The sequence below is a fragment of the Balaenoptera physalus genome, assembly GCF_965194825.1.
Source record: "Balaenoptera physalus genome assembly, chromosome: 3".
In the NCBI taxonomy this organism is placed as follows: domain Eukaryota; kingdom Metazoa; phylum Chordata; class Mammalia; order Artiodactyla; family Balaenopteridae; genus Balaenoptera; species Balaenoptera physalus.
Genome location: NC_138890.1, coordinates 179,149,929 through 179,291,774, shown reverse-complemented (window position 1 = coordinate 179,291,774; position 141,846 = coordinate 179,149,929).

Genomic DNA, 141,846 nt, shown 5'->3' with positions numbered 1-141,846 from the left:
GACTCGAACAGGTCCACGAACACCGTTCGAGCAGGTCCAACGTGCCGTGCAAGACTGGCTCATTGCCCAAGTCTGAGCTGCACTGAGAAAAACCCTCGGCTTCGTATTCCATCTGGGAGTCCCTGCCTGAAGTCTCCCTGCCTCCAAGAGAAAGTCGGCTTGCGTTCCGACTGCAACTAAAGCCCAGTTCCTCGGGTAACACTTCAAGCTTTTGAAGAGCCACGGGCCCGGAGGCCTAGCTGGGGTGTTCCTTCGTTGAGGCAGTTCGCTATTTGCAGAACACCCTGCTTCGAGGAGTTGATTCAGGGAAGGAAGCACTGGGTAACCTGTGTCTCCATGCACTTCTTAGAAAGCACCGGGATATATGCTGCGTGTGCCCTTGGAAATGGGGCCCTGATGAAACTAGCCTTGCTTTGCCATTTTGAAAGCTCCATTCATGCTGCCTTGAAGCTACTTGAAATTGACTGCTGTTGACAGGCCACGAGCCACTGTAGGCATGGCTCTGGGTAGAAAATGAGTTTTCTCTAGCTATGCTGGCTGCTTCGATGGCTGGAGTGGAGCTCATCCTGCCATGCTCTAGAGCTAACGGGAAACTCAACGTGAGTACTGGCCTCGAGGTAAGTCCCTGATTAGCCACGCAGAAAGGGAGGCATGCAGCTGTTTCCATGAGGTCTTAGTCGCTGTTCTGCTTGATTTGATTTGATTTTTTTTATTTTTTATGTTTTTTTAAGATTTATTTTTTGATTGATTGATCGCTATGTTGGGTCTTTGTTTCTGTGCTAGGGCTCTCTCCAGTTGCGGCAAATGGGGCCACTCTTCATCGCGGTGCGCGGGCCTCTCACTATCGCAGCCTCTCTTGTTGCGGAGCACAGGCTCCAGACGCGCAGGTTCAGTCATTGTGGCCCACGGGCCCAGTTTCTCCGCAGTATGTGTGATCCTCTCAGACCAGGGCTCGAACGTGTGTCCCCTGCATTGGCAGGCATATTCTCAACCACTGCGCCACCAGGGAAGCCCCTGTTCTGCTTTATTTTAAAGGAAGTACCCTTTTCAGGACTCGTAGGCCCCTCGGGTGTGCATCATTTTCCCTCCAAGAACCGTGAGTACCTCCAGACTTCTGTGGGCCTGCTGAGCAACATCGAGGCCCAAAGGTCGGTCCCTCGGAGGCAAGCTGTGTAGGCCGAGTGATGGGCAACACACTGCCTGTTCCTTAAGGAGAGCTACATTTCCAGAGCACTGGAACAGCCTCAGGACCACATTTCTAGCCAGTGCGACGTGCCCTGGAAGTGTTCGTCACGGCCCCCGTCTGAGCTGCCATGAGAAAACACTCTGCGTAGAATTCTTCGAGGGCCTCGTACCTGAAGTCACTCTGCTCGAGGAGAAAGTCAGCATCCTACCATGCTGTGGCGCTAACGGGACACTCAGCGTGAGCACTTGCCTCAAGGTAAGGCACTGAATTGCCGTGCAGAAGCGGAGGCGTGCAGCAGTTTTCAGGAAGCCGTAGCCACAGCTCTGCATTAGTTTATTTATTTATTTATTTGTTTATCTATCTATTTATTTATTTATTTATTTAATATATCTTTTTTTTTTACTGTGTTGGGTCGTCGTTGCTGCATGTGAGCTTTCTCTAGTTGCAGCGAGCGGGGGCTACTCTTCGTTGCGGTGCGCGGGCTTCTAATTGCGGTGACTCCTCTTGTTGTGGAGCACAGGCTCTAGGCACTTGGACTTCATTAGTTCTGGCATGCGGGCTCAGTCGTTGTGGCTCCCGAGCTCCAGAGCGCAGGCTCAGTCGTTGTGGTTCACGGGCTTAGGTGCTCCGCAGCATGTGAGATCTTGGTGGACCAGGGCTCGAACCCATGTCCGCTGCATCGGCAGGTGGATTCCCAAACATTGCACCACAAGGGAAGCCCCTGCTCTGCATTATTTTAATGTCAGTATGCTTTGCAGGACATCTAGGAGCCTCGCGTGGACACCCTATTTCCTGCAAGAACACTGAATACCCCGAGGCCCCCATGGGCCCGCTAAGCCACATCCAGGCCCATAGCCCTTCGGAGCCACTCTGTGTATGCCGAGTGTAGGGCAACACACTGCACTCCTTCTTGGGACAGCTTGAATTCCCCAGCACTCGAACAGGTCCACGAACACCGTTCGAGCAGGTCCAACGTGCCGTGCAAGACTGGCTCATTGCCCAAGTCTGAGCTGCACTGAGAAAAACCCTCGGCTTCGTATTCCATCTGGGAGTCCCTGCCTGAAGTCTCCCTGCCTCCAAGAGAAAGTCGGCTTGCGTTCCGCCTGCAACTAAAGCCCAGTTCCTCTGGTAACACTGCAGGCTTTTGAAGAGCCACGGGCCCGAGGCCTAGCTGGGGCGTTCCTTCGTTGAGGCAGTTCGCTATTTGCAGAACACCCTGCTTTGAGGAGTTGATTCAGGGAAGGAACCACTGGGTAACTTGTGTCTCTTTGGACTTCTTAGAAAGCACCGGGATATATGCTGAGTGTGCCCTTGGAAATGGGGGCCTGATGGAAGTAGCCTTGCTTTGTCATTTTGAAAGCTCCATTCATGCTGCCTTGAAGCTACTTGAAATTGACTGCTGTTGACAGGCCACTAGCCACTGTAGGCATGGCTCTGGGTAGAAAATGAGTTTTCTCTAGGTATGCCGGCTGCTTCGATGGCCGGGGTGGAGCTCATCCTGCCACGCTCTAGAGCTAAAGGGAAACTCAACGTGAGTACAGGCCTCGAGGTAAGTCCCTGAGTAGCCGCGCAGAAAGGGAGGCATGCAGCTGTTTCCATGAGGTCTTAGTCGCTGTTCTGCTTGATTTTATTTTATTTTTTTTATTTTTTATTTTTTTTTAAGATTTATTTTTTGATTGATTGATCGCTATGTTGGGTTTTCGTTTCTGTGCTAGGGCTCTCTCCAGTTGCGGCAAATGGGGCCACTCTTCATCGCGGTGCGTGGGCCTCTCACTATTGCAGCCTCTTTTGTTGCGGAGCACAGGCTCCAGATGCGCAGGGTCAGTCGTTGTGGCCCACGGGCCCAGTTTCTCAGCGGAATGTGTGATCCTCTCAGACCAGGGCTCGAACCCGTGTCCCCTGCATTGGCAGGCATATTCTCAACCACTGCACCACCAGGGAAGCCCCTGTTCTGCGTTATTTTAAAGGAAGTACCCTTTTCAGGACTTGTAGGCCCCACGGGTGTGCATCATTTTCCCTCCAAGAACCCTGAGTACCTCCAGACTCCTGTGGGCCTGCTGAGCAACATCGAGGCCCAAAGGTCCGTCCCTCGGAGGCCCTCTGTGTATGCCGAGTGATGGGCAACACACTGCCTGTTCCTTAAGGAGAGCTACATTTCCAGAGCACTGGAACAGCCCCAGGACCACATTTCTAGCCAGTGCGACGTGCCCTGGAAGTGTTCGTCACGGCCCCCGTCTGAGCTGCCATGAGAAAACACTCTGCGTAGAATTCTTCGAGGGCCTCGTACCTGAAGTCACTCTGCTCAAGGAGAAAGTCAGCATCCTACCATGCTGTGGCGCTAACGGGACACTCAGCGTGAGCACTTGCCTCAAGGTAAGGCCCTGAATTGCCGTGCAGAAGCGGAGGCGTGCAGCAGTTTTCAGGAGGCCGTAGCCACGGCTCTGCATTAGTTTATTTATTTATTTATTTGTTTATCTATCTATTTATTTATTTATTTAATATATCATTTTTTTTTTACTGTGTTGGGTCGTCGTTGCTGCATGTGAGCTTTCTCTAGTTGCAGCGAGCGGGGGCTACTCTTCGTTGCGGTGCACGGGCTTCTAATTGCGGTGACTCCTCTTGTTGTGGAGCACAGGCTCTAGGCACTTGGACTTCATTAGTTCTGGCATGCGGGCTAGGTCGTTGTGGCTCCCGGGCACTACAGCGCAGGCTCAGTCGTTGTGGTTCACGGGCTTAAGTACTCCGCAGCATGTGAGATCTTGGTGGACCAGGGCTCGAACCCATGTCCGCTTCATCGGCAGGTGGATTCCCAAACATTGCACCACAAGGGAAGCCCCTGCTCTGCATTATTTTAATGTCAGTATGCTTTGCAGGACATCTAGGAGCCTCGCGTGGGCACCCTATTCCCTGCAAGAACACTGAGTACACCGAGGCCCCCATGGGCCCGCTAAGCCACATCCAGGCCCATAGCCCTTCGGAGCCACTCTGTGTATGCCGAGTGTAGGGCAACACACTGCACTCCTTCTTGGGACAGCTTGAATTCCCCAGCACTCGAACAGGTCCACGAACACCGTTCTAGCAGGTACAACGTGCCGTGCAAGACTGGCTCATTGCCCAAGTCTGAGCTGCACTGAGAAAAACCCTCGGCTTCGTATTCCATCTGGGAGTCCCTGCCTGAACTCTCCCTACCTCCAAGAGAAAGTCGGCTTGCGTTCCCCCTGCAACTAAAGCCCAGTTCCTCTGGTAACACTGCAGGCTTTTGAAGAGCCACGGGCCCGGAGGCCTAGCTGGGGCGTTCCTTCGTTGAGGCAGTTCGCTATTTGCAGAACACCCTGCTTCGAGGAGTTGATTCAGGGAAGGAACCACTGGGTAACCTGTGTCTCTTTGGACTTCTTAGAAAGCACCGGGATATATGCTGCGTGTGCCCTTGGAAATGGGGGCCTAATGGAACTAGCCTTGCTTTGCCATTTTGAAAGCTCCATTCATGCTGCCTTGAAGCTACTTGAAATTGACTGCTGTTGACAGGCCACTAGCCACTGTAGGCATGGCTCTGGGTGGAAAATGAGTTTTCTCTAGCTATGCCGGCTGCTTCGATGGCCGGGGTGGAGCTCATCCTGCCACGCTCTAGAGCTAACGGGAAACTCAACGTGAGTACTGGCCTCGAGGTAAGTCCCTGAGTAGCCGCGCAGAAAGGGAGGCATGCAGCTGTTTCCATGAGGTCTTAGTCGCTGTTCTGCTTGATTTGATTTTATTTTTTTATTTTTTATTTTTTTTTATGGTTTATTTTTTGATTGATTGATCGCTATGTTGGGTCTTCATTTCTGTGCTATGGCTCTTTCCTGTTGCCGCAAATGGGGCCACTCTTCATCGCGGTGCGCAGGCCTCTCACTATCGCGGCCTCTCTTGTTGCGGAGGACAGGCTCCAGACGTGCAGGTTCAGTCATTGTGGCCCACGGGCCCAGTTTCTCGGCGGCATGTGTGATCCTCTCAGACCAGGGCTCGAACCCGTGTCCCCTGCATTGGCAGGCATATTCTCAACCACTGCGCCACCAGGGAAGCCCCTGTTCTGCTTTATTTTAAAGGAAGTACCCTTTTCAGGTCTCGTAGGCCCCTCGGGTGTGCATCATTTTCCCTCCAAGAACCCTGAATACCTCCAGACTCCTGTGGGCCTGCTGAGCAACATCGAGGCCCAAAGGTCGGTCCCTCGGAGGCCCTCTGTGTATGCCGAGTGATGGGCAACACACTGCCTGTTCCTTAAGGAGAGCTACATTTCCAGAGCACTGGAACAGCCTCAGGACCACATTTCTAGCCAGTGCGACGTGCCCTGGAAGTGTTCGTCACGGCCCCCGTCTGAGCTGCCATGAGAAAACACTCTGCGTAGAATTCTTCGAGGGCCTCGTACCTGAAGTCACTCTGCTCGAGGAGAAAGTCAGCATCCTACCATGCTGTGGCGCTACCGGGACACTCAGCGTGAGCACTTGCCTCAAGATAAGGCCCTGAATTGCCGTGCAGAAGCGGAGGCGTGCAGCAGTTTTCAGGAGGCCGTAGCCACTGCTCTGCATTAGTTTATTTATTTATTTATTTGTTTATCTATCTATTTATTTATTTATTTAATATATCATTTTTTTTTTACTGTGTTGGGTCGTCGTTGCTGCATGTGAGCTTTCTCTCGTTGCAGCGAGCGGGGGCTACTCTTCGTTGCGGTGCGCGGGCTTCTCATTGCGGTGACTCCTCTTGTTGTGGAGCACAGGCTCTAGGCACTTGGACTTCATTAGTTCTGGCATGCGGGCTAGGTCGTTGTGGCTCCCGGGCACTACAGCGCAGGCTCAGTCGTTGTGGTTCACGGGCTTAAGTACTCCGCAGCATGTGAGATCTTGGTGGACCAGGGCTCGAACCCATGTCCGCTTCATCGGCAGGTGGATTCCCAAACATTGCACCACAAGGGAAGCCCCTGCTCTGCATTATTTTAATGTCAGTATGCTTTGCAGGACATCTAGGAGCCTCGCGTGGGCACCCTATTCCCTGCAAGAACACTGAGTACCCCGAGGCCCCCATGGGCCCGCTAAGCCACATCCAGGCCCATAGCCCTTCGGAGCCACTCTGTGTATGCCGAGTGTAGGGCAACACACTGCACTCCTTCTTGGGACAGCTTGAATTCCCCAGCGCTCGAACAGGTCCACGAACACCGTTTTAGCAGGTCCAACGTGCCGTGCAAGGCTGGCTCATTGCCCAAGTCTGAGCTGCACTGAGCAAAACCCTCGGCTTCGTATTCGATCTGGGAGTCCCTGCCTGAAGTCTCCCTACCTCCAAGAGAAAGTCGGCTTGCGTTCCCCATGCAACTAAAGCCCACTTCCTCTGGTAACACTGCAGGCTTTTGAAGAGCCACGGGCCCGGAGGCCTAGCTGGGTCGTTCCTTCGTTGAGGCAGTTCGCTATTTGCAGAACACCCTGCTTTGAGGAGTTGATTCAGGGAAGGAACCACTGGGTAACCTGTATCTCTTTGGACTTATTAGAAAGCACCGGGATATATGCTGCGTGTGCCCTTGGAAATGGGGGCCTAATGGAACTAGCCTTGCTTTGCCATTTTGAAAGCTCCATTCATGCTGCCTTGAAGCTACTTGAAATTGACTGCTGTTGACAGGCCACTAGCCACTGTAGGCATGGCTCTGGGTAGATAATGAATTTTCTCTAGCTATGCCGACTGCTTCGATGGCCGGGGTGGAGCTCATCCTGCCACGCTCTAGAGCTAAAGGGAAACTCAACGTGAGTACTGGCCTCGAGGTAAGTCCCTGATTAGCCGCGCAGAAAGGGAGGCATGCAGCTGTTTCCATGCGGTCTTAGTCGCTGTTCTGCTTGATTTTATTTTATTTTTTTTATTTTTTATTTTTTTTAAGATTTATTTTTTGATTGATTGATCGCTATGTTGGGTCTTCGTTTCTGTGCTAGGGCTCTCTCCAGTTGCGGCAAATGGGGCCACTCTTCATCGCGGTGCGCGGGCCTCTCACTATCGCGGCCTCTCTTGTTGCGGAGCACAGGCTCCAGACACGCAGGTTCAGTCATTGTGGCCCACGGGCCCAGTTTCTCCGCGGCATGTGTGATCCTCTCAGACCAGGGCTCGAACCCGTGTCCCCTGCATTGGCAGGCATATTCTCAACCACTGCGCCACCAGGGAAGCCCCTGTTCTGCTTTATTATAAAGGAAGTACCCTTTGCAGGACTCGTAGGCCCCTCGGGTGTGCATCATTTTCCCTCCAAGAACCCTGAGTACCTCCAGACTCCTGTGGGCCTGCTGAGCAACATCGAGGCCCAAAGGTCGGTCCCTCGGAGGCCCGCTGTGTATGCCGAGTGATGGGCAACACACTGCCTGTTCCTTAAGGAGAGCTACATTTCCAGAGCACTGGAACAGCCCCAGGACCACATTTCTAGCCAGTGCGACGTGCCCTGGAAGTGTTCGTCACGGCCCCCGTCTGAGCTGCCATGAGAAAACACTCTGCGTAGAATTCTTCGAGGGCCTCGTACCTGAAGTCACTCTGCTCGAGGAGAAAGTCAGCATCCTACCATGCTGTGGCGCTAACGGGACACTCAGCGTGAGCACTTACCTCAAGGTAAGGCCCTGAATTGCCGTGCAGAAGCGGAGGCGTGCAGCAGTTTTCAGGAGGCCGTAGCCACAGCTCTGCATTAGTTTATTTATTTATTTATTTGTTTATCTATCTATTTATTTATTTATTTAATATATCTTTTTTTTTTTACTGTGTTGGGTCGTCGTTGCTGCATGTGAGCTTTCTCTAGTTGCAGCGAGCGGGGGCTACTCTTCGTTGCCGTGCGCGGGCTTCTAATTGCGGTGACTCCTCTTGTTGTGGAGCACAGGCTCTAGGCACTTGGACTTCATTAGTTCTGGCATGCGGGCTCAGTCATTGTGGCTGCCGGGCTCTAGAGCGCAGGCTCAGTCGTTGTGGTTCACGGGCTTAAGTACTCCGCAGCATGTGAGATCTTGGTGGACCAGGGCTCGAACCCATGTCCGCTTCATCGGCAGGTGGATTCCCAAACATTGCACCACAAGGGAAGCCCCTGCTCTGCATTATTTTAATGTCAGTATGCTTTGCAGGACATCTAGGAGCCTCGCATGGGCACCCTATTTCCTGCAAGAACACTGAGAACCCCGAGGCCCCCATGGGCCCGCTAAGCCACATCCAGGCCCATAGCCCTTCCCAGCCACTCTGTGTATGCCGAGTGTAGGGCAACACACTGCACTCCTTCTTGGGACAGCTTGAATTCCCCAGCACTCGAACAGGTCCACGAACACCATTCTAGCAGGTCCAACGTGCCATGCAAGTCTGGCTCATTGCCCAAGTCTGAGCTGCACTGAGAAAAACCCTCGGCTTCGTATTCCATCTGGGAGTCCCTGCCTGAAGTCTCCCTGCCTCCAAGAGAAAGTCGGCTTGCGTTCCGCCTGCAACTAAAGCCCAGTTCCTCTGGTAACACTGCAGGCTTTTGAAGAGCCACGGGCCCGGAGGCCTAGCTGGGGCGTTCCTTCGTTGAGGCAGTTCGCTATTTGCAGAACACCCTGCTTCGAGGAGTTGATTCAGGGAAGGAACCACTGGGTAACCTGTGTCTCTTTGGACTTCTTAGAAAGCACCGGGATATATGCTGCGTGTGCCCTTGGAAATGGGGGCCTGATGGAACTAGCCTTGCTTTGCCATTTTGAAAGCTCCATTCATGCTGCCTTGAAGCTACTTGAAATTGACTGCTGTTGACAGGCCACTAGCCACTGTAGGCATGGCTCTGGGTAGAAAATGACTTTTCTCTAGCTATGCCGGCTGCTTCGATGGCCGGGGTGGAGCTCATCCTGCCACGCTCTAGAGCTAAAGGGAAACTCAACGTAAGTACTGGCCTCGAGGTAAGTCCCTGAGTAGCCACGCAGAAAGGGAGGCATGCAGCTGTTTCCATGAGGTCTTAGTCGCTGTTCTGCTTGATTTTATTTTATTTTTTTTATTTTTTATTTTTTTTAAGATTTATTTTTTGATTGATTGATCGCTATGTTGGGTCTTCGTTTCTGTGCTAGGGCTCTCTCCAGTTGCGGCAAATGGGGCCACTCTTCATCGCGGTGCGCGGGCCTCTCACTATCGCGGCCTCTCTTGTTGTGGAGCACAGGCTCCAGACACGCAGGTTCAGTCATTGTGGCCCACGGGCCCAGTTTCTCCGCGGCATGTGTGATCCTCTCAGACCAGGGCTCGAACCCGTGTCCCCTGCATTGGCAGGCATATTCTCAACCACTGCGCCACCAGGGAAGCCCCTGTTCTGCTTTATTATAAAGGAAGTACCCTTTGCAGGACTCGTAGGCCCCTCGGGTGTGCATCATTTTCCCTCCAAGAACCCTGAGTACCTCCAGACTCCTGTGGGCCTGCTGAGCAACATCGAGGCCCAAAGGTCGGTCCCTCGGAGGCCCTCTGTGTATGCCGAGTGATGGGCAACAAACTGTACGTTCCTTAAGGAGAGCTACATTTCCAGAGCACTGGAACAGCCTCAGGACCACATTTCTAGCCAGTGCGACGTGCCCTGGATGTGTTCGTCACGGCCCCCGTCTGAGCTGCCATGAGAAAACACTCTGCGTAGAATTCTTTGAGGGCCTCCTACCTGAAATCACTCTGCTCGAGGAGAAAGTCAGCATCCTACCATGCTGTGGCGCTAACGGGACACTCAGCATGAGCACTTGCCTCAAGGTAAGGCCCTGAATTGCCATGCAGAAGCGGAGGCGTGCAGCAGTTTTCAGGAGGCCGCAGCCACTGCTCTGCATTAGTTTATTTATTTATTTATTTGTTTATCTATCTATTTATTTATTTATTTAATATATCATTTTTTTTTTTACTGTGTTGGGTCGTCGTTGCTACATGTGAGCTTTCTCTAGTTGCAGCGAGCGGGGGCTACTCTTCATTGCGGTGCGCGGGCTTCTCATTGCGGTGACTCCTCTTGTTGTGGAGCACAGGCTCTAGGCACGTGGACTTCATTAGTTCTGGCATGCGGGCTCAGTCGTCGTGGCTCCCGGGCTCTAGAGCGCAGGCTCAGTCGTTGTGGTTCACGGGCTTAGGTGCTCCGCGGCATGTGAGATCTTGGTGGACCAGGGCTCGAACCCATGTCCGCTTCATCGGCAGGTGGATTCCCAAACATTGCACCACAAGGGAAGCCCCTGCTCTGCATTATTTTAATGTCAGTATGCTTTGCAGGACATCTAGGAGCCTCGCGTGGGCACCCTATTTCCTGCAAGAACACTGAGTATCCCGAGGCCCCCATGGGCCCGCTAAGCCACATTCAGGCCCATAGCCCTTCGGAGCCACTATGTGTATGCCGAGTGTAGGGCAACACACTGCACTCCTTCTTGGGACAGCTTGAATTCCCCAGCACTCGAACAGGTCCACGAACACCGTTCTACCAGGTCCAACGTGCCGTGCAAGTCTGGCTCATTGCCCAAGTCTGAGCTGCACTGAGAAAAACCCTCAGCTTCGTATTCCATCTGGGAGTCCCTGCCTGAAGTCTCCCTGCCCCCAAGAGAAAGTCGGCTTGCGTTCCGACTGCAACTAAAGGCCAGTTCCTTGGGAAACACTTCAGGCTTTTGAAGAGCCACGGGGCCGGAGGCCTAGCTGGGGCGTTCCTTCGTTGAGGCAGTTCGCTATATGCAGAACACCCTGCTTCAAGGAGTTGATTCAGGAAAGGAACCACTGGGTAACCTGTGTCTCTTTGCACTTATTAGAAAGCACCGGGATATATGCTGCGTGTGCCCTTGGAAATGGGGGCCTGATGGAACTAGCCTTGCTTTCGCATTTTGAAAGCTCCTTTCATGCTGCCTTGAAGCTACTTGAAATTGACTGCTGTTGACAGGCCACGAGCCACTGTAGGCATGGCTCTGGGTAGAAAATGAGTTTTCTCTAGCTATGCCGGCTGCTTCGATGGCCGGAGTGGAGCTCATCCTGCCATGCTCTAGAGCTAAAGGGAAACTCAACGTGAGTACTGGCCTCGAGGTAAGTCCCTGAGTAGCCGCGCAGAAAGGGAGGCATGCAGCTGTTTCCATGAGGTCTTAGTCGCTGTTCTGCTTGATTTTATTTCATTTTTTTATTTTTTATATTTTTTTAAGGTTTATTTTTTGATTGATTGATTGCTATGTTGGGTCTTCATTTCTGTGCTAGGGCTCTCTCCAGTTGAGGCAAATGGGGCCACTCTTCATCGCGGTGCGCGGGCCTCTCACTATCGCGGCCTCTCTTGTTGCAGAGCACAGGCTCCAGACGCGCAGGTTCAGTCATTGTGGCCCACGGGCCCAGTTTCTCCGCGGCATGTGTGATCCTCTCAGACCAGGGCTCGAACCCGTGTCCCCTGCATTGGCAGGCATATTCTCAACCACTGCGCCACCAGGGAAGCCCCTGTTCTGCTTTATTTTAAAAGAAGTCCCCTTTTCAGGACTCGTAGTCCCCTCGGGTGTGCATCATTTTCCCTCCAAGAACCCTGAGTACCTCCAGACTCCTGTGGGCCTGCTGAGCAACATCGAGGCCCAGAGGTCGGTCCCTCGGAGGCCCGCTGTGTATGCCGAGTGATGGGCAACACACTGCCTGTTCCTTAAGGAGAGCTACATTTCCAGAGCACTGGAACAGCCCCAGGACCACATATCTAGCCAGTGCGACGTGCCCTGGAAGTGTTCGTCACGGCCCCCGTCTGAGCTGCCATGAGAAAACACTCTGCGTAGAATTCTTCGAGGGCCTCGTACCCTGAAGTCACTCTGCTCGAGGAGAAAGTCAGCATCCTACCATGCTGTGGCGCTAACGGGACACTCAGCGTGAGCACTTGCCTCAAGGTAAGGCCCTGAATTGCCGTGCAGAAGCGGAGGCGTGCAGCAGTTTTCAGGAGGCCGTAGCCACAGCTCTGCATTAGTTTATTTATTTATTTATTTGTTTATCTATCTATTTATTTATTTATTTATTTAATATATCTTTTTTTTTTAATGTGTTGGGTCGTCGTTGCTGCATGTGAGCTTTCTCTAGTTGCAGCGAGCGGGGGCTACTCTTCGTTGCGGTGCGCGGGCTTCTAATTGCGGTGACTCCTCTTGTTGTGGAGCACAGGCTCTAGGCACTTGGACTTCATTAGTTCTGGCATGCGGGCTCAGTCGTTGTGGCTCCCGGTCTCTACAGCGCAGGCTCAGTCGTTGTGGTTCACGGGCTTAAGTATTCCGCAGCATGTGAGATCTTGGTGGACCAGGGCTCGAACCCATGTCCGCTTCATCGGCAGGTGGATTCCCAAACATTGCACCACAAGGGAAGCCCCTGCTCTGCATTATTTTAATGTCAGTATGCTTTGCAGGACATCTAGGAGCCTCGCGTGGGCTCCCTAATTCCTGCAAGAACACTGAGTACCCCGAGGCCCCCATGGGCCCGCTAAGCCACATCCAGGCCCATAGCCCTTCGGAGCCACTCTGTGTATGCCGAGTGTAGGGCAACACATTGCACTCCTTCTTGGGACAGTTTGAATTCCCCAGCACTCGAACAGGTCCACGTACACCGTTCTATCAGGTCCAACGTGCCGTGCAAGACTGGCTCATTGCCCAAGTCTGAGCTGCACTGAGAAAAACCCTCGGCTTCGTATTCCATCTGGGAGTCCCTGCCTGAAGTCTCCCTGCCTCCAAGAGAAAGTCAGCTTGCGTTTCGACTGCAACTATTGCCCAGTTCCTCGGGTAACACTTCAGGCTTTTGAAGAGCCACGGGCCCGGAGGCCTAGCTGGGGCATTCCTTCGTTGAGGCAATTCGCTATTTGCAGAACACCCTGCTTCGAGGAGTTGATTCAGGGAAGGAACCACTTGGTAACCTGTGTCTCTTTGGACTTCTTAGAAAGCACCGGGATATATGCTGCGTGTGCCCTTGGAAATGGGGTCCTGATGGAACTAGCCTTGCTTTCCCATTTTGAAAGCTGCATTCATGCTGCCTTGAAGCTACTTGAAATTGACTGCTGTTGACAGGCCACTAGGCACTGTAGGCATGGCTCTGGGTAGAAAATGAGTTTTCTTTAGCTATGCCGGCTGCTTCGATGGCCGGGGTGGAGCTCATCCTGCCACGCTCTAGAGCTAAAGGGAAACTCAACGTGAGTACTGGCCTCGAGGTAAGTCCCTGAGTAGCCGTGCAGAAAGGGAGGCATGCAGCTGTTTCCATGAGGTCTTAGTCGCTGTTCTGCTTGATTTTATTTTATTTTTTTATTTTTTATTTTTTTTAAGGTTTATTTTTTGATTGATTGATCGCTATGTTGGGTCTTCATTTCTGTGCTAGGGCTCTCTCCAGTTGCGGCAAATGGGGCCACTCTTCATCGCGGTGCGCGGGCCTCTCACTATCGCGGCCTCTCTTGTTGCGGAGCACAGGCTCCAGACGCGCAGGTTCAGTCATTGTGGCCCACGGGCCCAGTTTCTCCGCGGCATGTGTGATCCTCTCAGACCAGGGCTCGAACCCGTGTCCCCTGCATTGGCAGGCATATTCTCAACCACTGCGCCACCAGGGAAGCCCCTGTTCTGCTTTATTTTAAAGGAAGTACCCTTTTCAGGACTCGTAGGCCCCTTGGGTGTGCATCATTTTCCCTCCAAGAACCCTGAGTACCTCCAGACTCCTGTGGGCATGCTGAGCAACATCGAGGCCCAAAGGTCGGTCCCTCGGAGGCCCTCTGTGTATGCCGAGTGATGGGCAACACACTGCCTGTTCCTTAAGGAGAGCTACATTTCCAGAGCACTGGAACAGCCCCTAGGACCACATTTCTAGCCAGTGCGACGTGCCCTGGAAGTGTTCGTCACGGCCCCCGTCTGAGCTGCCATGAGAAAACACCCTGCGTAGAATTCTTCGAGGGCCTCGTACCTGAAGTCACTCTGCTCGAGGAGAAAGTCAGCATCCTACCATGCTGTGGCGCTAACGGGACACTCAGCGTGAGCACTTGCCTCAAGGTAAGGCCCTGTATTGCCGTGCAGAAGTGGAGGCGTGCAGCAGTTTTCAGGAGGCCGTAGCCACGGCTCTGTATTAGTTTATTTATTTATTTATTTGTTTATCTATCTATTTATTTATTTATTTACTTAATATATCATTTTTTTTTTACTGTGTTGGGTCGTCGTTGCTGCATGTGAGCTTTCTCTAGTTGCAGCGAGCGGGGGCTACTCTTCGTTGCGGTGCGCGGGCTTCTAATTGCGGTGACTCCTCTTGTTGTAGAGCACAGGCTCTAGGCACGTGGACTTCATTAGTTCTGGCATGCGGGCTCAGTCGTCGTGGCTCCCGGGCTCTAGAGCGCAGGCTCAGTCGTTGTGGTTCACGGGTTTAAGTACTCCGCAGCATGTGAGATCTTGGTGGACCAGGGCTCGAACCCATGTCCGCTTCATCGGCAGGTGGATTCCCAAACATTGCACCACAAGGGAAGCCCCTGCTCTGCATTATTTTAATGTCAGTATGCTTTGCAGGACATCTAGGAGTCTCGCGTGGGAACCCTATTTCCTGCAAGAACACTGAGTACCCCGAGACCCCCATGGGCCCGCTAAGCCACATCCAGGCCCATAGCCCTTCGGAGTCACTCTGTGTATGCCGAGTGTAGGGCAACACACTGCACTCCTTCTTGGGACAGCTTGAATTCCCCAGCACTCGAACAGGTCCACGAACACCGTTCTAGCAGATCCAACGTGCCGTGCAAGTCTGGCTCATTGCTGAAGTCTGAGCTACACTGAGAAAAACCCTCGGCTTCGTATTCCATCTGGGAGTCTCTGCCTGAAGTCTCCCTGCCTCCAAGAGAAAGTCCGCTTGCGTTCCGCCTGCAACTAAAGCCCAGTTCCTCGGGTAACACTTCAGGCTTTTGAAGAGCCACGGGCCCGGAGGCCTAGCTGGGTCGTTCCTTCGTTGAGGCAGTTCGCTATTTGCAGAACACCCTGCTTCGAGGAGTTGATTCAGGGAAGGAACCACTGGGTAACCTGTGTCCCTTTGCACTTCTTTAAAAGCACCGGGATATATGCTGCGTGTGCCCTTGGAAATGGGGGCCTGATGGAACTAGCCTTGCTTTCCCATTTTGAAAGCTCCATTCATGCTGCCTTGAAGCTACTTGAAATTGACTGCTGTTGACAGGCCACTAGGCACTGTAGGCATGGCTCTGGGTAGAAAATGAGTTTTCTCTAGCTATGCCGGCTGCTTCGATGGCCGGGGTGGAGCTCATCCTGCCACGCTCTAGAGCTAAAGGGAAACTCAACGTGAGTACTGGCCTCGAGGAAAGTCCCTGAGTAGCCGCGCAGAAAGGGAGGCATGCAGCTGTTTCCATGAGGTCGTAGTCGCTGTTCTGCTTGATTTGATTTTATTTTTTTTATTTTTTATTTTTTTTTAAGATTTATTTTTTGATTGATTGATCGCTATGTTGGGTCTTCGTTTCTGTGCTAGGGTTCTCTCCAGTTGCGGCAAATGGGGCCACTCTTCATCGCGGTGCGCGGGCCTCTCACTATCGCGGCCTCTCTTGTTGCGGAGCACAGGATCCAGACACGCAGTTTCAGTCATTGTGGCCCACGGGCCCAGTTTCTCCGCGGCATGTGTGATCCTCTCAGACCAGGGCTCGAACCCGTGTCCCCTGCATTGGCAGGCATATTCTCAACCACTGCGCCACCAGGGAAGCCCCTGTTCTGCTTTATTTTAAAGGAAGTACCCTTTTCAGGACTCGTAGGCCCCTCGGGTGTGCATCATTTTCCCTCCAAGAACCTTGAGTACCTCCAGACTCCTGTGGGCCTGCTGAGCAACATCGAGGCCCAAAGGTCGGTCTCTTGGAGGCCCTCTGTGTATGCCGAGTGATGGGCAACACACTGCACGTTCCTTAAGGAGAGCTACATTTCCAGAGCACTGGAACATCCCCAGGACCACATTTCTAGCCAGTGCGATGTGCCCTGGAAGTGTTCGTCACGGCCCCTGTCTGAGTTGCCATGAGAAAACACTCTGCGTAGAATTCTTCGAGGGCCTCGTACCTGAAGTCACTCTGCTCGAGGAGAAAGTCAGCATCCTACCATGCTGTGGCGCTAACGGGACACTCAGCCTGAGCACTTGCCTCAAGGTAAGGCCCTGAATTGCCGTGCAGAAGCGGAGGCGTGCAGCAGTTTTCAGGAGGCCGTAGCCACTGCTCTGCATTAGTTTATTTATTTATTTATTTGTTTATCTATCTATTTATTTATTTAGTTATTTATTATATCATTTTTTTTTTACTGTGTTGGGTCGTCGTTGCTGCATGTGAGCTTTCTCTAGTTGCAGCGAGCGGGGGCTACTCTTCGTTGCGGTGCGCGGGCTTCTAATTGCGGTGACTCCTCTTGTTGTGGAGCACAGGCTCTAGGCACTTGGACTTCATTAGTTCTGGCATGCGGGCTCAGTCGTTGTGGCTCCCGGGCTCTACAGCGCAGGCTCAGTCGTTGTGGTTCACGGGCTTAAGTACTCCGCAGCATGTGAGATCTTGGTGGACCAGGGCTCGAACCCATGTCCGCTGCATCGGCAGGTGGATTCCCAAACATTGCACCACAAGGGAAGCCCCTGCTCTGCATTATTTTAATGTCAGTATGCTTTGCAGGACATCTAGGAGCCTCGCGTGGGCACCCTATTCCCTGCAAGAACACTGAGTACCCCGAGGCCCTCATGGGCCCGCTAAGCCACATCCAGGCCCATAACCCTTCGGAGCCACTCTGTGTATGCCAAGTGTAGGGCAACACACTGCACTCCTTCTTGGGACAGCTTGAATTCCCCAGCACTCGAACAGGTCCACGAACACCGTTCTAGCAGGTCCAACGTGCCGTGCAAGTCTGGCTCATTGCCCAAGTCTGAGCTGCACTGAGAAAAACCCTCGGCTTCTTATTCCATCTGGGAGTCCCTGCCTGAACTCACCCTGCCTCCAAGAGAAAGTCGGCTTGCGTTCCGACTGAAACTAAAGCTCCGTTCCTCGGGTAACACTTCAGGCTTTTGAAGAGCCACGGGCCCGGAGGCCTAGCTGGGGCGTTCCTTCGTTGAGGCAGTTCGCTATTTGCAGAACACCCTGCTTCGAGGAGTTGATTCAGGGAAGGAACCACTGGGTAACCTGTGTCTCTTTGGACTTCTTAGAAAGCACCGGGATATATGCTGCATGTGCCCTTAGAAATGGGGGCCTGATGGAACTAGCCTTGCTTTCCCATTTTGAAAGCTGCATTCATGCTGCCTTGAAGCTACTTGAAATTGGCTGCTGTTGACAGGCCACTAGCCACTGTAGGCATGGCTCTGGGTGGAAAATGAGTTTTCTCTAGCTATGCCGGCTGCTTCGATGGCCGGAGTGGAGCTCATCCTGCCACGCCCTAGAGCTAAAGGGAAACTCAACGTGAGTACTGGCCTCGAGGTAAGTCCCTGAGTAGCCGCGCAGAAAGGGAGGCATGCAGCTGTTTCCATGAGGTCTTAGTCGCTGTTCTGCTTGATTTTATTTTATTTTTTTTATTTTTTATTTTTTTTTAAGATTTATTTTTTGATTGAGTGATCGCTATGTTGGGTCTTCGTTTCTGTGGTAGGGCTCTCTCCAGTTGCGGCAAATGGGGCCACTCTTCATCGCGGTGCGCGGGCCTCTCACTATCGCGGCCTCTCTTGTTGCGGAGCACAGGCTCCAGACGTGCAGGTTCAATCATTGTGGCCCACGGGCCCAGTTTCTCTGCGGCATTTGTGATCCTCTCAGACCAGGGCTCAAACCCGTGTCCCTTGCATTGGCAGGCATATTCTCAACCCCTGCGCCACCATGGAAGCCCCTGCTCTGCTTTATTTTAAAGGAAGTACCCTTTTCAGGACTCGTAGGCCCCTTGGGTGTGCATCATTTTCCCTCCAAGAACCCTGAGTACCTCCAGACTCCTGTGGGCCTGCTGAGCAACATCGAGGCCCAAAGGTCGGTCCCTCGGAGGCCCTCTGTGTATGCCGAGTGATGGGCAACACACTGCCTGTTCCTTAGGGAGAGCTACATTTCCAGAGCACTGGAACAGCCCCAGGACCACATTTCTAGCCAGTGCGACGTGCCCTGGAAGTGTTCGTCACGGCCCCCGTCTGAGCTGCCATGAGAAAACACTCTGCGTAGAATTCTTCGAGGGCCTCGTACCTGAAGTCACTCTGCTCGAGAAGAAAGTCAGCATCCTACCATGCTGTGGCGCTAACGGGACACTCAGCGTGAGCACTTGCCTCAAGGTAAGGCCCTGAATTGCCGTGCAGAAGCGGAGGCGTGCAGCAGTTTTCAGGAGGCCGTAGCCACTGCTCTGCATTAGTTTATTTATTTATTTATTTGTTTATCTATCTATTTATTTATTTAATATATCATTTTTTTTTTACTGTGTTGGGTCGTCGTTGCTGCATGTGAGCTTTCTCTAGTTGCAGCGAGCGGGGGCTACTCTTCGTTGCGGTGCGCGGGCTTCTAACTGCGGTGACTCCTCTTGTTGTGGAGCACAGGCTCTAGGCACTTGGACTTTATTAGTTCTGGCATGCGGGCTCAGTCATTGTGGCTCCCGGGCTCTACAGCGCAGGCTCAGTCGTTGTGGTTCACGGGCTTAGGTGCTCCTCAGCATGTGAGATCTTGGTGGACCAGGGCTCGAACCCATGTCCGCTTCATCGGCAGGTGGATTCCCAAACATTGCACCACAAGGGAAGCCCCTGCTCTGCATTATTTTAATGTCATTATGCTTTGCAGGACATCTAGGAGCCTCGCGTGGGCACCCTATTTCCTGCAAGAACACTGAGTACCCCGAGGCCCCCATGGGCCCGCTAAGCCACATCCAGGCCCATAGCCCTTCGGAGCCACTCTGTGTATGCCGAGTGTAGGGCAACACACTGCACTCCTTTTTGGGACAGCTTGAATTCCCCAGCACTCGAACAGGTCCACGTACACCGTTTTATCAGATCCAACGTGCCGTGCAAGACTGGCTCATTGCCCAAGTCTGAGCTGCACTGAGAAAAACCCTCGGCTTCGTATTCCATCTGGGAGTCCCTGCCTGAAGTCTCCCTGCCTCCAAGAGAAAGTCAGCTTGCGTTCCGACTGCAACTATTGTCCAGTTCCTCGGGTAACACTTCAGGCTTTTGAAGAGCCACGGGCCCGGAGGCCTAGCTGGGGCATTCCTTCGTTGAGGCAATTCGCTATTTGCAGAACACCCTGCTTCGAGGAGTTGATTCAGGGAAGGAACCACTTGGTAACCTGTGTCTCTTTGGACTTCTTAGAAAGCACCGGGATATATGCTGCGTGTGCCCTTGGAAATGGGGGCCTGATGGAACTAGCCTTGCTTTCCCATTTTGAAAGCTCCATTCATGCTGCCTTGAAGCTACTTGAAATTGACTGCTGTTGACAGGCCACTAGGCACTGTAGGCATGGCTCTGGGTAGAAAATGAGTTTTCTCTAGCTATGCCGGCTGCTTCGATGGCCGGGGTGGAGCTCATCCTGCCACGCTCTAGAGCTAAAGGGAAACTCAATGTGAGTACTGGCCTCGAGGTAAGTCCCTGAGTAGCCGCGCAGAAAGGGAGGCATGCAGCTGTTTCCATGAGGTCTTAGTCGCTGTTCTGCTTGATTTTATTTTATTTTTTTATTTTTTATTTTTTTAAGGTTTATTTTTTGATTGATTGATCGCTATGTTGGGTCTTCATTTCTGTGCTAGGGTTCTCTCCAGTTGCGGCAAATGGGGCCACTCTTCATCGCGGTGCGCGGGCCTCTCACTATCGCCGCCTCTCTTGTTGCAGAGCACAGGCTCCAGACGCGCAGGTCAGTCGTTGTGGCCCACGGGCCCAGTTTGTCCGCGGCATGTGTGATCCTCTCAGACCAGGGCTCGAACTCGTGTCCCCTGCATTGGCAGGCATATTCTCAACCACTGCGCCACCACGGAAGCCCCTGTTCTGCTTTATTTTAAAGGAAGTACCCTTTTCACGACTTGTAGGCCCCACGGGTGTGCATCATTTTCCCTCCAAGAACCCTGAGTACCTCCAGACTCCTGTGGGCCTGCTGAGCAACATCGAGTCCCAAAGGTCGGTCCCTCGGAGGCCCTCTGTGTATGCCGAGTGATGGGCAACACACTGCCTGTTCCTTAGGGAGAGCTACATTTCCAGAGCACTGGAACAGCACCAGGACCACATTTCTAGCCAGTGCGACGTGCCCTGGAAGTGTTCGTCACGGCCCCCGTCTGAGCTGCCATGATAAAACACTCTGCGTAGAATTCTTCGAGGGCCTCGTACCTGAAGTCACTCTACTCGAGGAGAAAGTCAGCATCCTACCATGCTGTGGCGCTAACGGGACACTCAGCGTGAGCACTTGCCTCAAGGTAAGGCCCTGAATTGCCGTGCAGAAGCGGAGGCGTGCAGCAGTTTTCAGGAGGCCGTAGCCACTGCTCTGCATTAGTTTATTTATTTATTTATTTGTTTATCTATCTATCTATTTATTTATTTATTTAATATATCATTTTTTTTTACTGTGTTGGGTCGTCGTTGCTGCATGTGAGCTTTCTCTAGTTGCAGCGAGCGGGGGCTACTCTTCGATGCGGTGCGCGGGCTTCTCTTTGCCGTGACTACTCTTGTTGTGGAGCACAGGCTCTAGGCACGTGGACTTCATTAGTTCTGTCATGCGGGCTTAGTCGTTGTGGCTCCCGGGCTCTAGCGCGCAGGCTTAGTCGTTGTGGTTCACGGGCTTAGGTGCTCCGCAGCATGTGAGATCTTGGTGGACCAGGGCTCGAACCCATGTCTGCTGCATCGGCAGGTGGATTCCCAAACATTGCACCACAAGGGAAGCCCCTGCTCAGCATTATTTTAATGTCATTATGCTTTGCAGGACATCTAGGAGCCTCGCGTGGGCACCCTATTTCCTGCAAGAACACTGAATAACCCGAGGCCCCCATGGGCCCGCTAAGCCACATCCAGGCCCATAGCCCTTCGGAGCCACTCTGTGTATGCCGAGTGTAGGGCAACACATTGCACTCCTTCTTGGGACAGTTTGAATTCCCCAGCACTCGAACAGGTCCACGTACACCGTTCTATCAGGTCCAACGTGCCGTGCAAGACTGGCTCATTGCCCAAGTCTGAGCTGCACTGAGAAAAACCCTCGGCTTCGTATTCCATCTGGGAGTCCCTGCCTGAAGTCTCCCTGCCTCCAAGAGAAAGTCAGCTTGCGTTTCGACTGCAACTATTGCCCAGTTCCTCGGGTAACACTTCAGGCTTTTGAAGAGCCACGGGTCCGGAGGCCTAGCTGGGGCATTCCTTCGTTGAGGCAATTCGCTATTTGCAGAACACCCTGCTTCGAGGAGTTGATTCACGGAAGGAACCACTTGGTAACCTGTGTCTCTTTGGACTTCTTAGAAAGCACCGGGATATATGCTGCGTGTGCCCTTGGAAATGGGGGCCTGATGGAACTAGCCTTGCTTTCCCATTTTGAAAGCTGCATTCATGCTGCCTTGAAGCTACTTGAAATTGACTGCTGTTGACAGGCCACTAGGCACTGTAGGCATGGCTCTGGGTAGAAAATGAGTTTTCTCTAGCTATGCCGGCTGCTTCGATGGCCGGGGTGGAGCTCATCCTGCCACGCTCTAGAGCTAAAGGGAAACTCAACGTGAGTACTGGCCTCGAGGTAAGTCCCTGAGTAGCCGTGCAGAAAGGGAGGCATGCAGCTGTTTCCATGAGGTCTTAGTCGCTGTTCTGCTTGATTTTATTTTATTTTTTTATTTTTTATTTTTTTTAAGGTTTATTTTTTGATTGATTGATCGCTATGTTGGGTCTTCATTTCTGTGCTAGGGCTCTCTCCAGTTGCGGCAAATGGGGCCACTCTTCATCGCGGTGCGCGGGCCTCTCACTATCGCGGCCTCTCTTGTTGCGGAGCACAGGCTCCAGACGCGCAGGTTCAGTCATTGTGGCCCACGGGCCCAGTTTCTCCGCGGCATGTGTGATCCTCTCAGACCAGGGCTCGAACCCGTGTCCCCTGCATTGGCAGGCATATTCTCAACCACTGCGCCACCAGGGAAGACCCTGTTCTGCTTTATTTTAAAGGAAGTACCCTTTTCAGGACTCGTAGGCCCCTCGGGTGTGCATCATTTTCCCTCCAAGAACCCTGAGTACCTCCAGACTCCTGTGGGCATGCTGAGCAACATCGAGGCCCAAAGGTCGGTCCCTCGGAGGCCCTCTGTGTATGCCGAGTGATGGGCAACACACTGCCTGTTCCTTAAGGAGAGCTACATTTCCAGAGCACTGGAACAGCCCCAGGACCACATTTCTAGCCAGTGCGATGTGCCCTGGAAGTTTTCGTCACGGCCCCCGTCTGAGTTGCCATGAGAAAACACTCTGCGTAGAATTCTTCGAGGGCCTCGTACCTGAAGTCACTCTGCTCGAGGAGAAAGTCAGCATCCTACCATGCTGTGGCGCTAACGGGACACTCAGCCTGAGCACTTGCCTCAAGGTAAGGCCCTGAATTGCCGTGCAGAAGCGGAGGCGTGCAGCAGTTTTCAGGAGGCCGTAGCCACTGCTCTGCATTAGTTTATTTATTTATTTATTTGTTTATCTATCTATTTATTTATTTAGTTATTTATTATATCATTTTTTTTTTACTGTGTTGGGTCGTCGTTGCTGCATGTGAGCTTTCTCTAGTTGCAGCGAGCGGGGGCTACTGTTCGTTGCGGTGCGCGGGCTTCTAATTGCGGTGACTCCTCTTGTTGTGGAGCACAGGCTCTAGGCACTTGGACTTCATTAGTTCTGGCGTGCGGGCTCAGTCGTTGTGGCTCCCGGGCTCTACAGCGCAGGCTCAGTCGTTGTGGTTCACGGGCTTAAGTACTCCGCAGCATGTGAGATCTTGGTGGACCAGGGCTCGAACCCATGTCCGCTGCATCGGCAGGTGGATTCCCAAACATTGCACCACAAGGGAAGCCCCTGCTCTGCATTATTTTAATGTCAGTATGCTTTGCAGGACATCTAGGAGCCTCGCGTGGGCACCCTATTTCCTGCAAGAACACTGAGTACCCCGTGGCCCCCATGGGCCCGCTAAGCCACATCCAGGCCCATAACCCTTCGGAGCCACTCTGTGTATGCCAAGTGTAGGGCAACACACTGCACTCCTTCTTGGGACAGCTTGAATTCCCCAGCACTCGAACAGGTCCACGAACACCGTTCTAGCAGGTCCAACGTGCCGTGCAAGTCTGGCTCATTGCCCAAGTCTGAGCTGCACTGAGAAAAACCCTCGGCTTCTTATTCCATCTGGGAGTCCCTGCCTGAACTCACCCTGCCTCCAAGAGAAAGTCGGCTTGCGTTCCGACTGAAACTAAAGCTCCGTTCCTCGGGTAACACTTCAGGCTTTTGAAGAGCCACGGGCCCGGAGGCCTAGCTGGGGCGTTCCTTCGTTGAGGCAGTTCGCTATTTGCAGAACACCCTGCTTCGAGGAGTTGATTCAGGGAAGGAACCACTGGGTAACCTGTGTCTCTTTGGACTTCTTAGAAAGCACCGGGATATATGCTGCATGTGCCCTTAGAAATGGGGGCCTGATGGAACTAGCCTTGCTTTCCCATTTTGAAAGCTGCATTCATGCTGCCTTGAAGCTACTTGAAATTGGCTGCTGTTGACAGGCCACTAGCCACTGTAGGCATGGCTCTGGGTGGAAAATGAGTTTTCTCTAGCTATGCCGGCTGCTTCGATGGCCGGAGTGGAGCTCATCCTGCCACGCCCTAGAGCTAAAGGGAAACTCAACGTGAGTACTGGCCTCGAGGTAAGTCCCTGAGTAGCCGCGCAGAAAGGGAGGCATGCAGCTGTTTCCATGAGGTCTTAGTCGCTGTTCTGCTTGATTTTATTTTATTTTTTTTATTTTTTATTTTTTTTTAAGATTTATTTTTTGATTGAGTGATCGCTATGTTGGGTCTTCGTTTCTGTGGTAGGGCTCTCTCCAGTTGCGGCAAATGGGGCCACTCTTCATCGCGGTGCGCGGGCCTCTCACTATCGCGGCCTCTCTTGTTGCGGAGCACAGGCTCCAGACGTGCAGGTTCAATCATTGTGGCCCACGGGCCCAGTTTCTCTGCGGCATGTGTGATCCTCTCAGACCAGGGCTCAAACCCGTGTCCCTTGCATTGGCAGGCATATTCTCAACCCCTGCGCCACCATGGAAGCCCCTGCTCTGCTTTATTTTAAAGGAAGTACCCTTTTCAGGACTCGTAGGCCCCTTGGGTGTGCATCATTTTCCCTCCAAGAACCCTGAGTACCTCCAGACTCCTGTGGGCCTGCTGAGCAACATCGAGGCCCAAAGGTCGGTCCCTCGGAGGCCCTCTGTGTATGCCGAGTGATGGGCAACACACTGCCTGTTCCTTAGGGAGAGCTACATTTCCAGAGCACTGGAACAGCCCCAGGACCACATTTCTAGCCAGTGCGACGTGCCCTGGAAGTGTTCGTCACGGCCCCCGTCTGAGCTGCCATGAGAAAACACTCTGCGTAGAATTCTTCGAGGGCCTCGTACCTGAAGTCACTCTGCTCGAGGAGAAAGTCAGCATCCTACCATGCTGTGGCGCTAACGGGACACTCAGCGTGAGCACTTGCCTCAAGGTAAGGCCCTGAATTGCCGTGCAGAAGCGGAGGCGTGCAGCAGTTTTCAGGAGGCCGTAGCCACTGCTCTGCATTAGTTTATTTATTTATTTATTTGTTTATCTATCTATTTATTTATTTAATATATCATTTTTTTTTTACTGTGTTGGGTCGTCGTTGCTGCATGTGAGCTTTCTCTAGTTGCAGCGAGCGGGGGCTACTCTTCGTTGCGGTGCGCGGGCTTCTAACTGCGGTGACTCCTCTTGTTGTGGAGCACAGGCTCTAGGCACTTGGACTTTATTAGTTCTGGCATGCGGGCTCAGTCATTGTGGCTCCCGGGCTCTACAGCGCAGGCTCAGTCGTTGTGGTTCACGGGCTTAGGTGCTCCTCAGCATGTGAGATCTTGGTGGACCAGGGCTCGAACCCATGTCCGCTTCATTGGCAGGTGGATTCCCAAACATTGCACCACAAGGGAAGCCCCTGCTCTGCATTATTTTAATGTCATTATGCTTTGCAGGACATCTAGGAGCCTCGCGTGGGCACCCTATTTCCTGCAAGAACACTGAGTACCCCGAGGCCCCCATGGGCCCGCTAAGCCACATCCAGGCCCATAGCCCTTCGGAGCCACTCTGTGTATGCCGAGTGTAGGGCAACACACTGCACTCCTTTTTGGGACAGCTTGAATTCCCCAGCACTCGAACAGGTCCACGTACACCGTTTTATCAGATCCAACGTGCCGTGCAAGACTGGCTCATTGCCCAAGTCTGAGCTGCACTGAGAAAAACCCTCGGCTTCGTATTCCATCTGGGAGTCCCTGCCTGAAGTCTCCCTGCCTCCAAGAGAAAGTCAGCTTGCGTTCCGACTGCAACTATTGTCCAGTTCCTCGGGTAACACTTCAGGCTTTTGAAGAGCCACGGGCCCGGAGGCCTAGCTGGGGCATTCCTTCGTTGAGGCAATTCGCTATTTGCAGAACACCCTGCTTCGAGGAGTTGATTCAGGGAAGGAACCACTTGGTAACCTGTGTCTCTTTGGACTTCTTAGAAAGCACCGGGATATATGCTGCGTGTGCCCTTGGAAATGGGGGCCTGATGGAACTAGCCTTGCTTTCCCATTTTGAAAGCTGCATTCATGCTGCCTTGAAGCTACTTGAAATTGACTGCTGTTGACAGGCCACTAGGCACTGTAGGCATGGCTCTGGGTAGAAAATGAGTTTTCTCTAGCTATGCCGGCTGCTTCGATGGCCGGGGTGGAGCTCATCCTGCCACGCTCTAGAGCTAAAGGGAAACTCAATGTGAGTACTGGCCTCGAGGTAAGTCCCTGAGTAGCCGCGCAGAAAGGGAGGCATGCAGCTGTTTCCATGAGGTCTTAGTCGCTGTTCTGCTTGATTTTATTTTATTTTTTTATTTTTTATTTTTTTAAGGTTTATTTTTTGATTGATTGATCGCTATGTTGGGTCTTCATTTCTGTGCTAGGGTTCTCTCCAGTTGCGGCAAATGGGGCCACTCTTCATCGCGGTGCGCGGGCCTCTCACTATCGCCGCCTCTCTTGTTGCAGAGCACAGGCTACAGACGCGCAGGTCAGTCGTTGTGGCCCACGGGCCCAGTTTGTCCGCGGCATGTGTGATCCTCTCAGACCAGGGCTCGAACTCGTGTCCCCTGCATTGGCAGGCATATTCTCAACCACTGCGCCACCACGGAAGCCCCTGTTCTGCTTTATTTTAAAGGAAGTACCCTTTTCACGACTCGTAGGCCCAACGGGTGTGCATCATTTTCCCTCCAAGAACCCTGAGTACCTCCAGACTCCTGTGGGCCTGCTGAGCAACATCGAGTCCCAAAGGTCAGTCCCTCGGAGGCCCTCTGTGTATGCCGAGTGATGGGCAACACACTGCCTGTTCCTTAAGGAGAGCTACATTTCCAGAGCACTGGAACAGCACCAGGACCACATTTCTAGCCAGTGCGACGTGCCCTGGAAGTGTTCGTCACGGCCCCCGTCTGAGCTGCCATGAGAAAACACTCTGCGTAGAATTCTTCGAGGGCCTCGTACCTGAAGTCACTCTACTCGAGGAGAAAGTCAGCATCCTACCATGCTGTGGCGCTAACGGGACACTCAGCCTGAGCACTTGCCTCAAGGTAAGGCCCTGAATTGCCGTGCAGAAGCGGAGGCGTGCAGCAGTTTTCAGGAGGCCGTAGCCACTGCTCTGCATTAGTTTATTTATTTATTTATTTGTTTATCTATCTATCTATTTATTTATTTATTTAATATATCATTTTTTTTTACTGTGTTGGGTCGTCGTTGCTGCATGTGAGCTTTCTCTAGTTGCAGCGAGCGGGGGCTACTCTTCGATGCGGTGCGCGGGCTTCTCTTTGCCGTGACTCCTCTTGTTGTGGAGCACAGGCTCTAGGCACTTGGACTTCATTAGTTCTGGCGTGCGGGCTCAGTCGTTGTGGCTCCCGGGCTCTACAGCGCAGGCTCAGTCGTTGTGGTTCACGGGCTTAAGTACTCCGCAGCATGTGAGATCTTGGTGGACCAGGGCTCGAACCCATGTCCGCTGCATCGGCAGGTGGATTCCCAAACATTGCACCACAAGGGAAGCCCCTGCTCTGCATTATTTTAATGTCAGTATGCTTTGCAGGACATCTAGGAGCCTCGCGTGGGCACCCTATTTCCTGCAAGAACACTGAGTACCCCGTGGCCCCCATGGGCCCGCTAAGCCACATCCAGGCCCATAACCCTTCGGAGCCACTCTGTGTATGCCAAGTGTAGGGCAACACACTGCACTCCTTCTTGGGACAGCTTGAAATCCCCAGCACTCGAACAGGTCCACGAACACCGTTCTAGCAGGTCCAACGTGCCGTGCAAGTCTGGCTCATTGCCCAAGTCTGAGCTGCACTGAGAAAAACCCTCGGCTTCTTATTCCATCTGGGAGTCCCTGCCTGAACTCACCCTGCCTCCAAGAGAAAGTCGGCTTGCGTTCCGACTGAAACTAAAGCTCCGTTCCTCGGGTAACACTTCAGGCTTTTGAAGAGCCACGGGCCCGGAGGCCTAGCTGGGGCGTTCCTTCGTTGAGGCAGTTCGCTATTTGCAGAACACCCTGCTTCGAGGAGTTGATTCAGGGAAGGAACCACTGGGTAACCTGTGTCTCTTTGGACTTCTTAGAAAGCACCGGGATATATGCTGCATGTGCCCTTAGAAATGGGGGCCTGATGGAACTAGCCTTGCTTTCCCATTTTGAAAGCTGCATTCATGCTGCCTTGAAGCTACTTGAAATTGGCTGCTGTTGACAGGCCACTAGCCACTGTAGGCATGGCTCTGGGTGGAAAATGAGTTTTCTCTAGCTATGCCGGCTGCTTCGATGGCCGGAGTGGAGCTCATCCTGCCACGCCCTAGAGCTAAAGGGAAACTCAACGTGAGTACTGGCCTCGAGGTAAGTCCCTGAGTAGCCGCGCAGAAAGGGAGGCATGCAGCTGTTTCCATGAGGTCTTAGTCGCTGTTCTGCTTGATTTTATTTTATTTTTTTTATTTTTTATTTTTTTTTAAGATTTATTTTTTGATTGAGTGATCGCTATGTTGGGTCTTCGTTTCTGTGGTAGGGCTCTCTCCAGTTGCGGCAAATGGGGCCACTCTTCATCGCGGTGCGCGGGCCTCTCACTATCGCGGCCTCTCTTGTTGCGGAGCAGAGGCTCCAGACGTGCAGGTTCAATCATTGTGGCCCACGGGCCCAGTTTCTCTGCGGCATGTGTGATCCTCTCAGACCAGGGCTCAAACCCGTGTCCCTTGCATTGGCAGGCATATTCTCAACCCCTGCGCCACCATGGAAGCCCCTGCTCTGCTTTATTTTAAAGGAAGTACCCTTTTCAGGACTCGTAGGCCCCTTGGGTGTGCATCATTTTCCCTCCAAGAACCCTGAGTACCTCCAGACTCCTGTGGGCCTGCTGAGCAACATCGAGGCCCAAAGGTCGGTCCCTCGGAGGCCCTCTGTGTATGCCGAGTGATGGGCAACACACTGCCTGTTCCTTAGGGAGAGCTACATTTCCAGAGCACTGGAACAGCCCCAGGACCACATTTCTAGCCAGTGCGACGTGCCCTGGAAGTGTTCGTCACGGCCCCCGTCTGAGCTGCCATGAGAAAACACTCTGCGTAGAATTCTTCGAGGGCCTCGTACCTGAAGTCACTCTGCTCGAGGAGAAAGTCAGCATCCTACCATGCTGTGGCGCTAACGGGACACTCAGCGTGAGCACTTGCCTCAAGGTAAGGCCCTGAATTGCCGTGCAGAAGCGGAGGCGTGCAGCAGTTTTCAGGAGGCCGTAGCCACTGCTCTGCATTAGTTTATTTATTTATTTATTTGTTTATCTATCTATTTATTTATTTAATATATCATTTTTTTTTTACTGTGTTGGGTCGTCGTTGCTGCATGTGAGCTTTCTCTAGTTGCAGCGAGCGGGGGCTACTCTTCGTTGCGGTGCGCGGGCTTCTAACTGCGGTGACTCCTCTTGTTGTGGAGCACAGGCTCTAGGCACTTGGACTTTATTAGTTCTGGCATGCGGGCTCAGTCATTGTGGCTCCCGGGCTCTACAGCGCAGGCTCAGTCGTTGTGGTTCACGGGCTTAGGTGCTCCTCAGCATGTGAGATCTTGGTGGACCAGGGCTCGAACCCATGTCCGCTTCATCGGCAGGTGGATTCCCAAACATTGCACCACAAGGGAAGCCCCTGCTCTGCATTATTTTAATGTCATTATGCTTTGCAGGACATCTAGGAGCCTCGCGTGGGCACCCTATTTCCTGCAAGAACACTGAGTACCCCGAGGCCCCCATGGGCCCGCTAAGCCACATCCAGGCCCATAGCCCTTCGGAGCCACTCTGTATGCCGAGTGTAGGGCAACACACTGCACTCCTTTTTGGGACAGCTTGAATTCCCCAGCACTCGAACAGGTCCACGTACACCGTTTTATCAGATCCAACGTGCCGTGCAAGACTGGCTCATTGCCCAAGTCTGAGCTGCACTGAGAAAAACCCTCGGCTTCGTATTCCATCTGGGAGTCCCTGCCTGAAGTCTCCCTGCCTCCAAGAGAAAGTCAGCTTGCGTTCCGACTGCAACTATTGTCCAGTTCCTCGGGTAACACTTCAGGCTTTTGAAGAGCCACGGGCCCGGAGGCCTAGCTGGGGCATTCCTTCGTTGAGGCAATTCGCTATTTGCAGAACACCCTGCTTCGAGGAGTTGATTCAGGGAAGGAACCACTTGGTAACCTGTGTCTCTTTGGACTTCTTAGAAAGCACCGGGATATATGCTGCGTGTGCCCTTGGAAATGGGGGCCTGATGGAACTAGCCTTGCTTTCCCATTTTGAAAGCTGCATTCATGCTGCCTCGAAGCTACTTGAAATTGACTGCTGTTGACAGGCCACTAGGCACTGTAGGCATGGCTCTGGGTAGAAAATGAGTTTTCTCTAGCTATGCCGGCTGCTTCGATGGCCGGGGTGGAGCTCATCCTGCCACGCTCTAGAGCTAAAGGGAAACTCAATGTGAGTACTGGCCTCGAGGTAAGTCCCTGAGTAGCCGCGCAGAAAGGGAGGCATGCAGCTGTTTCCATGAGGTCTTAGTCGCTGTTCTGCTTGATTTTATTTTATTTTTTTATTTTTTATTTTTTTAAGGTTTATTTTTTGATTGATTGATCGCTATGTTGGGTCTTCATTTCTGTGCTAGGGTTCTCTCCAGTTGCGGCAAATGGGGCCACTCTTCATCGCGGTGCGCGGGCCTCTCACTATCGCCGCCTCTCTTGTTGCAGAGCACAGGCTCCAGACGCGCAGGTCAGTCGTTGTGGCCCACGGGCCCAGTTTGTCCGCGGCATGTGTGATCCTCTCAGACCAGGGCTCGAACTCGTGTCCCCTGCATTGGCAGGCATATTCTCAACCACTGCGCCACCACGGAAGCCCCTGTTCTGCTTTATTTTAAAGGAAGTACCCTTTTCACGACTCGTAGGCCCAACGGGTGTGCATCATTTTCCCTCCAAGAACCCTGAGTACCTCCAGACTCCTGTGGGCCTGCTGAGCAACATCGAGTCCCAAAGGTCAGTCCCTCGGAGGCCCTCTGTGTATGCCGAGTGATGGGCAACACACTGCCTGTTCCTTAAGGAGAGCTACATTTCCAGAGCACTGGAACAGCACCAGGACCACATTTCTAGCCAGTGCGACGTGCCCTGGAAGTGTTCGTCACGGCCCCCGTCTGAGCTGCCATGATAAAACACTCTGCGTAGAATTCTTCGAGGGCCTCGTACCTGAAGTCACTCTGCTCGAGGAGAAAGTCAGCATCCTACCATGCTGTGGCGCTAACGGGACACTCAGCGTGAGCACTTGCCTCAAGGTAAGGCCCTGAATTGCCGTGCAGAAGCGGAGGCGTGCAGCAGTTTTCAGGAGGCCGTAGCCACTGCTCTGCATTAGTTTATTTATTTATTTATTTGTTTATCTATCTATCTATTTATTTATTTATTTAATATATCATTTTTTTTTACTGTGTTGGGTCGTCGTTGCTGCATGTGAGCTTTCTCTAGTTGCAGCGAGCGGGGGCTACTCTTCGATGCGGTGCGCGGGCTTCTCTTTGCCGTGACTCCTCTTGTTGTGGAGCACAGGCTCTAGGCACGTGGACTTCATTAGTTCTGTCATGCGGGCTTAGTCGTTGTGGCTCCCGGGCTCTAGCGCGCAGGCTCAGTCGTTGTGGTTCACGGGCTTAGGTGCTCCGCAGCATGTGAGATCTTGGTGGACCAGGGCTCGAACCCATGTCCGCTGCATCGGCAGGTGGATTCCCAAACATTGCACCACAAGGGAAGCCCCTGCTCAGCATTATTTTAATGTCATTATGCTTTGCAGGACATCTAGGAGCCTCGCGTGGGCACCCTATTTCCTGCAAGAACACTGAGTACCCCGAGGCCCCCATGGGCCCGCTAAGCCACATCCAGGCCCATAGCCCTTCGGAGCCACTCTGTGTATGCCGAGTGTAGGGCAACACACTGCACTCCTTCTTGGGACAGTTTGAATTCCCCAGCACTCGAACAGGTCCACGTACACCGTTCTATCAGGTCCAACGTGCCGTGCAAGACTGGCTCATTGCCCAAGTCTGAGCTGCACTGAGAAAAACCCTCCGCTTCGTATTCCATCTGGGAGTCCCTGCCTGAAGTCTCCCTGCCTCCAAGAGAAAGTCAGCTTGCGTTTCGACTGCAACTATTGCCCAGTTCCTCGGGTAACACTTCAGGCTTTTGAAGAGCCACGGGCCCGGAGGCCTAGCTGGGGCATTCCTTCGTTGAGGCAATTCGCTATTTGCAGAACACCCTGCTTCGAGGAGTTGATTCAGGGAAGGAACCACTTGGTAACCTGTGTCTCTTTGGACTTCTTAGAAAGCACCGGGATATATGCTGCGTGTGCCCTTGGAAATGGGGGCCTGATGGAACTAGCCTTGCTTTCCCATTTTGAAAGCTCCATTCATGCTGCCTTGAAGCTACTTGAAATTGACTGATGTTGACAGGCCACTACGCACTGTAGGCATGGCTCTGGGTAGAAAATGAGTTTTCTCTAGCTATGCCGGCTGCTTCGATGGCCGGGGTGGAGCTCATCCTGCCACGCTCTAGAGCTAAAGGGAAACTCAATGTGAGTACTGGCCTCGAGGTAAGTCCCTGAGTAGCCGCGCAGAAAGGGAGGCATGCAGCTGTTTCCATGAGGTCTTAGTCGCTGTTCTGCTTGATTTTATTTTATTTTTTTATTTTTTATTTTTTTAAGGTTTATTTTTTGATTGATTGATCGCTATGTTGGGTCTTCGTTTCTGTGTTAGGGCTCTCTCCAGTTGCGGCAAATGGGGCCACTCTTCATCGCGGTGCGCGGGCCTCTCACTATCGCCGCCTCTCTTGTTGCAGAGCACAGGCTCCAGACGCGCAGGTCAGTCGTTGTGGCCCACGGGCCCAGTTTGTCCGCGGCATGTGTGATCCTCTCAGACCAGGGCTCGAACTCGTGTCCCCTGCATTGGCAGGCATATTCTCAACCACTGCGCCACCACGGAAGCCCCTGTTCTGCTTTATTTTAAAGGAAGTACCCTTTTCACGACTCGTAGGCCCAACGGGTGTGCATCATTTTCCCTCCAAGAACCCTGAGTACCTCCAGACTCCTGTGGGCCTGCTGAGCAACATCGAGTCCCAAAGGTCGGTCCCTCGGAGGCCCTCTGTGTATGCCGAGTGATGGGCAACACACTGCCTGTTCCTTAAGGAGAGCTACATTTCCAGAGCACTGGAACAGCCCCAGGACCACATTTCTAGCCAGTGCGATGTGCCCTGGAAGTGTTCGTCACGGCCCCCGTCTGAGTTGCCATGAGAAAACACTCTGCGTAGAATTCTTCGAGGGCCTCGTACCTGAAGTCACTCTGCTCGAGGAGAAAGTCAGCATCCTACCATGCTGTGGCGCTAACGGGACACTCAGCCTGAGCACTTGCCTCAAGGTAAGGCCCTGAATTGCCGTGCAGAAGCGGAGGCGTGCAGCAGTTTTCAGGAGGCCGTAGCCACTGCTCTGCATTAGTTTATTTATTTATTTATTTGTTTATCTATCTATTTATTTATTTAGTTATTTATTATATCATTTTTTTTTTACTGTGTTGGGTCGTCGTTGCTGCATGTGAGCTTTCTCTAGTTGCAGCGAGCAGGGGCTACTCTTCGTTGCGGTGCGCGGGCTTCTAATTGCGGTGACTCCTCTTGTTGTGGAGCACAGGCTCTAGGCACTTGGACTTCATTAGTTCTGGCGTGCGGGCTCAGTCGTTGTGGCTCCCGGGCTCTACAGCGCAGGCTCAGTCGTTGTGGTTCACGGGCTTAAGTACTCCGCAGCATGTGAGATCTTGGTGGACCAGGGCTCGAACCCATGTCCGCTGCATCGGCAGGTGGATTCCCAAACATTGCACCACAAGGGAAGCCCCTGCTCTGCATTATTTTAATGTCAGTATGCTTTGCAGGACATCTAGGAGCCTCGCGTGGGCACCCTATTTCCTGCAAGAACACTGAGTACCCCGTGGCCCCCATGGGCCCGCTAAGCCACATCCAGGCCCATAACCCTTCGGAGCCACTCTGTGTATGCCAAGTGTAGGGCAACACACTGCACTCCTTCTTGGGACAGCTTGAATTCCCCAGCACTCGAACAGGTCCACGAACACCGTTCTAGCAGGTCCAACGTGCCGTGCAAGTCTGGCTCATTGCCCAAGTCTGAGCTGCACTGAGAAAAACCCTCGGCTTCTTATTCCATCTGGGAGTCCCTGCCTGAACTCACCCTGCCTCCAAGAGAAAGTCGGCTTGCGTTCCGACTGAAACTAAAGCTCCGTTCCTCGGGTAACACTTCAGGCTTTTGAAGAGCCACGGGCCCGGAGGCCTAGCTGGGGCGTTCCTTCGTTGAGGCAGTTCGCTATTTGCAGAACACCCTGCTTCGAGGAGTTGATTCAGGGAAGGAACCACTGGGTAACCTGTGTCTCTTTGGACTTCTTAGAAAGCACCGGGATATATGCTGCATGTGCCCTTAGAAATGGGGGCCTGATGGAACTAGCCTTGCTTTCCCATTTTGAAAGCTGCATTCATGCTGCCTTGAAGCTACTTGAAATTGGCTGCTGTTGACAGGCCACTAGCCACTGTAGGCATGGCTCTGGGTGGAAAATGAGTTTTCTCTAGCTATGCCGGCTGCTTCGATGGCCGGAGTGGAGCTCATCCTGCCACGCCCTAGAGCTAAAGGGAAACTCAACGTGAGTACTGGCCTCGAGGTAAGTCCCTGAGTAGCCGCGCAGAAAGGGAGGCATGCAGCTGTTTCCATGAGGTCTTAGTCGCTGTTCTGCTTGATTTTATTTTATTTTTTTTATTTTTTATTTTTTTTTAAGATTTATTTTTTGATTGAGTGATCGCTATGTTGGGTCTTCGTTTCTGTGGTAGGGCTCTCTCCAGTTGCGGCAAATGGGGCCACTCTTCATCGCGGTGCGCGGGCCTCTCACTATCGCGGCCTCTCTTGTTGCGGAGCACAGGCTCCAGACGTGCAGGTTCAATCATTGTGGCCCACGGGCCCAGTTTCTCTGCGGCATGTGTGATCCTCTCAGACCAGGGCTCAAACCCGTGTCCCTTGCATTGGCAGGCATATTCTCAACCCCTGCGCCACCATGGAAGCCCCTGCTCTGCTTTATTTTAAAGGAAGTACCCTTTTCAGGACTCGTAGGCCCCTTGGGTGTGCATCATTTTCCCTCCAAGAACCCTGAGTACCTCCAGACTCCTGTGGGCCTGCTGAGCAACATCGAGGCCCAAAGGTCGGTCCCTCGGAGGCCCTCTGTGTATGCCGAGTGATGGGCAACACACTGCCTGTTCCTTAGGGAGAGCTACATTTCCAGAGCACTGGAACAGCCCCAGGACCACATTTCTAGCCAGTGCGACGTGCCCTGGAAGTGTTCGTCACGGCCCCCGTCTGAGCTGCCATGAGAAAACACTCTGCGTAGAATTCTTCGAGGGCCTCGTACCTGAAGTCACTCTGCTCGAGGAGAAAGTCAGCATCCTACCATGCTGTGGCGCTAACGGGACACTCAGCGTGAGCACTTGCCTCAAGGTAAGGCCCTGAATTGCCGTGCAGAAGCGGAGGCGTGCAGCAGTTTTCAGGAGGCCGTAGCCACTGCTCTGCATTAGTTTATTTATTTATTTATTTGTTTATCTATCTATTTATTTATTTAATATATCATTTTTTTTTTACTGTGTTGGGTCGTCGTTGCTGCATGTGAGCTTTCTCTAGTTGCAGCGAGCGGGGGCTACTCTTCGTTGCGGTGCGCGGGCTTCTAACTGCGGTGACTCCTCTTGTTGTGGAGCACAGGCTCTAGGCACTTGGACTTTATTAGTTCTGGCATGCGGGCTCAGTCATTGTGGCTCCCGGGCTCTACAGCGCAGGCTCAGTCGTTGTGGTTCACGGGCTTAGGTGCTCCTCAGCATGTGAGATCTTGGTGGACCAGGGCTCGAACCCATGTCCGCTTCATCGGCAGGTGGATTCCCAAACATTGCACCACAAGGGAAGCCCCTGCTCTGCATTATTTTAATGTCATTATGCTTTGCAGGACATCTAGGAGCCTCGCGTGGGCACCCTATTTCCTGCAAGAACACTGAGTACCCCGAGGCCCCCATGGGCCCGCTAAGCCACATCCAGGCCCATAGCCCTTCGGAGCCACTCTGTGTATGCCGAGTGTAGGGCAACACACTGCACTCCTTTTTGGGACAGCTTGAATTCCCCAGCACTCGAACAGGTCCACGTACACCGTTTTATCAGATCCAACGTGCCGTGCAAGACTGGCTCATTGCCCAAGTCTGAGCTGCACTGAGAAAAACCCTCGGCTTCGTATTCCATCTGGGAGTCCCTGCCTGAAGTCTCCCTGCCTCCAAGAGAAAGTCAGCTTGCGTTCCGACTGCAACTATTGTCCAGTTCCTCGGGTAACACTTCAGGCTTTTGAAGAGCCACGGGCCCGGAGGCCTAGCTGGGGCATTCCTTCGTTGAGGCAATTCGCTATTTGCAGAACACCCTGCTTCGAGGAGTTGATTCAGGGAAGGAACCACTTGGTAACCTGTGTCTCTTTGGACTTCTTAGAAAGCACCGGGATATATGCTGCGTGTGCCCTTGGAAATGGGGGCCTGATGGAACTAGCCTTGCTTTCCCATTTTGAAAGCTGCATTCATGCTGCCTTGAAGCTACTTGAAATTGACTGCTGTTGACAGGCCACTAGGCACTGTAGGCATGGCTCTGGGTAGAAAATGAGTTTTCTCTAGCTATGCCGACTGCTTCGATGGCCGGGGTGGAGCTCATCCTGCCACGCTCTAGAGCTAAAGGGAAACTCAACGTGAGTACTGGCCTCGAGGTAAGTCCCTGATTAGCCGCGCAGAAAGGGAGGCATGCAGCTGTTTCCATGAGGTCTTAGTCGCTGTTCTGCTTGATTTTATTTTATTTTTTTTATTTTTTATGTTTTTTTAAGATTTATTTTTTGATTGATTGATCGCTATGTTGGGTCTTTGTTTCTGTGCTAGGGCTCTCTCCAGTTGCGGCAAATGGGGCCACTCTTCATCGCGGTGCACGGGCCTCTCACTATCGCAGCCTCTCTTGTTGCGGAGCACAGGCTCCAGACGCGCAGGTTCAGTCATTGTGGCCCACGGGCCCAGTTTCTCCGCAGTATGTGTGATCCTCTCAGACCAGGGCTCGAACGTGTGTCCCCTGCATTGGCAGGCATATTCTCAACCACTGCGCCACCAGGGAAGCCCCTGTTCTGCTTTATTTTAAAGGAAGTACCCTTTTCAGGACTCGTAGGCCCCTCGGGTGTGCATCATTTTCCCTCCAAGAACCCTGAGTACCTCCAGACTTCTGTGGGCCTGCTGAGCAACATCGAGGCCCAAAGGTCGGTCCCTCGGAGGCAAGCTGTGTATGCCGAGTGATGGGCAACACACTGCCTGTTCCTTAAGGAGAGCTACATTTCCAGAGCACTGGAACAGCCTCAGGACCACATTTCTAGCCAGTGCGACGTGCCCTGGAAGTGTTCGTCACGGCCCCCGTCTGAGCTGCCATGAGAAAACACTCTGCGTAGAATTCTTCGAGGGCCTCGTACCTGAAGTCACTCTGCTCGAGGAGAAAGTCAGCATCCTACCATGCTGTGGCGCTAACGGGACACTCAGCGTGAGCACTTGCCTCAAGGTAAGGCACTGAATTGCCGTGCAGAAGCGGAGGCGTGCAGCAGTTTTCAGGAGGCCGTAGCCACAGCTCTGCATTAGTTTATTTATTTATTTATTTGTTTATCTATCTATCTATTTATTTATTTATTTAATATATCTTTTTTTTTTACTGTGTTGGGTCGTCGTTCCTGCATGTGAGCTTTCTCTAGTTGTAGCGAGCGGGGGCTACTCTTCGTTGCGGTGCGCGGGCTTCTAATTGCGGTGACTCCTCTTGTTGTGGAGCACAGGCTCTAGGCACTTGGACTTCATTATTTCTGGCATGTGGGCTCTGTCGTTGTGGCTCCCGGTCTCTACAGCGCAGGCTCAGTCGTTGTGGTTCACGGGCTTAAGTACTCCGCAGCATGTGAGATTTTGGTGGACCAGGGCTCGAACCCATGTCCGCTTCATCGGCAGGTGGATTCCCAAACATTGCACCACAAGGGAAGCCCCTGCTCTGCATTATTTTAATGTCAGTATGCTTTGCATGACATCTAGGAGCCTCGCATGGGCACCCTATTTCCTGCAAGAACACTGAGTACCCCGAGGCCCCCATGGGCCCGCTAAGCCACATCCAGTTCCATAGCCCTTCGGAGCCACTCTGTGTATGCCGAGTGTAGGGCAACACACTGCACTCCTTCTTGGGACAGCTTGAATTCCCAGCACTCGAACAGGTCCACGAACACCGTTCTAGCAGGTCCAATGTGCCGTGCAAGTCTGGCTCATTGCCCAAGTCTGAGCTGCACTGAGAAAAACCCTCGGCTTCGTATTCCATCTGGGAGTCCCTGCCTGAAGTCTCCCTGCCTCCAAGAGAAAGTCGGATTGCGTTCCGCCTGCAACTAAAGCCCAGTTCCTCTGGTAACACTGCAGGCTTTTGAAGAGCCACGGGCCCGGAGGCCTAGCTGGGTCGTTCTTTCGTTGAGGCAGTTCGCCATTTGCAGAACATCCTGCTTCGAGGAGTTGATTCAGGGAAGGAACCACTGGGTAACCTGTGTCTCTTTGGACTTCTTAGAAAGCACCGGGATATATGCTGCGTTTGCCCTTGGAAACAGGGGCCTGATGGAACTAGCCTTGCTTTCCCATTTTGAAAGCTGCATTCATGCTGCCTTGAAGCTACTTGAAATTGACTGCTGTTGACAGGCCACTAGCCACTGTAGGCATGGCTCTGGGTGGAAAATGAGTTTTCTCTAGCTATGCCGGCTGCTTCGATGGCCGGGGTGGAGCTCATCCTGCCACGCTCTAGAGCTAACGGGAAACTCAACGTGAGTACTGGCCTCGAGGTAAGTCCCTGAGTAGCCGCGCAGAAAGGGAGGCATGCAGCTGTTTCCATGAGGTCTTAGTCGCTGTTCTGCTTGATTTGATTTTATTTTTTTATTTTTTATTTTTTTTTAAGGTTTATTTTTTGATTGATTGATCGCTATGTTGGGTCTTCATTTCTGTGCTATGGCTCTTTCCTGTTGCCGCAAATGGGGCCACTCTTCATCGCGGTGCGCGGGCCTCTCACTATCGCGGCCTCTCTTGTTGCGGAGCACAGGCTCCAGACGTGCAGGTTCAGTCATTGTGGCCCACGGGCCCAGTTTCTCCGCGGCATGTGTGATCCTCTCAGACCAGGGCTCGAACCCGTGTCCCCTGCATTGGCAGGCATATTCTCAACCACTGCGCCACCAGGGAAGCCCCTGTTCTGCTTTATTTTAAAGGAAGTACCCTTTTCAGGTCTCGTAGGCCCCTCGGGTGTGCATCATTTTCCCTCCAAGAACCCTGAATACCTCCAGACTCCTGTGGGCCTGCTGAGCAACATCGAGGCCCAAAGGTCGGTCCCTCGGAGGCCCTCTGTGTATGCCGAGTGATGGGCAACACACTGCCTGTTCCTTAAGGAGAGCTACATTTCCAGAGCACTGGAACAGCCTCAGGACCACATTTCTAGCCAGTGCGACGTGCCCTGGAAGTGTTCGTCACGGCCCCCGTCTGAGCTGCCATGAGAAAACACTCTGCGTAGAATTCTTCGAGGGCCTCGTACCTGAAGTCACTCTGCTCGAGGAGAAAGTCAGCATACTACCATGCTGTGGCGCTAACGGGACACTCAGCGTGAGCACTTGCCTCAAGATAAGGCCCTGAATTGCCGTGCAGAAGCGGAGGCGTGCAGCAGTTTTCAGGAGGCCGTAGCCACTGCTCTGCATTAGTTTATTTATTTATTTATTTGTTTATCTATCTATTTACTTATTTATTTAATATATCATTTTTTTTTTTACTGTGTTGGGTCGTCGTTGCTGCATGTGAGCTTTCTCTCGTTGTAGCGAGCGGGGGCTACTCTTCGTTGCGGTGCGCGGGCTTCTCATTGCGGTGACTCCTCTTGTTGTGGAGCACAGGCTCTAGGCACTTGGACTTCATTAGTTCTGGCATGCGGGCTAGGTCGTTGTGGCTCCCGGGCACTACAGCGCAGGCTCAGTCGTTGTGTTTCACGGGCTTAAGTACTCCGCAGCATGTGAGATCTTGGTGGACCAGGGCTCGAACCCATGTCCGCTTCATCGGCAGGTGGATTCCCAAACATTGCACCACAAGGGAAGCCCCTGCTCTGCATTATTTTAATGTCAGTATGCTTTGCAGGACATCTAGGAGCCTCGCGTGGGCACCCTATTCCCTGCAAGAACACTGAGTACCCCGAGGCCACCATGGGCCCGCTAAGCCACATCCAGGCCCATAGCCCTTCGGAGCCACTCTGTGTATGCCGAGTGTAGGGCAACACACTGCACTCCTTCTTGGGACAGCTTGAATTCCCCAGCGCTCGAACAGGTCCACGAACACCGTTTTAGCAGGTCCAACGTGCCGTGCAAGGCTGGCTCATTGCCCAAGTCTGAGCTGCACTGAGCAAAACCCTCGGCTTCGTATTCGATCTGGGAGTCCCTGCCTGAAGTCTCCCTACCTCCAAGAGAAAGTCGGCTTGCGTTCCCCCTGCAACTAAAGCCCAGTTCCTCTGGTAACACTGCAGGCTTTTGAAGAGCCACGGGCCCGGAGGCCTAGCTGGGTCGTTCCTTCGTTGAGGCAGTTCGCTATTTGCAGAACACCCTGCTTTGAGGAGTTGATTCAGGGAAGGAACCACTGGGTAACCTGTGTCTCTTTGGACTTCTTAGAAAGCACCGGGATATATGCTGCGTGTGCCCTTGGAAATGGGGGCCTAATGGAACTAGCCTTGCTTTGCCATTTTGAAAGCTCCATTCATGCTGCCTTGAAGCTACTTGAAATTGACTGCTGTTGACAGGCCACTAGCCACTGTACGCATGGCTCTGGGTAGATAATGAATTTTCTCTAGCTATGCCGACTGCTTCGATGGCCGGGGTGGAGCTCATCCTGCCACGCTCTAGAGCTAAAGGGAAACTCAACGTGAGTACTGGCCTCGAGGTAAGTCCCTGATTAGCCGCGCAGAAAGGGAGGCATGCAGCTGTTTCCATGCGGTCTTAGACGCTGTTCTGCTTGATTTTATTTTATTTTTTTATTTTTTATTTTTTTTTAATATTTTTTTTTTGATTGATTGATCGCTATGTTGGGTCTTCGTTTCTGTGCTAGGGCTCTCTCCAGTTGTGGCAAATGGGGCCACTCTTCATCGCGGTGCGCGGGCCTCTCACTATCGCGGCCTCTCTTGTTGCGGAGCACATGCTCCCGACGCGCAGGTTCAGTCATTGTGGCCCACGGGCCCAGTTTCTCCGCGGCATGTGTGATCCTCTCAGACCAGGGCTCGAACCCGTGTCCCCTGCATTGGCAGGCATATTCTCAACTACTGCGCCACCAGGAAGCCCCTGTTCTGCTTCATTTTAAAGGAAGTACCCTTTTCAGGACTCGTAGGCCCCTCGGGTGTGCATCATTTTCCCTCCAAGAACCCTGAGTACCTCCAGACTCCTGTGGGCCTGCTGAGCAACATCGAGGCCCAAAGGTCGGTCCCTCGGAGGCCCTCTGTGTATGCCGAGTGATGGGCAACACACTGCCTGTTCCTTAAGGAGAGCTACATTTCCAGAGCACTGGAACAGCCTCAGGACCACATTTCTAGCCAGTGCGACGTGCCCTGGAAGTGTTCGTCACGGCCCCCGTCTGAGCTGCCATGAGAAAACACTCTGCGTAGAATTCTTCGAGGGCCTCGTACCTGAAGTCACTCTGCTCGAGGAGAAAGTCAGCATCCTACCATGCTGTGGCACTAACGGGACACTCAGCGTGAGCACTTGCCTCAAGGTAAGGCCCTGAATTGCCGTGCAGAAGCAGAAGCTTGCAGCAGTTTTCAGGAGGCTGTAGCCACTGCTCTGCATTAGTTTATTTATTTATTTATTTGTTTATCTATGTATTTATTTATTTATTTAATATATCATTTTCTTTTTTACTGTGTTGGGTCGTCGTTGCTGCATGTGAGATTTCTCTACTTGCAGCGAGCGTGGGCTACTCTTCATTGCGGTGCGCGGGCTTCTCATTGCGGTCACTCCTCTTGTTGTGGAGCACAGGCTCTAGGAACGTGGACTTCATTAGTTCTGGCATGAGGGCTCAGTCGTTGTGGCTCCCGAGCTCCAGAGCGCAGGCTCAGTCGTTGTGGTTCACGGGCTTAGGTGCTCCGCAGCATGTGAGATCTTGGTGGACCAGGGCTCGAACCCATGTCCGCTGCATCGGCAGGTGGATTCCCAAACATTGCACCACAAGGGAAGCCCCTGCTCTGCATTATTTTAATGTCAGTATGCTTTGCAGGACATCTAGGAGCCTCGCGTGGACACCCTATTTCCTGCAAGAACACTGAATAACCCGAGGCCCCCATGGGCCCGCTAAGCCACATCCAGGACCATAGCCCTTCGGAGTCACTCTGTGTATGCCGAGTGTAGGGCAACACACTGCACTCCTTCTTGGGACAGCTTGAATTCCCCAGGACTCGAACAGGTCCACGAACACCGTTCGAGCAGGTCCAACGTGCCGTGCAAGACTGGCTCATTGCCCAAGTCTGAGCTGCACTGAGAAAAACCCTCGGCTTCGTATTCCATCTGGGAGTCCCTGCCTGAAGTCTCCCTGCCTCCAAGAGAAAGTCGGCTTGCGTTCCGACTGCAACTAAAGCCCAGTTCCTCGGGTAACACTTCAGGCTTTTGAAGAGCCACGGGCCCGGAGGCCTAGCTGGGGTGTTCCTTCGTTGAGGCAGTTCGCTATTTGCAGAACACCCTGCTTCGAGGAGTTGATTCAGGGAAGGAAGCACTGGGTAACCTGTGTCTCCATGCACTTCTTAGAAAGCACCGGATTATATGCTGCGTGTGCCCTTGGAAATGGGGCCCTGATGAAACTAGCCTTGCTTTGCCATTTTGAAAGCTCCATTCATGCTGCCTTGAAGCTACTTGAAATTGACTGCTGTTGACAGGCCACGAGCCACTGTAGGCATGGCTCTGGGTAGAAAATGAGTTTTCTCTAGCTATGCCGGCTGCTTCGATGGCCGGGGTGGAGCTCATCCTGCCACGCTCTAGAGCTAAAGGGAAACTCAACGTGAGTACTGGCCTCGAGGTAAGTCCCTGATTAGCCGCGCAGAAAGGGAGGCATGCAGCTGTTTCCATGAGGTCTTAGTCGCTGTTCTGCTTGATTTTATTTTATTTTTTTTATTTTTTATGTTTTTTTAAGATTTATTTTTTGATTGATTGATCGCTATGTTGGGTCTTTGTTTCTGTGCTAGGGCTCTCTCCAGTTGCGGCAAATGGGGCCACTCTTCATCGCGGTGCGCGGGCCTCTCACTATCGCAGCCTCTCTTGTTGCGGAGCACAGGCTCCAGACGCGCAGGTTCAGTCATTGTGGCCCACGGGCCCAGTTTCTCCGCAGTATGTGTGATCCTCTCAGACCAGGGCTCGAACGTGTGTCCCCTGCATTGGCAGGCATATTCTCAACCACTGCGCCACCAGGGAAGCCCCTGTTCTGCTTTATTTTAAAGGAAGTACCCTTTTCAGGTCTCGTAGGCCCCTCGGGTGTGCATCATTTTCCCTCCAAGAACCCTGAGTACCTCCAGACTCCTGTGGGCCTGCTGAGCAACATCGAGGTCCAAAGGTCGGTCCCTCGGAGGCCCTCTGTGTATGCCGAGTGATGGGCAACACACTGCCTGTTCCTTAAGGAGAGCTACATTTCCAGAGCACCGGAACAGCCTCAGGACCACATTTCTAGCCAGTGCGACGTGCCCTGGAAGTGTTCGTCACGGCCCCCGTCTGAGCTGCCATGAGAAAACACTCTGCGTAGAATTCTTCGAGGGCCTCGTACCTGAAGTCACTCTGCTCGAGGAGAAAGTCAGCATACTACCATGCTGTGGCGCTAACGGGACACTCAGCGTGAGCACTTGCCTCAAGGTAAGGCCCTGAATTGCCGTGCAGAAGCGGAGGCGTGCAGCAGTTTTCAGGAGGCCGTAGCCACTGCTCTGCATTAGTTTATTTATTTATTTATTTGTTTATCTATCTATTTATTTATTTATTTAATATATCATTTTTTTTTTTACTGTGTTGGGTCGTCGTTGCTGCATGTGAGCTTTCTCTCGTTGCAGCGAGCGGGGGCTACTCTTCATTGCGGTGCGCGGGCTTCTCATTGCGGTGACTCCTCTTGTTGTGGAGCACAGGCTCTAGGCACGTGGACTTCATTAGTTCTGGCATGCGGGCTCAGTCGTTGTGGCTCCCGGGCTCTACAGCGCAGGCTCAGTCGTTGTGGTTCACGGGCTTAAGTACTCCGCAGCATGTGAGATCTTGGTGGACCAGGGCTCGAACCCATGTCCGCTTCATTGGCAGGTGGATTCCCAAATATTGCACCACAAAGGAAGCCCCTGCTCTGCATTATTTTAATGTCAGTATGCTTTGCAGGACATCTAGGAGCCTCGCGTGGGCACCCTATTTCCTGCAAGAACACTGAGTACCCCGAGGCCCCCATGGGCCCGCTAAGCCACATCCAGGCCCATAGCCCTTCGGAGCCACTCTGTGTATGCCGAGTGTAGGGCAACACACTGCACTCCTTCTTGGGATAGCTTGAATTCCCCAGCACTCGAACAGGTCCACGAACACCGTTCTAGCAGATCCAACGTGCCGTGCAAGTCTGGCTCATTGCTCAAGTCTGAGCTACACTGAGAAAAACCCTCGGCTTCTTATTCCATCTGGGAGTCTCTGCCTGAAGTCTCCCTGCCTCCAAGAGAAAGTCGGCTTGCGTTCCGCCTGAAACTAAAGCCCAGTTCCTCTGGTAACACTGCAGGCTTTTGAAGAGCCACGGGCCCGGAGGCCTAGCTGGGTCGTTCCTTCGTTGAGGCAGTTCGCTATTTGCAGAACACCCTGCTTCGAGGAGTTGATTCAGGGAAGGAACCACTGGGTAACCTGTGTCTCTTTGGACTTCTTAGAAAGCACCGGGATATATGCTGCATGTGCCCTTAGAAATGGGGGCCTGATGGAACTAGCCTTGCTTTCCCATTTTGAAAGCTGCATTCATGCTGCCTTGAAGCTACTTGAAATTGGCTGCTGTTGACAGGCCACTAGCCACTGTAGGCATGGCTCTGGGTGGAAAATGAGTTTTCTCTAGCTATGCCGGCTGCTTCGATGGCCGGCGTGGAGCTCATCCTGCCACGCCCTAGAGCTAAAGGGAAACTCAACGTGAGTACTGGCCTCGAGGTAAGTCCCTGAGTAGCCGCGCAGAAAGGGAGGCATGCAGCTGTTTCCATGAGGTCTTACTCGCTGTTCTGCTTGATTTTATTTTATTTTTTTTATTTTTTATTTTTTTTTAAGATTTATTTTTTGATTGAGTGATCGCTATGTTGGGTCTTCGTTTCTGTGGTAGGGCTCTCTCCAGTTGCGGCAAATGGGGCCACTCTTCATCGCGGTGCGCGGGCCTCTCACTATCGCGGCCTCTCTTGTTGCGGAGCACAGGCTCCAGACGTGCAGGTTCAGTCATTGTGGCCCACGGGCCCAGTTTCTCCGCGGCATGTGTGATCCTCTCAGACCAGGGCTCAAACCCGTGTCCCTTGCATTGGCAGGCATATTCTCAACCCCTGCACCACCATGGAAGCCCCTGCTCTGCTTTATTTTAAAGGAAGTACCCTTTTCAGGACTCGTAGGCCCCTTGGGTGTGCATCATTTTCCCTCCAAGAACCCTGAGTACCTCCAGACTCCTGTGGGCCTGCTGAGCAACATCGAGGCCCAAAGGTCGGTCCCTCGGAGGCCCGCTGTGTATGCCGAGTGATGGGCAACACACTGCCTGTTCCTTAAGGAGAGCTACATTTCCAGAGCACTGGAACAGCCCCAGGACCACATTTCTAGCCAGTGCGACGTGCCCTGGAAGTGTTCGTCACGGCCCCCGTCTGAGCTGCCATGAGAAAACACTCTGCGTAGAATTCTTCGAGGGCCTCGTACCTGAAGTCACTCTGCTCGAGGAGAAAGTCAGCATCCTACCATGCTGTGGCGCTAACGGGACACTCAGCGTGAGCACTTACCTCAAGGTAAGGCCCTGAATTGCCGTGCAGAAGCGGAGGCGTGCAGCAGTTTTCAGGAGGCCGTAGCCACAGCTCTGCATTAGTTTATTTATTTATTTATTTGTTTATCTATCTATTTATTTATTTATTTAATATATCTTTTTTTTTTACTGTGTTGGGTCGTCGTTGCTGCATGTGAGCTTTCTCTAGTTGCAGCGAGCGGGGGCTACTCTTCGTTGCCGTGCGCGGGCTTATAATTGCGGTGACTCCTCTTGTTGTGGAGCACAGGCTCTAGGCACTTGGACTTCATTAGTTCTGGCATGCGGGCTCAGTCGTTGTGGCTCCCGGTCTCTACAGCGCAGGCTCAGTCGTTGTGGTTCACGGGCTTAAGTACTCCGCAGCATGTGAGATCTTGGTGGACCAGGGCTCGAACCCATGTCCGCTTCATCGGCAGGTGGATTCCCAAACATTGCACCACAAGGGAAGCCCCTTCTCTGCATTATTTTAATGTCAGTATGCTTTGCAGGACATCTAGGAGCCTCGCATGGGCACCCTATTTCCTGCAAGAACACTGAGTACCCCGAGGCCCCCATGGGCCCGCTAAGCCACATCCAGGCCCATAGCCCTTCCCAGCCACTCTGTGTATGCCGAGTGTAGGGCAACACACTGCACTCCTTCTTGGGACAGCTTGAATTCCCCAGCACTCGAACAGGTCCACGAACACCATTCTAGCAGGTCCAACGTGCCGTGCAAGTCTGGCTCATTGCCCAAGTCTGAGCTGCACTGAGAAAAACCCTCGGCTTCGTATTCCATCTGGGAGTCCCTGCCTGAAGTCTCCCTGCCTCCAAGAGAAAGTCGGCTTGCGTTCCGCCTGCAACTAAAGCCCAGTTCCTCTGGTAACACTGCAGGCTTTTGAAGAGCCACGGGCCCGGAGGCCTAGCTGGGGCGTTCCTTCGTTGAGGCAGTTCGCTATTTGCAGAACACCCTGCTTCGAGGAGTTGATTCAGGGAAGGAACCACTGGGTAACCTGTGTCTCTTTGGACTTCTTAGAAAGCACCGGGATATATGCTGCGTGTGCCCTTGGAAATGGGGGCCTGATGGAACTAGCCTTGCTTTGCCATTTTGAAAGCTCCATTCATGCTGCCTTGAAGCTACTTGAAATTGACTGCTGTTGACAGGCCACTAGCCACTGTAGGCATGGCTCTGGGTAGAAAATGACTTTTCTCTAGCTATGTCGGCTGCTTCGATGGCCGCGGTGGAGCTCATCCTGCCACGCTCTAGAGCTAAAGGGAAACTCAACGTGAGTACTGGCCTCGAGGTAAGTCCCTGAGTAGCCACGCAGAAAGGGAGGCATGCAGCTGTTTCCATGAGGTCTTAGTCGCTGTTCTGCTTGATTTTATTTTTTTTTTTTATTTTTTTTTTTTTTTAAGATTTATTTTTTGATTGATTGATCGCTATGTTGGGTCTTCGTTTCTGTGCTAGGGCTCTCTCCAGTTGCGGCAAATGGGGCCACTCTTCATCGCGGTGCGCGGGCCTCTCACTATCGCGGCCTCTCTTGTTGTGGAGCACAGGCTCCAGACACGCAGGTTCAGTCATTGTGGCCCACGGGCCCAGTTTCTCTGCGGCATGTGTGATCCTCTCAGACCAGGGCTCGAACCCGTGTCCCCTGCATTGGCAGGCATATTCTCAACCACTGCGCCACCAGGGAAGCCCCTGTTCTGCTTTATTATAAAGGAAGTACCCTTTGCAGGACTCGTAGGCCCCTCGGGTGTGCATCATTTTCCCTCCAAGAACCCTGAGTACCTCCAGACTCCTGTGGGCCTGCTGAGCAACATCGAGGCCCAAAGGTCGGTCCCTCGGAGGCCCTCTGTGTATGCCGAGTGATGGGCAACACACTGTACGTTCCTTAAGGAGAGCTACATTTCCAGAGCACTGGAACAGCCTCAGGACCACATTTCTAGCCAGTGCGACGTGCCCTGGATGTGTTCGTCACGGCCCCCGTCTAAGCTGCCATGAGATAACACTCTGCGTAGAATTCTTTGAGGGCCTCCTACCTGAAGTCACTCTGCTCGAGGAGAAAGTCAGCATCCTACCATGCTGTGGCGCTAACGGGACACTCAGCATGAGCACTTGCCTCAAGGTAAGGCCCTGAATTGCCATGCAGAAGCGGAGGCGTGCAGCAGTTTTCAGGAGGCCGCAGCCACTGCTCTGCATTAGTTTATTTATTTATTTATTTGTTTATCTATCTATTTATTTATTTATTTAATATATCATTTTTTTTTTTACTGTGTTGGGTCGTCGTTGCTACATGTGAGCTTTCTCTAGTTGCAGCGAGCGGGGGCTACTCTTCATTGCGGTGCGCGGGCTTCTCATTGCGGTGACTCCTCTTGTTGTGGAGCACAGGCTCTAGGCACGTGGACTTCATTAGTTCTGGCATGCGGGCTCAGTCGTCGTGGCTCCCGGGCTCTAGAGCGCAGGCTCAGTCGTTGTGGTTCACGGGATTAGGTGCTCCGCGGCATGTGAGATCTTGGTGGACCAGGGCTCGAACCCATGTCCGCTTCATCGGCAGGTGGATTCCCAAACATTGCACCACAAGGGAAGCCCCTGCTCTGCATTATTTTAATGTCAGTATGCTTTGCAGGACATCTAGGAGCCTCGCGTGGGCACCCTATTTCCTGCAAGAACACTGAGTATCCCGAGGCCCCCATGGGCCCGCTAAGCCACATCCAGGCCCATAGCCCTTCGGAGCCACTATGTGTATGCCGAGTGTAGGGCAACACACTGCACTCCTTCTTGGGACAGCTTGAATTCCCCAGCACTCGAACAGGTCCACGAACACCGTTCTAGCAGGTCCAACGTGCCGTGCAAGTCTGGCTCATTGCCCAAGTCTGAGCTGCACTGAGAAAAACCCTCAGCTTCGTATTCCATCTGGGAGTCCCTGCCTGAAGTCTCCCTGCCCCCAAGAGAAAGTCGGCTTGCGTTCCGACTGCAACTAAAGGCCAGTTCCTTGGGAAACACTTCAGGCTTTTGAAGAGCCACGGGGCCGGAGGCCTAGCTGGGGCGTTCCTTCGTTGAGGCAGTTCGCTATATGCAGAACACCCTGCTTCAAGGAGTTGATTCAGGAAAGGAACCACTGGGTAACCTGTGTCTCTTTGCACTTATTAGAAAGCACCGGGATATATGCTGCGTGTGCCCTTGGAAATGGGGGCCTGATGGAACTAGCCTTGCTTTCGCATTTTGAAAGCTCCTTTCATGCTGCCTTGAAGCTACTTGAAATTGACTGCTGTTGACAGGCCACGAGCCACTGTAGGCATGGCTCTGGGTAGAAAATGAGTTTTCTCTAGCTATGCCGGCTGCTTCGATGGCCGGAGTGGAGCTCATCCTGCCATGCTCTAGAGCTAAAGGGAAACTCAACGTGAGTACTGGCCTCGAGGTAAGTCCCTGAGTAGCCGCGCAGAAAGGGAGGCATGCAGCTGTTTCCATGAGGTCTTAGTCGCTGTTCTGCTTGATTTTATTTTATTTTTTTATTTTTTATATTTTTTTAAGGTTTATTTTTTGATTGATTGATTGCTATGTTGGGTCTTCATTTCTGTGCTAGGGCTCTCTCCAGTTGAGGCAAATGGGGCCACTCTTCATCGCGGTGCGCGGGCCTCTCACTATCGCGGCCTCTCTTGTTGCAGAGCACAGGCTCCAGACGCGCAGGTTCAGTCATTGTGGCCCACGGGCCCAGTTTCTCCGCGGCATGTGTGATCCTCTCAGACCAGGGCTCGAACCCGTGTCCCCTGCATTGGCAGGCATATTCTCAACCACTGCGCCACCAGGGAAGCCCCTGTTCTGCTTTATTTTAAAAGAAGTCCCCTTTTCAGGACTCGTAGTCCCCTCGGGTGTGCATCATTTTCCCTCCAAGAACCCTGAGTACCTCCAGACTCCTGTGGGCCTGCTGAGCAACATCGAGGCCCAGAGGTCGGTCCCTCGGAGGCCCGCTGTGTATGCCGAGTGATGGGCAACACACTGCCTGTTCCTTAAGGAGAGCTACATTTCCAGAGCACTGGAACAGCCCCAGGACCACATATCTAGCCAGTGCGACGTGCCCTGGAAGTGTTCGTCACGGCCCCCGTCTGAGCTGCCATGAGAAAACACTCTGCGTAGAATTCTTCGAGGGCCTCGTACCCTGAAGTCACTCTGCTCGAGGAGAAAGTCAGCATCCTACCATGCTGTGGCGCTAACGGGACACTCAGCGTGAGCACTTGCCTCAAGGTAAGGCCCTGAATTGCCGTGCAGAAGCGGAGGCGTGCAGCAGTTTTCAGGAGGCCGTAGCCACAGCTCTGCATTAGTTTATTTATTTATTTATTTGTTTATCTATCTATTTATTTATTTATTTATTTAATATATCTTTTTTTTTTAATGTGTTGGGTCGTCGTTGCTGCATGTGAGCTTTCTCTAGTTGCAGCGAGCGGGGGCTACTCTTCGTTGCGGTGCGCGGGCTTCTAATTGCGGTGACTCCTCTTGTTGTGGAGCACAGGCTCTAGGCACTTGGACTTCATTAGTTCTGGCATGCGGGCTCAGTCGTTGTGGCTCCCGGTCTCTACAGCGCAGGCTCAGTCGTTGTGGTTCACGGGCTTAAGTACTCCGCAGCATGTGAGATCTTGGTGGACCAGGGCTCGAACCCATGTCCGCTTCATCGGCAGGTGGATTCCCAAACATTGCACCACAAGGGAAGCCCCTGCTCTGCATTATTTTAATGTTAGTATGCTTTGCAGGACATCTAGGAGCCTCGCGTGGGCACCCTATTTCCTGCAAGAACACTGAGTACCCCGAGGCCCCCATGGGCCCGCTAAGCCACATCCAGGCCCATATCCCTTCGGAGCCACTCTGTGTATGCCGAGTGTAGGGCAACACATTGCACTCCTTCTTGGGACAGTTTGAATTCCCCAGCACTCGAACAGGTCCACGTACACCGTTCTATCAGGTCCAACGTGCCGTGCAAGACTGGCTCATTGCCCAAGTCTGAGCTGCACTGAGAAAAACCCTCGGCTTCGTATTCCATCTGGGAGTCCCTGCCTGAAGTCTCCCTGCCTCCAAGAGAAAGTCGGCTTGCGTTCCGCCTGCAACTAAAGCCCAGTTCCTCTGGTAACACTGCAGGCTTTTGAAGAGCCACGGGCCCGGAGGCCTAGCTGGGGCGTTCCTTCGTTGAGGCAGTTCGCTATTTGCAGAACACCCTGCTTCGAGGAGTTGATTCAGGGAAGGAACCACTGGGTAACCTGTGTCTCTTTGGACTTCTTAGAAAGCACCGGGATATATGCTGCGTGTGCCCTTGGAAATGGGGGCCTGATGGAACTAGCCTTGCTTTGCCATTTTGAAAGCTCCATTCATGCTGCCTTGAAGCTACTTGAAATTGACTGCTGTTGACAGGCCACTAGCCACTGTAGGCATGGCTCTGGGTAGAAAATGACTTTTCACTAGCTATGCTGGCTGCTTCGATGGCCGGGGTGGAGCTCATCCTGCCACGCTCTAGAGCTAAAGGGAAACTCAACGTGAGTACTGGCCTCGAGGTAAGTCCCTGAGTAGCCACGCAGAAAGGGAGGCATGCAGCTGTTTCCATGAGGTCTTAGTCGCTGTTCTGCTTGATTTTATTTTATTTTTTTTATTTTTTATTTTTTTTAAGATTTATTTTTTGATTGATTGATCGCTATGTTGGGTCTTCGTTTCTGTGCTAGGGCTCTCTCCAGTTGCGGCAAATGGGGCCACTCTTCATCGCGGTGCGCGGGCCTCTCACTATCGCGGCCTCTCTTGTTGCGGAGCACAGGCTCCAGACACGCAGGTTCAGTCATTGTGGCCCACGGGCCCAGTTTCTCCGCGGCATGTGTGATCCTCTCAGACCAGGGCTCGAACCCGTGTCCCCTGCATTGGCAGGCATATTCTCAACCACTGCGCCACCAGGGAAGCCCCTGTTCTGCTTTATTATAAAGGAAGTACCCTTTGCAGGACTCGTAGGCCCCTCGGGTGTGCATCATTTTCCCTCCAAGAACCCTGAGTACCTCCAGACTCCTGTGGGCCTGCTGAGCAACATCGAGGCCCAAAGGTCGGTCCCTCGGAGGCCCGCTGTGTATGCCGAGTGATGGGTAACACACTGCCTGTTCCTTAAGGAGAGCTACATTTCCAGAGCACTGGAACAGTCCCAGGACCACATTTCTAGCCAGTGCGACGTGCCCTGGAAGTGTTCGTCACGGCCCCCGTCTGAGCTGCCATGAGAAAACACTCTGCGTAGAATTCTTCGAGGGCCTCGTACCTGAAGTCACTCTGCTCGAGGAGAAAGTCAGCATCCTACCATGCTGTGGCGCTAACGGGACACTCAGCGTGAGCACTTGCCTCAAGGTAAGGCCCTGAATTGCCGTGCAGAAGCGGAGGCGTGCAGCAGTTTTCAGGAGGCCGTAGCCACAGCTCTGCATTAGTTTATTTATTTATTTATTTGTTTATCTATCTATTTATTTATTTAGTTATTTAATATCATTTTTTTTTACTGTGTTGGGTCGTCGTTGCTGCATGTGAGCTTTCTCTAGTTGCAGCGAGCGGGGGCTACTCTTCGTTGTGGTGCGCAGGCTTCTAATTGCGGTGACTCCTTTTGTTGTGGAGCACAGGCTCTAGGTACGTGGACTTCATTAGTTCTGGCATGCGGGCTCAGTCGTTGTGGCTCCCGGGCTCTACAGCGCAGGCTCAGTCGTTGTGGTTCACGGGCTTAAGTACTCCGCAGCATGTGAGATCTTGGTGGACCAGGGCTCGAACCCATATCCGCTTCATTGGCAGGTGGATTCCCAAATATTGCACCACAAAGGAAGCCCCTGCTCTGCATTATTTTAATGTCAGTATGCTTTGCAGGACATCTAGGAGCCTCGCGTGGGCACCCTATTTCCTGCAAGAACACTGAGTACCCCGAGGCCCCCATGGGCCCGCTAAGCCACATCCAGGCCCATAGCCCTTCGGAGCCACTCTGTGTATGCCGAGTGTAAGGCAACACACTGCACTCCTTCTTGGGATAGCTTGAATTCCCCAGCACTCGAACAGGTCCACGAACACCGTTCTAGCAGATCCAACGTGCCGTGCAAGTCTGGCTCATTGCTCAAGTCTGAGCTACACTGAGAAAAACCCTCGGCTTCTTATTCCATCTGGGAGTCTCTGCCTGAAGTCTCCCTGCCTCCAAGAGAATGTCGGCTTGCGTTCCGCCTGAAACTAAAGCCCAGTTCCTCTGGTAACACTGCAGGCTTTTGAAGAGCCACGGGCCCGGAGGCCTATCTGGGTCGTTCCTTCGTTGAGGCAGTTCGCTATTTGCAGAACACCCTGCTTCGAGGAGTTGATTCAGGGAAGGAACCACTGGGTAACCTGTGTCTCTTTGGACTTCTTAGAAAGCACCGGGATATATGCTGCATGTGCCCTTAGAAATGGGGGCCTGATGGAACTAGCCTTGCTTTCCCATTTTGAAAGCTGCATTCATGCTGCCTTGAAGCTACTTGAAATTGGCTGCTGTTGACAGGCCACTAGCCACTGTAGGCATGGCTCTGGGTGGAAAATGAGTTTTCTCTAGCTATGCCGGCTGCTTCGATGGCCGGCGTGGAGCTCATCCTGCCACGCCCTAGAGCTAAAGGGAAACTCAACGTGAGTACTGGCCTCGAGGTAAGTCCCTGAGTAGCCGCGCAGAAAGGGAGGCATGCAGCTGTTTCCATGAGGTCTTACTCGCTGTTCTGCTTGATTTTATTTTATTTTTTTTATTTTTTATTTTTTTTTAAGATTTATTTTTTGATTGAGTGATCGCTATGTTGGGTCTTCGTTTCTGTGGTAGGGCTCTCTCCAGTTGCGGCAAATGGGGCCACTCTTCATCGCGGTGCGCGGGCCTCTCACTATCGCGGCCTCTCTTGTTGCGGAGCACAGGCTCCAGACGTGCAGGTTCAGTCATTGTGGCCCACGGGCCCAGTTTCTCCGCGGCATGTGTGATCCTCTCAGACCAGGGCTCAAACCCGTGTCCCTTGCATTGGCAGGCATATTCTCAACCCCTGCACCACCATGGAAGCCCCTGCTCTGCTTTATTTTAAAGGAAGTACCCTTTTCAGGACTCGTAGGCCCCTTGGGTGTGCATCATTTTCCCTCCAAGAACCCTGAGTACCTCCAGACTCCTGTGGGCCTGCTGAGCAACATCGAGGCCCAAAGGTCGGTCCCTCGGAGGCCCGCTGTGTATGCCGAGTGATGGGCAACACACTGCCTGTTCCTTAAGGAGAGCTACATTTCCAGAGCACTGGAACAGCCCCAGGACCACATTTCTAGCCAGTGCGACGTGCCCTGGAAGTGTTCGTCACGGCCCCCGTCTGAGCTGCCATGAGAAAACACTCTGCGTAGAATTCTTCGAGGGCCTCGTACCTGAAGTCACTCTGCTCGAGGAGAAAGTCAGCATCCTACCATGCTGTGGCGCTAACGGGACACTCAGCGTGAGCACTTACCTCAAGGTAAGGCCCTGAATTGCCGTGCAGAAGCGGAGGCGTGCAGCAGTTTTCAGGAGGCCGTAGCCACAGCTCTGCATTAGTTTATTTATTTATTTATTTGTTTATCTATCTATTTATTTATTTATTTAATATATCTTTTTTTTTTACTGTGTTGGGTCGTCGTTGCTGCATGTGAGCTTTCTCTAGTTGCAGCGAGCGGGGGCTACTCTTCGTTGCCGTGCACGGGCTTCTAATTGCGGTGACTCCTCTTGTTGTGGAGCACAGGCTCTAGGCACTTGGACTTCATTAGTTCTGGCATGCGGGCTCAGTCGTTGTGGCTCCCGGTCTCTACAGCGCAGGCTCAGTCGTTGTGGTTCACGGGCTTAAGTACTCCGCAGCATGTGAGATCTTGGTGGACCAGGGCTCGAACCCATGTCCGCTTCATCGGCAGGTGGATTCCCAAACATTGCACCACAAGGGAAGCCCCTGCTCTGCATTATTTTAATGTCAGTATGCTTTGCAGGACATCTAGGAGCCTCGCATGGGCACCCTATTTCCTGCAAGAACACTGAGTACCCCGAGGCCCCCATGGGCCCGCTAAGCCACATCCAGGCCCATATCCCTTCCCAGCCACTCTGTGTATGCCGAGTGTAGGGCAACACACTGCACTCCTTCTTGGGACAGCTTGAATTCCCCAGCACTCGAACAGGTCCACGAACACCGTTCTATCAGGTCCAACGTGCCGTGCAAGTCTGGCTCATTGCCCAAGTCTGAGCTGCACTGAGAAAAACCCTCGGCTTCGTATTCCATCTGGGAGTCCCTGCCTGAAGTCTCCCTGCCTCCAAGAGAAAGTCGGCTTGCGTTCCGCCTGCAACTAAAGCCCAGTTCCTCTGGTAACACTGCAGGCTTTTGAAGAGCCACGGGCCCGGAGGCCTAGCTGGGGCGTTCCTTCGTTGAGGCAGTTCGCTATTTGCAGAACACCCTGCTTCGAGGAGTTGATTCAGGGAAGGAACCACTGGGTAACCTGTGTCTCTTTGGACTTCTTAGAAAGCACCGGGATATATGCTGCGTGTGCCCTTGGAAATGGGGGCCTGATGGAACTAGCCTTGTTTTGCCATTTTGAAAGCTCCATTCATGCTGCCTTGAAGCTACTTGAAATTGACTGCTGTTGACAGGCCACTAGCCACTGTAGGCATGGCTCTGGGTAGAAAATGACTTTTCACTAGCTATGCTGGCTGCTTCGATGGCCGGGGTGGAGCTCATCCTGCCACGCTCTAGAGCTAAAGGGAAACTCAACGTGAGTACTGGCCTCGAGGTAAGTCCCTGAGTAGCCACGCAGAAAGGGAGGCATGCAGCTGTTTCCATGAGGTCTTAGTCGCTGTTCTGCTTGATTTTATTTTATTTTTTTTATTTTTTATTTTTTTTAAGATTTATTTTTTGATTGATTGATCGCTATGTTGGGTCTTCGTTTCTGTGCTAGGGCTCTCTCCAGTTGCGGCAAATGGGGCCACTCTTCATCGCGGTGCGCGGGCCTCTCACTATCGCGGCCTCTCTTGTTGCGGAGCACAGGCTCCAGACACGCAGGTTCAGTCATTGTGGCCCACGGGCCCAGTTTCTCCGCGGCATGTGTGATCCTCTCAGACCAGGGCTCGAACCCGTGTCCCCTGCATTGGCAGGCATATTCTCAACCACTGCGCCACCAGGGAAGCCCCTGTTCTGCTTTATTATAAAGGAAGTACCCTTTGCAGGACTCGTAGGCCCCTCGGGTGTGCATCATTTTCCCTCCAAGAACCCTGAGTACCTCCAGACTCCTGTGGGCCTGCTGAGCAACATCGAGGCCCAAAGGTCGGTCCCTCGGAGGCCCTCTGTGTATGCCGAGTGATGAGCAACACACTGTACGTTCCTTAAGGAGAGCTACATTTCCAGAGCACTGGAACAGCCTCAGGACCACATTTCTAGCCAGTGCGACGTGCCCTGGATGTGTTCGTCACGGCCCCCGTCTGAGCTGCCATGAGAAAACACTCTCCGTAGAATTCTTCGAGGGCCTCCTACCTGAAGTCACTCTGCTCGAGGAGAAAGTCAGCATCCTACCATGCTGTGGCGCTAACGGGACACTCAGCATGAGCACTTGCCTCAAGGTAAGGCCCTGAATTGCCATGCAGAAGCGGAGGCGTGCAGCAGTTTTCAGGAGGCCGCAGCCACTGCTCTGCATTAGTTTATTTATTTATTTATTTGTTTATCTATCTATTTATTTATTTATTTAATATATCATTTTTTTTTTTACTGTGTTGGGTCGTCGTTGCTACATGTGAGCTTTCTCTAGTTGCAGCGAGCGGGGGCTACTCTTCATTGCGGTGCGCGGGCTTCTCATTGCGGTGACTCCTCTTGTTGTGGAGCACAGGCTCTAGGCACGTGGACTTCATTAGTTCTGGCATGCGGGCTCAGTCGTCGTGGCTCCCGGGCTCTAGAGCGCAGGCTCAGTCGTTGTGGTTCACGGGCTTAGGTGCTCCGCGGCATGTGAGATCTTGGTGGACCAGGGCTCGAACCCATGTCCGCTTCATCGGCAGGTGGATTCCCAAACATTGCACCACAAGGGAAGCCCCTGCTCTGCATTATTTTAATGTCAGTATGCTTTGCAGGACATCTAGGAGCCTCGCGTGGGCACCCTATTTCCTGCAAGAACACTGAGTATCCCGAGGCCCCCATGGGCCCGCTAAGCCACATCCAGGCCCATAGCCCTTCGGAGCCACTATGTGTATGCCGAGTGTAGGGCAACACACTGCACTCCTTCTTGGGACAGCTTAAATTCCCCAGCACTCGAACAGGTCCACGAACACCGTTCTAGCAGGTCCAACGTGCCGTGCAAGTCTGGCTCATTGCCCAAGTCTGAGCTGCACTGAGAAAAACCCTCGGCTTCGTATTCCATCTGGGAGTCCCTGCCTGAAGTCTCCCTGCCCCCAAGAGAAAGTCGGCTTGCGTTCCGACTGCAACTAAAGGCCAGTTCCTTGGGAAACACTTCAGGCTTTTGAAGAGCCACGGGGCCGGAGGCCTAGCTGGGGCGTTCCTTCGTTGAGGCAGTTCGCTATATGCAGAACACCCTGCTTCAAGGAGTTGATTCAGGAAAGGAACCACTGGGTAACCTGTGTCTCTTTGCACTTATTAGAAAGCACCGGGATATATGCTGCGTGTGCCCTTGGAAATGGGGGCCTGATGGAACTAGCCTTGCTTTCGCATTTTGAAAGCTCCTTTCATGCTGCCTTGAAGCTACTTGAAATTGACTGCTGTTGACAGGCCACGAGCCACTGTAGGCATGGCTCTGGGTAGAAAATGAGTTTTCTCTAGCTATGCCGGCTGCTTCGATGGCCGGAGTGGAGCTCATCCTGCCATGCTCTAGAGCTAAAGGGAAACTCAACGTGAGTACTGGCCTCGAGGTAAGTCCCTGAGTAGCCGCGCAGAAAGGGAGGCATGCAGCTGTTTCCATGAGGTCTTAGTCGCTGTTCTGCTTGATTTTATTTTATTTTTTTATTTTTTATATTTTTTTAAGGTTTATTTTTTGATTGATTGATTGCTATGTTGGGTCTTCATTTCTGTGCTAGGGCTCTCTCCAGTTGAGGCAAATGGGGCCACTCTTCATCGCGGTGCGCGGGCCTCTCACTATCGCGGCCTCTCTTGTTGCAGAGCACAGGCTCCAGACGCGCAGGTTCAGTCATTGTGGCCCACGGGCCCAGTTTCTCCGCGGCATGTGTGATCCTCTCAGACCAGGGCTCGAACCCGTGTCCCCTGCATTGGCAGGCATATTCTCAACCACTGCGCCACCAGGGAAGCCCCTGTTCTGCTTTATTTTAAAAGAAGTCCCCTTTTCAGGACTCGTAGTCCCCTCGGGTGTGCATCATTTTCCCTCCAAGAACCCTGAGTACCTCCAGACTCCTGTGGGCCTGCTGAGCAACATCGAGGCCCAGAGGTCGGTCCCTCGGAGGCCCGCTGTGTATGCCGAGTGATGGGCAACACACTGCCTGTTCCTTAAGGAGAGCTACATTTCCAGAGCACTGGAACAGCCCCAGGACCACATATCTAGCCAGTGCGACGTGCCCTGGAAGTGTTCGTCACGGCCCCCATCTGAGCTGCCATGAGAAAACACTCTGCGTAGAATTCTTCGAGGGCCTCGTACCCTGAAGTCACTCTGCTCGAGGAGAAAGTCAGCATCCTACCATGCTGTGGCGCTAACGGGACACTCAGCGTGAGCACTTGCCTCAAGGTAAGGCCCTGAATTGCCGTGCAGAAGCGGAGGCGTGCAGCAGTTTTCAGGAGGCCGTAGCCACAGCTCTGCATTAGTTTATTTATTTATTTATTTGTTTATCTATCTATTTATTTATTTATTTATTTAATATATCTTTTTTTTTTAATGTGTTGGGTCGTCGTTGCTGCATGTGAGCTTTCTCTAGTTGCAGCGAGCGGGGGCTACTCTTCGTTGCGGTGCGCGGGCTTCTAATTGCGGTGACTCCTCTTGTTGTGGAGCACAGGCTCTAGGCACTTGGACTTCATTAGTTCTGGCATGCGGGCTCAGTCGTTGTGGCTCCCGGTCTCTACAGCGCAGGCTCAGTCGTTGTGGTTCACGGGCTTAAGTACTCCGCAGCATGTGAGATCTTGGTGGACCAGGGCTCGAACCCATGTCCGCTTCATCGGCAGGTGGATTCCCAAACATTGCACCACAAGGGAAGCCCCTGCTCTACATTATTTTAATGTTAGTATGCTTTGCAGGACATCTAGGAGCCTCGCGTGGGCACCCTATTTCCTGCAAGAACACTGAGTACCCCGAGGCCCCCATGGGCCCGCTAAGCCACATCCAGGCCCATATCCCTTCGGAGCCACTCTGTGTATGCCGAGTGTAGGGCAACACATTGCACTCCTTCTTGGGACAGTTTGAATTCCCCAGCACTCGAACAGGTCCACGTACACCGTTCTATCAGGTCCAACGTGCCGTGCAAGACTGGCTCATTGCCCAAGTCTGAGCTGCACTGAGAAAAACCCTCGGCTTCGTATTCCATCTGGGAGTCCCTGCCTGAAGTCTCCCTGCCTCCAAGAGAAAGTCGGCTTGCGTTCCGCCTGCAACTAAAGCCCAGTTCCTCTGGTAACACTGCAGGCTTTTGAAGAGCCACGGGCCCGGAGGCCTAGCTGGGGCGTTCCTTCGTTGAGGCAGTTCGCTATTTGCAGAACACCCTGCTTCGAGGAGTTGATTCAGGGAAGGAACCACTGGGTAACCTGTGTCTCTTTGGACTTCTTAGAAAGCACCGGGATATATGCTGCGTGTGCCCTTGGAAATGGGGGCCTGATGGAACTAGCCTTGCTTTGCCATTTTGAAAGCTCCATTCATGCTGCCTTGAAGCTACTTGAAATTGACTGCTGTTGACAGGCCACTAGCCACTGTAGGCATGGCTCTGGGTAGAAAATGACTTTTCACTAGCTATGCTGGCTGCTTCGATGGCCGGGGTGGAGCTCATCCTGCCACGCTCTAGAGCTAAAGGGAAACTCAACGTGAGTACTGGCCTCGAGGTAAGTCCCTGAGTAGCCACGCAGAAAGGGAGGCATGCAGCTGTTTCCATGAGGTCTTAGTCGCTGTTCTGCTTGATTTTATTTTATTTTTTTTATTTTTTATTTTTTTTAAGATTTATTTTTTGATTGATTGATCGCTATGTTGGGTCTTCGTTTCTGTGCTAGGGCTCTCTCCAGTTGCGGCAAATGGGGCCACTCTTCATCGCGGTGCGCGGGCCTCTCACTATCGCGGCCTCTCTTGTTGCGGAGCACAGGCTCCAGACACGCAGGTTCAGTCATTGTGGCCCACGGGCCCAGTTTCTCCGCGGCATGTGTGATCCTCTCAGACCAGGGCTCGAACCCGTGTCCCCTGCATTGGCAGGCATATTCTCAACCACTGCGCCACCAGGGAAGCCCCTGTTCTGCTTTATTATAAAGGAAGTACCCTTTGCAGGACTCGTAGGCCCCTCGGGTGTGCATCATTTTCCCTCCAAGAACCCTGAGTACCTCCAGACTCCTGTGGGCCTGCTGAGCAACATCGAGGCCCAAAGGTCGGTCCCTCGGAGGCCCGCTGTGTATGCCGAGTGATGGGTAACACACTGCCTGTTCCTTAAGGAGAGCTACATTTCCAGAGCACTGGAACAGTCCCAGGACCACATTTCTAGCCAGTGCGACGTGCCCTGGAAGTGTTCGTCACGGCCCCCGTCTGAGCTGCCATGAGAAAACACTCTGCGTAGAATTCTTCGAGGGCCTCGTACCTGAAGTCAGTCTGCTCGAGGAGAAAGTCAGCATCCTACCATGCTGTGGCGCTAACGGGACACTCAGCGTGAGCACTTGCCTCAAGGTAAGGCCCTGAATTGCCGTGCAGAAGCGGAGGCGTGCAGCAGTTTTCAGGAGGCCGTAGCCACAGCTCTGCATTAGTTTATTTATTTATTTATTTGTTTATCTATCTATTTATTTATTTAGTTATTTAATATCATTTTTTTTTTACTGTGTTGGGTCGTCGTTGCTGCATGTGAGCTTTCTCTAGTTGCAGCGAGCGGGGGCTACTCTTCGTTGCGGTGCGCAGGCTTCTAATTGCGGTGACTCCTTTTGTTGTGGAGCACAGGCTCTAGGTACGTGGACTTCATTAGTTCTGGCATGCGGGCTCAGTCGTTGTGGCTCCCGGGCTCTACAGCGCAGGCTCAGTCGTTGTGGTTCACGGGCTTAAGTACTCCGCAGCATGTGAGATCTTGGTGGACCAGGGCTCGAACCCATATCCGCTTCATTGGCAGGTGGATTCCCAAATATTGCACCACAAAGGAAGCCCCTGCTCTGCATTATTTTAATGTCAGTATGCTTTGCAGGACATCTAGGAGCCTCGCGTGGGCACCCTATTTCCTGCAAGAACACTGAGTACCCCGAGGCCCCCATGGGCCCGCTAAGCCACATCCAGGCCCATAGCCCTTCGGAGCCACTCTGTGTATGCCGAGTGTAAGGCAACACACTGCACTCCTTCTTGGGATAGCTTGAATTCCCCAGCACTCGAACAGGTCCACGAACACCGTTCTAGCAGATCCAACGTGCCGTGCAAGTCTGGCTCATTGCTCAAGTCTGAGCTACACTGAGAAAAACCCTCGGCTTCTTATTCCATCTGGGAGTCTCTGCCTGAAGTCTCCCTGCCTCCAAGAGAATGTCGGCTTGCGTTCCGCCTGAAACTAAAGCCCAGTTCCTCTGGTAACACTGCAGGCTTTTGAAGAGCCACGGGCCCGGAGGCCTATCTGGGTCGTTCCTTCGTTGAGGCAGTTCGCTATTTGCAGAACACCCTGCTTCGAGGAGTTGATTCAGGGAAGGAACCACTGGGTAACCTGTGTCTCTTTGGACTTCTTAGAAAGCACCGGGATATATGCTGCATGTGCCCTTAGAAATGGGGGCCTGATGGAACTAGCCTTGCTTTCCCATTTTGAAAGCTGCATTCATGCTGCCTTGAAGCTACTTGAAATTGGCTGCTGTTGACAGGCCACTAGCCACTGTAGGCATGGCTCTGGGTGGAAAATGAGTTTTCTCTAGCTATGCCGGCTGCTTCGATGGCCGGCGTGGAGCTCATCCTGCCACGCCCTAGAGCTAAAGGGAAACTCAACGTGAGTACTGGCCTCGAGGTAAGTCCCTGAGTAGCCGCGCAGAAAGGGAGGCATGCAGCTGTTTCCATGAGGTCTTACTCGCTGTTCTGCTTGATTTTATTTTATTTTTTTTATTTTTTATTTTTTTTTAAGATTTATTTTTTGATTGAGTGATCGCTATGTTGGGTCTTCGTTTCTGTGGTAGGGCTCTCTCCAGTTGCGGCAAATGGGGCCACTCTTCATCGCGGTGCGCGGGCCTCTCACTATCGCGGCCTCTCTTGTTGCGGAGCACAGGCTCCAGACGTGCAGGTTCAGTCATTGTGGCCCACGGGCCCAGTTTCTCCGCGGCATGTGTGATCCTCTCAGACCAGGGCTCAAACCCGTGTCCCTTGCATTGGCAGGCATATTCTCAACCCCTGCACCACCATGGAAGCCCCTGCTCTGCTTTATTTTAAAGGAAGTACCCTTTTCAGGACTCGTAGGCCCCTTGGGTGTGCATCATTTTCCCTCCAAGAACCCTGAGTACCTCCAGACTCCTGTGGGCCTGCTGAGCAACATCGAGGCCCAAAGGTCGGTCCCTCGGAGGCCCGCTGTGTATGCCGAGTGATGGGCAACACACTGCCTGTTCCTTAAGGAGAGCTACATTTCCAGAGCACTGGAACAGCCCCAGGACCACATTTCTAGCCAGTGCGACGTGCCCTGGAAGTGTTCGTCACGGCCCCCGTCTGAGCTGCCATGAGAAAACACTCTGCGTAGAATTCTTCGAGGGCCTCGTACCTGAAGTCACTCTGCTCGAGGAGAAAGTCAGCATCCTACCATGCTGTGGCGCTAACGGGACACTCAGCCTGAGCACTTGCCTCAAGGTAAGGCCCTGAATTGCCGTGCAGAAGCGGAGGCGTGCAGCAGTTTTCAGGAGGCCGTAGCCACAGCTCTGCATTAGTTTATTTATTTATTTATTTGTTTATCTATCTATTTATTTATTTATTTAATATATCTTTTTTTTTTACTGTGTTGGGTCGTCGTTGCTGCATGTGAGCTTTCTCTAGTTGCAGCGAGCGGGGGCTACTCTTCGTTGCCGTGCGCGGGCTTCTAATTGCGGTGACTCCTCTTGTTGTGGAGCACAGGCTCTAGGCACTTGGACTTCATTAGTTCTGGCATGCGGGCTCAGTTGTTGTGGCTCCCGGTCTCTACAGCGCAGGCTCAGTCGTTGTGGTTCACGGGCTTAAGTACTCCGCAGCATGTGAGATCTTGGTGGACCAGGGCTCGAACCCATGTCCGCTTCATCGGCAGGTGGATTCCCAAACATTGCACCACAAGGGAAGCCCCTGCTCTGCATTATTTTAATGTCAGTATGCTTTGCAGGACATCTAGGAGCCTCGCATGGGCACCCTATTTCCTGCAAGAACACTGAGTACCCCGAGGCCCCCATGGGCCCGCTAAGCCACATCCAGGCCCATAGCCCTTCCCAGCCACTCTGTGTATGCCGAGTGTAGGGCAACACACTGCACTCCTTCTTGGGACAGCTTGAATTCCCCAGCACTCGAACAGGTCCACGAACACCATTCTAGCAGGTCCAACGTGCCGTGCAAGTCTGGCTCATTGCCCAAGTCTGAGCTGCACTGAGAAAAACCCTCGGCTTCGTATTCCATCTGGGAGTCCCTGCCTGAAGTCTCCCTGCCTCCAAGAGAAAGTCGGCTTGCGTTCCGCCTGCAACTAAAGCCCAGTTCCTCTGGTAACACTGCAGGCTTTTGAAGAGCCACGGGCCCGGAGGCCTAGCTGGGGCGTTCCTTCGTTGAGGCAGTTCGCTATTTGCAGAACACCCTGCTTCGAGGAGTTGATTCAGGGAAGGAACCACTGGGTAACCTGTGTCTCTTTGGACTTCTTAGAAAGCACCGGGATATATGCTGCGTGTGCCCTTGGAAATGGGGGCCTGATGGAACTAGCCTTGCTTTGCCATTTTGAAAGCTCCATTCATGCTGCCTTGAAGCTACTTGAAATTGACTGCTGTTGACAGGCCACTAGCCACTGTAGGCATGGCTCTGGGTAGAAAATGACTTTTCTCTAGCTATGCCGGCTGCTTCGATGGCCGGGGTGGAGCTCATCCTGCCACGCTCTAGAGCTAAAGGGAAACTCAACGTAAGTACTGGCCTCGAGGTAAGTTCCTGAGTAGCCGCGCAGAAAGGGAGGCATGCAGCTGTTTCCATGAGGTCTTAGTCGCTGTTCTGCTTGATTTTATTTTATTTTTTTTATTTTTTATTTTTTTTAAGATTTATTTTTTGATTGATTGATCGCTATGTTGGGTCTTCGTTTCTGTGCTAGGGCTCTCTCCAGTTGCGGCAAATGGGGCCACTCTTCATCGCGGTGCGCGGGCCTCTCACTATCGCGGCCTCTCTTGTTGTGGAGCACAGGCTCCAGACACGCAGGTTCAGTCATTGTGGCCCACGGGCCCAGTTTCTCCGCGGCATGTGTGATCCTCTCAGACCAGGGCTCGAACCCGTGTCCCCTGCATTGGCAGGCATATTCTCAACCACTGCGCCACCAGGGAAGCCCCTGTTCTGCTTTATTATAAAGGAAGTACCCTTTGCAGGACTCGTAGGCCCCTCGGGTGTGCATCATTTTCCCTCCAAGAACCCTGAGTACCTCCAGACTCCTGTGGGCCTGCTGAGCAACATCGAGGCCCAAAGGTCGGTCCCTCGGAGGCCCTCTGTGTATGCCGAGTGATGAGCAACACACTGTACGTTCCTTAAGGAGAGCTACATTTCCAGAGCACTGGAACAGCCTCAGGACCACATTTCTAGCCAGTGCGACGTGCCCTGGATGTGTTCGTCACGGCCCCCGTCTGAGCTGCCATGAGAAAACACTCTCCGTAGAATTCTTCGAGGGCCTCCTACCTGAAGTCACTCTGCTCGAGGAGAAAGTCAGCATCCTACCATGCTGTGGCGCTAACGGGACACTCAGCATGAGCACTTGCCTCAAGGTAAGGCCCTGAATTGCCATGCAGAAGCGGAGGCGTGCAGCAGTTTTCAGGAGGCCGCAGCCACTGCTCTGCATTAGTTTATTTATTTATTTATTTGTTTATCTATCTATTTATTTATTTATTTAATATATCATTTTTTTTTTTACTGTGTTGGGTCGTCGTTGCTACATGTGAGCTTTCTCTAGTTGCAGCGAGCGGGGGCTACTCTTCATTGCGGTGCGCGGGCTTCTCATTGCGGTGACTCCTCTTGTTGTGGAGCACAGGCTCTAGGCACGTGGACTTCATTAGTTCTGGCATGCGGGCTCAGTCGTCGTGGCTCCCGGGCTCTAGAGCGCAGGCTCAGTCGTTGTGGTTCACGGGCTTAGGTGCTCCGCGGCATGTGAGATCTTGGTGGACCAGGGCTCGAACCCATGTCCGCTTCATCGGCAGGTGGATTCCCAAACATTGCACCACAAGGGAAGCCCCTGCTCTGCATTATTTTAATGTCAGTATGCTTTGCAGGACATCTAGGAGCCTCGCGTGGGCACCCTATTTCCTGCAAGAACACTGAGTATCCCGAGGCCCCCATGGGCCCGCTAAGCCACATCCAGGCCCATAGCCCTTCGGAGCCACTATGTGTATGCCGAGTGTAGGGCAACACACTGCACTCCTTCTTGGGACAGCTTAAATTCCCCAGCACTCGAACAGGTCCACGAACACCGTTCTAGCAGGTCCAACGTGCCGTGCAAGTCTGGCTCATTGCCCAAGTCTGAGCTGCACTGAGAAAAACCCTCAGCTTCGTATTCCATCTGGGAGTCCCTGCCTGAAGTCTCCCTGCCCCCAAGAGAAAGTCGGCTTGCGTTCCGACTGCAACTAAAGGCCAGTTCCTTGGGAAACACTTCAGGCTTTTGAAGAGCCACGGGGCCGGAGGCCTAGCTGGGGCGTTCCTTCGTTGAGGCAGTTCGCTATATGCAGAACACCCTGCTTCAAGGAGTTGATTCAGGAAAGGAACCACTGGGTAACCTGTGTCTCTTTGCACTTATTAGAAAGCACCGGGATATATGCTGCGTGTGCCCTTGGAAATGGGGGCCTGATGGAACTAGCCTTGCTTTCGCATTTTGAAAGCTCCTTTCATGCTGCCTTGAAGCTACTTGAAATTGACTGCTGTTGACAGGCCACGAGCCACTGTAGGCATGGCTCTGGGTAGAAAATGAGTTTTCTCTAGCTATGCCGGCTGCTTCGATGGCCGGAGTGGAGCTCATCCTGCCATGCTCTAGAGCTAAAGGGAAACTCAACGTGAGTACTGGCCTCGAGGTAAGTCCCTGAGTAGCCGCGCAGAAAGGGAGGCATGCAGCTGTTTCCATGAGGTCTTAGTCGCTGTTCTGCTTGATTTTATTTTATTTTTTTATTTTTTATATTTTTTTAAGGTTTATTTTTTGATTGATTGATTGCTATGTTGGGTCTTCATTTCTGTGCTAGGGCTCTCTCCAGTTGAGGCAAATGGGGCCACTCTTCATCGCGGTGCGCGGGCCTCTCACTATCGCGGCCTCTCTTGTTGCAGAGCACAGGCTCCAGACGCGCAGGTTCAGTCATTGTGGCCCACGGGCCCAGTTTCTCCGCGGCATGTGTGATCCTCTCAGACCAGGGCTCGAACCCGTGTCCCCTGCATTGGCAGGCATATTCTCAACCACTGCGCCACCAGGGAAGCCCCTGTTCTGCTTTATTTTAAAAGAAGTCCCCTTTTCAGGACTCGTAGTCCCCTCGGGTGTGCATCATTTTCCCTCCAAGAACCCTGAGTACCTCCAGACTCCTGTGGGCCTGCTGAGCAACATCGAGGCCCAGAGGTCGGTCCCTCGGAGGCCCGCTGTGTATGCCGAGTGATGGGCAACACACTGCCTGTTCCTTAAGGAGAGCTACATTTCCAGAGCACTGGAACAGCCCCAGGACCACATATCTAGCCAGTGCGACGTGCCCTGGAAGTGTTCGTCACGGCCCCCGTCTGAGCTGCCATGAGAAAACACTCTGCGTAGAATTCTTCGAGGGCCTCGTACCCTGAAGTCACTCTGCTCGAGGAGAAAGTCAGCATCCTACCATGCTGTGGCGCTAACGGGACACTCAGCGTGAGCACTTGCCTCAAGGTAAGGCCCTGAATTGCCGTGCAGAAGCGGAGGCGTGCAGCAGTTTTCAGGAGGCCGTAGCCACAGCTCTGCATTAGTTTATTTATTTATTTATTTGTTTATCTATCTATTTATTTATTTATTTATTTAATATATCTTTTTTTTTTAATGTGTTGGGTCGTCGTTGCTGCATGTGAGCTTTCTCTAGTTGCAGCGAGCGGGGGCTACTCTTCGTTGCGGTGCGCGGGCTTCTAATTGCGGTGACTCCTCTTGTTGTGGAGCACAGGCTCTAGGCACTTGGACTTCATTAGTTCTGGCATGCGGGCTCAGTCGTTGTGGCTCCCGGTCTCTACAGCGCAGGCTCAGTCGTTGTGGTTCACGGGCTTAAGTACTCCGCAGCATGTGAGATCTTGGTGGACCAGGGCTCGAACCCATGTCCGCTTCATCGGCAGGTGGATTCCCAAACATTGCACCACAAGGGAAGCCCCTGCTCTACATTATTTTAATGTTAGTATGCTTTGCAGGACATCTAGGAGCCTCGCGTGGGCACCCTATTTCCTGCAAGAACACTGAGTACCCCGAGGCCCCCATGGGGCCGCTAAGCCACATCCAGGCCCATATCCCTTCGGAGCCACTCTGTGTATGCCGAGTGTAGGGCAACACATTGCACTCCTTCTTGGGACAGTTTGAATTCCCCAGCACTCGAACAGGTCCACGTACACCGTTCTATCAGGTCCAACGTGCCGTGCAAGACTGGCTCATTGCCCAAGTCTGAGCTGCACTGAGAAAAACCCTCGGCTTCGTATTCCATCTGGGAGTCCCTGCCTGAAGTCTCCCTGCCTCCAAGAGAAAGTCGGCTTGCGTTCCGCCTGCAACTAAAGCCCAGTTCCTCTGGTAACACTGCAGGCTTTTGAAGAGCCACGGGCCCGGAGGCCTAGCTGGGGCGTTCCTTCGTTGAGGCAGTTCGCTATTTGCAGAACACCCTGCTTCGAGGAGTTGATTCAGGGAAGGAACCACTGGGTAACCTGTGTCTCTTTGGACTTCTTAGAAAGCACCGGGATATATGCTGCGTGTGCCCTTGGAAATGGGGGCCTGATGGAACTAGCCTTGCTTTGCCATTTTGAAAGCTCCATTCATGCTGCCTTGAAGCTACTTGAAATTGACTGCTGTTGACAGGCCACTAGCCACTGTAGGCATGGCTCTGGGTAGAAAATGACTTTTCACTAGCTATGCTGGCTGCTTCGATGGCCGGGGTGGAGCTCATCCTGCCACGCTCTAGAGCTAAAGGGAAACTCAACGTGAGTACTGGCCTCGAGGTAAGTCCCTGAGTAGCCACGCAGAAAGGGAGGCATGCAGCTGTTTCCATGAGGTCTTAGTCGCTGTTCTGCTTGATTTTATTTTATTTTTTTTATTTTTTATTTTTTTTAAGATTTATTTTTTGATTGATTGATCGCTATGTTGGGTCTTCGTTTCTGTGCTAGGGCTCTCTCCAGTTGCGGCAAATGGGGCCACTCTTCATCGCGGTGCGCGGGCCTCTCACTATCGCGGCCTCTCTTGTTGCGGAGCACAGGCTCCAGACACGCAGGTTCAGTCATTGTGGCCCACGGGCCCAGTTTCTCCGCGGCATGTGTGATCCTCTCAGACCAGGGCTCGAACCCGTGTCCCCTGCATTGGCAGGCATATTCTCAACCACTGCGCCACCAGGGAAGCCCCTGTTCTGCTTTATTATAAAGGAAGTACCCTTTGCAGGACTCGTAGGCCCCTCGGGTGTGCATCATTTTCCCTCCAAGAACCCTGAGTACCTGCAGACTCCTGTGGGCCTGCTGAGCAACATCGAGGTCCAAAGGTCGGTCCCTCGGAGGCCCTCTGTGTATGCCGAGTGATGGGCAACACACTGCCTGTTCCTTAAGGAGAGCTACATTTCCAGAGCACTGGAACAGCCTCAGGACCACATTTCTAGCCAGTGCGACGTGCCCTGGAAGTGTTCGTCACGGCCCCCGTCTGAGCTGCCATGAGAAAACACTCTGCGTAGAATTCTTCGAGGGCCTCGTACCTGAAGTCACTCTGCTCGAGGAGAAAGTCAGCATACTACCATGCTGTGGCGCTAACGGGACACTCAGCGTGAGCACTTGCCTCAAGGTAAGGCCCTGAATTGCCGTGCAGAAGCGGAGGCGTGCAGCAGTTTTCAGGAGGCCGTAGCCACTGCTCTGCATTAGTTTATTTATTTATTTATTTGTTTATCTATCTATTTATTTATTTATTTAATATATCATTTTTTTTTTTACTGTGTTGGGTCGTCGTTGCTGCATGTGAGCTTTCTCTCGTTGCAGCGAGCGGGGGCTACTCTTCATTGCGGTGCGCGGGCTTCTCATTGCGGTGACTCCTCTTGTTGTGGAGCACAGGCTCTAGGCACGTGGACTTCATTAGTTCTGGCATGCGGGCTCAGTCGTTGTGGCTCCCGGGCTCTACAGCGCAGGCTCAGTCGTTGTGGTTCACGGGCTTAAGTACTCCGCAGCATGTGAGATCTTGGTGGACCAGGGCTCGAACCCATGTCCGCTTCATTGGCAGGTGGATTCCCAAATATTGCACCACAAAGGAAGCCCCTGCTCTGCATTATTTTAATGTCAGTATGCTTTGCAGGACATCTAGGAGCCTCGCGTGGGCACCCTATTTCCTGCAAGAACACTGAGTACCCCGAGGCCCCCATGGGCCCGCTAAGCCACATCCAGGCCCATAGCCCTTCGGAGCCACTCTGTGTATGCCGAGTGTAGGGCAACACACTGCACTCCTTCTTGGGATAGCTTGAATTCCCCAGCACTCGAACAGGTCCACGAACACCGTTCTAGCAGATCCAACGTGCCGTGCAAGTCTGGCTCATTGCTCAAGTCTGAGCTACACTGAGAAAAACCCTCGGCTTCTTATTCCATCTGGGAGTCTCTGCCTGAAGTCTCCCTGCCTCCAAGAGAAAGTCGGCTTGCGTTCCGCCTGAAACTAAAGCCCAGTTCCTCTGGCAACACTGCAGGCTTTTGAAGAGCCACGGGCCCGGAGGCCTATCTGGGTCGTTCCTTCGTTGAGGCAGTTCGCTATTTGCAGAACACCCTGCTTCGAGGAGTTGATTCAGGGAAGGAACCACTGGGTAACCTGTGTCTCTTTGGACTTCTTAGAAAGCACCGGGATATATGCTGCATGTGCCCTTAGAAATGGGGGCCTGATGGAACTAGCCTTGCTTTCCCATTTTGAAAGCTGCATTCATGCTGCCTTGAAGCTACTTGAAATTGGCTGCTGTTGACAGGCCACTAGCCACTGTAGGCATGGCTCTGGGTGGAAAATGAGTTTTCTCTAGCTATGCCGGCTGCTTCGATGGCCGGCGTGGAGCTCATCCTGCCACGCCCTAGAGCTAAAGGGAAACTCAACGTGAGTACTGGCCTCGAGGTAAGTCCCTGAGTAGCCGCGCAGAAAGGGAGGCATGCAGCTGTTTCCATGAGGTCTTACTCGCTGTTCTGCTTGATTTTATTTTATTTTTTTTATTTTTTATTTTTTTTTAAGATTTATTTTTTGATTGAGTGATCGCTATGTTGGGTCTTCGTTTCTGTGGTAGGGCTCTCTCCAGTTGCGGCAAATGGGGCCACTCTTCATCGCGGTGCGCGGGCCTCTCACTATCGCGGCCTCTCTTGTTGCGGAGCACAGGCTCCAGACGTGCAGGTTCAATCATTGTGGCCCACGGGCCCAGTTTCTCTGCGGCATGTGTGATCCTCTCAGACCAGGGCTCAAACCCGTGTCCCTTGCATTGGCAGGCATATTCTCAACCCCTGCGCCACCATGGAAGCCCCTGCTCTGCTTTATTTTAAAGGAAGTACCCTTTTCAGGACTCGTAGGCCCCTTGGGTGTGCATCATTTTCCCTCCAAGAACCCTGAGTACCTCCAGACTCCTGTGGGCCTGCTGAGCAACATCGAGGCCCAAAGGTCGGTCCCTCGGAGGCCCTCTGTGTATGCCGAGTGATGGGCAACACACTGCCTGTTCCTTAGGGAGAGCTACATTTCCAGAGCACTGGAACAGCCCCAGGACCACATTTCTAGCCAGTGGGACGTGCCCTGGAAGTGTTCGTCACGGCCCCCGTCTGAGCTGCCATGAGAAAACACCCTGCGTAGAATTCTTCGAGGGCCTCGTACCTGAAGTCACTCTGCTCGAGGAGAAAGTCAGCATCCTACCATGCTGTGGCGCTAACGGGACACTCAGCGTGAGCACTTGCCTCAAGGTAAGGCCCTGAATTGCCGTGCAGAAGCGGAGGCGTGCAGCAGTTTTCAGGAGGCCGTAGCCACTGCTCTGCATTAGTTTATTTATTTATTTATTTGTTTATCTATCTATTTATTTAATATATCATTTTTTTTTTACTGTGTTGGGTCGTCGTTGCTGCATGTGAGCTTTCTCTAGTTGCAGCGAGCGGGGGCTACTCTTCGTTGCGGTGCGCGGGCTTCTAACTGCGGTGACTCCTCTTGTTGTGGAGCACAGGCTCTAGGCACTTGGACTTCATTAGTTCTGGCATGCGGGCTCAGTCGTTGTGGCTCCCGGGCTCTACAGCGCAGGCTCAGTCGTTGTGGTTCACGGGCTTAAGTACTCCGCAGCATGTGAGATCTTGGTGGACCAGGGCTCGAACCCATGTCCGCTTCATCGGCAGGTGGATTCCCAAACATTGCACCACAAGGGAAGCCCCTGCTCTGCATTATTTTAATGTCATTATGCTTTGCAGGACATCTAGGAGCCTCGCGTGGGCACCCTATTTCCTGCAAGAACACTGAGTACCCCGAGGCCCCCATGGGCCCGCTAAGCCACATCCAGGCCCATAGCCCTTCGGAGCCACTCTGTGTATGCCGAGTGTAGGGCAACACACTGCACTCCTTTTTGGGACAGCTTGAATTCCCCAGCACTCGAACAGGTCCACGTACACCGTTTTATCAGATCCAACGTGCCGTGCAAGACTGGCTCATTGCCCAAGTCTGAGCTGCACTGAGAAAAACCCTCGGCTTCGTATTCCATCTGGGAGTCCCTGCCTGAAGTCTCCCTGCCTCCAAGAGAAAGTCAGCTTGCGTTCCGACTGCAACTATTGTCCAGTTCCTCGGGTAACACTTCAGGCTTTTGAAGAGCCACGGGCCCGGAGGCCTAGCTGGGGCATTCCTTCGTTGAGGCAATTCGCTATTTGCAGAACACCCTGCTTCGAGGAGTTGATTCAGGGAAGGAACCACTTGCTAACCTGTGTCTCTTTGGACTTCTTAGAAAGCACCGGGATATATGCTGCGTGTGCCCTTGGAAATGGGGGCCTGATGGAACTAGCCTTGCTTTCCCATTTTGAAAGCTCCATTCATGCTGCCTTGAAGCTACTTGAAATTGACTGCTGTTGACAGGCCACTAGGCACTGTAGGCATGGCTCTGGGTAGAAAATGAGTTTTCTCTAGCTATGCCGGCTGCTTCGATGGCCGGGGTGGAGCTCATCCTGCCACGCTCTAGAGCTAAAGGGAAACTCAATGTGAGTACTGGCCTCGAGGTAAGTCCCTGAGTAGCCGCGCAGAAAGGGAGGCATGCAGCTGTTTCCATGAGGTCTTAGTCGCTGTTCTGCTTGATTTTATTTTATTTTTTTATTTTTTATTTTTTTAAGGTTTATTTTTTGATTGATTGATCGCTATGTTGGGTCTTCATTTCTGTGCTAGGGTTCTCTCCAGTTGCGGCAAATGGGGCCACTCTTCATCGCGGTGCGCGGGCCTCTCACTATCGCCGCCTCTCTTGTTGCAGAGCACAGGCTCCAGACGCGCAGGTCAGTCGTTGTGGCCCACGGGCCCAGTTTGTCCGCGGCATGTGTGATCCTCTCAGACCAGGGCTAGAACTCGTGTCCCCTGCATTGGCAGGCATATTCTCAACCACTGCGCCACCACGGAAGCCCCTGTTCTGCTTTATTTTAAAGGAAGTACCCTTTTCACGACTTGTAGGCCCCACGGGTGTGCATCATTTTCCCTCCAAGAACCCTGAGTACCTCCAGACTCCTGTGGGCCTGCTGAGCAACATCGAGTCCCAAAGGTCGGTCCCTCGGAGGCCCTCTGTGTATGCCGAGTGATGGGCAACACACTGCCTGTTCCTTAGGGAGAGCTACATTTCCAGAGCACTGGAACAGCACCAGGACCACATTTCTAGCCAGTGCGACGTTCCCTGGAAGTGTTCGTCACGGCCCCCGTCTGAGCTGCCATGATAAAACACTCTGCGTAGAATTCTTCGAGGGCCTCGTACCTGAAGTCACTCTACTCGAGGAGAAAGTCAGCATCCTACCATGCTGTGGCGCTAACGGGACACTCAGCGTGAGCACTTGCCTCAAGGTAAGGCCCTGAATTGCCGTGCAGAAGCGGAGGCGTGCAGCAGTTTTCAGGAGGCCGTAGCCACTGCTTTGCATTAGTTTATTTATTTATTTATTTGTTTATCTATCTATCTATTTATTTATTTATTTAATATATCATTTTTTTTTACTGTGTTGGGTCGTCGTTGCTGCATGTGAGCTTTCTCTAGTTGCAGCGAGCGGGGGCTACTCTTCGATGCGGTGCGCGGGCTTCTCTTTGCCGTGACTCCTCTTGTTGTGGAGCACAGGCTCTAGGCACGTGGACTTCATTAGTTCTGTCATGCGGGCTTAGTCGTTGTGGCTCCCGGGCTCTAGCACGCAGGCTCAGTCGTTGTGGTTCACGGGCTTAGGTGCTCCGCAGCATGTGAGATCTTGGTGGACCAGGGCTCGAACCCATGTCCGCTGCATCGGCAGGTGGATTCCCAAACATTGCACCACAAGGGAAGCCCCTGCTCTGCATTATTTTAATGTCAGTATGCTTTGCAGGACATCTAGGAGCCTCGCGTGGGCACCCTATTTCCTGCAAGAACACTGAGTACCCCGAGGCCCCCATGGGCCCGCTAAGCCACATCCAGGCCCATATCCCTTCGGAGCCACTCTGTGTATGCCGAGTGTAGGGCAACACATTGCACTCCTTCTTGGGACAGTTTGAATTCCCCAGCACTCGAACAGGTCCACGTACACCGTTCTATCAGGTCCAACGTGCCGTGCAAGACTGGCTCATTGCCCAAGTCTGAGCTGCACTGAGAAAAACCCTCGGCTTCCTATTCCATCTGGGAGTCCCTGCCTGAAGTCTCCCTGCCTCCAAGAGAAAGTCGGCTTGCGTTCCGCCTGCAACTAAAGCCCAGTTCCTCTGGTAACACTGCAGGCTTTTGAAGAGCCACGGGCCCGGAGGCCTAGCTGGGGCGTTCCTTCGTTGAGGCAGTTCGCTATTTGCAGAACACCCTGCTTCGAGGAGTTGATTCAGGGAAGGAACCACTGGGTAACCTGTGTCTCTTTGGACTTCTTAGAAAGCACCGGGATATATGCTGCGTGTGCCCTTGGAAATGGGGGCCTGATGGAACTAGCCTTGCTTTGCCATTTTGAAAGCTCCATTCATGCTGCCTTGAAGCTACTTGAAATTGACTGCTGTTGACAGGCCACTAGCCACTGTAGGCATGGCTCTGGGTAGAAAATGACTTTTCACTAGCTATGCTGGCTGCTTCGATGGCCGGGGTGGAGCTCATCCTGCCACGCTCTAGAGCTAAAGGGAAACTCAACGTGAGTACTGGCCTCGAGGTAAGTCCCTGAGTAGCCACGCAGAAAGGGAGGCATGCAGCTGTTTCCATGAGGTCTTAGTCGCTGTTCTGCTTGATTTTATTTTATTTTTTTTATTTTTTATTTTTTTTAAGATTTATTTTTTGATTGATTGATCGCTATGTTGGGTCTTCGTTTCTGTGCTAGGGCTCTCTCCAGTTGCGGCAAATGGGGCCACTCTTCATCGCGGTGCGCGGGCCTCTCACTATCGCGGCCTCTCTTGTTGCGGAGCACAGGCTCCAGACACGCAGGTTCAGTCATTGTGGCCCACGGGCCCAGTTTCTCCGCGGCATGTGTGATCCTCTCAGACCAGGGCTCGAACCCGTGTCCCCTGCATTGGCAGGCATATTCTCAACCACTGCGCCACCAGGGAAGCCCCTGTTCTGCTTTATTATAAAGGAAGTACCCTTTGCAGGACTCGTAGGCCCCTCGGGTGTGCATCATTTTCCCTCCAAGAACCCTGAGTACCTGCAGACTCCTGTGGGCCTGCTGAGCAACATCGAGGTCCAAAGGTCGGTCCCTCGGAGGCCCTCTGTGTATGCCGAGTGATGGGCAACACACTGCCTGTTCCTTAAGGAGAGCTACATTTCCAGAGCACTGGAACAGCCTCAGGACCACATTTCTAGCCAGTGCGACGTGCCCTGGAAGTGTTCGTCACGGCCCCCGTCTGAGCTGCCATGAGAAAACACTCTGCGTAGAATTCTTCGAGGGCCTCGTACCTGAAGTCACTCTGCTCGAGGAGAAAGTCAGCATACTACCATGCTGTGGCGCTAACGGGACACTCAGCGTGAGCACTTGCCTCAAGGTAAGGCCCTGAATTGCCGTGCAGAAGCGGAGGCGTGCAGCAGTTTTCAGGAGGCCGTAGCCACTGCTCTGCATTAGTTTATTTATTTATTTATTTGTTTATCTATCTATTTATTTATTTATTTAATATATCATTTTTTTTTTTACTGTGTTGGGTCGTCGTTGCTGCATGTGAGCTTTCTCTCGTTGCAGCGAGCGGGGGCTACTCTTCATTGCGGTGCGCGGGCTTCTCATTGCGGTGACTCCTCTTGTTGTGGAGCACAGGCTCTAGGCACGTGGACTTCATTAGTTCTGGCATGCGGGCTCAGTCGTTGTGGCTCCCGGGCTCTACAGCGCAGGCTCAGTCGTTGTGGTTCACGGGCTTAAGTACTCCGCAGCATGTGAGATCTTGGTGGACCAGGGCTCGAACCCATGTCCGCTTCATTGGCAGGTGGATTCCCAAATATTGCACCACAAAGGAAGCCCCTGCTCTGCATTATTTTAATGTCAGTATGCTTTGCAGGACATCTAGGAGCCTCGCGTGGGCACCCTATTTCCTGCAAGAACACTGAGTACCCCGAGGCCCCCATGGGCCCGCTAAGCCACATCCAGGCCCATAGCCCTTCGGAGCCACTCTGTGTATGCCGAGTGTAGGGCAACACACTGCACTCCTTCTTGGGATAGCTTGAATTCCCCAGCACTCGAACAGGTCCACGAACACCGTTCTAGCAGATCCAACGTGCCGTGCAAGTCTGGCTCATTGCTCAAGTCTGAGCTACACTGAGAAAAACCCTCGGCTTCTTATTCCATCTGGGAGTCTCTGCCTGAAGTCTCCCTGCCTCCAAGAGAAAGTCGGCTTGCGTTCCGCCTGAAACTAAAGCCCAGTTCCTCTGGTAACACTGCAGGCTTTTGAAGAGCCACGGGCCCGGAGGCCTATCTGGGTCGTTCCTTCGTTGAGGCAGTTCGCTATTTGCAGAACACCCTGCTTCGAGGAGTTGATTCAGGGAAGGAACCACTGGGTAACCTGTGTCTCTTTGGACTTCTTAGAAAGCACCGGGATATATGCTGCATGTGCCCTTAGAAATGGGGGCCTGATGGAACTAGCCTTGCTTTCCCATTTTGAAAGCTGCATTCATGCTGCCTTGAAGCTACTTGAAATTGGCTGCTGTTGACAGGCCACTAGCCACTGTAGGCATGGCTCTGGGTGGAAAATGAGTTTTCTCTAGCTATGCCGGCTGCTTCGATGGCCGGCGTGGAGCTCATCCTGCCACGCCCTAGAGCTAAAGGGAAACTCAACGTGAGTACTGGCCTCGAGGTAAGTCCCTGAGTAGCCGCGCAGAAAGGGAGGCATGCAGCTGTTTCCATGAGGTCTTACTCGCTGTTCTGCTTGATTTTATTTTATTTTTTTTATTTTTTATTTTTTTTTAAGATTTATTTTTTGATTGAGTGATCGCTATGTTGGGTCTTCGTTTCTGTGGTAGGGCTCTCTCCAGTTGCGGCAAATGGGGCCACTCTTCATCGCGGTGCGCGGGCCTCTCACTATCGCGGCCTCTCTTGTTGCGGAGCACAGGCTCCAGACGTGCAGGTTCAATCATTGTGGCCCACGGGCCCAGTTTCTCTGCGGCATGTGTGATCCTCTCAGACCAGGGCTCAAACCCGTGTCCCTTGCATTGGCAGGCATATTCTCAACCCCTGCGCCACCATGGAAGCCCCTGCTCTGCTTTATTTTAAAGGAAGTACCCTTTTCAGGACTCGTAGGCCCCTTGGGTGTGCATCATTTTCCCTCCAAGAACCCTGAGTACCTCCAGACTCCTGTGGGCCTGCTGAGCAACATCGAGGCCCAAAGGTCGGTCCCTCGGAGGCCCTCTGTGTATGCCGAGTGATGGGCAACACACTGCCTGTTCCTTAGGGAGAGCTACATTTCCAGAGCACTGGAACAGCCCCAGGACCACATTTCTAGCCAGTGCGACGTGCCCTGGAAGTGTTCGTCACGGCCCCCGTCTGAGCTGCCATGAGAAAACACCCTGCGTAGAATTCTTCGAGGGCCTCGTACCTGAAGTCACTCTGCTCGAGGAGAAAGTCAGCATCCTACCATGCTGTGGCGCTAACGGGACACTCAGCGTGAGCACTTGCCTCAAGGTAAGGCCCTGAATTGCCGTGCAGAAGCGGAGGCGTGCAGCAGTTTTCAGGAGGCCGTAGCCACTGCTCTGCATTAGTTTATTTATTTATTTATTTGTTTATCTATCTATTTATTTATTTAATATATCATTTTTTTTTTACTGTGTTGGGTCGTCGTTGCTGCATGTGAGCTTTCTCTAGTTGCAGCGATCGGGGGCTACTCTTCGTTGCGGTGCGCGGGCTTCTAACTGCGGTGACTCCTCTTGTTGTGGAGCACAGGCTCTAGGCACTTGGACTTTATTAGTTCTGGCATGCGGGCTCAGTCATTGTGGCTCCCGGGCTCTACAGCGCAGGCTCAGTCGTTGTGGTTCACGGGCTTAGGTGCTCCTCAGCATGTGAGATCTTGGTGGACCAGGGCTCGAACCCATGTCCGCTTCATCGGCAGGTGGATTCCCAAACATTGCACCACAAGGGAAGCCCCTGCTCTGCATTATTTTAATGTCAGTATGCTTTGCAGGACATCTAGGAGCCTCGCGTGGGCACCCTATTTCCTGCAAGAACACTGAGTACCCCGAGGCCCCCATGGGCCCGCTAAGCCACATCCAGGCCCATAGCCCTTCGGAGCCACTCTGTGTATGCCGAGTGTAGGGCAACACACTGCACTCCTTTTTGGGACAGCTTGAATTCCCCAGCACTCGAACAGGTCCACGTACACCGTTTTATCAGATCCAACGTGCCGTGCAAGACTGGCTCATTGCCCAAGTCTGAGCTGCACTGAGAAAAACCCTCGGCTTCGTATTCCATCTGGGAGTCCCTGCCTGAAGTCTCCCTGCCTCCAAGAGAAAGTCAGCTTGCGTTCCGACTGCAACTATTGTCCAGTTCCTCGGGTAACACTTCAGGCTTTTGAAGAGCCACGGGCCCGGAGGCCTAGCTGGGGCATTCCTTCGTTGAGGCAATTCGCTATTTGCAGAACACCCTGCTTCGAGGAGTTGATTCAGGGAAGGAACCACTTGCTAACCTGTGTCTCTTTGGACTTCTTAGAAAGCACCGGGATATATGCTGCGTGTGCCCTTGGAAATGGGGGCCTGATGGAACTAGCCTTGCTTTCCCATTTTGAAAGCTCCATTCATGCTGCCTTGAAGCTACTTGAAATTGACTGCTGTTGACAGGCCACTAGGCACTGTAGGCATGGCTCTGGGTAGAAAATGAGTTTTCTCTAGCTATGCCGGCTGCTTCGATGGCCGGGGTGGAGCTCATCCTGCCACGCTCTAGAGCTAAAGGGAAACTCAATGTGAGTACTGGCCTCGAGGTAAGTCCCTGAGTAGCCGCGCAGAAAGGGAGGCATGCAGCTGTTTCCATGAGGTCTTAGTCGCTGTTCTGCTTGATTTTATTTTATTTTTTTATTTTTTATTTTTTTAAGGTTTATTTTTTGATTGATTGATCGCTATGTTGGGTCTTCATTTCTGTGCTAGGGTTCTCTCCAGTTGCGGCAAATGGGGCCACTCTTCATCGCGGTGCGCGGGCCTCTCACTATCGCCGCCTCTCTTGTTGCAGAGCACAGGCTCCAGACGCGCAGGTCAGTCGTTGTGGCCCACGGGCCCAGTTTGTCCGCGGCATGTGTGATCCTCTCAGACCAGGGCTCGAACTCGTGTCCCCTGCATTGGCAGGCATATTCTCAACCACTGCGCCACCACGGAAGCCCCTGTTCTGCTTTATTTTAAAGGAAGTACCCTTTTCACGACTTGTAGGCCCCACGGGTGTGCATCATTTTCCCTCCAAGAACCCTGAGTACCTCCAGACTCCTGTGGGCCTGCTGAGCAACATCGAGTCCCAAAGGTCGGTCCCTCGGAGGCCCTCTGTGTATGCCGAGTGATGGGCAACACACTGCCTGTTCCTTAGGGAGAGCTACATTTCCAGAGCACTGGAACAGCACCAGGACCACATTTCTAGCCAGTGCGACGTTCCCTGGAAGTGTTCGTCACGGCCCCCGTCTGAGCTGCCATGATAAAACACTCTGCGTAGAATTCTTCGAGGGCCTCGTACCTGAAGTCACTCTACTCGAGGAGAAAGTCAGCATCCTACCATGCTGTGGCGCTAACGGGACACTCAGCGTGAGCACTTGCCTCAAGGTAAGGCCCTGAATTGCCGTGCAGAAGCGGAGGCGTGCAGCAGTTTTCAGGAGGCCGTAGCCACTGCTTTGCATTAGTTTATTTATTTATTTATTTGTTTATCTATCTATCTATTTATTTATTTATTTAATATATCATTTTTTTTTACTGTGTTGGGTCGTCGTTGCTGCATGTGAGCTTTCTCTAGTTGCAGCGAGCGGGGGCTACTCTTCGATGCGGTGCGCGGGCTTCTCTTTGCCGTGACTCCTCTTGTTGTGGAGCACAGGCTCTAGGCACGTGGACTTCATTAGTTCTGTCATGCGGGCTTAGTCGTTGTGGCTCCCGGGCTCTAGCGCGCAGGCTCAGTCGTTGTGGTTCACGGGCTTAGGTGCTCCGCAGCATGTGAGATCTTGGTGGACCAGGGCTCGAACCCATGTCCGCTGCATCGGCAGGTGGATTCCCAAACATTGCACCACAAGGGAAGCCCCTGCTCTGCATTATTTTAATGTCAGTATGCTTTGCAGGACATCTAGGAGCCTCGCATGGGCACCCTATTTCCTGCAAGAACACTGAGTACCCCGAGGCCCCCATGGGCCCGCTAAGCCACATCCAGGCCCATAGCCCTTCCCAGCCACTCTGTGTATGCCGAGTGTAGGGCAACACACTGCACTCCTTCTTGGGACAGCTTGAATTCCCCAGCACTCGAACAGGTCCACGAACACCATTCTAGCAGGTCCAACGTGCCGTGCAAGTCTGGCTCATTGCCCAAGTCTGAGCTGCACTGAGAAAAACCCTCGGCTTCGTATTCCATCTGGGAGTCCCTGCCTGAAGTCTCCCTGCCTCCAAGAGAAAGTCGGCTTGCGTTCCGCCTGCAACTAAAGCCCAGTTCCTCTGGTAACACTGCAGGCTTTTGAAGAGCCACGGGCCCGGAGGCCTAGCTGGGGCGTTCCTTCATTGAGGCAGTTCGCTATTTGCAGAACACCCTGCTTCGAGGAGTTGATTCAGGGAAGGAACCACTGGGTAACCTGTGTCTCTTTGGACTTCTTAGAAAGCACCGGGATATATGCTGCGTGTGCCCTTGGAAATGGGGGCCTGATGGAACTAGCCTTGCTTTGCCATTTTGAAAGCTCCATTCATGCTGCCTTGAAGCTACTTGAAATTGACTGCTGTTGACAGGCCACTAGCCACTGTAGGCATGGCTCTGGGTAGAAAATGACTTTTCTCTAGCTATGCCGGCTGCTTCGATGGCCGGGGTGGAGCTCATCCTGCCACGCTCTAGAGCTAAAGGGAAACTCAACGTAAGTACTGGCCTCGAGGTAAGTCCCTGAGTAGCCACGCAGAAAGGGAGGCATGCAGCTGTTTCCATGAGGTCTTAGTCGCTGTTCTGCTTGATTTTATTTTATTTTTTTTATTTTTTATTTTTTTTAAGATTTATTTTTTGATTGATTGATCGCTATGTTGGGTCTTCGTTTCTGTGCTAGGGCTCTCTCCAGTTGCGGCAAATGGGGCCACTCTTCATCGCGGTGCGCGGGCCTCTCACTATCGCGGCCTCTCTTGTTGTGGAGCACAGGCTCCAGACACGCAGGTTCAGTCATTGTGGCCCACGGGCCCAGTTTCTCCGCGGCATGTGTGATCCTCTCAGACCAGGGCTCGAACCCGTGTCCCCTGCATTGGCAGGCATATTCTCAACCACTGCGCCACCAGGGAAGCCCCTGTTCTGCTTTATTATAAAGGAAGTACCCTTTGCAGGACTTGTAGGCCCCTCGGGTGTGCATCATTTTCCCTCCAAGAACCCTGAGTACCTCCAGACTCCTGTGGGCCTGCTGAGCAACATCGAGGCCCAAAGGTCGGTCCCTCGGAGGCCCTCTGTGTATGCCGAGTGATGGGCAACACACTGTACGTTCCTTAAGGAGAGCTACATTTCCAGAGCACTGGAACAGCCTCAGGACCACATTTCTAGCCAGTGCGACGTGCCCTGGATGTGTTCGTCACGGCCCCCGTCTGAGCTGCCATGAGAAAACACTCTCCGTAGAATTCTTTGAGGGCCTCCTACCTGAAGTCACTCTGCTCGAGGAGAAAGTCAGCATCCTACCATGCTGTGGCGCTAACGGGACACTCAGCATGAGCACTTGCCTCAAGGTAAGGCCCTGAATTGCCATGCAGAAGCGGAGGCGTGCAGCAGTTTTCAGGAGGCCGCAGCCACTGCTCTGCATTAGTTTATTTATTTATTTATTTGTTTATCTATCTATTTATTTATTTATTTAATATATCATTTTTTTTTTTACTGTGTTGGGTCGTCGTTGCTATATGTGAGCTTTCTCTAGTTGCAGCGAGCGGGGGCTACTCTTCATTGCGGTGCGCGGGCTTCTCATTGCGGTGACTCCTCTTGTTGTGGAGCACAGGCTCTAGGCACGTGGACTTCATTAGTTCTGGCATGCGGGCTCAGTCGTCGTGGCTCCCGGGCTCTAGAGCGCAGGCTCAGTCGTTGTGGTTCACGGGCTTAGGTGCTCCGCGGCATGTGAGATCTTGGTGGACCAGGGCTCGAACCCATGTCCGCTTCATCGGCAGGTGGATTCCCAAACATTGCACCACAAGGGAAGCCCCTGCTCTGCATTATTTTAATGTCAGTATGCTTTGCAGGACATCTAGGAGCCTCGCGTGGGCACCCTATTTCCTGCAAGAACACTGAGTATCCCGAGGCCCCCATGGGCCCGCTAAGCCACATCCAGGCCCATAGCCCTTCGGAGCCACTATGTGTATGCCGAGTGTAGGGCAACACACTGCACTCCTTCTTGGGACAGCTTGAATTCCCCAGCACTCGAACAGGTCCACGAACACCGTTCTAGCAGGTCCAACGTGCCGTGCAAGTCTGGCTCATTGCCCAAGTCTGAGCTGCACTGAGAAAAACCCTCAGCTTCGTATTCCATCTGGGAGTCCCTGCCTGAAGTCTCCCTGCCCCCAAGAGAAAGTCGGCTTGCGTTCCGACTGCAACTAAAGGCCAGTTCCTTGGGAAACACTTCAGGCTTTTGAAGAGCCACGGGGCCGGAGGCCTAGCTGGGGCGTTCCTTCGTTGAGGCAGTTCGCTATATGCAGAACACCCTGCTTCAAGGAGTTGATTCAGGAAAGGAACCACTAGGTAACCTGTGTCTCTTTGCACTTATTAGAAAGCACCGGGATATATGCTGCGTGTGCCCTTGGAAATGGGGGCCTGATGGAACTAGCCTTGCTTTCGCATTTTGAAAGCTCCTTTCATGCTGCCTTGAAGCTACTTGAAATTGACTGCTGTTGACAGGCCACGAGCCACTGTAGGCATGGCTCTGGGTAGAAAATGAGTTTTCTCTAGCTATGCCGGCTGCTTCGATGGCCGGAGTGGAGCTCATCCTGCCATGCTCTAGAGCTAAAGGGAAACTCAACGTGAGTACTGGCCTCGAGGTAAGTCCCTGAGTAGCCGCGCAGAAAGGGAGGCATGCAGCTGTTTCCATGAGGTCTTAGTCGCTGTTCTGCTTGATTTTATTTTATTTTTTTATTTTTTATATTTTTTTAAGGTTTATTTTTTGATTGATTGATTGCTATGTTGGGTCTTCATTTCTGTGCTAGGGCTCTCTCCAGTTGAGGCAAATGGGGCCACTCTTCATCGCGGTGCGCGGGCCTCTCACTATCGCGGCCTCTCTTGTTGCAGAGCACAGGCTCCAGACGCGCAGGTTCAGTCATTGTGGCCCACGGGCCCAGTTTCTCCGCGGCATGTGTGATCCTCTCAGACCAGGGCTCGAACCCGTGTCCCCTGCATTGGCAGGCATATTCTCAACCACTGCGCCACCAGGGAAGCCCCTGTTCTGCTTTATTTTAAAAGAAGTCCCCTTTTCAGGACTCGTAGTCCCCTCGGGTGTGCATCATTTTCCCTCCAAGAACCCTGAGTACCTCCAGACTCCTGTGGGCCTGCTGAGCAACATCGAGGCCCAGAGGTCGGTCCCTCGGAGGCCCGCTGTGTATGCCGAGTGATGGGCAACACACTGCCTGTTCCTTAAGGAGAGCTACATTTCCAGAGCACTGGAACAGCCCCAGGACCACATATCTAGCCAGTGCGACGTGCCCTGGAAGTGTTCGTCACGGCCCCCGTCTGAGCTGCCATGAGAAAACACTCTGCGTAGAATTCTTCGAGGTCCTCGTACCCTGAAGTCACTCTGCTCGAGGAGAAAGTCAGCATCCTACCATGCTGTGGCGCTAACGGGACACTCAGCGTGAGCACTTGCCTCAAGTTAAGGCCCTGAATTGCCGTGCAGAAGCGGAGGCGTGCAGCAGTTTTCAGGAGGCCGTAGCCACTGCTTTGCATTAGTTTATTTATTTATTTATTTGTTTATCTATCTATCTATTTATTTATTTATTTAATATATCATTTTTTTTTACTGTGTTGGGTCGTCGTTGCTGCATGTGAGCTTTCTCTAGTTGCAGCGAGCGGGGGCTACTCTTCGATGCGGTGCGCGGGCTTCTCTTTGCCGTGACTCCTCTTGTTGTGGAGCACAGGCTCTAGGCACGTGGACTTCATTAGTTCTGTCATGCGGGCTTAGTCGTTGTGGCTCCCGGGCTCTAGCGCGCAGGCTCAGTCGTTGTGGTTCACGGGCTTAGGTGCTCCGCAGCATGTGAGATCTTGGTGGACCAGGGCTCGAACCCATGTCCGCTGCATCGGCAGGTGGATTCCCAAACATTGCACCACAAGGGAAGCCCCTGCTCAGCATTATTTTAATGTCATTATGCTTTGCAGGACATCTAGGAGCCTCGCGTGGGCACCCTATTTCCTGCAAGAACACTGAGTACCCCGAGGCCCCCATGGGCCCGCTAAGCCACATCCAGGCCCATAGCCCTTCGGAGTCACTCTGTGTATGCCGAGTGTAGGGCAACACACTGCACTCCTTCTTGGGACAGCTTGAATTCCCCAGCACTCGAACAGGTCCACGAACACCGTTCTAGCAGATCCAACGTGCCGTGCAAGTCTGGCTCATTGCTGAAGTCTGAGCTACACTGAGAAAAACCCTCGGCTTCGTATTCCATCTGGGAGTCTCTGCCTGAAGTCTCCCTGCCTCCAAGAGAAAGTCGGCTTGCGTTCCGCCTGCAACTAAAGCCCAGTTCCTCTGGTAACACTGCAGGCTTTTGAAGAGCCACGGTCCCGGAGGCCTAGCTGGGTCGTTCCTTCGTTGAGGCAGTTCGCTATTTGCAGAACACCCTGCTTCGAGGAGTTGATTCAGGGAAGGAACCACTGGGTAACCTGTGTCCCTTTGCACTTCTTTAAAAGCACCGGGATATATGCTGCGTGTGCCCTTGGAAATGGGGGCCTGATGGAACTAGCCTTGCTTTCCCATTTTGAAAGCTCCATTCATGCTGCCTTGAAGCTACTTGAAATTGACTGCTGTTGACAGGCCACTAGGCACTGTAGGCATGGCTCTGGGTAGAAAATGAGTTTTCTCTAGCTATGCCGGCTGCTTCGATGGCCGGGGTGGAGCTCATCCTGCCACGCTCTAGAGCTTAAGGGAAACTCAACGTGAGTACTGGCCTCGAGGTAAGTCCCTGAGTAGCCGCGCAGAAAGGGAGGCATGCAGCTGTTTCCATGAGGTCTTAGTCGCTGTTCTGCTTGATTTTATTTTATTTTTTTTGGTTTTTATTTTTATTTAAGATTTATTTTTTGATTGACTGATCGGTATGTTGGGTCTTCGTTTCTGTGCTATGGCTCTCTCCTGTTGCAGCAAATGGGGCCACTCTTCATCGCGGTGCGCGGGCCTCTCACTATCGCGGCCTCTCTTGTTGCGGAGCACAGGCTCCAGACGCGCAGGTTCAGTCATTGTGGCCCACGGGCCCAGTTTCTCCGCGGCATGTGTGATCCTCTCAGACCAGGGCTCGAACCCATGTCCCCTGCATTGGCAGGCATATTCTCAACCACTGCGCCACCAGGGAAGCCCCTGTTCTGCTTTATTTTAAAGGAAGTACCCTTTTCAGGACTTGTAGGCCCCACGGGTGTGCATCATTTTCCCTCCAAGAACCCTGAGTACCTCCAGACTTCTGTGGGCCTGCTGAGCAACATCGAGGCCCAAAGGTCGGTCCCTCGGAGGCCCTCTGTGTATGCCGAGTGATGGGCAACACACTGCCTGTTCCTTAAGGAGAGCTACATTTCCAGAGCACTGGAACAGCCCCAGGACCACATTTCTAGCCAGTGCGACGTGCCCTGGAAGTGTTCGTCACGGCCCCCGTCTGAGCTGCCATGAGAAAACACTCTGCGTAGAATTCTTCGAGGGCCTCGTACCTGAAGTCACTCTGCTCGAGGAGAAAGTCAGCATCCTACCATGCTGTGGCGCTAACGGGACATTCAGCGTGAGCACTTGCCTCAAGGTAAGGCCCTGAATTGCCGTGCAGAAGCGGAGGCGTGCAGCAGTTTTCAGGAGGCCGTAGCCACTGCTCTGCATTAGTTTATTTATTTATTTATTTGTTTATCTATCTATTTATTTATTTTTTTATTTAATATATCATTTTTTTTTTACTGTGTTGGGTCGTCGTTGCTGCATGTGAGCTTTCTCTAGTTGCAGCGAGCGGGGGCTACTCTTCGTTGCGGTGCGCGGGCTTCTAATTGCGGTGACTCCTCTTGTTGTGGAGCACAGGCTCTAGGCACGTGGACTTCATTATTTCTGGCATGCGGGCTCAGTCGTTGTGCCTCCCGGGCTCTACAGCGCAGGCTCAGTCGTTGTGGTTCTCGGGCTTAAGTGCTCCGCAGCATGTGAGATCTTGGTGGACCAGGGCTCGAACCCATGTCCGCTTCATCGGCAGGTGGATTCCCAAACATTGCACCACAAGGGAAGCCTCTGCTCTGCATTATTTTAATGTCAGTATGCTTTGCAGGACATCTAGGAGCCTCGCGTGGGCACCCTATTTCCTGCAAGAACACTGAGTACCCCGAGGCCCCCATGGGCCCGCTAAGCCACACCAAGGCCCAAAGCCCTTCGGAGCCACTCTGTGTATGCCGAGTGTAGGGCAACACACTGCACTCCTTCTTGGGACAGCTTGAATTCCCCAGCACTCGAACAGGTCCACGAACACCATTCTAGCAGGTCCAAAGTGCCGTGAAAGCCTGGCTCATTGCCCAAGTCTGAGCTGCACTGAGAAAAACCCTCGGCTTCTTATTCCATCTGGGAGTCCCTGCCTGAAGTCACCCTGCCTCCAAGAGAAAGTCGGCTTGCGTTCCGACTGAAACTAAAGCTCAGTTCCTCGGGTAACACTTCAGGCTTTTGAAGAGCCACGGGCCCGGAGGTCTAGCTGGGGCATTCTTTCGTTGAGGCAGTTCGCTATTTGCAGAACACCCTGCTTCGAGGAGTTGATTCAGGGAAGGAACCACTGGGTAACCTGTGTCTCTTTGGACTTCTTAGAAAGCACCGGGATATATGCTGCGTGTGCCCTTGGAAATGGGGGCCTGATGGAACTAGCCTTGCTTTCCCATTTTGAAAGCTGCATTCATGCTGCCTTGAAGCTACTTGAAATTGACTGCTGTTGACAGGCCACTAGCCACTGTAGGCATGGCTCTGGGTAGAAAATGACTTTTCACTAGCTATGCTGGCTGCTTCGATGGCCGGGGTGGAGCTCATCCTGCCACGCTCTAGAGCTAAAGGGAAACTCAACGTGAGTACTGGCCTCGAGGTAAGTCCCTGAGTAGCCACGCAGAAAGGGAGGCATGCAGCTGTTTCCATGAGGTCGTAGTCGCTGTTCTGCTTGATTTTATTTTATTTTTTTTATTTTTTATTTTTTTTAAGATTTATTTTTTGATTGATTGATCGCTATGTTGGGTCTTCGTTTCTGTGCTAGGGCTCTCTCCAGTTGCGGCAAATGGGGCCACTCTTCATCGCGGTGCGCGGGCCTCTCACTATCGCGGCCTCTCTTGTTGCGGAGCACAGGCTCCAGACACGCAGGTTCAGTCATTGTGGCCCACGGGCCCAGTTTCTCCGCGGCATGTGTGATCCTCTCAGACCAGGGCTCGAACCCGTGTCCCCTGCATTGGCAGGCATATTCTCAACCACTGCGCCACCAGGGAAGCCCCTGTTCTGCTTTATTTTAAAGGAAGTACCCTTTGCAGGACTCGTAGGCCCCTCGGGTGTGCATCATTTTCCCTCCAAGAACCCTGAGTACCTCCAGACTCCTGTGGGCCTGCTGAGCAACATCGAGGCCCAAAGGTCGGTCCCTCGGAGGCCCGCTGTGTATGCCGAGTGATGGGTAACACACTGCCTGTTCCTTAAGGAGAGCTACATTTCCAGAGCACTGGAACAGTCCCAGGACCACATTTCTAGCCAGTGCGACGTGCCCTGGAAGTGTTCGTCACGGCCCCCGTCTGAGCTGCCATGAGAAAACACTCTGCGTAGAATTCTTCGAGGGCCTCGTACCTGAAGTCACTCTGCTCGAGGAGAAAGTCAGCATCCTACCATGCTGTGGCGCTAACGGGACACTCAGCGTGAGCACTTGCCTCAAGGTAAGGCCCTGAATTGCCGTGCAGAAGCGGAGGCGTGCAGCAGTTTTCAGGAGGCCGTAGCCACAGCTCTGCATTAGTTTATTTATTTATTTATTTGTTTATCTATCTATTTATTTATTTATTTATTTAATATATCTTTTTTTTTTACTGTGTTGGGTCGTCGTTGCTGCATGTGAGCTTTCTCTAGTTGCAGCGAGCGGGGGCTACTCTTCGTTGCGGTGCGCAGGCTTCTAATTGCGGTGACTCCTTTTGTTGTGGAGCACAGGCTCTAGGCACGTGGACTTCATTAGTTCTGGCATGCGGGCTCAGTCGTTGTGGCTCCCGGGCTCTACAGCGCAGGCTCAGTCGTTGTGGTTCACGGGCTTAAGTACTCCGCAGCATGTGAGATCTTGGTGGACCAGGGCTCGAACCCATGTCCGCTTCATTGGCAGGTGGATTCCCAAATATTGCACCACAAAGGAAGCCCCTGCTCTGCATTATTTTAATGTCAGTATGCTTTGCAGGACATCTAGGAGCCTCGCGTGGGCACCCTATTTCCTGCAAGAACACTGAGTACCCCGAGGCCCCCATGGGCCCGCTAAGCCACATCCAGGCCCATAGCCCTTCGGAGCCACTCTGTGTATGCCGAGTGTAGGGCAACACACTGCACTCCTTCTTGGGATAGCTTGAATTCCCCAGCACTCGAACAGGTCCACGAACACCGTTCTAGCAGATCCAACGTGCCGTGCAAGTCTGGCTCATTGCTCAAGTCTGAGCTACACTGAGAAAAACCCTCGGCTTCTTATTCCATCTGGGAGTCTCTGCCTGAAGTCTCCCTGCCTCCAAGAGAAAGTCGGCTTGCGTTCCGCCTGAAACTAAAGCCCAGTTCCTCTGGTAACACTGCAGGCTTTTGAAGAGCCACGGGCCCGGAGGCCTATCTGGGTCGTTCCTTCGTTGAGGCAGTTCGCTATTTGCAGAACACCCTGCTTCGAGGAGTTGATTCAGGGAAGGAACCACTGGGTAACCTGTGTCTCTTTGGACTTCTTAGAAAGCACCGGGATATATGCTGCATGTGCCCTTAGAAATGGGGGCCTGATGGAACTAGCCTTGCTTTCCCATTTTGAAAGCTGCATTCATGCTGCCTTGAAGCTACTTGAAATTGGCTGCTGTTGACAGGCCACTAGCCACTGTAGGCATGGCTCTGGGTGGAAAATGAGTTTTCTCTAGCTATGCCGGCTGCTTCGATGGCCGGCGTGGAGCTCATCCTGCCACGCCCTAGAGCTAAAGGGAAACTCAACGTGAGTACTGGCCTCGAGGTAAGTCCCTGAGTAGCCGCGCAGAAAGGGAGGCATGCAGCTGTTTCCATGAGGTCTTACTCGCTGTTCTGCTTGATTTTATTTTATTTTTTTTATTTTTTATTTTTTTTTAAGATTTATTTTTTGATTGAGTGATCGCTATGTTGGGTCTTCGTTTCTGTGGTAGGGCTCTCTCCAGTTGCGGCAAATGGGGCCACTCTTCATCGCGGTGCGCGGGCCTCTCACTATCGCGGCCTCTCTTGTTGCGGAGCACAGGCTCCAGACGTGCAGGTTCAGTCATTGTGGCCCACGGGCCCAGTTTCTCCGCGGCATGTGTGATCCTCTCAGACCAGGGCTCAAACCCGTGTCCCTTGCATTGGCAGGCATATTCTCAACCCCTGCACCACCATGGAAGCCCCTGCTCTGCTTTATTTTAAAGGAAGTACCCTTTTCAGGACTCGTAGGCCCCTTGGGTGTGCATCATTTTCCCTCCAAGAACCCTGAGTACCTCCAGACTCCTGTGGGCCTGCTGAGCAACATCGAGGCCCAAAGGTCGGTCCCTCGGAGGCCCGCTGTGTATGCCGAGTGATGGGCAACACACTGCCTGTTCCTTAAGGAGAGCTACATTTCCAGAGCACTGGAACAGCCCCAGGACCACATTTCTAGCCAGTGCGACGTGCCCTGGAAGTGTTCGTCACGGCCCCCGTCTGAGCTGCCATGAGAAAACACTCTGCGTAGAATTCTTCGAGGGCCTCGTACCTGAAGTCACTCTGCTCGAGGAGAAAGTCAGCATCCTACCATGCTGTGGCGCTAACGGGACACTCAGCGTGAGCACTTACCTCAAGGTAAGGCCCTGAATTGCCGTGCAGAAGCGGAGGCGTGCAGCAGTTTTCAGGAGGCCGTAGCCACAGCTCTGCATTAGTTTATTTATTTATTTATTTGTTTATCTATCTATTTATTTATTTATTTAATATATCTTTTTTTTTTACTGTGTTGGGTCGTCGTTGCTGCATGTGAGCTTTCTCTAGTTGCAGCGAGCGGGGGCTACTCTTCGTTGCCGTGCGCGGGCTTCTAATTGCGGTGACTCCTCTTGTTGTGGAGCACAGGCTCTAGGCACTTGGACTTCATTAGTTCTGGCATGCGGGCTCAGTCGTTGTGGCTCCCGGTCTCTACAGCGCAGGCTCAGTCGTTGTGGTTCACGGGCTTAAGTACTCCGCAGCATGTGAGATCTTGGTGGACCAGGGCTCGAACCCATGTCCGCTTCATCGGCAGGTGGATTCCCAAACATTGCACCACAAGGGAAGCCCCTGCTCTGCATTATTTTAATGTCAGTATGCTTTGCAGGACATCTAGGAGCCTCGCATGGGCACCCTATTTCCTGCAAGAACACTGAGTACCCCGAGGCCCCCATGGGCCCGCTAAGCCACATCCAGGCCCATAGCCCTTCCCAGCCACTCTGTGTATGCCGAGTGTAGGGCAACACACTGCACTCCTTCTTGGGACAGCTTGAATTCCCCAGCACTCGAACAGGTCCACGAACACCATTCTAGCAGGTCCAACGTGCCGTGCAAGTCTGGCTCATTGCCCAAGTCTGAGCTGCACTGAGAAAAACCCTCGGCTTCGTATTCCATCTGGGAGTCCCTGCCTGAAGTCTCCCTGCCTCCAAGAGAAAGTCGGCTTGCGTTCCGCCTGCAACTAAAGCCCAGTTCCTCTGGTAACACTGCAGGCTTTTGAAGAGCCACGGGCCCGGAGGCCTAGCTGGGGCGTTCCTTCGTTGAGGCAGTTCGCTATTTGCAGAACACCCTGCTTCGAGGAGTTGATTCAGGGAAGGAACCACTGGGTAACCTGTGTCTCTTTGGACTTCTTAGAAAGCACCGGGATATATGCTGCGTGTGCCCTTGGAAATGGGGGCCTGATGGAACTAGCCTTGCTTTGCCATTTTGAAAGCTCCATTCATGCTGCCTTGAAGCTACTTGAAATTGACTGCTGTTGACAGGCCACTAGCCACTGTAGGCATGGCTCTGGGTAGAAAATGACTTTTCTCTAGCTATGCCGGCTGCTTCGATGGCCGGGGTGGAGCTCATCCTGCCACGCTCTAGAGCTAAAGGGAAACTCAACGTAAGTACTGGCCTCGAGGTAAGTCCCTGAGTAGCCACGCAGAAAGGGAGGCATGCAGCTGTTTCCATGAGGTCTTAGTCGCTGTTCTGCTTGATTTTATTTTATTTTTTTTATTTTTTATTTTTTTTAAGATTTATTTTTTGATTGATTGATCGCTATGTTGGGTCTTCGTTTCTGTGCTAGGGCTCTCTCCAGTTGCGGCAAATGGGGCCACTCTTCATCGCGGTGCGCGGGCCTCTCACTATCGCGGCCTCTCTTGTTGTGGAGCACAGGCTCCAGACACGCAGGTTCAGTCATTGTGGCCCACGGGCCCAGTTTCTCCGCGGCATGTGTGATCCTCTCAGACCAGGGCTCGAACCCGTGTCCCCTGCATTGGCAGGCATATTCTCAACCACTGCGCCACCAGGGAAGCCCCTGTTCTGCTTTATTATAAAGGAAGTACCCTTTGCAGGACTCGTAGGCCCCTCGGGTGTGCATCATTTTCCCTCCAAGAACCCTGAGTACCTCCAGACTCCTGTGGGCCTGCTGAGCAACATCGAGGCCCAAAGGTCGGTCCCTCGGAGGCCCTCTGTGTATGCCGAGTGATGGGCAACACACTGTACGTTCCTTAAGGAGAGCTACATTTCCAGAGCACTGGAACAGCCTCAGGACCACATTTCTAGCCAGTGCGACGTGCCCTGGATGTGTTCGTCACGGCCCCCGTCTGAGCTGCCATGAGAAAACACTCTGCGTAGAATTCTTTGAGGGCCTCCTACCTGAAGTCACTCTGCTCGAGGAGAAAGTCAGCATCCTACCATGCTGTGGCGCTAACGGGACACTCAGCATGAGCACTTGCCTCAAGGTAAGGCCCTGAATTGCCATGCAGAAGCGGAGGCGTGCAGCAGTTTTCAGGAGGCCGCAGCCACTGCTCTGCATTAGTTTATTTATTTATTTATTTGTTTATCTATCTATTTATTTATTTATTTAATATATCATTTTTTTTTTTACTGTGTTGGGTCGTCGTTGCTACATGTGAGCTTTCTCTAGTTGCAGCGAGCGGGGGCTACTCTTCATTGCGGTGCGCGGGCTTCTCATTGCGGTGACTCCTCTTGTTGTGGAGCACAGGCTCTAGGCACGTGGACTTCATTAGTTCTGGCATGCGGGCTCAGTCGTCGTGGCTCCCGGGCTCTAGAGCGCAGGCTCAGTCGTTGTGGTTCACGGGCTTAGGTGCTCCGCGGCATGTGAGATCTTGGTGGACCAGGGCTCGAACCCATGTCCGCTTCATCGGCAGGTGGATTCCCAAACATTGCACCACAAGGGAAGCCCCTGCTCTGCATTATTTTAATGTCAGTATGCTTTGCAGGACATCTAGGAGCCTCGCGTGGGCACCCTATTTCCTGCAAGAACACTGAGTATCCCGAGTCCCCCATGGGCCCGCTAAGCCACATCCAGGCCCATAGCCCTTCGGAGCCACTATGTGTATGCCGAGTGTAGGGCAACACACTGCACTCCTTCTTGGGACAGCTTGAATTCCCCAGCACTCGAACAGGTCCACGAACACCGTTCTAGCAGGTCCAACGTGCCGTGCAAGTCTGGCTCATTGCCCAAGTCTGAGCTGCACTGAGAAAAACCCTCAGCTTCGTATTCCATCTGGGAGTCCCTGCCTGAAGTCTCCCTGCCCCCAAGAGAAAGTCGGCTTGCGTTCCGACTGCAACTAAAGGCCAGTTCCTTGGGAAACACTTCAGGCTTTTGAAGAGCCACGGGGCCGGAGGCCTAGCTGGGGCGTTCCTTCATTGAGGCAGTTCGCTATATGCAGAACACCCTGCTTCAAGGAGTTGATTCAGGAAAGGAACCACTGGGTAACCTGTGTCTCTTTGCACTTATTAGAAAGCACCGGGATATATGCTGCGTGTGCCCTTGGAAATGGGGGCCTGATGGAACTAGCCTTGCTTTCGCATTTTGAAAGCTCCTTTCATGCTGCCTTGAAGCTACTTGAAATTGACTGCTGTTGACAGGCCACGAGCCACTGTAGGCATGGCTCTGGGTAGAAAATGAGTTTTCTCTAGCTATGCCGGCTGCTTCGATGGCCGGAGTGGAGCTCATCCTGCCATGCTCTAGAGCTAAAGGGAAACTCAACGTGAGTACTGGCCTCGAGGTAAGTCCCTGAGTAGCCGCGCAGAAAGGGAGGCATGCAGCTGTTTCCATGAGGTCTTAGTCGCTGTTCTGCTTGATTTTATTTTATTTTTTTATTTTTTATTTTTTTTTAAGATTTATTTTTTGATTGAGTGATCGCTATGTTGGGTCTTCGTTTCTGTGGTAGGGCTCTCTCCAGTTGCGGCAAATGGGGCCACTCTTCATCGCGGTGCGCGGGCCTCTCACTATCGTGGCCTCTCTTGTTGCGGAGCACAGGCTCCAGACGTGCAGGTTCAGTCATTGTGGCCCACGGGCCCAGTTTCTCCGCGGCATGTGTGATCCTCTCAGACCAGGGCTCAAACCCGTGTCCCTTGCATTGGCAGGCATATTCTCAACCCCTGCACCACCATGGAAGCCCCTGCTCTGCTTTATTTTAAAGGAAGTACCCTTTTCAGGACTCGTAGGCCCCTTGGGTGTGCATCATTTTCCCTCCAAGAACCCTGAGTACCTCCAGACTCCTGTGGGCCTGCTGAGCAACATCGAGGCCCAAAGGTCGGTCCCTCGGAGGCCCGCTGTGTATGCCGAGTGATGGGCAACACACTGCCTGTTCCTTAAGGAGAGCTACATTTCCAGAGCACTGGAACAGCCCCAGGACCACATTTCTAGCCAGTGCGACGTGCCCTGGAAGTGTTCGTCACGGCCCCCGTCTGAGCTGCCATGAGAAAACACTCTGCGTAGAATTCTTCGAGGGCCTCGTACCTGAAGTCACTCTGCTCGAGGAGAAAGTCAGCATCCTACCATGCTGTGGCGCTAACGGGACACTCAGCGTGAGCACTTACCTCAAGGTAAGGCCCTGAATTGCCGTGCAGAAGCGGAGGCGTGCAGCAGTTTTCAGGAGGCCGTAGCCACAGCTCTGCATTAGTTTATTTATTTATTTATTTGTTTATCTATCTATTTATTTATTTATTTAATATATCTTTTTTTTTTACTGTGTTGGGTCGTCGTTGCTGCATGTGAGCTTTCTCTAGTTGCAGCGAGCGGGGGCTACTCTTCGTTGCCGTGCGCGGGCTTCTAATTGCGGTGACTCCTCTTGTTGTGGAGCACAGGCTCTAGGCACTTGGACTTCATTAGTTCTGGCATGCGGGCTCAGTCGTTGTGGCTCCCGGTCTCTACAGCGCAGGCTCAGTCGTTGTGGTTCACGGGCTTAAGTACTCCGCAGCATGTGAGATCTTGGTGGACCAGGGCTCGAACCCATGTCCGCTTCATCGGCAGGTGGATTCCCAAACATTGCACCACAAGGGAAGCCCCTGCTCTGCATTATTTTAATGTCAGTATGCTTTGCAGGACATCTAGGAGCCTCGCATGGGCACCCTATTTCCTGCAAGAACACTGAGTACCCCGAGGCCCCCATGGGCCCGCTAAGCCACATCCAGGCCCATAGCCCTTCCCAGCCACTCTGTGTATGCCGAGTGTAGGGCAACACACTGCACTCCTTCTTGGGACAGCTTGAATTCCCCAGCACTCGAACAGGTCCACGAACACCATTCTAGCAGGTCCAACGTGCCGTGCAAGTCTGGCTCATTGCCCAAGTCTGAGCTGCACTGAGAAAAACCCTCGGCTTCGTATTCCATCTGGGAGTCCCTGCCTGAAGTCTCCCTGCCTCCAAGAGAAAGTCGGCTTGCGTTCCGCCTGCAACTAAAGCCCAGTTCCTCTGGTAACACTGCAGGCTTTTGAAGAGCCACGGGCCCGGAGGCCTAGCTGGGGCGTTCCTTCGTTGAGGCAGTTCGCTATTTGCAGAACACCCTGCTTCGAGGAGTTGATTCAGGGAAGGAACCACTGGGTAACCTGTGTCTCTTTGGACTTCTTAGAAAGCACCGGGATATATGCTGCGTGTGCCCTTGGAAATGGGGGCCTGATGGAACTAGCCTTGCTTTGCCATTTTGAAAGCTCCATTCATGCTGCCTTGAAGCTACTTGAAATTGACTGCTGTTGACAGGCCACTAGCCACTGTAGGCATGGCTCTGGGTAGAAAATGACTTTTCTCTAGCTATGCCGGCTGCTTCGATGGCCGGGGTGGAGCTCATCCTGCCACGCTCTAGAGCTAAAGGGAAACTCAACGTAAGTACTGGCCTCGAGGTAAGTCCCTGAGTAGCCACGCAGAAAGGGAGGCATGCAGCTGTTTCCATGAGGTCTTAGTCGCTGTTCTGCTTGATTTTATTTTATTTTTTTTATTTTTTATTTTTTTTAAGATTTATTTTTTGATTGATTGATCGCTATGTTGGGTCTTCGTTTCTGTGCTAGGGCTCTCTCCAGTTGCGGCAAATGGGGCCACTCTTCATCGCGGTGCGCGGGCCTCTCACTATCGCGGCCTCTCTTGTTGTGGAGCACAGGCTCCAGACACGCAGGTTCAGTCATTGTGGCCCACGGGCCCAGTTTCTCCGCGGCATGTGTGATCCTCTCAGACCAGGGCTCGAACCCGTGTCCCCTGCATTGGCAGGCATATTCTCAACCACTGCGCCACCAGGGAAGCCCCTGTTCTGCTTTATTATAAAGGAAGTACCCTTTGCAGGACTCGTAGGCCCCTCGGGTGTGCATCATTTTCCCTCCAAGAACCCTGAGTACCTCCAGACTCCTGTGGGCCTGCTGAGCAACATCGAGGCCCAAAGGTCGGTCCCTCGGAGGCCCTCTGTGTATGCCGAGTGATGGGCAACACACTGTACGTTCCTTAAGGAGAGCTACATTTCCAGAGCACTGGAACAGCCTCAGGACCACATTTCTAGCCAGTGCGACGTGCCCTGGATGTGTTCGTCACGGCCCCCGTCTGAGCTGCCATGAGAAAACACTCTGCGTAGAATTCTTTGAGGGCCTCCTACCTGAAGTCACTCTGCTCGAGGAGAAAGTCAGCATCCTACCATGCTGTGGCGCTAACGGGACACTCAGCATGAGCACTTGCCTCAAGGTAAGGCCCTGAATTGCCATGCAGAAGCGGAGGCGTGCAGCAGTTTTCAGGAGGCCGCAGCCACTGCTCTGCATTAGTTTATTTATTTATTTATTTGTTTATCTATCTATTTATTTATTTATTTAATATATCATTTTTTTTTTTACTGTGTTGGGTCGTCGTTGCTACATGTGAGCTTTCTCTAGTTGCAGCGAGCGGGGGCTACTCTTCATTGCGGTGCGCGGGCTTCTCATTGCGGTGACTCCTCTTGTTGTGGAGCACAGGCTCTAGGCACGTGGACTTCATTAGTTCTGGCATGCGGGCTCAGTCGTCGTGGCTCCCGGGCTCTAGAGCGCAGGCTCAGTCGTTGTGGTTCACGGGCTTAGGTGCTCCGCGGCATGTGAGATCTTGGTGGACCAGGGCTCGAACCCATGTCCGCTTCATCGGCAGGTGGATTCCCAAACATTGCACCACAAGGGAAGCCCCTGCTCTGCATTATTTTAATGTCAGTATGCTTTGCAGGACATCTAGGAGCCTCGCGTGGGCACCCTATTTCCTGCAAGAACACTGAGTATCCCGAGTCCCCCATGGGCCCGCTAAGCCACATCCAGGCCCATAGCCCTTCGGAGCCACTATGTGTATGCCGAGTGTAGGGCAACACACTGCACTCCTTCTTGGGACAGCTTGAATTCCCCAGCACTCGAACAGGTCCACGAACACCGTTCTAGCAGGTCCAACGTGCCGTGCAAGTCTGGCTCATTGCCCAAGTCTGAGCTGCACTGAGAAAAACCCTCAGCTTCGTATTCCATCTGGGAGTCCCTGCCTGAAGTCTCCCTGCCCCCAAGAGAAAGTCGGCTTGCGTTCCGACTGCAACTAAAGGCCAGTTCCTTGGGAAACACTTCAGGCTTTTGAAGAGCCACGGGGCCGGAGGCCTAGCTGGGGCGTTCCTTCATTGAGGCAGTTCGCTATATGCAGAACACCCTGCTTCAAGGAGTTGATTCAGGAAAGGAACCACTGGGTAACCTGTGTCTCTTTGCACTTATTAGAAAGCACCGGGATATATGCTGCGTGTGCCCTTGGAAATGGGGGCCTGATGGAACTAGCCTTGCTTTCGCATTTTGAAAGCTCCTTTCATGCTGCCTTGAAGCTACTTGAAATTGACTGCTGTTGACAGGCCACGAGCCACTGTAGGCATGGCTCTGGGTAGAAAATGAGTTTTCTCTAGCTATGCCGGCTGCTTCGATGGCCGGAGTGGAGCTCATCCTGCCATGCTCTAGAGCTAAAGGGAAACTCAACGTGAGTACTGGCCTCGAGGTAAGTCCCTGAGTAGCCGCGCAGAAAGGGAGGCATGCAGCTGTTTCCATGAGGTCTTAGTCGCTGTTCTGCTTGATTTTATTTTATTTTTTTATTTTTTATATTTTTTTAAGGTTTATTTTTTGATTGATTGATTGCTATGTTGGGTCTTCATTTCTGTGCTAGGGCTCTCTCCAGTTGAGGCAAATGGGGCCACTCTTCATCGCGGTGCGCGGGCCTCTCACTATCGCGGCCTCTCTTGTTGCAGAGCACAGGCTCCAGACGCGCAGGTTCAGTCATTGTGGCCCACGGGCCCAGTTTCTCCGCGGCATGTGTGATCCTCTCAGACCAGGGCTCGAACCCGTGTCCCCTGCATTGGCAGGCATATTCTCAACCACTGCGCCACCAGGGAAGCCCCTGTTCTGCTTTATTTTAAAAGAAGTCCCCTTTTCAGGACTCGTAGTCCCCTCGGGTGTGCATCATTTTCCCTCCAAGAACCCTGAGTACCTCCAGACTCCTGTGGGCCTGCTGAGCAACATCGAGGCCCAGAGGTCGGTCCCTCGGAGGCCCGCTGTGTATGCCGAGTGATGGGCAACACACTGCCTGTTCCTTAAGGAGAGCTACATTTCCAGAGCACTGGAACAGCCCCAGGACCACATATCTAGCCAGTGCGACGTGCCCTGGAAGTGTTCGTCACGGCCCCCGTCTGAGCTGCCATGAGAAAACACTCTGCGTAGAATTCTTCGAGGGCCTCGTACCCTGAAGTCACTCTGCTCGAGGAGAAAGTCAGCATCCTACCATGCTGTGGCGCTAACGGGACACTCAGCGTGAGCACTTGCCTCAAGGTAAGGCCCTGAATTGCCGTGCAGAAGCGGAGGCGTGCAGCAGTTTTCAGGAGGCCGTAGCCACAGCTCTGCATTAGTTTATTTATTTATTTATTTGTTTATCTATCTATTTATTTATTTATTTATTTAATATATCTTTTTTTTTTAATGTGTTGGGTCGTCGTTGTTGCATGTGAGCTTTCTCTAGTTGCAGCGAGCGGGGGCTACTCTTCGTTGCGGTGCGCGGGCTTCTAATTGCGGTGACTCCTCTTGTTGTGGAGCACAGGCTCTAGGCACTTGGACTTCATTAGTTCTGGCATGCGGGCTCAGTCGTTGTGGCTCCCGGTCTCTACAGCGCAGGCTCAGTCGTTGTGGTTCACGGGCTTAAGTACTCCGCAGCATGTGAGATCTTGGTGGACCAGGGCTCGAACCCATGTCCGCTTCATCGGCAGGTGGATTCCCAAACATTGCACCACAAGGGAAGCCCCTGCTCTGCATTATTTTAATGTTAGTATGCTTTGCAGGACATCTAGGAGCCTCGCGTGGGCACCCTATTTCCTGCAAGAACACTGAGTACCCCGAGGCCCCCATGGGCCCGCTAAGCCACATCCAGGCCCATATCCCTTCGGAGCCACTCTGTGTATGCCGAGTGTAGGGCAACACATTGCACTCCTTCTTGGGACAGTTTGAATTCCCCAGCACTCGAACAGGTCCACGTACACCGTTCTATCAGGTCCAACGTGCCGTGCAAGACTGGCTCATTGCCCAAGTCTGAGCTGCACTGAGAAAAACCCTCGGCTTCGTATTCCATCTGGGAGTCCCTGCCTGAAGTCTCCCTGCCTCCAAGAGAAAGTCGGCTTGCGTTCCGCCTGCAACTAAAGCCCAGTTCCTCTGGTAACACTGCAGGCTTTTGAAGAGCCACGGGCCCGGAGGCCTAGCTGGGGCGTTCCTTCTTTGAGGCAGTTCGCTATTTGCAGAACACCCTGCTTCGAGGAGTTGATTCAGGGAAGGAACCACTGGGTAACCTGTGTCTCTTTGGACTTCTTAGAAAGCACCGGGATATATGCTGCGTGTGCCCTTGGAAATGGGGGCCTGATGGAACTAGCCTTGCTTTGCCATTTTGAAAGCTCCATTCATGCTGCCTTGAAGCTACTTGAAATTGACTGCTGTTGACAGGCCACTAGCCACTGTAGGCATGGCTCTGGGTAGAAAATGACTTTTCACTAGCTATGCTGGCTGCTTCGATGGCCGGGGTGGAGCTCATCCTGCCACGCTCTAGAGCTAAAGGGAAACTCAACGTGAGTACTGGCCTCGAGGTAAGTCCCTGAGTAGCCACGCAGAAAGGGAGGCATGCAGCTGTTTCCATGAGGTCTTAGTCGCTGTTCTGCTTGATTTTATTTTATTTTTTTTATTTTTTATTTTTTTTAAGATTTATTTTTTGATTGATTGATCGCTATGTTGGGTCTTCGTTTCTGTGCTAGGGCTCTCTCCAGTTGCGGCAAATGGGGCCACTCTTCATCGCGGTGCGCGGGCCTCTCACTATCGCGGCCTCTCTTGTTGCGGAGCACAGGCTCCAGACACGCAGGTTCAGTCATTGTGGCCCACGGGCCCAGTTTCTCCGCGGCATGTGTGATCCTCTCAGACCAGGGCTCGAACCCGTGTCCCCTGCATTGGCAGGCATATTCTCAACCACTGCGCCACCAGGGAAGACCCTGTTCTGCTTTATTATAAAGGAAGTACCCTTTTCAGGACTCGTAGGCCCCTCGGGTGTGCATCATTTTCCCTCCAAGAACCCTGAGTACCTCCAGACTCCTGTGGGCCTGCTGAGCAACATCGAGGCCCAAAGGTCGGTCCCTCGGAGGCCCGCTGTGTATGCCGAGTGATGGGTAACACACTGCCTGTTCCTTAAGGAGAGCTACATTTCCAGAGCACTGGAACAGTCCCAGGACCACATTTCTAGCCAGTGCGACGTGCCCTGGAAGTGTTCGTCACGGCCCCCGTCTGAGCTGCCATGAGAAAACACTCTGCGTAGAATTCTTCGAGGGCCTCGTACCTGAAGTCACTCTGCTCGAGGAGAAAGTCAGCATCCTACCATGCTGTGGCGCTAACGGGACACTCAGCGTGAGCACTTGCCTCAAGGTAAGGCCCTGAATTGCCGTGCAGAAGCGGAGGCGTGCAGCAGTTTTCAGGAGGCCGTAGCCACAGCTCTGCATTAGTTTATTTATTTATTTATTTGTTTATCTATCTATTTATTTATTTATTTATTTAATATATCTTTTTTTTTTACTGTGTTGGGTCGTCGTTGCTGCATGTGAGCTTTCTCTAGTTGCAGCGAGCGGGGGCTACTCTTCGTTGCGGTGCGCAGGCTTCTAATTGCGGTGACTCCTTGTGTTGTGGAGCACAGGCTCTAGGCACGTGGACTTCATTAGTTCTGGCATGCGGGCTCAGTCGTTGTGGCTCCCGGGCTCTACAGCGCAGGCTCAGTCGTTGTGGTTCACGGGCTTAAGTAATCCGCAGCATGTGAGATCTTGGTGGACCAGGGCTCGAACCCATGTCCGCTTCATTGGCAGGTGGATTCCCTAATATTGCACCACAAAGGAAGCCCCTGCTCTGCATTATTTTAATGTCAGTATGCTTTGCAGGACATCTAGGAGCCTCGCGTGGGCACCCTATTTCCTGCAAGAACACTGAGTACCCCGAGGCCCCCATGGGCCCGCTAAGCCACATCCAGGCCCATAGCCCTTCGGAGCCACTCTGTGTATGCCGAGTGTAGGGCAACACACTGCACTCCTTCTTGGGATAGGTTGAATTCCCCAGCACTCGAACAGGTCCACGAACACCGTTCTAGCAGATCCAACGTGCCGTGCAAGTCTGGCTCATTGCTCAAGTCTGAGCTACACTGAGAAAAACCCTCGGCTTCTTATTCCATCTGGGAGTCTCTGCCTGAAGTCTCCCTGCCTCCAAGAGAAAGTCGGCTTGCGTTCCGCCTGAAACTAAAGCCCAGTTCCTCTGGTAACACTGCAGGCTTTTGAAGAGCCACGGGCCCGGAGGCCTATCTGGGTCGTTCCTTCGTTGAGGCAGTTCGCTATTTGCAGAACACCCTGCTTCGAGGAGTTGATTCAGGGAAGGAACCACTGGGTAACCTGTGTCTCTTTGGACTTCTTAGAAAGCACCGGGATATATGCTGCATGTGCCCTTAGAAATGGGGGCCTGATGGAACTAGCCTTGCTTTCCCATTTTGAAAGCTGCATTCATGCTGCCTTGAAGCTACTTGAAATTGGCTGCTGTTGACAGGCCACTAGCCACTGTAGGCATGGCTCTGGGTGGAAAATGAGTTTTCTCTAGCTATGCCGGCTGCTTCGATGGCCGGCGTGGAGCTCATCCTGCCACGCCCTAGAGCTAAAGGGAAACTCAACGTGAGTACTGGCCTCGAGGTAAGTCCCTGAGTAGCCGCGCAGAAAGGGAGGCATGCAGCTGTTTCCATGAGGTCTTACTCGCTGTTCTGCTTGATTTTATTTTATTTTTTTTATTTTTTATTTTTTTTTAAGATTTATTTTTTGATTGAGTGATCGCTATGTTGGGTCTTCGTTTCTGTGGTAGGGCTCTCTCCAGTTGCGGCAAATGGGGCCACTCTTCATCGCGGTGCGCGGGCCTCTCACTATCGCGGCCTCTCTTGTTGCGGAGCACAGGCTCCAGACGTGCAGGTTCAGTCATTGTGGCCCACGGGCCCAGTTTCTCCGCGGCATGTGTGATCCTCTCAGACCAGGGCTCAAACCCGTGTCCCTTGCATTGGCAGGCATATTCTCAACCCCTGCACCACCATGGAAGCCCCTGCTCTGCTTTATTTTAAAGGAAGTACCCTTTTCAGGACTCGTAGGCCCCTTGGGTGTGCATCATTTTCCCTCCAAGAACCCTGAGTACCTCCAGACTCCTGTGGGCCTGCTGAGCAACATCGAGGCCCAAAGGTCGGTCCCTCGGAGGCCCGCTGTGTATGCCGAGTGATGGGCAACACACTGCCTGTTCCTTAAGGAGAGCTACATTTCCAGAGCACTGGAACAGCCCCAGGACCACATTTCTAGCCAGTGCGACGTGCCCTGGAAGTGTTCGTCACGGCCCCCGTCTGAGCTGCCATGAGAAAACACTCTGCGTAGAATTCTTCGAGGGCCTCGTACCTGAAGTCACTCTGCTCGAGGAGAAAGTCAGCATCCTACCATGCTGTGGCGCTAACGGGACACTCAGCGTGAGCACTTACCTCAAGGTAAGGCCCTGAATTGCCGTGCAGAAGCGGAGGCGTGCAGCAGTTTTCAGGAGGCCGTAGCCACAGCTCTGCATTAGTTTATTTATTTATTTATTTGTTTATCTATCTATTTATTTATTTATTTAATATATCTTTTTTTTTTACTGTGTTGGGTCGTCGTTGCTGCATGTGAGCTTTCTCTAGTTGCAGCGAGCGGGGGCTACTCTTCGTTGCCGTGCGCGGGCTTCTAATTGCGGTGACTCCTCTTGTTGTGGAGCACAGGCTCTAGGCACTTGGACTTCATTAGTTCTGGCATGCGGGCTCAGTCGTTGTGGCTCCCGGTCTCTACAGCGCAGGCTCAGTCGTTGTGGTTCACGGGCTTAAGTACTCCGCAGCATGTGAGATCTTGGTGGACCAGGGCTCGAACCCATGTCCGCTTCATCGGCAGGTGGATTCCCAAACATTGCACCACAAGGGAAGCCCCTGCTCTGCATTATTTTAATGTCAGTATGCTTTGCAGGACATCTAGGAGCCTCGCATGGGCACCCTATTTCCTGCAAGAACACTGAGTACCCCGAGGCCCCCATGGGCCCGCTAAGCCACATCCAGGCCCATAGCCCTTCCCAGCCACTCTGTGTATGCCGAGTGTAGGGCAACACACTGCACTCCTTCTTGGGACAGCTTGAATTCCCCAGCACTCGAACAGGTCCACGAACACCATTCTAGCAGGTCCAACGTGCCGTGCAAGTCTGGCTCATTGCCCAAGTCTGAGCTGCACTGAGAAAAACCCTCGGCTTCGTATTCCATCTGGGAGTCCCTGCCTGAAGTCTCCCTGCCTCCAAGAGAAAGTCGGCTTGCGTTCCGCCTGCAACTAAAGCCCAGTTCCTCTGGTAACACTGCAGGCTTTTGAAGAGCCACGGGCCCGGAGGCCTAGCTGGGGCGTTCCTTCGTTGAGGCAGTTCGCTATTTGCAGAACACCCTGCTTCGAGGAGTTGATTCAGGGAAGGAACCACTGGGTAACCTGTGTCTCTTTGGACTTCTTAGAAAGCACCGGGATATATGCTGCGTGTGCCCTTGGAAATGGGGGCCTGATGGAACTAGCCTTGCTTTGCCATTTTGAAAGCTCCATTCATGCTGCCTTGAAGCTACTTGAAATTGACTGCTGTTGACAGGCCACTAGCCACTGTAGGCATGGCTCTGGGTAGAAAATGACTTTTCTCTAGCTATGCCGGCTGCTTCGATGGCCGGGGTGGAGCTCATCCTGCCACGCTCTAGAGCTAAAGGGAAACTCAACGTAAGTACTGGCCTCGAGGTAAGTCCCTGAGTAGCCACGCAGAAAGGGAGGCATGCAGCTGTTTCCATGAGGTCTTAGTCGCTGTTCTGCTTGATTTTATTTTATTTTTTTTATTTTTTATTTTTTTTAAGATTTATTTTTTGATTGATTGATCGCTATGTTGGGTCTTCGTTTCTGTGCTAGGGCTCTCTCCAGTTGCGGCAAATGGGGCCACTCTTCATCGCGGTGCGCGGGCCTCTCACTATCGCGGCCTCTCTTGTTGTGGAGCACAGGCTCCAGACACGCAGGTTCAGTCATTGTGGCCCACGGGCCCAGTTTCTCCGCGGCATGTGTGATCCTCTCAGACCAGGGCTCAAACCCGTGTCCCTTGCATTGGCAGGCATATTCTCAACCCCTGCACCACCATGGAAGCCCCTGCTCTGCTTTATTTTAAAGGAAGTACCCTTTTCAGGACTCGTAGGCCCCTCGGGTGTGCATCATTTTCCCTCCAAGAACCCTGAGTACCTCCAGACTCCTGTGGGCCTGCTGAGCAACATCGAGGCCCAAAGGTCGGTCCCTCGGAGGCCCGCTGTGTATGCCGAGTGATGGGCAACACACTGCCTGTTCCTTAAGGAGAGCTACATTTCCAGAGCACTGGAACAGCCCCAGGACCACATTTCTAGCCAGTGCGACGTGCCCTGGAAGTGTTCGTCACGGCCCCCGTCTGAGCTGCCATGAGAAAACACTCTGCGTAGAATTCTTCGAGGGCCTCGTACCTGAAGTCACTCTGCTCGAGGAGAAAGTCAGCATCCTACCATGCTGTGGCGCTAACGGGACACTCAGCGTGAGCACTTACCTCAAGGTAAGGCCCTGAATTGCCGTGCAGAAGCGGAGGCGTGCAGCAGTTTTCAGGAGGCCGTAGCCACAGCTCTGCATTAGTTTATTTATTTATTTATTTGTTTATCTATCTATTTATTTATTTATTTAATATATCTTTTTTTTTTACTGTGTTGGGTCGTCGTTGCTGCATGTGAGCTTTCTCTAGTTGCAGCGAGCGGGGGCTACTCTTCGTTGCCGTGCGCGGGCTTCTAATTGCGGTGACTCCTCTTGTTGTGGAGCACAGGCTCTAGGCACTTGGACTTCATTAGTTCTGGCATGCGGGCTCAGTCGTTGTGGCTCCCGGTCTCTACAGCGCAGGCTCAGTCGTTGTGGTTCACGGGCTTAAGTACTCCGCAGCATGTGAGATCTTGGTGGACCAGGGCTCGAACCCATGTCCGCTTCATCGGCAGGTGGATTCCCAAACATTGCACCACAAGGGAAGCCCCTGCTCTGCATTATTTTAATGTCAGTATGCTTTGCAGGACATCTAGGAGCCTCGCATGGGCACCCTATTTCCTGCAAGAACACTGAGTACCCCGAGGCCCCCATGGGCCCGCTAAGCCACATCCAGGCCCATAGCCCTTCCCAGCCACTCTGTGTATGCCGAGTGTAGGGCAACACACTGCACTCCTTCTTGGGACAGCTTGAATTCCCCAGCACTCGAACAGGTCCACGAACACCATTCTAGCAGGTCCAACGTGCCGTGCAAGTCTGGCTCATTGCCCAAGTCTGAGCTGCACTGAGAAAAACCCTCGGCTTCGTATTCCATCTGGGAGTCCCTGCCTGAAGTCTCCCTGCCTCCAAGAGAAAGTCGGCTTGCGTTCCGCCTGCAACTAAAGCCCAGTTCCTCTGGTAACACTGCAGGCTTTTGAAGAGCCACGGGCCCGGAGGCCTAGCTGGGGCGTTCCTTCGTTGAGGCAGTTCGCTATTTGCAGAACACCCTGCTTCGAGGAGTTGATTCAGGGAAGGAACCACTGGGTAACCTGTGTCTCTTTGGACTTCTTAGAAAGCACCGGGATATATGCTGCGTGTGCCCTTGGAAATGGGGGCCTGATGGAACTAGCCTTGCTTTGCCATTTTGAAAGCTCCATTCATGCTGCCTTGAAGCTACTTGAAATTGACTGCTGTTGACAGGCCACTAGCCACTGTAGGCATGGCTCTGGGTAGAAAATGACTTTTCTCTAGCTATGCCGGCTGCTTCGATGGCCGGGGTGGAGCTCATCCTGCCACGCTCTAGAGCTAAAGGGAAACTCAACGTAAGTACTGGCCTCGAGGTAAGTCCCTGAGTAGCCACGCAGAAAGGGAGGCATGCAGCTGTTTCCATGAGGTCTTAGTCGCTGTTCTGCTTGATTTTATTTTATTTTTTTTATTTTTTATTTTTTTTAAGATTTATTTTTTGATTGATTGATCGCTATGTTGGGTCTTCGTTTCTGTGCTAGGGCTCTCTCCAGTTGCGGCAAATGGGGCCACTCTTCATCGCGGTGCGCGGGCCTCTCACTATCGCGGCCTCTCTTGTTGTGGAGCACAGGCTCCAGACACGCAGGTTCAGTCATTGTGGCCCACGGGCCCAGTTTCTCCGCGGCATGTGTGATCCTCTCAGACCAGGGCTCGAACCCGTGTCCCCTGCATTGGCAGGCATATTCTCAACCACTGCGCCACCAGGGAAGCCCCTGTTCTGCTTTATTATAAAGGAAGTACCCTTTGCAGGACTCGTAGGCCCCTCGGGTGTGCATCATTTTCCCTCCAAGAACCCTGAGTACCTCCAGACTCCTGTGGGCCTGCTGAGCAACATCGAGGCCCAAAGGTCGGTCCCTCGGAGGCCCTCTGTGTATGCCGAGTGATGGGCAACACACTGTACGTTCCTTAAGGAGAGCTACATTTCCAGAGCACTGGAACAGCCTCAGGACCACATTTCTAGCCAGTGCGACGTGCCCTGGATGTGTTCGTCACGGCCCCCGTCTGAGCTGCCATGAGAAAACACTCTGCGTAGAATTCTTTGAGGGCCTCCTACCTGAAGTCACTCTGCTCGAGGAGAAAGTCAGCATCCTACCATGCTGTGGCGCTAACGGGACACTCAGCATGAGCACTTGCCTCAAGGTAAGGCCCTGAATTGCCATGCAGAAGCGGAGGCGTGCAGCAGTTTTCAGGAGGCCGCAGCCACTGCTCTGCATTAGTTTATTTATTTATTTATTTGTTTATCTATCTATCTATTTATTTATTTATTTAATATATCATTTTTTTTTTACTGTGTTGGGTCGTCGTTGCTGCATGTGAGCTTTCTCTAGTTGCAGCGAGCGGGGGCTACTCTTCATTGCGGTGCGCGGGCTTCTCATTGCGGTGACTCCTCTTGTTGTGGAGCACAGGCTCTAGGCACGTGGACTTCATTAGTTCTGGCATGCGGGCTCAGTCGTCGTGGCTCCCGGGCTCTAGAGCGCAGGCTCAGTCGTTGTGGTTCACGGGCTTAGGTGCTCCGCGGCATGTGAGATCTTGGTGGACCAGGGCTCGAACCCATGTCCGCTTCATCGGCAGGTGGATTCCCAAACATTGCACCACAAGGGAAGCCCCTGCTCTGCATTATTTTAATGTCAGTATGCTTTGCAGGACATCTAGGAGCCTCGCGTGGGCACCCTATTTCCTGCAAGAACACTGAGTATCCCGAGTCCCCCATGGGCCCGCTAAGCCACATCCAGGCCCATAGCCCTTCGGAGCCACTATGTGTATGCCGAGTGTAGGGCAACACACTGCACTCCTTCTTGGGACAGCTTGAATTCCCCAGCACTCGAACAGGTCCACGAACACCGTTCTAGCAGGTCCAACGTGCCGTGCAAGTCTGGCTCATTGCCCAAGTCTGAGCTGCACTGAGAAAAACCCTCAGCTTCGTATTCCATCTGGGAGTCCCTGCCTGAAGTCTCCCTGCCCCCAAGAGAAAGTCGGCTTGCGTTCCGACTGCAACTAAAGGCCAGTTCCTTGGGAAACACTTCAGGCTTTTGAAGAGCCACGGGGCCGGAGGCCTAGCTGGGGCGTTCCTTCGTTGAGGCAGTTCGCTATATGCAGAACACCCTGCTTCAAGGAGTTGATTCAGGAAAGGAACCACTGGGTAACCTGTGTCTCTTTGCACTTATTAGAAAGCACCGGGATATATGCTGCGTGTGCCCTTGGAAATGGGGGCCTGATGGAACTAGCCTTGCTTTCGCATTTTGAAAGCTCCTTTCATGCTGCCTTGAAGCTACTTGAAATTGACTGCTGTTGACAGGCCACGAGCCACTGTAGGCATGGCTCTGGGTAGAAAATGAGTTTTCTCTAGCTATGCCGGCTGCTTCGATGGCCGGAGTGGAGCTCATCCTGCCATGCTCTAGAGCTAAAGGGAAACTCAACGTGAGTACTGGCCTCGAGGTAAGTCCCTGAGTAGCCGCGCAGAAAGGGAGGCATGCAGCTGTTTCCATGAGGTCTTAGTCGCTGTTCTGCTTGATTTTATTTTATTTTTTTATTTTTTATATTTTTTTAAGGTTTATTTTTTGATTGATTGATTGCTATGTTGGGTCTTCATTTCTGTGCTAGGGCTCTCTCCAGTTGAGGCAAATGGGGCCACTCTTCATCGCGGTGCGCGGGCCTCTCACTATCGCGGCCTCTCTTGTTGCAGAGCACAGGCTCCAGACGCGCAGGTTCAGTCATTGTGGCCCACGGGCCCAGTTTCTCCGCGGCATGTGTGATCCTCTCAGACCAGGGCTCGAACCCGTGTCCCCTGCATTGGCAGGCATATTCTCAACCACTGCGCCACCAGGGAAGCCCCTGTTCTGCTTTATTTTAAAAGAAGTCCCCTTTTCAGGACTCGTAGTCCCCTCGGGTGTGCATCATTTTCCCTCCAAGAACCCTGAGTACCTCCAGACTCCTGTGGGCCTGCTGAGCAACATCGAGGCCCAGAGGTCGGTCCCTCGGAGGCCCGCTGTGTATGCCGAGTGATGGGCAACACACTGCCTGTTCCTTAAGGAGAGCTACATTTCCAGAACACTGGAACAGCCCCAGGACCACATATCTAGCCAGTGCGACGTGCCCTGGAAGTGTTCGTCACGGCCCCCGTCTGAGCTGCCATGAGAAAACACTCTGCGTAGAATTCTTCGAGGGCCTCGTACCCTGAAGTCACTCTGCTCGAGGAGAAAGTCAGCATCCTACCATGCTGTGGCGCTAACGGGACACTCAGCGTGAGCACTTGCCTCAAGGTAAGGCCCTGAATTGCCGTGCAGAAGCGGAGGCGTGCAGCAGTTTTCAGGAGGCCGTAGCCACAGCTCTGCATTAGTTTATTTATTTATTTATTTGTTTATCTATCTATTTATTTATTTATTTATTTAATATATCTTTTTTTTTTAATGTGTTGGGTCGTCGTTGCTGCATGTGAGCTTTCTCTAGTTGCAGCGAGCGGGGGCTACTCTTCGTTGCGGTGCGCGGGCTTCTAATTGCGGTGACTCCTCTTGTTGTGGAGCACAGGCTCTAGGCACTTGGACTTCATTAGTTCTGGCATGCGGGCTCAGTCGTTGTGGCTCCCGGTCTCTACAGCGCAGGCTCAGTCGTTGTGGTTCACGGGCTTAAGTACTCCGCAGCATGTGAGATCTTGGTGGACCAGGGCTCGAACCCATGTCCGCTTCATCGGCAGGTGGATTCCCAAACATTGCACCACAAGGGAAGCCCCTGCTCTGCATTATTTTAATGTTAGTATGCTTTGCAGGACATCTAGGAGCCTCGCGTGGGCACCCTATTTCCTGCAAGAACACTGAGTACCCCGAGGCCCCCATGGGCCCGCTAAGCCACATCCAGGCCCATATCCCTTCGGAGCCACTCTGTGTATGCCGAGTGTAGGGCAACACATTGCACTCCTTCTTGGGACAGTTTGAATTCCCCAGCACTCGAACAGGTCCACGTACACCGTTCTATCAGGTCCAACGTGCCGTGCAAGACTGGCTCATTGCCCAAGTCTGAGCTGCACTGAGAAAAACCCTCGGCTTCGTATTCCATCTGGGAGTCCCTGCCTGAAGTCTCCCTGCCTCCAAGAGAAAGTCGGCTTGCGTTCCGCCTGCAACTAAAGCCCAGTTCCTCTGGTAACACTGCAGGCTTTTGAAGAGCCACGGGCCCGGAGGCCTAGCTGGGGCGTTCCTTCTTTGAGGCAGTTCGCTATTTGCAGAACACCCTGCTTCGAGGAGTTGATTCAGGGAAGGAACCACTGGGTAACCTGTGTCTCTTTGGACTTCTTAGAAAGCACCGGGATATATGCTGCGTGTGCCCTTGGAAATGGGGGCCTGATGGAACTAGCCTTGCTTTGCCATTTTGAAAGCTCCATTCATGCTGCCTTGAAGCTACTTGAAATTGACTGCTGTTGACAGGCCACTAGCCACTGTAGGCATGGCTCTGGGTAGAAAATGACTTTTCACTAGCAATGCTGGCTGCTTCGATGGCCGGGGTGGAGCTCATCCTGCCACGCTCTAGAGCTAAAGGGAAACTCAACGTGAGTACTGGCCTCGAGGTAAGTCCCTGAGTAGCCACGCAGAAAGGGAGGCATGCAGCTGTTTCCATGAGGTCTTAGTCGCTGTTCTGCTTGATTTTATTTTATTTTTTTTATTTTTTATTTTTTTTAAGATTTATTTTTTGATTGATTGATCGCTATGTTGGGTCTTCGTTTCTGTGCTAGGACTCTCTCCAGTTGCGGCAAATGGGGCCACTCTTCATCGCGGTGCGCGGGCCTCTCACTATCGCGGCCTCTCTTGTTGCGGAGCACAGTCTCCAGACACGCAGGTTCAGTCATTGTGGCCCACGGGCCCAGTTTCTCCGCGGCATGTGTGATCCTCTCAGACCAGGGCTCGAACCCGTGTCCCCTGCATTGGCAGGCATATTCTCAACCACTGCGCCACCAGGGAAGCCCCTGTTCTGCTTTATTATAAAGGAAGTACCCTTTGCAGGACTCGTAGGCCCCTCGGGTGTGCATCATTTTCCCTCCAAGAACCCTGAGTACCTCCAGACTCCTGTGGGCCTGCTGAGCAACATCGAGGCCCAAAGGTCGGTCCCTCGGAGGCCCGCTGTGTATGCCGAGTGATGGGTAACACACTGCCTGTTCCTTAAGGAGAGCTACATTTCCAGAGCACTGGAACAGTCCCAGGACCACATTTCTAGCCAGTGCGACGTGCCCTGGAAGTGTTCGTCACGGCCCCCGTCTGAGCTGCCATGAGAAAACACTCTGCGTAGAATTCTTCGAGGGCCTCGTACCTGAAGTCACTCTGCTCGAGGAGAAAGTCAGCATCCTACCATGCTGTGGCGCTAACGGGACACTCAGCGTGAGCACTTGCCTCAAGGTAAGGCCCTGAATTGCCGTGCAGAAGCGGAGGCGTGCAGCAGTTTTCAGGAGGCCGTAGCCACAGCTCTGCATTAGTTTATTTATTTATTTATTTGTTTAGCTATCTATTTATTTATTTATTTATTTAATATATCTTTTTTTTTTACTGTGTTGGGTCGTCGTTGCTGCATGTGAGCTTTCTCTAGTTGCAGCGAGCGGGGGCTACTCTTCGTTGCGGTGCGCAGGCTTCTAATTGCGGTGACTCCTTGTGTTGTGGAGCACAGGCTCTAGGCACGTGGACTTCATTAGTTCTGGCATGCGGGCTCAGTCGTTGTGGCTCCCGGGCTCTACAGCGCAGGCTCAGTCGTTGTGGTTCACGGGCTTAAGTACTCCGCAGCATGTGAGATCTTGGTGGACCAGGGCTCGAACCCATGTCCGCTTCATTGGCAGGTGGATTCCCAAATATTGCACCACAAAGGAAGCCCCTGCTCTGCATTATTTTAATGTCAGTATGCTTTGCAGGACATCTAGGAGCCTCGCGTGGGCACCCTATTTCCTGCAAGAACACTGAGTACCCCGAGGCCCCCATGGGCCCGCTAAGCCACATCCAGGCCCATAGCCCTTCGGAGCCACTCTGTGTATGCCGAGTGTAGGGCAACACACTGCACTCCTTCTTGGGATAGGTTGAATTCCCCAGCACTCGAACAGGTCCACGAACACCGTTCTAGCAGATCCAACGTGCCGTGCAAGTCTGGCTCATTGCTCAAGTCTGAGCTACACTGAGAAAAACCCTCGGCTTCTTATTCCATCTGGGAGTCTCTGCCTGAAGTCTCCCTGCCTCCAAGAGAAAGTCGGCTTGCGTTCCGCCTGAAACTAAAGCCCAGTTCCTCTGGTAACACTGCAGGCTTTTGAAGAGCCACGGGCCCGGAGGCCTATCTGGGTCGTTCCTTCGTTGAGGCAGTTCGCTATTTGCAGAACACCCTGCTTCGAGGAGTTGATTCAGGGAAGGAACCACTGGGTAACCTGTGTCTCTTTGGACTTCTTAGAAAGCACCGGGATATATGCTGCATGTGCCCTTAGAAATGGGGGCCTGATGGAACTAGCCTTGCTTTCCCATTTTGAAAGCTGCATTCATGCTGCCTTGAAGCTACTTGAAATTGGCTGCTGTTGACAGGCCACTAGCCACTGTAGGCATGGCTCTGGGTGGAAAATGAGTTTTCTCTAGCTATGCCGGCTGCTTCGATGGCCGGCGTGGAGCTCATCCTGCCACGCCCTAGAGCTAAAGGGAAACTCAACGTGAGTACTGGCCTCGAGGTAAGTCCCTGAGTAGCCGCGCAGAAAGGGAGGCATGCAGCTGTTTCCATGAGGTCTTACTCGCTGTTCTGCTTGATTTTATTTTATTTTTTTTATTTTTTATTTTTTTTTAAGATTTATTTTTTGATTGAGTGATCGCTATGTTGGGTCTTCGTTTCTGTGGTAGGGCTCTCTCCAGTTGCGGCAAATGGGGCCACTCTTCATCGCGGTGCGCGGGCCTCTCACTATCGCGGCCTCTCTTGTTGCGGAGCACAGGCTCCAGACGTGCAGGTTCAGTCATTGTGGCCCACGGGCCCAGTTTCTCCGCGGCATGTGTGATCCTCTCAGACCAGGGCTCAAACCCGTGTCCCTTGCATTGGCAGGCATATTCTCAACCCCTGCACCACCATGGAAGCCCCTGCTCTGCTTTATTTTAAAGGAAGTACCCTTTTCAGGACTCGTAGGCCCCTTGGGTGTGCATCATTTTCCCTCCAAGAACCCTGAGTACCTCCAGACTCCTGTGGGCCTGCTGAGCAACATCGAGGCCCAAAGGTCGGTCCCTCGGAGGCCCGCTGTGTATGCCGAGTGATGGGCAACACACTGCCTGTTCCTTAAGGAGAGCTACATTTCCAGAGCACTGGAACAGCCCCAGGACCACATTTCTAGCCAGTGCGACGTGCCCTGGAAGTGTTCGTCACGGCCCCCGTCTGAGCTGCCATGAGAAAACACTCTGCGTAGAATTCTTCGAGGGCCTCGTACCTGAAGTCACTCTGCTCGAGGAGAAAGTCAGCATCCTACCATGCTGTGGCGCTAACGGGACACTCAGCGTGAGCACTTACCTCAAGGTAAGGCCCTGAATTGCCGTGCAGAAGCGGAGGCGTGCAGCAGTTTTCAGGAGGCCGTAGCCACAGCTCTGCATTAGTTTATTTATTTATTTATTTGTTTAGCTATCTATTTATTTATTTATTTAATATATCTTTTTTTTTTACTGTGTTGGGTCGTCGTTGCTGCATGTGAGCTTTCTCTAGTTGCAGCGAGCGGGGGCTACTCTTCGTTGCCGTGCGCGGGCTTCTAATTGCGGTGACTCCTCTTGTTGTGGAGCACAGGCTCTAGGCACTTGGACTTCATTAGTTCTGGCATGCGGGCTCAGTCGTTGTGGCTCCCGGTCTCTACAGCGCAGGCTCAGTCGTTGTGGTTCACGGGCTTAAGTACTCCGCAGCATGTGAGATCTTGGTGGACCAGGGCTCGAACCCATGTCCGCTTCATCGGCAGGTGGATTCCCAAACATTGCACCACAAGGGAAGCCCCTGCTCTGCATTATTTTAATGTCAGTATGCTTTGCAGGACATCTAGGAGCCTCGCATGGGCACCCTATTTCCTGCAAGAACACTGAGTACCCCGAGGCCCCCATGGGCCCGCTAAGCCACATCCAGGCCCATAGCCCTTCCCAGCCACTCTGTGTATGCCGAGTGTAGGGCAACACACTGCACTCCTTCTTGGGACAGCTTGAATTCCCCAGCACTCGAACAGGTCCACGAACACCATTCTAGCAGGTCCAACGTGCCGTGCAAGTCTGGCTCATTGCCCAAGTCTGAGCTGCACTGAGAAAAACCCTCGGCTTCGTATTCCATCTGGGAGTCCCTGCCTGAAGTCTCCCTGCCTCCAAGAGAAAGTCGGCTTGCGTTCCGCCTGCAACTAAAGCCCAGTTCCTCTGGTAACACTGCAGGCTTTTGAAGAGCCACGGGCCCGGAGGCCTAGCTGGGGTGTTCCTTCGTTGAGGCAGTTCGCTATTTGCAGAACACCCTGCTTCGAGGAGTTGATTCAGGGAAGGAACCACTGGGTAACCTGTGTCTCTTTGGACTTCTTAGAAAGCACCGGGATATATGCTGCGTGTGCCCTTGGAAATGGGGGCCTGATGGAACTAGCCTTGCTTTGCCATTTTGAAAGCTCCATTCATGCTGCCTTGAAGCTACTTGAAATTGACTGCTGTTGACAGGCCACTAGCCACTGTAGGCATGGCTCTGGGTAGAAAATGACTTTTCTCTAGCTATGCCGGCTGCTTCGATGGCCGGGGTGGAGCTCATCCTGCCACGCTCTAGAGCTAAAGGGAAACTCAACGTAAGTACTGGCCTCGAGGTAAGTCCCTGAGTAGCCACGCAGAAAGGGAGGCATGCAGCTGTTTCCATGAGGTCTTAGTCGCTGTTCTGCTTGATTTTATTTTATTTTTTTTATTTTTTATTTTTTTTAAGATTTATTTTTTGATTGATTGATCGCTATGTTGGGTCTTCGTTTCTGTGCTAGGGCTCTCTCCAGTTGCGGCAAATGGGGCCACTCTTCATCGCGGTGCGCGGGCCTCTCACTATCGCGGCCTCTCTTGTTGTGGAGCACAGGCTCCAGACACGCAGGTTCAGTCATTGTGGCCCACGGGCCCAGTTTCTCCGCGGCATGTGTGATCCTCTCAGACCAGGGCTCGAACCCGTGTCCCCTGCATTGGCAGGCATATTCTCAACCACTGCGCCACCAGGGAAGCCCCTGTTCTGCTTTATTATAAAGGAAGTACCCTTTGCAGGACTCGTAGGCCCCTCGGGTGTGCATCATTTTCCCTCCAAGAACCCTGAGTACCTCCAGACTCCTGTGGGCCTGCTGAGCAACATCGAGGCCCAAAGGTCGGTCCCTCGGAGGCCCTCTGTGTATGCCGAGTGATGAGCAACACACTGTACGTTCCTTAAGGAGAGCTACATTTCCAGAGCACTGGAACAGCCTCAGGACCACATTTCTAGCCAGTGCGACGTGCCCTGGATGTGTTCGTCACGGCCCCCGTCTGAGCTGCCATGAGAAAACACTGTGCTTAGAATTCTTTGAGGGCCTCCTACCTGAAGTCACTCTGCTCGAGGAGAAAGTCAGCATCCTACCATGCTGTGGCGCTAACGGGACACTCAGCATGAGCACTTGCCTCAAGGTAAGGCCCTGAATTGCCATGCAGAAGCGGAGGCGTGCAGCAGTTTTCAGGAGGCCGCAGCCACTGCTCTGCATTAGTTTATTTATTTATTTATTTGTTTATCTATCTATTTCTTTATTTATTTAATATATCATTTTTTTTTTTACTGTGTTGGGTCGTCGTTGCTACATGTGAGCTTTCTCTAGTTGCAGCGAGCGGGGGCTACTCTTCATTGCGGTGCGCGGGCTTCTCATTGCGGTGACTCCTCTTGTTGTGGAGCACAGGCTCTAGGCACGTGGACTTCATTAGTTCTGGCATGCGGGCTCAGTCATCGTGGCTCCCGGGCTCTAGAGCGCAGGCTCAGTCGTTGTGGTTCACGGGCTTAGGTGCTCCGCGGCATGTGAGATCTTGGTGGACCAGGGCTCGAACCCATGTCCGCTTCATCGGCAGGTGGATTCCCAAACATTGCACCACAAGGGAAGCCCCTGCTCTGCATTATTTTAATGTCACTATGCTTAGCAGGACATCTAGGAGCCTCGCGTGGGCACCCTATTTCCTGCAAGAACACTGAGTATCCCGAGGCCCCCATGGGCCCGCTAAGCCACATCCAGGCCCATAGCCCTTCGGAGCCACTATGTGTATGCCGAGTGTAGGGCAACACACTGCACTCCTTCTTGGGACAGCTTGAATTCCCCAGCACTCGAACAGGTCCACGAACACCGTTCTAGCAGGTCCAACGTGCCGTGCAAGTCTGGCTCATTGCCCAAGTCTGAGCTGCACTGAGAAAAACCCTCAGCTTCGTATTCCATCTGGGAGTCCCTGCCTGAAGTCTCCCTGCCCCCAAGAGAAAGTCGGCTTGCGTTCCGACTGCAACTAAAGGCCAGTTCCTTGGGAAACACTTCAGGCTTTTGAAGAGCCACGGGGCCGGAGGCCTAGCTGGGGCGTTCCTTCGTTGAGGCAGTTCGCTATATGCAGAACACCCTGCTTCAAGGAGTTGATTCAGGAAAGGAACCACTGGGTAACCTGTGTCTCTTTGCACTTATTAGAAAGCACCGGGATATATGCTGCGTGTGCCCTTGGAAATGGGGGCCTGATGGAACTAGCCTTGCTTTCGCATTTTGAAAGCTCCTTTCATGCTGCCTTGAAGCTACTTGAAATTGACTGCTGTTGACAGGCCACGAGCCACTGTAGGCATGGCTCTGGGTAGAAAATGAGTTTTCTCTAGCTATGCCGGCTGCTTCGATGGCCGGAGTGGAGCTCATCCTGCCATGCTCTAGAGCTAAAGGGAAACTCAACGTGAGTACTGGCCTCGAGGTAAGTCCCTGAGTAGCCGCGCAGAAAGGGAGGCATGCAGCTGTTTCCATGAGGTCTTAGTCGCTGTTCTGCTTGATTTTATTTTATTTTTTTATTTTTTATATTTTTTTAAGGTTTATTTTTTGATTGATTGATTGCTATGTTGGGTCTTCATTTCTGTGCTAGGGCTCTCTCCAGTTGAGGCAAATGGGGCCACTCTTCATCGCGGTGCGCGGGCCTCTCACTATCGCGGCCTCTCTTGTTGCAGAGCACAGGCTCCAGACGCGCAGGCTCAGTCATTGTGGCCCACGGGCCCAGTTTCTCCGCGGCATGTGTGATCCTCTCAGACCAGGGCTCGAACCCGTGTCCCCTGCATTGGCAGGCATATTCTCAACCACTGCGCCACCACGGAAGCCCCTGTTCTGCTTTATTTTAAAAGAAGTCCCCTTTTCAGGACTCGTAGTCCCCTCGGGTGTGCATCATTTTCCCTCCAAGAACCCTGAGTACCTCCAGACTCCTGTGGGCCTGCTGAGCAACATCGAGGCCCAGAGGTCGGTCCCTCGGAGGCCCGCTGTGTATGCCGAGAGATGGGCAACACACTGCCTGTTCCTTAAGGAGAGCTACATTTCCAGAGCACTGGAACAGCCCCAGGACCACATATCTAGCCAGTGCGACGTGCCCTGGAAGTGTTCGTCACTGCCCCCGTCTGAGCTGCCATGAGAAAACACTCTGCGTAGAATTCTTCGAGGGCCTCGTACCCTGAAGTCACTCTGCTCGAGGAGAAAGTCAGCATCCTACCATGCTGTGGCGCTAACGGGACACTCAGCGTGAGCACTTGCCTCAAGGTAAGGCCCTGAATTGCCGTGCAGAAGCGGAGGCGTGCAGCAGTTTTCAGGAGGCCGTAGCCACAGCTCTGCATTAGTTTATTTATTTATTTATTTGTTTATCTATCTATTTATTTATTTATTTATTTAATATATCTTTTTTTTTTAATGTGTTGGGTCGTCGTTGCTGCATGTGAGCTTTCTCTAGTTGCAGCGAGCGGGGGCTACTCTTCGTTGCGGTGCGCGGGCTTCTAATTGCGGTGACTCCTCTTGTTGTGGAGCACAGGCTCTAGGCACTTGGACTTCATTAGTTCTGGCATGCGGGCTCAGTCGTTGTGGCTCCCGGTCTCTACAGCGCAGGCTCAGTCGTTGTGGTTCACGGGCTTAAGTACTCCGCAGCATGTGAGATCTTGGTGGACCAGGGCTCGAACCCATGTCCGCTTCATCGGCAGGTGGATTCCCAAACATTGCACCACAAGGGAAGCCCCTGCTCTGCATTATTTTAATGTTAGTATGCTTTTCAGGACATCTAGGAGCCTCGCGTGGGCACCCTATTTCCTGCAAGAACACTGAGTACCCCGAGGCCCCCATGGGCCCGCTAAGCCACATCCAGGCCCATATCCCTTCGGAGCCACTGTGTGTATGCCGAGTGTAGGGCAACACATTGCACTCCTTCTTGGGACAGTTTGAATTCCCCAGCACTCGAACAGGTCCACGTACACCGTTCTATCAGGTCCAACGTGCCGTGCAAGACTGGCTCATTGCCCAAGTCTGAGCTGCACTGAGAAAAACCCTCGGCTTCGTATTCCATCTGGGAGTCCCTGCCTGAAGTCTCCCTGCCTCCAAGAGAAAGTCAGCTTGCGTTTCGACTGCAACTATTGCCCAGTTCCTCGGGTAACACTTCAGGCTTTTGAAGAGCCACGGGCCCGGAGGCCTAGCTGGGGCATTCCTTCGTTGAGGCAATTCGCTATTTGCAGAACACCCTGCTTCGAGGAGTTGATTCAGGGAAGGAACCACTGGGTAACCTGTGTCTCTTTGGACTTCTTAGAAAGCACCGGGATATATGCTGCGTGTGCCCTTGGAAATGGGGGCCTGATGGAACTAGCCTTGCTTTCCCATTTTGAAAGCTCCATTCATGCTGCCTTGAAGCTACTTGAAATTGACTGCTGTTGACAGGCCACTAGGCACTGTAGGCATGGCTCTGGGTAGAAAATGAGTTTTCTCTAGCTATGCCGGCTGCTTCGATGGCCGGGGTGGAGCTCATCCTGCCACGCTCTAGAGCTAAAGGGAAACTCAACGTGAGTACTGGCCTCGAGGTAAGTCCCTGAGTAGCCGTGCAGAAAGGGAGGCATGCAGCTGTTTCCATGAGGTCTTAGTCGCTGTTCTGCTTGATTTTATTTTATTTTTTTATTTTTTAGTTTTTTTAAGGTTTATTTTTTGATTGATTGATCGCTATGTTGGGTCTTCATTTCTGTGCTAGGGCTCTCTCCAGTTGCGTCAAATGGGGCCACTCTTCATCGCGGTGCGCGGGCCTCTCACTATCGCGGCCTCTCTTGTTGCGGAGCACAGGCTCCAGACGCGCAGGTTCAGTCATTGTGGCCCACGGGCCCAGTTTCTCCGCGGCATGTGTGATCCTCTCAGACCAGGGCTCGAACCCGTGTCCCCTGCATTGGCAGGCATATTCTCAACCACTGCGCCACCAGGGAAGCCCCTGTTCTGCTTTATTTTAAAGGAAGTACCCTTTTCAGGACTCGTAGGCCCCTCGGGTGTGCATCATTTTCCCTCCAAGAACCCTGAGTACCTCCAGACTCCTGTGGGCATGCTGAGCAACATCGAGGCCCAAAGGTCGGTCCCTCGGAGGCCCTCTGTGTATGCCGAGTGATGGGCAACACACTGCCTGTTCCTTAAGGAGAGCTACATTTCCAGAGCACTGGAACAGCCCCTAGGACCACATTTCTAGCCAGTGCGACGTGCCCTGGAAGTGTTCGTCACGGCCCCCGTCTGAGCTGCCATGAGAAAACACCCTGCGTAGAATTCTTCGAGGGCCTCGTACCTGAAGTCACTCTGCTTGAGGAGAAAGTCAGCATCCTACCATGCTGTGGCGCTAACGGGACACTCAGCGTGAGCACTTGCCTCAAGGTAAGGCCCTGTATTGCCGTGCAGAAGCGGAGGCGTGCAGCAGTTTTCAGGAGGCCGTAGCCACGGCTCTGTATTAGTTTATTTATTTATTTATTTGTTTATCTATCTATCTATTTATTTATTTATTTAATATATCATTTTTTTTTTACTGTGTTGGGTCGTCGTTGCTGCATGTGAGCTTTCTCTAGTTGCAGCGAGCGGGGGCTACTCTTCGTTGCGGTGCGCGGGCTTCTAATTGCGGTGACTCCTCTTGTTGTAGAGCACAGGCTCTAGGCACGTGGACTTCATTAGTTCTGGCATGCGGGCTCAGTCGTTGTGGCTCCCGGGCTCTACAGCGCAGGCTCAGTCGTTGTGGTTCACGGGCTTAAGTACTCCGCAGCATGTGAGATCTTGGTGGACCAGGGCTCGAACCCATGTCCGCTTCATCGGCAGGTGGATTCCCAAACATTGCACCACAAGGGAAGCCCCTGCTCTGCATTATTTTAATGTCAGTATGCTTTGCAGGACATCTAGGAGTCTCGCATGGGAACCCTATTTCCTGCAAGAACACTGAGTACCCCGAGGCCCCCATGGGCCCGCTTAGCCACATCCAGGCCCATAGCCCTTCGGAGTCACTCTCTGTATGCCGAGTGTAGGGCAACACACTGCACTCCTTCTTGGGACAGCTTGAATTCCCCAGCACTCGAACAGGTCCACGAACACCGTTCTAGCAGGTCCAACGTGCCGTGCAAGTCTGGCTCATTGCCCAAGTCTGAGCTGCACTGAGAAAAACCCTCGGCTTCTTATTCCATCTGGGAGTCCCTGCCTGAACTCACCCTGCCTCCAAGAGAAAGTCGGCTTGCGTTCCGACTGAAACTAAAGCTCCGTTCCTCGGGTAACACTTCAGGCTTTTGAAGAGACACGGGCCCGGAGGCCTAGCTGGGGCGTTCCTTCGTTGAGGCAGTTCGCTATTTGCAGAACACCCTGCTTCGAGGAGTTGATTCAGGGAAGGAACCACTGGGTAACCTGTGTCTCTTTGGACTTCTTAGAAAGCACCGGGATATATGCTGCATGTGCCCTTAGAAATGGGGGCCTGATGGAACTAGCCTTGCTTTCCCATTTTGAAAGCTGCATTCATGCTGCCTTGAAGCTACTTGAAATTGGCTGCTGTTGACAGGCCACTAGCCACTGTAGGCATGGCTCTGGGTAGAAAATGAGTTTTCTCTAGCTATGCCGGCTGCTTCGATGGCCGGAGTGGAGCTCATCCTGCCACGCCCTAGAGCTAAAGGGAAACTCAACGTGAGTACTGGACTCGAGGTAAGTCCCTGAGTAGCCGCGCAGAAAGGGAGGCATGCAGCTGTTTCCATGAGGTCTTAGTCGCTGTTCTGCTTGATTTTATTTTATTTTTTTTATTTTTTATTTTTTTTTAAGATTTATTTTTTGATTGAGTGATCGCTATGTTGGGTCTTCGTTTCTGTGGTAGGGCTCTCTCCAGTTGCGGCAAATGGGGCCACTCTTCATCGCGGTGCGCGGGCCTCTCACTATCGCGGCCTCTCTTGTTGCGGAGCACAGGCTCCAGACGTGCAGGTTCAATCATTGTGGCCCACGGGCCCAGTTTCTCTGCGGCATGTGTGATCCTCTCAGACCAGGGCTCAAACCCGTGTCCCTTGCATTGGCAGGCATATTCTCAACCCCTGCGCCACCATGGAAGCCCCTGCTCTGCTTTATTTTAAAGGAAGTACCCTTTTCAGGACTCGTAGGCCCCTTGGGTGTGCATCATTTTCCCTCCAAGAACCCTGAGTACCTCCAGACTCCTGTGGGCCTGCTGAGCAACATCGAGGCCCAAAGGTCGGTCCCTCGGAGGCCCTCTGTGTATGCCGAGTGATGGGCAACACACTGCCTGTTCCTTAGGGAGAGCTACATTTCCAGAGCACTGGAACAGCCCCAGGACCTCATTTCTAGCCAGTGCGACGTGCCCTGGAAGTGTTCGTCACGGCCCCCGTCTGAGCTGCCATGAGAAAACACTCTGCGTAGAATTCTTCGAGGGCCTCGTACCTGAAGTCACTCTGCTCGAGGAGAAAGTCAGCATCCTACCATGCTATGGCGCTAACGGGACACTCAGCGTGAGCACTTGCCTCAAGGTAAGGCCCTGAATTGCCGTGCAGAAGCGGAGGCGTGCAGCAGTTTTCAGGAGGCCGTAGCCACAGCTCTGCATTAGTTTATTTATTTATTTATTTGTTTAGCTATCTATTTATTTATTTATTTAATATATCTTTTTTTTTTACTGTGTTGGGTCGTCGTTGCTGCATGTGAGCTTTCTCTAGTTGCAGCGAGCGGGGGCTACTCTTCGTTGCCGTGCGCGGGCTTCTAATTGCGGTGACTCCTCTTGTTGTGGAGCACAGGCTCTAGGCACTTGGACTTCATTAGTTCTGGCATGCGGGCTCAGTCGTTGTGGCTCCCGGTCTCTACAGCGCAGGCTCAGTCGTTGTGGTTCACGGGCTTAAGTACTCCGCAGCATGTGAGATCTTGGTGGACCAGGGCTCGAACCCATGTCCGCTTCATCGGCAGGTGGATTCCCAAACATTGCACCACAAGGGAAGCCCCTGCTCTGCATTATTTTAATGTCAGTATGCTTTGCAGGACATCTAGGAGCCTCGCATGGGCACCCTATTTCCTGCAAGAACACTGAGTACCCCGAGGCCCCCATGGGCCCGCTAAGCCACATCCAGGCCCATAGCCCTTCCCAGCCACTCTGTGTATGCCGAGTGTAGGGCAACACACTGCACTCCTTCTTGGGACAGCTTGAATTCCCCAGCACTCGAACAGGTCCACGAACACCATTCTAGCAGGTCCAACGTGCCGTGCAAGTCTGGCTCATTGCCCAAGTCTGAGCTGCACTGAGAAAAACCCTCGGCTTCGTATTCCATCTGGGAGTCCCTGCCTGAAGTCTCCCTGCCTCCAAGAGAAAGTCGGCTTGCGTTCCGCCTGCAACTAAAGCCCAGTTCCTCTGGTAACACTGCAGGCTTTTGAAGAGCCACGGGCCCGGAGGCCTAGCTGGGGCGTTCCTTCGTTGAGGCAGTTCGCTATTTGCAGAACACCCTGCTTCGAGGAGTTGATTCAGGGAAGGAACCACTGGGTAACCTGTGTCTCTTTGGACTTCTTAGAAAGCACCGGGATATATGCTGCGTGTGCCCTTGGAAATGGGGGCCTGATGGAACTAGCCTTGCTTTGCCATTTTGAAAGCTCCATTCATGCTGCCTTGAAGCTACTTGAAATTGACTGCTGTTGACAGGCCACTAGCCACTGTAGGCATGGCTCTGGGTAGAAAATGACTTTTCTCTAGCTATGCCGGCTGCTTCGATGGCCGGGGTGGAGCTCATCCTGCCACGCTCTAGAGCTAAAGGGAAACTCAACGTAAGTACTGGCCTCGAGGTAAGTCCCTGAGTAGCCACGCAGAAAGGGAGGCATGCAGCTGTTTCCATGAGGTCTTAGTCGCTGTTCTGCTTGATTTTATTTTATTTTTTTTATTTTTTATTTTTTTTAAGATTTATTTTTTGATTGATTGATCGCTATGTTGGGTCTTCGTTTCTGTGCTAGGGCTCTCTCCAGTTGCGGCAAATGGGGCCACTCTTCATCGCGGTGCGCGGGCCTCTCACTATCGCGGCCTCTCTTGTTGTGGAGCACAGGCTCCAGACACGCAGGTTCAGTCATTGTGGCCCACGGGCCCAGTTTCTCCGCGGCATGTGTGATCCTCTCAGACCAGGGCTCGAACCCGTGTCCCCTGCATTGGCAGGCATATTCTCAACCACTGCGCCACCAGGGAAGCCCCTGTTCTGCTTTATTATAAAGGAAGTACCCTTTGCAGGACTCGTAGGCCCCTCGGGTGTGCATCATTTTCCCTCCAAGAACCCTGAGTACCTCCAGACTCCTGTGGGCCTGCTGAGCAACATCGAGGCCCAAAGGTCGGTCCCTCGGAGGCCCTCTGTGTATGCCGAGTGATGAGCAACACACTGTACGTTCCTTAAGGAGAGCTACATTTCCAGAGCACTGGAACAGCCTCAGGACCACATTTCTAGCCAGTGCGACGTGCCCTGGATGTGTTCGTCACGGCCCCCGTCTGAGCTGCCATGAGAAAACACTGTGCTTAGAATTCTTTGAGGGCCTCCTACCTGAAGTCACTCTGCTCGAGGAGAAAGTCAGCATCCTACCATGCTGTGGCGCTAACGGGACACTCAGCATGAGCACTTGCCTCAAGGTAAGGCCCTGAATTGCCATGCAGAAGCGGAGGCGTGCAGCAGTTTTCAGGAGGCCGCAGCCACTGCTCTGCATTAGTTTATTTATTTATTTATTTGTTTATCTATCTATTTATTTATTTATTTAATATATCATTTTTTTTTTTACTGTGTTGGGTCGTCGTTGCTACATGTGAGCTTTCTCTAGTTGCAGCGAGCGGGGGCTACTCTTCATTGCGGTGCGCGGGCTTCTCATTGCGGTGACTCCTCTTGTTGTGGAGCACAGGCTCTAGGCACGTGGACTTCATTAGTTCTGGCATGCGGGCTCAGTCGTCGTGGCTCCCGGGCTCTAGAGCGCAGGCTCAGTCGTTGTGGTTCACGGGCTTAGGTGCTCCGCGGCATGTGAGATCTTGGTGGACCAGGGCTCGAACCCATGTCCGCTTCATCGGCAGGTGGATTCCCAAACATTGCACCACAAGGGAAGCCCCTGCTCTGCATTATTTTAATGTCAGTATGCTTTGCAGGACATCTAGGAGCCTCGCGTGGGCACCCTATTTCCTGCAAGAACACTGAGTATCCCGAGGCCCCCATGGGCCCGCTAAGCCACATCCAGGCCCATATCCCTTCGGAGCCACTCTGTGTATGCCGAGTGTAGGGCAACACATTGCACTCCTTCTTGGGACAGTTTGAATTCCCCAGCACTCGAACAGGTCCACGTACACCGTTCTATCAGGTCCAACGTGCCGTGCAAGACTGGCTCATTGCCCAAGTCTGAGCTGCACTGAGAAAAACCCTCGGCTTCGTATTCCATCTGGGAGTCCCTGCCTGAAGTCTCCCTGCCTCCAAGAGAAAGTCAGCTTGCGTTTCGACTGCAACTATTGCCCAGTTCCTCGGGTAACACTTCAGGCTTTTGAAGAGCCACGGGCCCGGAGGCCTAGCTGGGGCATTCCTTCGTTGAGGCAATTCGCTATTTGCAGAACACCCTGCTTCGAGGAGTTGATTCAGGGAAGGAACCACTTGGTAACCTGTGTCTCTTTGGACTTCTTAGAAAGCACCGGGATATATGCTGCGTGTGCCCTTGGAAATGGGGGCCTGATGGAACTAGCCTTGCTTTCCCATTTTGAAAGCTCCATTCATGCTGCCTTGAAGCTACTTGAAATTGACTGCTGTTGACAGGCCACTAGGCACTGTAGGCATGGCTCTGGGTAGAAAATGAGTTTTCTCTAGCTATGCCGGCTGCTTCGATGGCCGGGGTGGAGCTCATCCTGCCACGCTCTAGAGCTAAAGGGAAACTCAACGTGAGTACTGGCCTCGAGGTAAGTCCCTGAGTAGCCGTGCAGAAAGGGAGGCATGCAGCTGTTTCCATGAGGTCTTAGTCGCTGTTCTGCTTGATTTTATTTTATTTTTTTATTTTTTATTTTTTTTAAGGTTTATTTTTTGATTGATTGATCGCTATGTTGGGTCTTCATTTCTGTGCTAGGGCTCTCTCCAGTTGCGTCAAATGGGGCCACTCTTCATCGCGGTGCGCGGGCCTCTCACTATCGCGGCCTCTCTTGTTGCGGAGCACAGGCTCCAGACGCGCAGGTTCAGTCATTGTGGCCCACGGGCCCAGTTTCTCCGCGGCATGTGTGATCCTCTCAGACCAGGGCTCGAACCCGTGTCCCCTGCATTGGCAGGCATATTCTCAACCACTGCGCCACCAGGGAAGCCCCTGTTCTGCTTTATTTTAAAGGAAGTACCCTTTTCAGGACTCGTAGGCCCCTCGGGTGTGCATCATTTTCCCTCCAAGAACCCTGAGTACCTCCAGACTCCTGTGGGCATGCTGAGCAACATCGAGGCCCAAAGGTCGGTCCCTCGGAGGCCCTCTGTGTATGCCGAGTGATGGGCAACACACTGCCTGTTCCTTAAGGAGAGCTACATTTCCAGAGCACTGGAACAGCCCCTAGGACCACATTTCTAGCCAGTGCGACGTGCCCTGGAAGTGTTCGTCACGGCCCCCGTCTGAGCTGCCATGAGAAAACACCCTGCGTAGAATTCTTCGAGGGCCTCGTACCTGAAGTCACTCTGCTCGAGGAGAAAGTCAGCATCCTACCATGCTGTGGCGCTAACGGGACACTCAGCGTGAGCACTTGCCTCAAGGTAAGGCCCTGTATTGCCGTGCAGAAGCGGAGGCGTGCAGCAGTTTTCAGGAGGCCGTAGCCACGGCTCTGTATTAGTTTATTTATTTATTTATTTGTTTATCTATCTATCTATTTATTTATTTATTTAATATATCATTTTTTTTTTACTGTGTTGGGTCGTCGTTGCTGCATGTGAGCTTTCTCTAGTTGCAGCGAGCGGGGGCTACTCTTCGTTGCGGTGCGCGGGCTTCTAATTGCGGTGACTCCTCTTGTTGTAGAGCACAGGCTCTAGGCACGTGGACTTCATTAGTTCTGGCATGCGGGCTCAGTCGTTGTGGCTCCTGGTCTCTACAGCGCAGGCTCAGTCGTTGTGGTTCACGGGCTTAAGTACTCCGCAGCATGTGAGATCTTGGTGGACCAGGGCTCGAACCCATGTCCGCTTCATCGGCAGGTGGATTCCCAAACATTGCACCACAAGGGAAGCCCCTGCTCTGCATTATTTTAATGTCAGTATGCTTTGCAGGACATCTAGGAGTCTCGCATGGGAACCCTATTTCCTGCAAGAACACTGAGTACCCCGAGGCCCCCATGGGCCCGCTTAGCCACATCCAGGCCCATAGCCCTTCGGAGTCACTCTCTGTATGCCGAGTGTAGGGCAACACACTGCACTCCTTCTTGGGACAGCTTGAATTCCCCAGCACTCGAACAGGTCCACGAACACCGTTCTAGCAGGTCCAACGTGCCGTGCAAGTCTGGCTCATTGCCCAAGTCTGAGCTGCACTGAGAAAAACCCTCGGCTTCTTATTCCATCTGGGAGTCCCTGCCTGAACTCACCCTGCCTCCAAGAGAAAGTCGGCTTGCGTTCCGACTGAAACTAAAGCTCCGTTCCTCGGGTAACACTTCAGGCTTTTGAAGAGACACGGGCCCGGAGGCCTAGCTGGGGCGTTCCTTCGTTGAGGCAGTTCGCTATTTGCAGAACACCCTGCTTCGAGGAGTTGATTCAGGGAAGGAACCACTGGGTAACCTGTGTCTCTTTGGACTTCTTAGAAAGCACCGGGATATATGCTGCATGTGCCCTTAGAAATGGGGGCCTGATGGAACTAGCCTTGCTTTCCCATTTTGAAAGCTGCATTCATGCTGCCTTGAAGCTACTTGAAATTGGCTGCTGTTGACAGGCCACTAGCCACTGTAGGCATGGCTCTGGGTAGAAAATGAGTTTTCTCTAGCTATGCCGGCTGCTTCGATGGCCGGAGTGGAGCTCATCCTGCCACGCCCTAGAGCTAAAGGGAAACTCAACGTGAGTACTGGACTCGAGGTAAGTCCCTGAGTAGCCGCGCAGAAAGGGAGGCATGCAGCTGTTTCCATGAGGTCTTAGTCGCTGTTCTGCTTGATTTTATTTTATTTTTTTTATTTTTTATTTTTTTTTAAGATTTATTTTTTGATTGAGTGATCGCTATGTTGGGTCTTCGTTTCTGTGGTAGGGCTCTCTCCAGTTGCGGCAAATGGGGCCACTCTTCATCGCGGTGCGCGGGCCTCTCACTATCGCGGCCTCTCTTGTTGCGGAGCACAGGCTCCAGACGTGCAGGTTCAATCATTGTGGCCCACGGGCCCAGTTTCTCTGCGGCATGTGTGATCCTCTCAGACCAGGGCTCAAACCCGTGTCCCTTGCATTGGCAGGCATATTCTCAACCCCTGCGCCACCATGGAAGCCCCTGCTCTGCTTTATTTTAAAGGAAGTACCCTTTTCAGGACTCGTAGGCCCCTTGGGTGTGCATCATTTTCCCTCCAAGAACCCTGAGTACCTCCAGACTCCTGTGGGCCTGCTGAGCAACATCGAGGCCCAAAGGTCGGTCCCTCGGAGGCCCTCTGTGTATGCCGAGTGATGGGCAACACACTGCCTGTTCCTTAGGGAGAGCTACATTTCCAGAGCACTGGAACAGCCCCAGGACCACATTTCTAGCCAGTGCGACGTGCCCTGGAAGTGTTCGTCACGGCCCCCGTCTGAGCTGCCATGAGAAAACACTCTGCGTAGAATTCTTCGAGGGCCTCGTACCTGAAGTCACTCTGCTCGAGGAGAAAGTCAGCATCGTACCATGCTGTGGCGCTAACGGGACACTCAGCGTGAGCACTTGCCTCAAGGTAAGGCCCTGAATTGCCGTGCAGAAGCGGAGGCGTGCAGCAGTTTTCAGGAGGCCGTAGCCACAGCTCTGCATTAGTTTATTTATTTATTTATTTGTTTAGCTATCTATTTATTTATTTAATATATCATTTTTTTTTTACTGTGTTGGGTCGTCGTTGCTGCATGTGAGCTTTCTCTAGTTGCAGCGAGCGGGGGCTACTCTTCGTTGCGGTGCGCGGGCTTCTAACTGCGGTGACTCCTCTTGCTGTGGAGCACAGGCTCTAGGCACTTGGACTTTATTACTTCTGGCATGCGGGCTCAGTCATTGTGGCTCCCGGGCTCTACAGCGCAGGCTCAGTCGTTGTGGTTCACGGGCTTAGGTGCTCCTCAGCATGTGAGATCTTGGTGGACCAGGGCTCGAACCCATGTCCGCTTCATCGGCAGGTGGATTCCCAAACATTGCACCACAAGGGAAGCCCCTGCTCTGCATTATTTTAATGTCATTATGCTTTGCAGGACATCTAGGAGCCTCGCGTGGGCACCCTATTTCCTGCAAGAACACTGAGTACCCCGAGGCCCCCATGGGCCCGCTAAGCCACATCCAGGCCCATAGCCCTTCGGAGCCACTCTGTGTATGCCGAGTGTAGGGCAACACACTGCACTCCTTTTTGGGACAGCTTGAATTCCCCAGCACTCGAACAGGTCCACGTACACCGTTTTATCAGGTCCAACGTGCCGTGCAAGACAGGCTCATTGCCCAAGTCTGAGCTGCACTGAGAAAAACCCTCGGCTTCGTATTCCATCTGGGAGTCCCTGCCTGAAGTCTCCCTGCCTCCAAGAGAAAGTCAGCTTGCGTTCCGACTGCAACTATTGTCCAGTTCCTCGGGTAACACTTCAGGCTTTTGAAGAGCCACGGGCCCGGAGGCCTAGCTGGGGCATTCCTTCGTTGAGGCAATTCGCTATTTGCAGAACACCCTGCTTCGAGGAGTTGATTCAGGGAAGGAACCACTTGCTAACCTGTGTCTCTTTGGACTTCTTAGAAAGCACCGGGATATATGCTGCGTGTGCCCTTGGAAATGGGGGCCTGATGGAACTAGCCTTGCTTTCCCATTTTGAAAGCTCCATTCATGCTGCCTTGAAGCTACTTGAAATTGACTGCTGTTGACAGGCCACTAGGCACTGTAGGCATGGCTCTGGGTAGAAAATGAGTTTTCTCTAGCTATGCCGGCTGCTTCGATGGCCGGGGTGGAGCTCATCCTGCCACGCTCTAGAGCTAAAGGGAAACTCAATGTGAGTACTGGCCTCGATGTAAGTCCCTGAGTAGCCGCGCAGAAAGGGAGGCATGCAGCTGTTTCCATGAGGTCTTAGTCGCTGTTCTGCTTGATTTTATTTTATTTTTTTATTTTTTATTTTTTTAAGGTTTATTTTTTGATTGATTGATCGCTATGTTGGGTCTTCATTTCTGTGCTAGGGTTCTCTCCAGTTGCGGCAAATGGGGCCACTCTTCATCGCGGTGCGCGGGCCTCTCACTATCGCCGCCTCTCTTGTTGCAGAGCACAGGCTCCAGACGCGCAGGTCAGTCGTTGTGGCCCACGGGCCCAGTTTGTCCGCGGCATGTGTGATCCTCTCAGACCAGGGCTCGAACTCGTGTCCCCTGCATTGGCAGGCATATTCTCAACCACTGCGCCACCACGGAAGCCCCTGTTCTGCTTTATTTTAAAGGAAGTACCCTTTTCACGACTTGTAGGCCCCACGGGTGTGCATCATTTTCCCTCCAAGAACCCTGAGTACCTCCAGACTCCTGTGGGCCTGCTGAGCAACATCGAGTCCCAAAGGTCGGTCCCTCGGAGGCCCTCTGTGTATGCCGAGTGATGGGCAACACACTGCCTGTTCCTTAGGGAGAGCTACATTTCCAGAGCACTGGAACAGCATCAGGACCACATTTCTAGCCAGTGCGACGTTCCCTGGAAGTGTTCGTCACGGCCCCCGTCTGAGCTGCCATGATAAAACACTCTGCGTAGAATTCTTCGAGGGCCTCGTACCTGAAGTCACTCTACTCGAGGAGAAAGTCAGCATCCTACCATGCTGTGGCGCTAACGGGACACTCAGCGTGAGCACTTGCCTCAAGGTAAGGCCCTGAATTGCCGTGCAGAAGCGGAGGCGTGCAGCAGTTTTCAGGAGGCCGTAGCCACTGCTTTGCATTAGTTTATTTATTTATTTATTTGTTTATCTATCTATCTATTTATTTATTTATTTAATATATCATTTTTTTTTACTGTGTTGGGTCGTCGTTGCTGCATGTGAGCTTTCTCTAGTTGCAGCGAGCGGGGGCTACTCTTCGATGCGGTGCGCGGGCTTCTCTTTGCCGTGACTCCTCTTGTTGTGGAGCACAGGCTCTAGGCACGTGGACTTCATTAGTTCTGTCATGCGGGCTTAGTCGTTGTGGCTCCCGGGCTCTAGCGCGCAGGCTCAGTCGTTGTGGTTCACGGGCTTAGGTGCTCCGCAGCATGTGAGATCTTGGTGGACCAGGGCTCGAACCCATGTCCGCTGCATCGGCAGGTGGATTCCCAAACATTGCACCACAAGGGAAGCCCCTGCTCAGCATTATTTTAATGTCATTATGCTTTGCATGACAGCTAGGAGCCTCGCGTGGGCACCCTATTTCCTGCAAGAACACTGAGTACCCCGAGGCCCCCATGGGCCCGCTAAGCCACATCCAGGCCCATAGCCCTTCGGAGCCACTCTGTGTATGCCGAGTGTAGGGCAACACATTGCACTCCTTCTTGGGACAGTTTGAATTCCCCAGCACTCGAACAGGTCCACGTACACCGTTCTATCAGGTCCAACGTGCCGTGCAAGACTGGCTCATTGCCCAAGTCTGAGCTGCACTGAGAAAAACCCTCGGCTTCGTATTCCATCTGGGAGTCCCTGCCTGAAGTCTCCCTGCCTCCAAGAGAAAGTCAGCTTGCGTTTCGACTGCAACTATTGCCCAGTTCCTCGGGTAACACTTCAGGCTTTTGAAGAGCCACGGGCCCGGAGGCCTAGCTGGGGCATTCCTTCGTTGAGGCAATTCGCTATTTGCATAACACCCTTCTTCGAGGAGTTGATTCAGGGAAGGAACCACTTGGTAACCTGTGTCTCTTTGGACTTCTTAGAAAGCACCGGGATATATGCTGCGTGTGCCCTTGGAAATGGGGGCCTGATGGAACTAGCCTTGCTTTCCCATTTTGAAAGCTGCATTCATGCTGCCTTGAAGCTACTTGAAATTGACTGCTGTTGACAGGCCACTAGGCACTGTAGGCATGGCTCTGGGTAGAAAATGAGTTTTCTCTAGCTATGCCGGCTGCTTCGATGGCCGGGGTGGAGCTCATCCTGCCACGCTCTAGAGCTAAAGGGAAACTCAACGTGAGTACTGGCCTCGAGGTAAGTCCCTGAGTAGCCGTGCAGAAAGGGAGGCATGCAGCTGTTTCCATGAGGTCTTAGTCGCTGTTCTGCTTGATTTTATTTTATTTTTTTATTTTTTATTTTTTTTAAGGTTTATTTTTTGATTGATTGATCGCTATGTTGGGTCTTCATTTCTGTGCTAGGGCTCTCTCCAGTTGCGGCAAATGGGGCCACTCTTCATCGCGGTGCGCGGGCCTCTCACTATCGCGGCCTCTCTTGTTGCGGAGCACAGGCTCCAGACGCGCAGGTTCAGTCATTGTGGCCCACGGGCCCAGTTTCTCCGCGGCATGTGTGATCCTCTCAGACCAGGGCTCGAACCCGTGTCCCCTGCATTGGCAGGCATATTCTCAACCACTGCGCCACCAGGGAAGCCCCTGTTCTGCTTTATTTTAAAGGAAGTACCCTTTTCAGGACTCGTAGGCCCCTCGGGTGTGCATCATTTTCCCTCCAAGAACCCTGAGTACCTCCAGACTCCTGTGGGCATGCTGAGCAACATCGAGGCCCAAAGGTCGGTCCCTCGGAGGCCCTCTGTGTATGCCGAGTGATGGGCAACACACTGCCTGTTCCTTAAGGAGAGCTACATTTCCAGAGCACTGGAACAGCCCCTAGGACCACATTTCTAGCCAGTGCGATGTGCCCTGGAAGTGTTCGTAACGGCCCCCGTCTGAGCTGCCATGAGAAAACACCCTGTGTAGAATTCTTCGAGGGCCTCGTACCTGAAGTCACTCTGCTCGAGGAGAAAGTCAGCATCCTACCATGCTGTGGCGCTAACGGGACACTCAGCGTGAGCACTTGCCTCAAGGTAAGGCCCTGTATTGCCGTGCAGAAGCGGAGGCGTGCAGCAGTTTTCAGGAGGCCGTAGCCACGGCTCTGTATTAGTTTATTTATTTATTTATTTGTTTATCTATCTATTTATTTATTTATTTATTTAATATATCATTTTTTTTTTACTGTGTTGGGTCGTCGTTGCTGCATGTGAGCTTTCTCTAGTTGCAGCGAGCGGGGGCTACTCTTCGTTGCGGTGCGCGGGCTTCTAATTGCGGTGACTCCTCTTGTTGTAGAGCACAGGCTCTAGGCACGTGGACTTCATTAGTTCTGGCATGCGGGCTCAGTCGTTGTGGCTCCCGGGCTCTACAGCGCAGGCTCAGTCGTTGTGGTTCACGGGCTTAAGTACTCCGCAGCATGTGAGATCTTGGTGGACCAGGGCTCGAACCCATGTCCGCTTCATCGGCAGGTGGATTACCAAACATTGCACCACAAGGGAAGCCCCTGCTCTGCATTATTTTAATGTCAGTATGCTTTGCAGGACATCTAGGAGTCTCGCATGGGAACCCTATTTCCTGCAAGAACACTGAGTACCCCGAGGCCCCCATGGGCCCGCTAAGCCACATCCAGGCCCATAGCCCTTCGGAGTCACTCTGTGTATGCCGAGTGTAGGGCAACACACTGCACTCCTTCTTGGGACAGCTTGAATTCCCCAGCACTCGAACAGGTCCACGAACACCATTCTAGCAGATCCAACGTGCCGTGCAAGTCTGGCTCATTGCTGAAGTCTGAGCTACACTGAGAAAAACCCTCGGCTTCGTATTCCATCTGGGAGTCTCTGCCTGAAGTCTCCCTGCCTCCAAGAGAAAGTCGGCTTGCGTTCCGCCTGCAACTAAAGCCCAGTTCCTCTGGTAACACTGCAGGCTTTTGAAGAGCCACGGGCCCGGAGGCCTAGCTGGGTCGTTCCTTCGTTGAGGCAGTTCGCTATTTGCAGAACACCCTGCTTCGAGGAGTTGATTCAGGGAAGGAACCACTGAGTAACCTGTGTCCCTTTGCACTTCTTTAAAAGCACCGGGATATATGCTGCGTGTGCCGTTGGAAATGGGGGCCTGATGGAACTAGCCTTGCTTTCCCATTTTGAAAGCTGCATTCATGCTGCCTTGAAGCTACTTGAAATTGACTGCTGTTGACAGGCCACTAGGCACTGTAGGCATGGCTCTGGGTAGAAAATGAGTTTTCTCTAGCTATGCCGGCTGCTTCGATGGCCGGGGTGGAGCTCATCCTGCCACGCTCTAGAGCTTAAGGGAAACTCAACGTGAGTACTGGCCTCGAGGTAAGTCCCTGAGTAGCCGCGCAGAAAGGGAGGCATGCAGCTGTTTCCATGAGGTCTTAGTCGCTGTTCTGCTTGATTTTATTTTATTTTTTTTGGTTTTTATTTTTATTTAAGATTTATTTTTTGATTGAGTGATCGCTATGTTGGGTCTTCGTTTCTGTGGTAGGGCTCTCTCCAGTTGCGGCAAATGGGGCCACTCTTCATCGCGATGCGCGGGCCTCTCACTATCGCGGCCTCTCTTGTTGCGGAGCACAGGCTCCAGACGTGCAGGTTCAATCATTGTGGCCCACGGGCCCAGTTTCTCTGCGGCATGTGTGATCCTCTCAGACCAGGGCTCAAACCCGTGTCCCTTGCATTGGCAGGCATATTCTCAACCCCTGCGCCACCATGGAAGCCCCTGCTCTGCTTTATTTTAAAGGAAGTACCCTTTTCAGGACTCGTAGGCCCCTTGGGTGTGCATCATTTTCCCTCCAAGAACCCTGAGTACCTCCAGACTCCTGTGGGCCTGCTGAGCAACATCGAGGCCCAAAGGTCGGTCCCTCGGAGGCCCTCTGTGTATGCCGAGTGATGGGCAACACACTGCCTGTTCCTTAGGGAGAGCTACATTTCCAGAGCACTGGAACAGCCCCAGGACCACATTTCTAGCCAGTGCGACGTGCCCTGGAAGTGTTCGTCACGGCCCCCGTCTGAGCTGCCATGAGAAAACACTCTGCGTAGAATTCTTCGAGGGCCGCGTACCTGAAGTCACTCTGCTCGAGGAGAAAGTCAGCATCCTACCATGCTGTGGCGCTAACGGGACACTCAGCGTGAGCACTTGCCTCAAGGTAAGGCCCTGAATTGCCGTGCAGAAGCGGAGGCGTGCAGCAGTTTTCAGGAGGCCGTAGCCACTGCTCTGCATTAGTTTATTTATTTATTTATTTGTTTATCTATCTATTTATTTATTTATTTATTTAATATATCATTTTTTTTTTACTGTGTTGGGTCGTCGTTGCTGCATGTGAGCTTTCTCTAGTTGCAGCGAGCGGGGGCTACTCTTCGTTGCGGTGCGCGGGCTTCTAATTGCGGTGAGTCCTCTTGTTGTGGAGCACAGGCTCTAGGCACGTGGACTTCATTATTTCTGGCATGCGGGCTCAGTCGTTGTGCCTCCCGGGCTCTACAGCGCAGGCTCAGTCGTTGTGGTTCTCGGGCTTAAGTGCTCCGCAGCATGTGAGATCTTGGTGGACCAGGGCTCGAACCCATGTCCGCTTCATCGGCAGGTGGATTCCCAAACATTGCACCACAAGGGAAGCCTCTGCTCTCCATTATTTTAATGTCAGTATGCTTTGCAGGACATCTAGGAGCCTCGCGTGGGCACCCTATTTCCTGCAAGAACACTGAGTACCCCGAGGCCCCCATGGGCCCGCTAAGCCACACCAAGGCCCAAAGCCCTTCGGAGCCACTCTGTGTATGCCGAGTGTAGGGCAACACACTGCACTCCTTCTTGGGACAGCTTGAATTCCCCAGCACTCGAACAGGTCCACGAACACCGTTCTAGCAGGTCCAAAGTGCCGTGAAAGCCTGGCTCATTGCCCAAGTCTGAGCTGCACTGAGAAAAACCCTCGGCTTCTTATTCCATCTGGGAGTCCCTGCCTGAAGTCACCCTGCCTCCAAGAGAAAGTCGACTTGCGTTCCGACTGAAACTAAAGCTCAGTTCCTCGGGTAACACTTCAGGCTTTTGAAGAGCCACGGGCCCGGAGGCCTAGCTGGGGCATTCTTTCGTTGAGGCAGTTCGCTATTTGCAGAACACCCTGCTTCGAGGAGTTGATTCAGGGAAGGAACCACTGGGTAACCTGTGTCTCTTTGGACTTCTTAGAAAGCACCGGGATATATGCTGCGTGTGCCCTTGGAAATGGGGGCCTGATGGAACTAGCCTTGCTTTCCCATTTTGAAAGCTGCATTCATGCTGCCTTGAAGCTACTTGAAATTGACTGCTGTTGACAGGCCACTAGCCACTGTAGGCATGGCTCTGGGTAGAAAATGAGTTTTCTCTAGCTATGCCGGCTGCTTCGATGCCCGGGGTGGAGCTCATCCTGCCACGCTCTAGAGCTAAAGGGAAACTCAACGTGAGTACTGGCCTCGAGGTAAGTCCCTGAGTAGCTGCGCAGAAAGGGAGGCATGCAGCTGTTTCCATGAGGTCTTAGTCGCTGTTCTGCTTGATTTTATTTTATTTTTTTATTTTTTATTTTTTGTTAAGGTTTATTTTTTGATTGATTGATCGCTATGTTGGGTCTTCATTTCTGTGCTAGGGCTCTCTCCAGTTGCGGCAAATGGGGCCACTCTTCATCGCGGTGCGCGGGCCTCTCACTATCGCGGCCTCTCTTGTTGCGGAGCACAGGCTCCAGACGCGCAGGTTCAGTCATTGTGGCCCACGGGCCCAGTTTCTCCGTGGCATGTGTGATCCTCTCAGACCAGGGCTCGAACCCGTGTCCCCTGCATTGGCAGGCATATTGTCAACCACTGCGCCACCAGGGAAGCCCCTATTCTGCTTTATTTTAAAGGAAGTACCCTTTTCAGGACTCGTAGGCCCCTCGGGTGTGCATCATTTTCCCTCCAAGAACCCTGAGTACCTCCAGACTCCTGTGGGCCTGCTGAGAAACATCGAGGCCCAAAGGTCGGTCCCTCGGAGGCCCTCTGTGTATGCCGAGTGATGGGCAACACACTGCCTGTTCCTTAAGGAGAGCTACATTTCCAGAGCACTGGAACAGCCCCAGGACCACATTTCTAGCCAGTGCGACGTGCCCTGGAAGTGTTCGTCACGGCCCCCGTCTGAGTTGCGTGAGAAAACACTCTGCGTAGAATTCTTCGAGGGCCTAGTACCTGAAGTCACTCTGCTCGAGGAGAAAGTCAGCATCCTACCATGCTGTGGCGCTAACGGGACACTCAGCCTGAGCACTTGCCTCAAGGTAAGGCCCTGAATTGCCGTGCAGAAGCGGAGGCGTGCAGCAGTTTTCAGGAGGCCGTAGCCACTGCTCTGCATTAGTTTATTTATTTATTTATTTGTTTATCTATCTATTTATTTATTTAGTTATTTAATATATCATTTTTTTTTTACTGTGTTGGGTCGTCGTTGCTGCATGTGAGCTTTCTCTAGTTGCAGCGAGCGGGGGCTACTCTTCGTTGCGGTGCGCGGGCTTCTAATTGCGGTGACTCCTCTTGTTGTGGAGCACAGGCTCTAGGCACTTGGACTTTATTAGTTCTGGCATGCGGGCTCAGTCGTTGTGGCTCCCGGTCTCTACAGCGCAGGCTCAGTTGTTGTGGTTCACGGGCTTAAGTACTCCGCAGCATGTGAGATCTTGGTGGACCAGGGCTCGAACCCATGTCTGCTTCATCGGCAGGTGGATTCCCAAACATTGCACCACAAGGGAAGCCCCTGCTCTGCATTATTTTAATGTCATTATGCTTTGCAGGACATCTAGGAGCCTCGCGTGGGCACCCTATTTCCTGCAAGAACACTGAGTACCCCGAGGCCCCCATGGGCCCGCTAAGCCACATCCAGGCCAATAGCCCTTCGGAGCCACTCTGTGTATGCCGAGTGTAGGGCAACACACTGCACTCCTTTTTGGGACAGCTTGAATTCCCCAGCACTCGAACAGGTCCACGTACACCGTTTTATCAGATCCAACGTGCCGTGCAAGACTGGCTCATTGCCCAAGTCTGAGCTGCACTGAGAAAAACCCTCGGCTTCGTATTCCATCTGGGAGTCCCTGCCTGAAGTCTCCCTGCCTCCAAGAGAAAGTCAGCTTGCGTTCCGACTGCAACTATTGTCCAGTTCCTCGGGTAACACTTCAGGCTTTTGAAGAGCCACGGGCCCGGAGGCCTAGCTGGGGCATTCCTTCGTTGAGGCAATTCGCTATTTGCAGAACACCCTGCTTCGAGGAGTTGATTCAGGGAAGGAACCACTTGCTAACCTGTGTCTCTTTGGACTTCTTAGAAAGCACCGGGATATATGCTGCGTGTGCCCTTGGAAATGGGGGCCTGATGGAACTAGCCTTGCTTTCCCATTTTGAAAGCTCCATTCATGCTGCCTTGAAGCTACTTGAAATTGACTGCTGTTGACAGGCCACTAGGCACTGTAGGCATGGCTCTGGGTAGAAAATGAGTTTTCTCTAGCTATGCCGGCTGCTTCGATGGCCGGGGTGGAGCTCATCCTGCCACGCTCTAGAGCTAAAGGGAAACTCAATGTGAGTACTGGCCTCGATGTAAGTCCCTGAGTAGCCGCGCAGAAAGGGAGGCATGCAGCTGTTTCCATGAGGTCTTAGTCGCTGTTCTGCTTGATTTTATTTTATTTTTTTATTTTTTATTTTTTTAAGGTTTATTTTTTGATTGATTGATCGCTATGTTGGGTCTTCATTTCTGTGCTAGGGTTCTCTCCAGTTGCGGCAAATGGGGCCACTCTTCATCGCGGTGCGCGGGCCTCTCACTATCGCCGCCTCTCTTGTTGCAGAGCACAGGCTCCAGACGCGCAGGTCAGTCGTTGTGGCCCACGGGCCCAGTTTGTCCGCGGCATGTGTGATCCTCTCAGACCAGGGCTCGAACTCGTGTCCCCTGCATTGGCAGGCATATTCTCAACCACTGCGCCACCACGGAAGCCCCTGTTCTGCTTTATTTTAAAGGAAGTACCCTTTTCACGACTTGTAGGCCCCACGGGTGTGCATCATTTTCCCTCCAAGAACCCTGAGTACCTCCAGACTCCTGTGGGCCTGCTGAGCAACATCGAGTCCCAAAGGTCGGTCCCTCGGAGGCCCTCTGTGTATGCCGAGTGATGGGCAACACACTGCCTGTTCCTTAGGGAGAGCTACATTTCCAGAGCACTGGAACAGCATCAGGACCACATTTCTAGCCAGTGCGACGTTCCCTGGAAGTGTTCGTCACGGCCCCCGTCTGAGCTGCCATGATAAAACACTCTGCGTAGAATTCTTCGAGGGCCTCGTACCTGAAGTCACTCTACTCGAGGAGAAAGTCAGCATCCTACCATGCTGTGGCGCTAACGGGACACTCAGCGTGAGCACTTGCCTCAAGGTAAGGCCCTGAATTGCCGTGCAGAAGCGGAGGCGTGCAGCAGTTTTCAGGAGGCCGTAGCCACTGCTTTGCATTAGTTTATTTATTTATTTATTTGTTTATCTATCTATCTATTTATTTATTTATTTAATATATCATTTTTTTTTACTGTGTTGGGTCGTCGTTGCTGCATGTGAGCTTTCTCTAGTTGCAGCGAGCGGGGGCTACTCTTCGATGCGGTGCGCGGGCTTCTCTTTGCCGTGACTCCTCTTGTTGTGGAGCACAGGCTCTAGGCACGTGGACTTCATTAGTTCTGTCATGCGGGCTTAGTCGTTGTGGCTCCCGGGCTCTAGCGCGCAGGCTCAGTCGTTGTGGTTCACGGGCTTAGGTGCTCCGCAGCATGTGAGATCTTGGTGCACCAGGGCTCGAACCCATGTCCGCTGCATCGGCAGGTGGATTCCCAAACATTGCACCACAAGGGAAGCCCCTGCTCAGCATTATTTTAATGTCATTATGCTTTGCAGGACATCTAGGAGCCTCGCGTGGGCACCCTATTTCCTGCAAGAACACTGAGTACCCCGAGGCCCCCATGGGCCCGCTAAGCCACATCCAGGCCCATAGCCCTTCGGAGCCACTCTGTGTATGCCGAGTGTAGGGCAACACATTGCACTCCTTCTTGGGACAGTTTGAATTCCCCAGCACTCGAACAGGTCCACGTACACCGTTCTATCAGGTCCAACGTGCCGTGCAAGACTGGCTCATTGCCCAAGTCTGAGCTGCACTGAGAAAAACCCTCGGCTTCGTATTCCATCTGGGAGTCCCTGCCTGAAGTCTCCCTGCCTCCAAGAGAAAGTCAGCTTGCGTTTCGACTGCAACTATTGCCCAGTTCCTCGGGTAACACTTCAGGCTTTTGAAGAGCCACGGGCCCGGAGGCCTAGCTGGGGCATTCCTTCGTTGAGGCAATTCGCTATTTGCATAACACCCTGCTTCGAGGAGTTGATTCAGGGAAGGAACCACTTGGTAACCTGTGTCTCTTTGGACTTCTTAGAAAGCACCGGGATATATGCTGCGTGTGCCCTTGGAAATGGGGGCCTGATGGAACTAGCCTTGCTTTCCCATTTTGAAAGCTGCATTCATGCTGCCTTGAAGCTACTTGAAATTGACTGCTGTTGACAGGCCACTAGGCACTGTAGGCATGGCTCTGGGTAGAAAATGAGTTTTCTCTAGCTATGCCGGCTGCTTCGATGGCCGGGGTGGAGCTCATCCTGCCACGCTCTAGAGCTAAAGGGAAACTCAACGTGAGTACTGGCCTCGAGGTAAGTCCCTGAGTAGCCGTGCAGAAAGGGAGGCATGCAGCTGTTTCCATGAGGTCTTAGTCGCTGTTCTGCTTGATTTTATTTTATTTTTTTATTTTTTATTTTTTTTAAGGTTTATTTTTTGATTGATTGATCGCTATGTTGGGTCTTCATTTCTGTGCTAGGGCTCTCTCCAGTTGCGGCAAATGGGGCCACTCTTCATCGCGGTGCGCGGGCCTCTCACTATCGCGGCCTCTCTTGTTGCGGAGCACAGGCTCCAGACGCGCAGGTTCAGTCATTGTGGCCCACGGGCCCAGTTTCTCCGCGGCATGTGTGATCCTCTCAGACCAGGGCTCGAACCCGTGTCCCCTGCATTGGCAGGCATATTCTCAACCACTGCGCCACCAGGGAAGCCCCTGTTCTGCTTTATTTTAAAGGAAGTACCCTTTTCAGGACTCGTAGGCCCCTCGGGTGTGCATCATTTTCCCTCCAAGAACCCTGAGTACCTCCAGACTCCTGTGGGCATGCTGAGCAACATCGAGGCCCAAAGGTCGGTCCCTCGGAGGCCCTCTGTGTATGCCGAGTGATGGGCAACACACTGCCTGTTCCTTAAGGAGAGCTACATTTCCAGAGCACTGGAACAGCCCCTAGGACCACATTTCTAGCCAGTGCGACGTGCCCTGGAAGTGTTCGTAACGGCCCCCGTCTGAGCTGCCATGAGAAAACACCCTGTGTAGAATTCTTCGAGGGCCTCGTACCTGAAGTCACTCTGCTCGAGGAGAAAGTCAGCATCCTACCATGCTGTGGCGCTAACGGGACACTCAGCGTGAGCACTTGCCTCAAGGTAAGGCCCTGTATTGCCGTGCAGAAGCGGAGGCGTGCAGCAGTTTTCAGGAGGCCGTAGCCACGGCTCTGTATTAGTTTATTTATTTATTTATTTGTTTATCTATCTATTTATTTATTTATTTATTTAATATATCATTTTTTTTTTACTGTGTTGGGTCGTCGTTGCTGCATGTGAGCTTTCTCTAGTTGCAGCGAGCGGGGGCTACTCTTCGTTGCGGTGCACGGGCTTCTAATTGCGGTGACTCCTCTTGTTGTAGAGCACAGGCTCTAGGCACGTGGACTTCATTAGTTCTGGCATGCGGGCTCAGTCGTTGTGGCTCCCGGGCTCTACAGCGCAGGCTCAGTCGTTGTGGTTCACGGGCTTAAGTACTCCGCAGCATGTGAGATCTTGGTGGACCAGGGCTCGAACCCATGTCCGCTTCATCGGCAGGTGGATTACCAAACATTGCACCACAAGGGAAGCCCCTGCTCTGCATTATTTTAATGTCAGTATGCTTTGCAGGACATCTAGGAGTCTCGCATGGGAACCCTATTTCCTGCAAGAACACTGAGTACCCCGAGGCCCCCATGGGCCCGCTAAGCCACATCCAGGCCCATAGCCCTTCGGAGTCACTCTGTGTATGCCGAGTGTAGGGCAACACACTGCACTCCTTCTTGGGACAGCTTGAATTCCCCAGCACTCGAACAGGTCCACGAACACCGTTCTAGCAGATCCAACGTGCCGTGCAAGTCTGGCT